Here is a 121,896-nt window from a genome sequence, read left to right on the forward strand (position 1 = left end):
TGTCGTGGCCGTCATAGACTTTCTGGACTAGTTTACAGGCTGTGGGCGTCGCTGTTGTCATGCACTTTCCGGACAAATTTTCAACATGTTACCTAGTGTTTACTATGTTTGTGTACTGTAATGCTAAATGTAATTCACCCTGGTCATCCTGAAAGGGGGATACCACTTGTGAGGTCCCTTCTCAAGGTTTCTCTTTTTCCTCACGCTGAGGTTTTTGAGTTGTTCCTTGCCCGCATATTGGTTTAAGATCAGGTAATTGTGTCATTGTACTCCTGTGCAGACCTTTGAGACATTTTTGTGATTAAGGGCTATATAAATTCCTTTGACTTGACTTGACTTGACTTGACCTTCCTCTAAACCACAAGTGTCAGACAGGCGGCCCGCGGGCCGGATTAGGCCCGCTAAGGGATTGAATGCGGCCCGCGAGACAACATTCAGAGAAGCGCAAGAGAAAAACAAGCTGCAGGTTGAAATATGTTTACTTGATGTTGCCAAGGAAAGGTGCCTCGAACAAAGACACTGTACTTGTATGTATTTCTCTCTCTCTTTCTCTCTCTCTCTCTCTCTCTCTCTCTTTCTTTTCCACCCCTTTTATCCCAATCTGTCTCTTACTCTCTAGGTCTCTCATTTTCTCTTCTTTGTTGCTCTTTGTCTCTTTCTCTCTCTGTCTTTTAACCTCTTTTGCTCTAACTTCCTAGTTTCCTTTTCTCTCTTCTCTCTTTCTCTCTTCATACCCGTCGCGCTTTCTTTTCTCTTTTTTCTCCTTCTGTCTTTCTATCTCTATTTGGATTTCTTTCTTCCTCTCCCTTTCTTTTCCCCCTCTCTCACGACTTTTTATCTCTTTTGTTTCTCACGCTCTCTCCCTCTCCCTCTTTTTCTCTTTCTCCCGCCCTCTCTCCTTTTCCCTCCCTCTCTCTCTCTATTCTTTCTGTTTAATCTACTAGTCCGGCCCCCGACAGAATGTTTGTTCTATCGTGTGGCCCCCTAGTTCAAATGAGTTTGACACCCCTGCTCTAAAGTTCCTCCATAAACTTAAGCGGGTCCAGAACTCTGTTGCCCACATCATCACCCAAACCCCCTCTTGCCACCACATTGCCCCATTACTCCACTGGCTCCCAATCATCCACTGAATCACCAACAAAATCTTTCTGTACACCCATGAGGCCATCCATAACCTTTTTGCGAATTCCGTCACATTGCCACCAAATCCTGCACCCTCAAATCTTCTTCCTTCCTCCGTCTCACTGTACAAGTTCTTACTGTACACTGTACAAGTCTCAGATCCATGGGGAGCAGAGCTTTCAGCCGCTCTGCCCCCCAGCTCTGGAACTTATTACCGCCTGACCTCCGTAATTCTGCCACCCTGTCAACATTCAAATTCGGACTCATTATGATGATGATTATTATTATTATTAAAATAATTTATTTCCATTGTGAATAAATGTGTTGTGCTTAGAAAAGATCCCTTATCATTATTTGTAGGACAAGTTACAAATGCTGACTGAATGATAAAGCATAGTACTGAAAAACAAAGCAAAATATTTGGCGTTAACATTTTTTCACTGAAAAAAAATCTTGAGGCACTCTTTTTGTCGAAAATGTTAAGATATTAATTCAAATTTTTTATTTTTTTTTAAAGCTTAAATGATCATGTTGCCTAAATTGACAGTGTAACATTTAATCATTATTTGTGGCCACCGTGGATCTGGAGGTAATACAGGTTATTTATTTTGGATTTTACTACATTTTTTTTCTAACAAAAAACAACAAATTATCAATCCAAATGAGTACAATTAAAAGCAATATTTTTACACTAATTAATTGTATTATTTCTATTGGAGTACAATCTTGAACAGCTTCATCAAACAAAATAGGTTATTAAAAACAGATAGAAATGAGTTAAAGACTTGCTTTTATTTGACCTACTCAGGAATCCCGAGTAAATCATCCAGTATGACTGACATGCCTGCTCGAATGCCTTTTCGTGTGTCATTTGTACCAACTGTGGTCTAGTAGTAAAGTTTCAGTGGCCTCACCGCAAGCGATATTTTACGATGTGATACCTCTATTGACCGATTAATCATTACCGTAGTTTCAATTTCATGCACCTTGTAGTCTGGTGCACCTTATGTTTGAAAAATATATTTGAAAAGACTATTTTTGGGTCGTACGCCTTATAATCCTGTGAGCTTCATGTGCAGATGAAATGAAATGATCTGCATTTATATAGCGCTTTTCAAGTCAATGACTTCCCAAAGCGCTTTACAATGTGCTCCACATTTCCCAATAGCGGCCTTGCAGCCATGTAAGGCGCTAACCTGCTTATTAGGGGTATTAGGGGTTCAGTGTCTTACCCAAGGACACTTCGACATGTAACACGGACGAGCCGGGATTCGAACTGGGATCCCTTAATCCGAAGACGAGCGGTCTACCACCTGATCCACTGCCGGTGTCAGTCTCTAAGCTTGCGGCACACAATCCAGTGAGGCTTGTACAAAGACAAAATTGAGTTTCCTTCTTAAATTTTCGCATGTGGCTTTAAATCCCTGTACTCCGGATTTTACGGTACTTGAAATTGGCAACATTTAATGCCACTGAGATAAGATTTTTTTTGGGTTCTGCAGTTATCTGATCGAACTAAAATGTCACGCAGGAACTCCAACCACCTGTACTGCCTAGTAGAAGTGTGGGCGGTGGTGTGTTCACGTAAGTATGCTTATGTATGCACCATTGTATAGGATGTGTGTGCGAGTGTGTTTTCACGTCTGCCTTGTTGGACATCTGCTGTCTCTCAGTGCACATAATGAATTACCTAAAAGCCGTTAAGCCAAACATGGCCGCGCTAGCCCCTGGTTTACCTAAGACTGATAGGACCATCTGCCCAGGTGACACTGCCCCTCCCCGTTGCGCTTTACTGCTACGTAACCAGACTCTTATCTGTTGGGTGGGGCCCCAATTCCTGATTAAAAACATCAGGACTTTAACAATTACCTGTACGCTTTGTTTTGGTGTGATCCCAAATGCAAGAATCCAAATATTGATATTATTGATACTGAGCACTTGGATTGATTCTTTTGTCTTGGGATTCTTGGGAGTCTTCCCATTTTGATTATCACAATCATAATGATTTTACAGGTTTTTTAAACTACTGTATTTGCACTTTGACGTCATTTTCAGCCATCCATCTATTATCAGCACTGCCTATCGTAAGGCCGCAGGGGTGCTGGGCAGTGAAATGGGAACACCCTGAACTGGTTGCCAGCCAGTTGCAGGGCACACAGAGACAGACCACTTACTCGCTCACTCACACCTAGGGACAATTTGGCCTAGCCAATTAATCTGAGATGCATGATGATGCCCGGATAAAACCCACATAGGTATGGGGAGAACATGCAAACTCCACACAGTCTGGTCGCTGGATTTTAACCCTGAACCTCTGCACCGTGGGGCTGCGCGCTAACCACCCAGCCGCCGTGGTGCCACGTCATGTTCAATGAAGGTAAATTCCAAATCAATGTAAAACAATCCGCACCTGTATATAAGCCGCATGCGTCCACATTAAAACATGTAACACAATCACGAAATTAACCCAAACCCGACCTTGAGTCGCGCAATTGTAACTGAATATGAAGTACACAGTCCAAAAACAACAGCCGGCAAATTGAACGCAAAATGATACCGGTACTTAAGATATGACGCACACCTGCAGAGTCCGTGTCCCGTTGAAAATAATCCAAGGAAAAAAAATGTATATTTCCAAAGGTAAGGGTGGGAAAAATATATATCCACTATTGTCCGCTGCGTCCACAAACACGTCTCACCTTTACTCCACTTCCTATCAGCCCCCGTTGTATTCACCCCTTCTTTTTGATTCGCCCGTGGAAAACATATCAGAATAAGTCTCTAAAATAAATACATTACAAAAATATACAGTTGCAAATACATATTATGCATGGTTACACATATTTACAAAGAAAGACGGTACACCGAGAGAGTTTTCAAAGCTTTAATAATAATATTATAACTTTCATCCCAAACAGTGTCTGTGAAGGGTAGCAAAACGCTACTAGGAACACGCTTGCAACACAAGGAAACGGGTACTTGTAAAAATCATGGTAAACCGTGCTCATCTTCTTCCTTATAACTGACCACATTAAAGTCGTCTTCCCCAGTATGGGAAAGAGACTTAGACATATAGACGTCGTCCTACGCTCCTTAATTCAAAAACACGCTAGCAACACACTCGCATATATTCCACCGGTCTAAATCTTACCTTTTGTACTCGAGCGCCGCTGGCGGCTGTTAGAAAAAATACATAAATTGGCCGCATCACTGAATAAGCCGCAGGGTTGAACATTTGGGAAAAAAGTAGCGGCTTATAGTCCGGAATTTACGGTATATTGCAATGGAAGGTGTAGTGGTCATGTTGACTTTGTAATAATTGTATTTTTCTTATATTGCTGCATTTCATTTGGTTTGACTTTCTTGAATCTTTCTGAAACAGTTGTTGTAAAAGTATTTTATTACATTACCTTGCACAATGTTGACTATTTTTGTGCTCTATGTTGACTATTTTTGCACCAAATGCATATTGCACAAACCCTTACGATACCAACTGTATGTAACATCCTACATGCCGTCATTTCTTTGTGTAAATATTGTGTAAATTATAACTGTAACCTTATCCTCCTTGTTTATAACCTTATCTTCTCTGTTCCTTATCTTCTTGGTTTCTTTACCTCACTGTGAATGTGTGAAACTGGAGTGTCATGCCCAATTTCGTTGTCACAATATGTTAACCCATTTTGTAACAATGACAATAAAGGTTTATCCTATTCTATTCTATTCTATTCTATTCTATTCTATTCTATTCTATTATTTATTTATACTGTTAAAGCAGGCATGTCAAACATACGGCAAAATCAAGCCCGTTAGATGATTTAATCCAGTCTATTGTCAATTTCGGACTATGTCCAAAAATAAGTCTATCGCTCATTTCTATCAAAAATTATGTTTTTTGTTGAATAAATATAAACTAAATGCTCATTCCTGGCGCTAGAGGGCAGTAAAGGTGTGAAAAAGCTTACAGACAGCGTTCGGCACTGACATAAGTTAATACCAGAAAATAAACATTAGCAACAAAATGTGTCCAACTAAAAATAAACTGGCAAACTACAAAACAAGTTAGCGATTCCCCCCAAAAACCTGGACTGATAATCATTTATTCACCAATGTGACAAAGAGGGAAATCATATTTTCATTTGTAGCTCCCCCTTGAGTCTGTTTGTCTTTGTGATGTTTTTGGTGAGTTGGTTCAGATGTAAAGCGGCATTTACTCAACCGTTAAAATAAAATGGTTGACACATTCAGTGCCAAACATGAAAATCATTTTTTCCTATTGTTTGTAAATAAATATGTTTTGCTTAGACAAAATCCCTTAACATCATTAATTATAATATAAGGATAGGCTACAAATGTAGGCTGAATGATAAAGCATAGTACTGAAAAACAAAGCTAAATATTTGGCGTCAACATTTTGAGAGAACATAAAGTCTGGAGCCGGCCCTCGAGCCAAACCGAGTTTAATATCCTTGTGTTAAATGTTTTTACATTGTATTGTTTTCACTTTTTGCACTTTTACAACATTTTCTAAAAATTGTGCATTAGAAAGTACAGTAATCCCCCGGTTATCGCGTTTAATGGGGACCAGAACCCCATGCGAAAAGTCCAAATCCATGAAGTAGAGTCGCGGCTACCGGACTTCCTGCGCGGAGTTTGTATGTTCTCCCCAAAGGTCAAATTTACCTCGAGATGATGTCCTGACCGACTGAGATTATATGATTGTAACAACATAATATCTGTAGATTTACAAATAAAAACACAAAACAAAGAGTTGCTGTTGAATGAATGGTAGTTATTGTCATGATGCAAAACTACAACCAATTTTTGGGCTTCTGCTTTCAGTTGAGAAAAGTCATTTAGATAGTGGTTGGCCTGGTGCACGTTAGCATCGGGTAACCTCGGATTGAGCCAGGGCTCTGTGATAAACAAGATACAAGACTCACGAATGTAGCAGTTTACCACCAGTTGTAGCTCCAGGTCATCGATTTCATGGGTAATGGAAATGGCATTGGTGTTTAAAGAGTTGTTAGCCTATCTGTAGCAGTAGGCCAGACCTGGAGCTTTACAATTTTCTTCTCTCCCATAGTCTCCTCAGTCGCTTCCCGGACCCGATAAAAATTTACGATCACCCGCCGGTGATCCTCTTTTTTTAGTGATAGATGATGAGTTTATTTTTAATGTAACGAGCCGCTAAAATACTAGCTCAGCTGTAGCTGTGCTCCGCAGTTTGTTCTGGGAAGGGGGTGGACACATTGACTTGTGTGCCCTCCCACCAGGGCTGTTTGACTGACAGCATACACCAGCCTATCACACTCGTGCACATAAACAGTCACGCCAACCCAATACACAAAGCCCACCTTAACCTGCGCCCGTGATAGCATTTGCTGTCTGCTGTCTGCTGAACCCAATGCACGATACGTCTATATCAATGACAATATTAACAATTCGATTCAAAACTCCTGAAGCAGTGAACCAGCGATAACCAAAGTGCGAAGTAGCAAGGGTTCTCTTGTAAAGTTGTCATGTTGACTTTATTGCATTTGTATTTATGTTACATTGATTCTTTTTTGGTCTGCCTCTTGACTTTTGTTCTGAAACCGTTGTAATAGAAATATTTATATTTATCTTCTATACTGTCAATGTTTTCCAGTCAAGTCATGTTTACTTGTATAGCCCTTAATCACAAGGAGTCTCAAAGGGCTGCACAGACCACAGATTATTGCAAACCTCAGACTATTATGACACCATCCCCTGATCTAAAACCTACACGAGGGCAAGGAAAAACTCAAAAACCTCAACATGAGGAAACCTTTAGAAGGGACCGCACATGAGGTAATTAAACCCCCTCCCTAGCTACAACGGATGTAGTATTAACAGAAAATACACAGATATTGTCAACAGGAAAAATATCGTAAATTCCGGACTATAGAGCGCACCTGATTATAAGCCGCACCCACCACATTTTAAGAGGATAACCGCTTTTGTACTTACCCAAGCCGCACCTGTATATAAGCCGCATGCGCCCACATCAAAACATATAACACAATCAGAAAAGTAACCCAGACCCGACTTTAAGTCCCGCGATTGTAACTGAATATAAAGTACTTAGTCCAAAACCCACAGCCGGCAAATTGAACGGAAAATGATACCGGTACTTAAGGTTTGATGCAGACCTGCAGAGTCCGGGTCCCGTTGAAAGTAATCCAAGGAAAAAAAGTCTAAATTTCCAAAGGTAAGGGTGGGAAAAATATATATCCACTGTTGTCCGCTGCGTCCAAAAACACGTCTCACCTTTACTCCACTTTCCGTCAGGCCCCGTTGTTTTCGCCCCTTCTTTTTGATTCGCCCGTGGAAAACATATCAGAATAAGTCTCTAAAATAAATACATTACAGAAATATACAGTTGCAAATACATATTATACATGGTTACACATATTTACAAAGAAAGATGGTACACCGAGAGAGTTTTCAAAGCTTTAATAATAATAATATACTTTCATCCCAAACCGTGATTGTGACAGGTAGCAACACGCTACTAGCAACACGCCCGCAAAACAGTAAACGTTTCTGTTAATAAAATATACCATACTTGTAAAAATCACGGCAAACCATCCTCATCTTCCTCCTTATAACTGACGCCATCAAAGTCGTCTTCCTCAGTATCGGAAAGAAACATAGTCAAATAGACTTCGTCCCACGCTCCCTTATTCCAAAACACGCTAGCAACACGCTCGCTAAGTAAAGTTTACGTGCAATAGCTCTGTTTCCTTCTTTATCGGGTTGCTCGATTGCTTTTAGCTTGAAAGCTGCGTCATGTGCCTTTCTTTTTGCAATTTGCATGATGAGGGTAAGTTTACGTTAATTTAATTTGTGCACAAGCTAAGAAGTTGCAGTCTTCCTCGGCGCATATATTCCAGCGGTCTAAATCTTACCTTTTGTACTCGAGCGCCGCTGGCGGCCGTTAGAAAATTTACATAAATTGGCCGCATCACTGAATAAGCCGCAGGGTTGAACGTTTGGGAAAAAAGTAGCGGCTTATAGTCCGGAATTTACGGTAGGTCATTCATAAACCATAGAATAAAAGTGTGTTTCAAGCCTAGATTTGAACAGTTCCACTAAGGTTACAGATCGAATCTCAGGGGGCAGAGCCTTCCACAACAACAGGGCCCTATGGTTTTCTTCTTGGCTCTTGGGATAACTAGTAGACCAGCATTTTCAAAGCTAATTCTCCAGACCAGAACATAGGGAGAAATTAAATCCGAAAAATATGAGGGAGCAAGTCCATTGCAGTGATTTAACAAAAATACACTTTTAGGGCCTAAAATCTTTGTGCTGTGTTTATCTTAATTAAGGATTTACTCAAAGGGGATACGCTCAATTATTCAATAATAACGACGTTTACAATAAAAAAATATCAGTATCGGAGCGGTATCGATCAATACTCGCATCGGATCAATACCAAAACAACCGGTATCGCCCACCCCGAACTAAATTGGACTCGCATGATGATCTGCTTGACTCCATCCTGACATTATTCATTCACTTAAGTAGCAAACGTGAGGAAACCTTCATCCATGTGTACCTTGGGTCAATGGTGATTTTCATCAGCAGCAGACAGCTGTTGTAGAGACGAAAACAAAATAATTAGCAATCAGCTAGCAACTAACTGATGAACATAATGATGCATTTAACGGCTAACAAGCCAGGTTTTTACCTCGGGAGATGGTGTGCTGGGGGGAAATATGGATGTGAAAGAGTGGCTGGGGCTTGCAACAGCATGTATTAATTGTACCTCAGTGTTCAAAATGATTTTGAACGCGCACAGGTTCGTGATATAGAAAATACACTGTATCCGTTGTTGCCATGACAACCACCGAGCAAGTGTAGGATAGGGATTATATCATTTCAAGGCATAGCAGTCCGATGGACAGAAATATTTTTTAGAATTTTGGGGGGAAAATAAAGTGAAATTTGCTCATTTTAAGTTATTTCCTAACCTTGTGGTTAGTTTATTTGGTTTTTAATGTGAGTCACTTGCAAAGAAGATGGTATAGGATACCAGTACAGAACGTTATTTTTGCACCCCCTATCCTGGTCATCCTGGAAGGGGATGAGGTCCCTTCTCATGGTTTTTTCATTCACCTCATGGTTTTGAGTTTTTCCTTGCCCTCATGTAGGTATTAGATCAGGGGATGGTGTAATAAAAGTCTGTAGTTTGCAATAATCTGTGGTCTGTGCCCCCCTCTGAGACTCCTTGTGATAAAGGGCTATAGAAATAAACATGACTTGACTTGACTATTATGCACTGTTTACGTCAACGTCACGATCGGCCAATCATGTTTATTTCCTTTGACTACCACACCCTCTAGAGCAGGGGTAGGATAGATAGATAGATAGATAGATAGATAGATAGATACTTTATTCATCCCCACAGGGAAATTCACAAAAGAAAAACCGGCCGTGCAGCCATGTAAGGCGCTAACCTGCTTTTTGGGGGTATTAGGGGTTCAGTGTCTTACCCAAGGACACTTCAACACGTCACGTGGATGAGCCGGGATTCGAACTGCGATCTCTTGATCCCAAGATGAGCGTTTTTACCTCCTGAGCCACTGCCGCCCCAAACTATGGCACTCTTTTCATGAGTACATATACCTCGGATACACAATGCACATTTTCTCCATGTTGTTCTAACTTGGTCCGAGAAAAGCCTAATGTGATACAAAAAATGCATAGTCAAGAATAAAATTGATCATTGTACTGTCCGGTATATAGGGTACATTTCTAACTACAGTTTACAGTCACAGTGTCACCCCAACAAACCTTTTTGTATGGAAGCTCATAAAATAATCCATGTTTACTGTTGAGAAACTTTATGATGAAAATCCGGATAAAACAACTATAAACGTGTCAAAACCAGAAGAACACCCAGAGCAATATGAGTGAGTGAGCGGTTGGGTGGGCTGAGCTATGCACAGAACGCAAGCACTTCCTTCTGTCTTTCGCCCTGTGCCGTCTGCCCCAAAGGTAACAGTCGGGATCCTGGTTTGTAGAATGTTGTGACATTTTTACGAAAGCACTTTGCCTTCACCTTGTTTTGAATGAATGATTTAGGACACAAATGTCAGTTAAAATGAGCCGTAACACAATTAAGTAACTGCAGGAGGTTGACACATTTTAAGTGGTGCAGTATATTGATATGGGACACAGGCTCTTGCATTATTCCTATTTCCTAGATTATATCAAATCATCAAACATCAGCCAATGAACTAAAATGCGCTGAACAATAAGCTATTGTCTGGGGAAGGGATTTTTTTTTTCAAATTTTGTCCTGATACATATATATATATTTTTTTTTTTTGTTGTTTTTTTTGTTTTTTTGTTTTTTTGTTTTGTTTTTGTTTTTTTTGTTGCTATTATCTTAATCAATATTGTTTTGGGGGCAGCACAGCAGCGCAGTAGCACAGTTCTGAGGTCATGGGATCAAACTTCCTGTGTGGAGTTTGCATGTTCTCCCCGTTCCTCTGGGCACTCCGGTTTCCTCCCACATTCCAAAAACATGCATGTTAGGTTAATTGGGCAGTCGAAATTGACCTTAGGTGTGATTGAGCGAGCGAGTTGTCTGTCTCCGTGTGCCCTGCGACTGGCAGGCAACCGGTTCAGAGTGTCCCCTGCCCACTGCCCGAAGATAGCTGGGATGGGCCCCAGCACCCCCGCGACCTTACTGAGGATAAGCGGTGCAGATAATGTATGGATGGAATATTGTTTTTGTTTTTTTCATTGGATGAAGATTTTATTACCACTAGGAGGCACTAAATAATACACAATGTATTATTTACAATATAAATAGTAAGGGCTCAAGGAAGGCCTTTTAGAAGAGGTTGATTTTTTTTTATTTGAGGTTTGGGCTCCTCCGTATTCTCTTTGCAAGTTCAAAATCCATTGATATCTCCTCTCCTTTTTTTGAGTGTATACTAAACTATAAATTCCTTAAATGAGAAAAAAGATGTACTTCAACCAATATCAGATCATTTAGCTCAATTTAGGGATGATTTTTAGTTTTATTTTATTAACAGACAATTCAAATGTCGTTAAATGAAAAAAAGTATCCTACCAAGAGAAGAAGCCACTCCGTTTGGTGAAATGGTTTGTGTATCACACTTAATTAACATGAATAGAAGGTAAGGAAGACAATTAAAAACCTTGTCTTGGTGTGTAAAGTCTAGTCTATGTGAATATCTCACGTTTAAGGTGCTGTGACTATGGTTCCGCATTTAATTTAAACATTTACTTTCCACAGGAATAAAATAAAAATACCCCCCCAAAAAACACATTTTACTTTTATTGCAGTTCTCTTTCGTCATTGTAAATGTTCACAACAGTCCCTTTATTTAGGGATTAAAATGGGTCATGGTTTAAAAAGGGGAGAAGGGTGTTGGGGAAATACAGTACCATGATTAATTTTAATTACAAATATGCAGGGTTGGGCAGGGTTACTTTAACTTGATTACTTTCAATTACTTTTGGATTACTCCAATACCAAATATGCTAATAAAAGACAAAAGAAACTAAATATGAATAAAATGATGACTCACAACACGTGGTAAGCTTTCTCTCCTGGCTTTGATCTCTTTGATCTCCGGCAAAACTAACATAAAATGCGACAGAAACAAAATGAAAATAAATCCAAACAGCTTGCCAACATCATTTTTGCCGTTCCATGTATTCCGTTACTCCCCAAGCCTGCACAAAATTTAGTCATTTTATTCATATTTAGTTTCTTTTGTCTTTTATTAGCATATTTGGTATTGGAGTAATCCAAAAGTAATTGAAAGTAATCAAGTTAAAGTAACCCTACCCAGCCCTACAAATATGTATCAACCTTTGATTTTATACTCTTCTTAAACTAAACATTTAAAGTGACAAATGTTAAATACATGTTGCCATAATTCAAATTATTTATTGACAACTATGACCATAATCTCATCTCATCTCATTAGCCGTACCGCTTATCCTCATTAGGGTCGCGGGGGGGCTGGAGCCCATCCCAGCCATCTTCGGGCAGTGGGCAGGGGACACCCTGAACTGGTTGCCAGCCAATCGCAGGGCACACGGGGACAGACAACTCATTCGCTCATTCACACCTAGGGACAATTTGGACCGGCCAATTCACCTGAATTGCATGTTTTTGGAATGTGGGAGGAAACCGGAGTGCCCGGAGGAAACCCACACAAGCACGGGGAGAACATACAAACTCCGCACAGAAAGTATGGAGCTGGATTTGAACCCACGACAGGTTCCCATGACATGAACTGTGCCGCACAAGCGCTAACCACTGCGCCGCCGTGCTGCCCCTATGACCATAATACCGACATAAAATTTACAATGTATTTATTAATGTCCTTCAAAGTCGAATTTATCTCTAGATACACTAAAGAATTGTTTCGCTCATTGTGCTTTTTTGCGACCATTTATATCTTTCAGGAGGACATTCCGTTGTCTCCATTCTCTTACATTCGTCTCTGGTACCGCAAATAAAAATAGAGAGATGAGATCAAATCTAATACACGTTACACACAAATAGATATTGTTTGAGACTGAAGTGTACAGCAACTCAAAATATTTTGTCTTTCTATCGCCCTTTACCATGAGAAAGGAGAACTGTTTGCCTCACTCTGTATCTGCATACTGCTCGTTTTGAATCGGAGCATCAATAAATAGGTAATCCTCATTATTATCATCAATGTTATGAAGAAAGTCCAAGCAACAAGAAAAAGAATCACTATGGATGGCTTGACTTGCTGTCAGAATAGAATGGAATAGAATAGAATAGAATAGAATAGAACAGAATAGAATGCCTTTATTGTCATTACACAAAGTGTCAATGAAATTCAAACATGTCCCATAAACACGTATTTAAAGTGATATCGAATTTTAAAAATAACATTGAATTATAAAAGTAACATAACATTTAAAAGTAGTGCAATTACCGATATGGGTTGCCAATGAATTTTTTGTGTCACCCTCTGCAGCCTCTTCCTGTCAGCTACTGTGTAGTATGAGTGCCATGCTGACACAGCATAGGTCGGCAGGCTCTCTATGGTGGAGAGGTAGAAGGGTACCAGCCGACTTGTGCTCAGCTGTTTCTTTGTAGTCTGCCTGCTCTCCCGTCTCGACTCCCGTCTCGACACCCGTCTGCGACATCCGTCTGCCCGGCTACGACGCCTGCCTGTCAGCTCGGTTTTCTCCGGGCCCAGCTTCTGCCCCACCTTCTGATGCTGATGATGGTGCCTCGGTTCACTCGGTGGACTTTTGAATTTTTTTTCTGGGTGCATTTTTTTTCTTTCCTGCATGTTGGATTGCTTTTTTCTGCCTGTTGGATTACCTTTTTTGCTGCCGGTTGGATTGCTTTTTGTATTTTGGGACTTCTGGAGCCGTCCCTTGAGGGGGGGTTCTGCCATGATTACTGATTCGGGGCACCTGCGGCTGCCCCGGTGGGGCCAACAGCCCTGGTCGCCGATTGGCTCCTTGCCACTTTTTAAACCTCCCGACTCCCTGTTACCGGCGTCCGATCGTTGCGAACCTTCAGCTCCCGCTAAGGCAAGCCTTCTGAACCTGACCTCCTTTTTTTTGACTCTCGTACGTTTCCCGACTTCGACCTGTTTCCGTTTGATCACGTCTCTGCTCCTGCTCCCCGGCAACCCGACCTGCTTTTCCCTCTTCGACACCGCTATCGCTCGCCAGAGAAGTGCCACTTCTGCGTCCCGAGCGACCTGCTCCCCATAATCAACGATCACTGGATCGTGGGTGCCAGCTTACGTCTCCATCTCAATAAAACTACGAAACTAACGCAATTGGGTTCCCGTCTCCGTTCCTGGTTCCTGACATATTTGCTCATCTAAATTACTTTTGACAAAATTTAAAAGGAAAAATAATTACAAATTTGCGCTTATTTTAAGTATAGATTTCTTAAATGTTCCATGAAAAAGCAATTTTTTGGGGGGTAAATGGGGTAAGATATTTCTCACCCCCCTCCATATACCCATTTAATCTGGTTCACACATTTACATTAAACTCAGGCAGACTAAATGAAGAGCCTTTACTATTAGCACCATTTGTTATACGCACACAGATTTGAATGCAATCCATATTTTTCTAGTTATGCTGAATAGACAAGTGGTATTTAAAATGGATGGATTGATTAGTTACGTATGTCTGATTGTAAGTGACAAAAAAGGCTTGATTTTACATATATGAATGTACATTTTATTCATTCCATTGGACAAAATGTATGCATATTCAAATAGGAAGGCTGTGCGCCTTTAGAGCATCACCCACGTTGAGACGCAAAACCATATTTGTGTCATATTTCCCTTTTAGGCAATACCATTTACCTCTAAAATGAAAAACCTGATTGCTTGTACTGTAAGTTGTGACGATGCCCAAATTTGTTCTGGTCTTGGAGTGTAGAATGTCTTTCTGGGAAAGCTGCTGAGCCAGCAAAACAAGAAACTTATAATACTTGTACTACAACAGTTGTTTCAGAATAAAAGTCATAAGAGTCAAATCAAAAGATATAGTAATGTAACACAAATACAAATACTTTATAACAAATGTAACAAAACAATAAGAGTACCTTCCATTGCACAATATTTTGAAAATAAAGTCAGTTGATCAAATGAAGTTGTCATGATTACTAACTCTGATCACCTGGAGCAATCATGTGGGTGCCTTCTGATTGGCTGGCACTTCGCTCTTAAGCACACGGCCCCCAGACCTCCTCGTCAGAGTGTACTGTTGTAACTCTGTGCGACTCTCCTGATTTCCCGTTCGTCAAAGAACTCTGCTTACCTGTTTCTGCCTGCCTCCGATCCGACCTGTTTCCGTCCCACGCTTCGATCTCCTCTCCAGCCCCGGTAAACTCGACCTGCCAGACTTCCGCACTCCGATTGGCCACTTGATCCGAAGCTATCTCTCCGGCTCCGCTGCTGACGTCTGACAGCCGTCACGTCTCCCGCAAGCCCTGAACGCTTCCTTAAATATAGAACTGAAACGAATGCTCTGGGGTTTCCTGGTCTGTTCTGGTCTCCTGATAGAAGTGTCAACACAATTGGATCAAATTTTAAAGTTATAATGTGTGCATTATCTTACAATCCTCTTAGGTATCATAGTGATAGTTTTAACAGGAACATAGTATTGATCCCAAGACAATAGCATAGAGCCGATCCAAGTACTGGCTCAGTATCGAAAATATCGACATCTGGATCTGTCAGCCCACCCTAACTACCGATGAATAAGCTTTGCATTGACGCATATAGTCCAGTTCACCCAATCTATTGTTTTTATGCTGTCACCAGCAATATTTGTACATCCATGTTGTATCGCCCATCTCAATCTTGAGACCCAACCTGTGACGTTGTATGTAAACTAGACTAATGACTAATGTTATCATCAACATTCCCTCTAATTTTCCACGGGTCTGAGTGTTCACACAAAGTCGGTGAGCAACGCTTGAAACAACAGTGAGCAACCATAATCCCAAACATGTTATTATCAAACATGTCCAAAACTTGACATCAAGTTACATTTTGCGGAGTTTCCGGCAATGCAAAATTATTTTTCTCTTTTGAATGAATTGACTCATGTACTATTGCAAAGGTTGTACCGCCTACAAACGTTGTTTGTTCTTACAATTCTTTCACAAGATATCCATTTCTTTTTATTTCCTGATATATTTTGTCGCATAATATTAACATTTTTGGGGGCTTATTTAGTCGGTTGTAAGATACAGAACTGTACTTAATCACATTTTTAGTGGAAGTACAATGTTGGCAACAAGATTGACTTGATATAATTGGAAATTATTTGAATGCAACACAAACTTTTTCTTCTTTTTTTCCGTGGTTTTTTTCTACTTTTTTAAAATTCCTTTAAAAAAATCTCATTGTGGTTATTTTTTCCAAGCTGTTACTTTTTTCTTTTTGTTTTCTTTTTACTTTTTTCCTACATTTCTTTCTTTTCTTTTTTTCTGGCTTTTTTCTAAATGTTTCCTTCTTTTTTTCTCTTCCTTTTGTTTCTTTTTTTCTCAGCTTTTCATTACTTTTTCATTTTGGTATTGTTTTCTTTTATGTTCTATTCCCCCTTTCCTTTAAGTCATTGTGTGCATAATTTTACATAATATTTGGTCATGTTAGGATTAAAGAAGCAAAAACAACCCGAAGAGCCGTTTAGGACCCGAAAGAGCCGGTCCCTTTTAGTGAGCCGAGCCGAAGAAGCCGGTTCCCCGACAAACTCTACTAACTTTACTCAACTTCGTTCTCCTTCGACTCGACTTCAAAATACCGCATTTAGGACACAACGTCAGGGGAACCCGTGTATTTTTACCTTCATGCACTGTAACTTTGACTGGAGTCGCTTCTTAATTAGTAATTTTGAGCCCTCATTTTTGTGCGCTGGCTAGATTTTCTCGTGCGCTGAGAATGTGCGAGCAGTGCGCAATTGCAATAGCTTAGAGGGAACACTGGTTATCAAATATATAAAAGTTTAAAAAAATCGAATGAATAAATAAAAATGCATGATAGAATATTGTACTGTATATCTGACATTGGGAACAATCTATAAAAGATGGATGGATGATAGTCCCATGAGGAATAGATGGGTAAGTGTCCAATAAAAACAGCCTTTTTGGTCTACTGTATTTATTTAATAGACTTATTGTTATCAGCCTCGACCTACATTGAAATGGAATACACATTAAAATAATTTTAACCCAAGTAAAACTGAGAACCAAAGACGTCTCATCGTAAAGACGGCTTTTTCATTTCCAAACAGACATAGAGAAACACAAAATAAACATGTAATTACACAATAGCACCTCCCACAGCGGTTTCCTCGTTTGCCTAGCACAATGGAGCACAAAGAGCTTTCAAAGTGCACATTTGCTTCTCCGAATGTGCTTCACTTTCATGTCAATCTGTCCATCACACAGGAAACACTGGCAGTTTATGCAATTCCCAAAGGGATCGAAGCTTAAAAAATAAATTCAAACTTGCTTTGGCTCTTAGTTTACAGCTCGATGTTTTTAGTAATACCTTCTGCTTGGAACGGTTTTTTCTCAACTGGTCTGACTTAAAGACCCACCATCCCCCCATAGTTACAAGCTGCGATCCAGTTCAAGGAGAAATTCCACTTCTCAAATGTATTGAATGAAAGGCTGTTTAAACTAGAAATAGTAGAACCTATTTACTTATAAAAGCCCAGCAAAACCAACTCAGTGCTCAATTTTGTTAGAATTCAAAATACCGTATTTTCCGCACTTTAAGACGCACCTAAAATCTTTTTTTTTTTTTAAAGCTGACTATCCGCCTTATAATCCGGTACGCCTTATATATGGATCAATATTGAGCCGCGACAGGTCTCGCAACCACCGACTCCATTTTTCGCGTAGAAGAAGAAGTGCGCTGTACATACTGGGAAATATTAAACAACCATTCTCTTTTATTTGTGCGTTTGTATAAAGACCCTGAAATGGCTCCTATTAAGAGACACGCTTACAACGCAGAGTTTCAACTCAAGGCGATCAGTCACGCAGTAGAACACGGAAATAGAGCAGCAGCAATTCGAACATGGCAGAAGAAGAATTTGAGGGATTCGTAGATGAGGAGCTGATAGAGTGAGCTTTATGTTTTTCTTTTGTGTGTTTATGTTTTACATTTCACAGTTATTATGTTATTGCTTTATTGTTATTGTTTTGCACTTGTTATTGTTTTTGCACATTACGAGTGTCACTATATTGCGATTGCACTGACGTTTAATTTACCATAACAGTATCAGACGTTTTTTTGCGTGTTGACTAAATGGAGGAAAAGTCAAATGTTCTGCCTTGCTGTTGTTCAAAGATGTTAAAGATGTGTCACGAAAATGCTTTACCTCAAAGAAAATAATAAAACAGCTGTTTATTCATTTTGGGAGTGAATGGAGTTGTGGAAATCTTGTTTGTTATCTATTAATAAAGTTTGACTGAACTATCTGACTCTTTTGTTGACATACCCTTTAGCACAGCACCATCTAATGGTTGCATAACGTAACTACAGCCTCTACTGTAGCGCCTTATAATGCGGTGCGCCTTATGTATGGAAAACGTTTTAAAATATATCATTCATTGAAGGTGCGCCTTATAACACGGTGCGCCTTATAGTGCGGAAAATACGGTACTTGAAATGCAAAGAAAAAGCAGGAAATGAAAATGCAGCAATTTTTGGTTGGGCATTGCAGTTCCTTTGCTGTCCACAAGTGAACTGCACTCGTGCGGCCATGATCCATTATCCCCGGTTGCATATTGCAGAGGGCAGGGGCTGAAAGAGCAAATTTGTGTCATGCGTGGTGGCTCTTTTTTTTAAATTATTTCTGCCTAAAATGAACAGCACCTGTGCGGCCAAGATCCGTTATCTTTGGTTAACTATTGCTGGAAGCGGGGGCATGTTAAATAGAGGAAGGGGAGGCCAACCGGTGGATTTTCGGACATCACAGATGGATCTGGTCTGGTCGGGTCGTTAACAATTATAAACAGATTTGGGTATTTGGGTTTTGCAATGCTCAACATGTGTAGACAAACTTTACCGGTGTTTTTATGTTGTGTGAAATCGCAGGTGTCAACTCACATTTGCAGGGCATTATCATTATCTACTGTTAAAGGGACAGTGTGTTATATTTGGTGCCTCCTAGTGGTAGAAAAAAACATTATTCGATTAAACTTTTTTTAATAATAGGAAAGAATACATAAACTATTATACCAATGTTCATTTTAAAAAATATCGATAGGTCAAAAAACTTTTTTTTTTTTTTACATCGCAGAATCTATACCTATGTCATGTCCTGGATGGTCGCCATGACACCCAGCTGGTCCCGCCCCTTGACACCGGCTGACACAGATTGACTTAATTGCATGTGGGATTCTTAAGGGCTAGTTTTAGGACTGCCTGTTGCCATACCATTGTTTTGTTTGACTCGAGGAAAAACCTGTTCATGCCCGTTTGTTCTGAGTGATTGCCTGTAAGCCTGTTTTTGTTTTGTCTTTGGTCCCTGCGTGTTGGACAACTTTTATTTTCTAAATTAAAGTAACAGATCGTACACGCAAATGAGTTCACACTTCCTGCCTCCTGGTCCGTTCCCTGACAACCTAGTAGTCACTGCCATGGTCTTCTAGCATCTTGGCACTGATTTCCGTTACAATACAGTGTCATCTAGTGGTCAAATATTACACACTGTATCTTTAAGGAGTGTAATTGATCCATAATTTTTTTTTGTCCATGCATCCATTATCTACCATTGCTTATCCTCAGTAGGGTCGCAAGGGTGCTGGAGCCCATCCCAGCTATCTTCGGGAAGTGGGCAGGGGACACCCTGAACTGGTTGCCAGCCAGTCGCAGAATTATTTTTGTTGTCTTTGCCATTTTTTGCCCACATCCTACTGAAAAGAGGTCTGCAACTCCACTTTTGGGTCCTGACGCACCAGTTGAAAAATGCTGGTTTCAAAGACAAATAAGGAAAATCACATTTTAGCAAAATGTGACCCATCATGGTCAAATCAAAGGGAAAATGCATATTATTTAACCGCTAGCTGTCATTGCATTGTGTCGTGCAACCAGAAACGAGTGCAAAATGCACATGAAGGAATACGAACTATCGAAACTCAAAGTAACCAAAATGCACTTTTCTCCTTTATTTTTTAAGTTTTTTCCTCCTACAAGTTTTTTAAAATGCATATTTATACGATAATAAATGTATTTTTTCTCATTATTTAAATCAATATTGTTTTATAAATCAAAGAGAAAGAGACAGAGACAAGAAAATAAAGAAACATGAAACACAACTACTTTGTTTGTACTGTATTTAAATGTTTCTTATGTAGAATCCTATTCACAAATTGGTAACTCAGCATTTCTCTCATTTTATGGTTAAAACACTGTGATTTCTTACTAACCTTCCTTTGTAAAATTGATCCTTGGATCTTCTCCTATTCCTTTATGTGTCAGAACCCGAACAGACGGAGGACCCAGACGCGTAACATTTTCACACAAGCTTTATTTTACGGGAAAGGGACAGTCATGCGCGTGAACACAAACGCCAGTGATTTGGCGATCGCTGGGCGGGAGAAGTGAGACAGAGAAGTCAGGAGCGGGAAAACAGGAAGCCAGAGGCAGACGAGATTGAAACCGGACGGGAATGACAGGATCGATACCAGATACAGGATGCACGAGCAAGATACCCGACAGGACAGGACAGACGGAATCGATACCGATACTGGATACACAAGCAAGATACCGGACAGGCTAGGACAGACGGAATCGATACATGAGCAAGATACCGGACAGGATGAGACAGACGAGATCGATACCGGATACTGGAGACTGGAGCAAGATACCGGACAGGACGAGACAGGCGGGATCTATACCGGATACTGGAGCAAGATAGCAGACAGGACGAGACAGACGAGATCGATGCCGGATACTGGAGACTGGAGCAAGATACTGGACAGGACGAGTCAGACGGGGTTGATACCGGTTACTGAAGACTGGAGCAAGATACCGGACAGGACGAGACAGGCGGGATCGATACCGGATATTGGATACACGAGCAGGATTCAGGACAGAGTCAAGTCTTGCAAGTGCAGAGGTTTGTTGACGGACTGACAAGGAGTGAATAAGAGCACTGAGTTTAAATAGGAGGGAAGTCAATCAGCCAACGGGCAGCAGCTGGCGCCAAACGGGCGGGCCAGTGTGTGTTGTTTAGCGCATGCATCTGCCTCCTCGGATTTCATGTGGTAGTTATGTAGTCAAAGGAAGTCCGTCTCTTTTTAGAGAACCGGCTTTTTCGGCTCAACTCCTTAAAGAAAGCCGGCTCTCAAACGGCTCACTTGCTTTGATGCATTATATTACGAATCATTATTAGATAGATAGATAGATAGATAGATAGATAGATAGATAGATAGATAGATAGATAGATAGATAGATAGATAGATAGATAGATAGATAGGTGTGAATGAGCGAGCGAATTGTCCGTCCCTGTGTGCCCTGCGACTGGCAACCAGTTCATGGTGTCCCCTGTCCCCTGCCCACTGCCCGAAGATGGCTGGGATGGACTCCAGCACCCCTGCGACCCTACTGAGGATAAGCGGTGCAGATAATGTATGGATGGATGGATGGGTTAAATTTTGGGGTGTTTGGGCATCCCCCAAAACGGTCTTGTGACACCTGTGTTAAAATCCATATAGGTTTTTTTCAAAAAATGAAGTTATTTTTTTACCACTAGGAGGTGTTAGATAATTCACAATGTTCCTTAAAAATGATGTAATTTTTTTCTTTTAAATCGTCTAAACCATAGGTGTCAAACGGGTGGCCCGCGGGTCAGATCAGGCCCGCTAAGGGATTGAATCCGGCCAGCGAGACAACACTCAGAGAAGCGCAAGAGAAAAACAAGCTGGAGGTTGAAATATATCAACTTGATGTTGCCAAAGCCAGGTGCCTCGGACAAAGACACTGTACTTGTATTTATTTCTCTCTCTCTTTCTCTCTCTCCCTCTCTCTTTCTTTTCCACGCCTTTTCTCCCTCTCTGTCTCTTTCACTCTCTGTGTCTCTCTTTTTCTCTTCCTTTTCTCTTTTCTCTTTCTCTCTTCCTACCCTACACACTTTCTTTTCTCTCCTTCTTTTTCTTCTCATCTTTCTATTTCTCTTTGGATTTCTTTCTTCCTCTACTTTCTTTTTCCCCTCTCTCACGACTTTTTATCTCTTTTGTTTCTCAAGCTCTCTTTTTCTTTCTTTGTCCTGCCCTCTCTCCTTTTCCCTCCCTCTTTCTCTTATTTCTTTATCTCTCTTTTTCTTTCTCTTTTATCTACTACTACGGCCCCGGACCGAATGTTTGTTCTATCGTGTGGCCCCCGAGTTAAAATGAGTTTGACACCCCTGGTCTAAACCAAACGCTTCAAAACCAAAACGAAAACAACAACAACAACAAACCCAACCCAAAAAACAACAACACTTTTTTCCCACCCCCCGTCTTTTTAAACGCCTCCTCACCAGTGTTTCCTCCAAGCTGCGCGCGTGCGCAATTGTGCACTGCTCGCACATTCTCAGCGCACAAGAAAATCTAGCCAGCGCACAAAAATGAGGGCTCAAAATTACTAATTAAGAAGCGACTTAAGTCAAAGTTACAGTGCATGAAGGTAAAAATACAAGGTTCCCCTGACGTTCTGTCCTAAATGCGGTATTTTAAAGTCGAGTCGAAGTAGAACGAAGTTTAGTAAAGTTAGTAGAGTTTGTCGAGAACCGGCTTCTTCGACTCGGCTCACTAAAAGGAACCGGCTCTTTTGGGTCCTAAACGGCTCTTCAGGTTGTTTTTGCTTCTTTAATCCCAACATGACCAAATATTAAGTAAAATTATGCACAAATTGACTGAAAGGAAGGGGGGAATAGAACAAAAAATAAAAAAATACCAACATGAAAAAGTAGTGAAAAGCTGAGAAAAAAAAAGAAACAAAAGGAGGAGAAAAAAAGAAGGAAAAATTTAGAAAAAAAAAACAGAAAAAAGAAAAGAAACAAACAAAGGAAAAAAAGTAAATAGAGAACAAAAAAAAAGTAACTGCTAGGAAAAAAATAACACAATGAGATTTTTTTTCAAGGAATTAAAAAAAAAGTAGAAAAAAAACACAGAAAAAGAAGAAAAAGTTTGTGTTGCATTCAAATAATTTCCAATGATATCAAGTGAATCTTTTTGCTAACATTGTACTTCCACTAAAAAACTAAAAAATGTGATTAAATACAGTTGTGTATCGTGCAACCGACTAAACAAGCCCCCCAAAAGGTTTGTATTATGCGACAACAGATACCAGGGAAAGAAAGAAATGGATTTCTTGTGAAAGAATTGTTGTAAAAACAAATGACTTTTGTAGGACGTACAACCTTTGCAATAATACATTAGTCAATTCATTCAAAAGTGAAAAAATTTTTGGCATTGCCAGAAATTCAGCAAAATGTAACGTGATGTCAAGTTTTGGACATGTTTGATAATGGATTAGTTGCCACACTTGGGATTGCTGTTGCTCACTGTTGTTTCAAGCGTTGCTCACCGACTTTGTGTGAACGCTCAGACCCGTGGAAAATTACAGGGAACATTGCTCCTCACCCTTTCTCTTGCGATAATAACGCCAAGATAATTTCTGTGATATTTCAAGAGAAGTGGGGTGTGGAGCTCAGGGTGGGAGATGGATTCGGGGGCGTACGTGACAGTGACGTCACTAGAGTAGCCACTCCCCTCCCCGAACGTCTTTTTAAAGCGGGAGGAATGGTTCGTTTATCCGTCTTTTCTGGCAGACATCAATGGCGTCTTTTAGGGAACTCCCAAATTCAGGTGAGACTTTTTGACGTGCGGGGTCCTCGGACTGGGTCTAAGTTGAAAGATAGACATATTCATACGACAATATTTCGCTCTTATTCTTGTCTTTTCTGTTTGTGTCGGTCCCCTTTGGTTTAGACGAGATGAAGACGAGGAGGCGGTCCACTTAACAAGATGTCAACAGGTATTTGGAACAACTTGAAGTCACACACTTTACGTTATTGATGTTGCTAATGGCGGGCACCTAGATGAGAAAGTGATTACATACCTATTGCTCCCCTCATTAATGAATGCAATTCCCCTTAATAAGCGAGAATAAACCTTCCAAACACAACATATCACCTATTTACTCACAACAAAACAGACTATATAGAACAGGGGTGTCAAAACTCATTTTAACTCGGGGGCCACACGATAGAACAAACATTCTGTCGGGGGCCGGACTAGTTCATTAAAGAGAAAGAAAAAGAGAGATAAAGAAATAAGAGAAAGAGAGAGGGAAAAGGAGAGAGGGCGGGACAAAGAAAGAAAGAGAGAGAGCATGAGAAACAAAAGATAAAAAGTCGTGAGAGAGGGGGAAAAGAAAGGGAGAGGAAGAAAAAAATCCAAAGAGAAATAGAAAGACAGAGGGAGAGAAAAGAGAAAAGAAAGCGCAAAGGGTATGGAGAGAGAAAGAGAAAAGGAAAAAAGAAAGATAGAGCAAAAGAGGTTAAAAGACAGAGAGAGAAAGAGTCAAAGAGCAACGAAGGAAGACAAAAAGAGACAGAGAGTGAAAGAGACAGAGACAGAGTGGGAGAAAAGGGGTGGAAAAGAAAGAGAGAGAGAGAGAAATAAATACAAGTACAGTGTCTTTGTGGGAGGCACCTGGCTTTGGCAACATCAAGTTGACATATTTCAATCTGCAGCTTGTTTTTCTCTTGCGCTTCTCTGAGTGTTGTCTCGCGGGCCGGATTCAATCCCTTAGCGGGCCCAATCCGCCTGTTTGACACTGGTGATATAGAATCAAATCAGAGGGAAATTGTGTAAAAAAAAAAAAAGGTGATTTTTGTTACCAAATAACACCATAGACAATTATTTCTGCATTTTTCTTTCGTTATTTTTCCACTTCCAGTAAATTTGATGTTGCTGATTATACGTAGCAGTGCAGGGTTTTGCAGAAATGATATGTTTCTTTTTTTTAAGTTGGATTTTTATTTATTTACATATAACAAATAAGATAAAGGAGATTTAAAAACTATGCACTGTTGGGGACTATTTACCATGCTCAAGTAATTATTCAGAGACCAGTCTTCATTGTTCAAAAGTGGTGTTCGTTTTCCTACAGTTCATCCATTTTTCCCATTTGTCCATGAATTGGGTCTACTGTATTCTTATTGCTGTCCTCTCTATTACAAGTATTTCCTCTACAGTGGGAAGTTTTTTTTTTTCCACCGGGTACTCGTCTTTTTTCTGTAATTCTTCTTTTAGATTCTCCAAATAGAGCCCCTTAAAAGTTCGGCGTTACCCCAAATCTCGCAATTTTTCTTTCATCTGGTTGTACAAATGGTTTTACTTTGTAACAGAAACAGTCTCAATTTATATTAATTTCTCTTGTCTTCCTATATATAATGAGGTTTTTATCTGCTCCTAGTGCCAGAGAAATCTGGATCTGAGCCAAAATGGGCAAGACAAAATCTTACTAACGGAAAAGGTTTTTCAAAAATATATATTATTCCTGTACAGAAATTGTGAAACAGCGTACACAATTTAAAAGATCAAAAACCAAACTGCAGAGAAAACGTATACGGCTTGAATCCGGACCAGAAAGAAACCTGGTAACCTGCAATAGATAAGCTGAACTCTCAAAGTGCGCCCTTAAGGTTCAAATGACTGCTACTTCATAAATGGCTTAAATGATTAAAAAAAACTCCATTTAAAATAGTCATTTTGTCACAAAGAAAGACAAATATCCAATAGATTTTCTAAAACGGCAGCACTATGTGAATATAAATGCAGGGAATCACATAAATTCTTTTGTGATTGAACACTACTGGAAACCCAGAATTGAGCGTCTATTTTCATTTAGATGCTGTTATGATCCAAAATTTTATATAAGGGTGATACATTATATCTGTTATTAAATGAATCGCCACCTTTTTTAAGTGACTGATTTTGTTGGAATTGTGGGCGTAGGTATGATCTTGATCTTGGTAGGGGCATTTTTAAGTGATCACATATGATTGGCGGGGGACCGAACAATGATTGCTCGATATTGGTGGGGGACATAGCGCATCTTGGCGATCACGTAATATTGGTTGGGGGAAACAATGATTGCTCGATATTGATGGGGACGCCTCCCCTCCGTCCAGGCCAAATCAACGCCCTTGGTTTTTATACCTTTTCGGATAAGAAATTATCCAAGTCGTAAGAACCTCAGCTTCTCAATAATAAAGATATGCCAAATTATGTCTTTCTTGGTAGAAGGACCATTTTTTGGTGATCGTGCTGATGTTTGTGATAAAATGTTTTGGTCAGAATTAAGTAAAAAAGCATTTTTTTCAGCAATTCTTATAATTGGACACCTTACAGTTGTGTTTTACTGTTTTTCATTATTGACTATTTTTGTCATAGTGTACAAGCGAGATTGCTTTAAAGGTGGATGCCTTTCAAACTGACTCCCATCAATTTTCTTTCTTACGATGCGCTATTTTTCATTGTACTATTATTATCACTTGAACAAGTCTCCAAACACCACCTTGTAAATATTTTTCCCGTTTATCCTGAATTTCTTTTCTTATTTTTCTATTTTAAGTCTTTATTACATGTTTATAATGTAGTGATATTTCTAATTTCATTTTAAACAATGTTCACTACGTTGTTAACGATTTGAATGAAGACGATTGAATAAAGATCAGCATTTTTCCCCATTTTCTGACACAGTATGGACCAAAACGGTCACTGAATCATAATGGATTTTTGATTTAATGTTCTGTTTATAAAAAAAAAAAAAACATGAATAGAAATGAAATTTCTTTTCAGTATATCCGATTGATGGATTAATGGAAAATGTAATCAACCGATGATTTGATTATTAAAATTGTTTGTTGCAGCCTTTCTTTGAAGACAGTAGTAGCAAAAGTGCATTGGCTGGCTCGTAGTCTTTGAACTGACATTTCAGCTCCACAGAGGAGGACAGATGTGTCACAGGAATAAGAGTCAGTAAATGTAAACAAGCAATCGGCGACCCGTTTCCCTTCCTAGAGAAGGCTCGAAGTGATTGCAGGCTCTGATGACAGCTTGAGGGGTGCGAAGATGTCCTATGCATATTATTTATTTTCTCACAGACTCAAATCAGGGGGAGTGAATACCAAATGGCGTAATGTCAGTGACCGGCTGTCACCTTCTGGAAGGGTCAGAGGCGTTAAAACGCCAACTTGTTTCTATCTGCATAATTATATCACCTGAGGCCGGCGCAAATTTGAAGCCGGAATTTGTGACTCCCAATTGATGCATGTAACATACTGTATGCGGCGGCGTACAGTATATAAGCACACGAGCGTGCCATGTAGCAAATGGTGTGACACGGCACTTACGATGTGCGACCCTGAGAGCCAGTCTGTGCTAACAGGTGTTCAAACAGGCCGTGCGGTGCATACGACCAATAACTGCAATTAGATGCTGCCTGGTAACCATCCAATAATGTACAACTGCTGTGGTTTAAGAGAAAATAGTGGGAGGGATGAACAGAGAGACAAAATGCATCAAAGATAGGTTAAAAAAAGAGCACTTTTCTTCTTTTAGAGTGACCTGAAACGACGTTTTCTTAAACTTAGACAGCCATCGATTATTTCATTTCTTTTTCTTTTTTTGAATTTCACACCGAAGCAGTTGTCGCCTTTTAGTTCAATTGTTGTTTTTGTGCCTGCAGGTGCTTGGCATACTGATTAGAAAGGATGCAGCCCGTAAAGACTGCATGCCGGAGGGAGCAAATTTGAGCGCTAGAATGAAAAAGTGATTAACGCCGCAGGTGATGGTTATTACAGATTAATCCGCGGATTATTTCCATGATTAATTGATTGCTCGGCGAGGTGTCGGGTGAAAACGCATCCATCACAATCTAGTTGAAATGCGTTTGCTTTACGGTGACATGATTTTAATTTCGCTTTAATGATGTCCACGTTAAACCTTTTTTTTCTGCCCCCAAACATAAGAACAGAGATTTGGCAGCTGAACACCGTTTTAATTGCTGTCAATTAATCAAAATTATGTTAGGGGGGGCCCTGCAATATTTCTCTGTCACCTTTGGAAAAATTCTCCGATCAAAATCTAATTCCTCAAAATGACTCGTTTGATTTTTGTTTAATTGTGTGGCTCGTCAAATAAACTAGTTTTGATTTTAACAGGGAACAAATGCTTCTTTGCAAAACAATTTTGCATCCAATTATAAACGAATTCCAATATTTTCAGTTGGATGTAATAGCTCATCAAAGTCATTTTTTTTACATTTGGCCAAACATGAAGAGACATCAGCAACATTATTTAATGTGTTAATTTTCTTATCTCACTATATCTTTTAAATAGTAAAATAGCAACAATCATTACTTAAAAAATGAGTACAATTGTACTATGTCACATAATGTGTTGAGAATTATTATTTATTTTTTTTAAATCTTGATTTAAAAATAAAATAAAATCATAAAACGATAAAAACTATTTTCTGCACCGCTTATTCTCAATCTGGTCGAAGGAGTTGCTGGAGCCCATCCCCAGCCATCTTCGGGCAGTGGGCTGGGTGCACCCTAAACCTGTTGCAGGGCACACAGAGACAGTCTCACCTAGAGACTATTTAGACCGGCCAATCATCCTGATCTTTTAGATCGGGGAGGAAACTGACCTAGGCATGGGGAAAACATGCAAACTCTGGACAGGGAGGATGCGTTAGCTGGAATTGAACTGTGCAGCTCTACGCCGTCCGGCTGCATGCTAATCACTCGCCCACTGTGCCACCAACTATCCACCGTTTTAATGCTATTTAAGTCAGTTTATATTTGTAAAGCAGACAATTGTCCCGGAAGTGTTTTAAAACCAATTTGATGAAATTAGATAGTTGAAAAACAAATATAAAATAAATATGTAGATGTCTGCATGTGAATATATTTCTTAATGCAAACGAGGGAAAAGGAAAAGAGATATTCAATAAAGATTTGCCGGGGTTAATGATATAAGAAAATCATTTTTATTTTATTTTTTGTATTCTGGTCCGGCTACTGCCAAATTTTAAACCCAATGTGGCCCACGAAGTTAGCCCTCACTGTACCTAAGCGGTACAACAGAAGAAGAATCACACCGTTTGGAGAAATCCACTTACGGTTTAGAAAATTTTGATCTGAGAAGAGAACCAAAGCAAATTTGAAAAACACGTTAAGGTTAACACCAGATGTAAGACAATAAATTAGACTATAAATATTAAATGATGCAGTCATGCTATTAATAATTAAGTAAATACTTTCGTACTGTTTTTTTCTCAAGCAGAAGCATGTACTGCCTCGGTCCGCAACCTCCAGGCCGTGAGTCCTTTGGTACCGCACATAATTTTTGCTTATAGCGTATTTATTGGTGTAAACACAATAAATAGTGCTAAGTAGATGTAAGATCAGGCTTGAAAAAATCCAGCCTGACCTGACCCGCCCTGTGGGTATAAAAGCCCGAAACAGCCCACTGATTAATGCGATTTAAGGGACCGAGCACAAAGTAAACCCAAATTTTCTCATTTTAGTTGTGAAGAGAAAGTGTGCTTTTGGCCATCTCTGGAAATAACCCCCAACCACCGTCCTCCTCCGTGACTTCTTTCAAACGCCTCTTCCTTGCACACACATTTGTTACGATACTCATAACAAACTCGCATTTTACCTAATATCATATTTATCCTATTACTGTATTTTTTTATGTGTTTCAGTGATCAGGAAGATGTATTTTATAGCTGTTCACTTGGATCATTTTTAGAGGACAGGAGTGGACCAAATAATTTCTAATTGTTTCCTATTGGGAAAATTAGCTTGTTACACGAGCACTTCGAGCTACCAGTACGATTCTGGAACAAATCAAGCTTGTATGAAGAGGTACCACTGTAGTGATGTGGAAACTAGTTTGAGCAGCATCTCTCAGACAAACACAAAAAGACACACACACTCTTTCCTCACCCGTGACGGGGGAACATGTTGATTTGAGGAATGATTGAGCTGTCACACTTAGGAGAGAGCAGAGGGCAATCACAGTGGCCGCTGTCTTATCAGGGACAGAGAAGCGGAAGAAAAAGATAACAGGGTGGCCATTAGGCATGACAGCGAAGAGTGACACGTTGGCGCGTTTGTGTGTGCATGCACGTGAAGTGAGCATGTGTGATTCGCGCCGTGCTGAGGCCGAGATGTTTGTGGCAGCTGTCGGCCTTGTTTGAACAACAATCATGATCAGCCGCGCCGGACAAGACGAAAAAGAAGAAGAAGCCGAGCGTGTGGTTGTGACAGTGCTGAAAAGGGAAGGTTGCCGATATACACCCTCACCAACGCTTGACACAAATACACACATCACACAAACCTCTGTCCAGCTTTCGTACTGGTGCTTGAGATCCTTGAAAATGCTTGAATTTGAATGTGTTTTCAAGGATTGAAAAGTGCATTTTGGGTGAAGTGCTTGAAAATGGTTGCTTTGTTTCGCAACAAGTCTGCTTAAAAATGATGCAGACATTGCTCATTGCATTTTTTTTCCTCGTGATTAGCACATTAGTTTGTATGGCATTGTCCTATGAAGTGTCATCGCCCCCTACACCTAAATGGCTCATAATGAAATGTGCAATAGTGCAAGGATTATGTATCAATTATGGGCCATGCAATAAATGAAGGTAGACTTTCCTAGTGTTAGATTATGGGAAGAACTTCCTGCAACTGAAAATACGAGCTACATTTTACTCTCATTTTATCCAACACCCATACTGAGAGAGATTTGCCTCAAAAATATTTAAACGCATATTTTTTTAGATGCAAAAATATATTTTCTCTTTACTCAATATCATGTTTTGCAGACGCAAAATTAAAATCGCAGATGTGAATTGCAAATATGTTTCTGGATATGCAAAATACATGTTTACATTGGATATTATTTCATTTTAACGGTATTTGAGAAATTCAAAAAAATGTCATGGAAAGTCCTTAAATAGTGCTTGAATTTGGCCATTAAAATGGTTGCACCTACCTTGCCTGTTCCTTTTTCTTCACGGCTAACTTTAGTAGACTCTCAAATTAAGGAGAGAAGACATCAATGGATTTTGAACATGCAAAGAAGACTGGGAGAGGAGATTTTAGATAAGAGAATTCAATCTGGTCCTAAAGACCCCTCTTTTGCCCCCTCTTTTTGTTATATCTTCAAGGTCCCAAAAAACAGATCAGACCTAATGGGTGCGGGAAACAAAGAACAGCAACATAATTCACTGATAGCGCCAATTGTGTAATAGTCAAAACTACAAACACCCCCTTCCACATGCGCTGTCCACCATTCGCTATAAGCGTACCCCCCTTATTTCGGTATTTTATTTTAAAGTTGCGTGGAGAGAGAATATATCCATACCAAAAAAATTCATCACATTATTTGCTGAGAAGGCACCACCACGACTGAATTCAGTTGTACTTTGTATGTAAATATAAATGTTGATCGAATGTGGTATGTGACAATGTGAAGGATGTGGTGGAATACTATAATAGAAAAAAAACAATAAAAACGATGGCTTCACTTAACCTTGTCAGCTTAGATATTCTGTTTTAATGTCTTTTTCAAATACTCTTGTTGTTAGTTTGTTTTTGTTTTTAAAGCTTTGTTTAATGAAAATAGGAAGCGTACGAATGAATAACCCAAATTAAAAAAACAAAACTTCTTAGTACAATTTTGAATCCCTTACTGATCACTTTAAGTTTGTAGACACTCACAATAAGGAGAAATCAATTGATTTTGAACTCGCAGGGTGGACAGGGAGAAAAGCCTTCAGATAAGAAATCCCAACATGTTCTAAGGCCCTCCCGTGATCCTTTCTTTTTTTTATGAAATCTTCAAGGTTACTAAAGGAAGATTAGCCGCAAGTAGTGTGGAAATTCAAGAACAGCAACATTATTGTCCAATAGTAACAATGAAGAAATTAGTCCAAAAAGGCCTCAATCAGTGTGCAATAATAGTCAAAATAATTAACTGGCATCCTGTGAAAACTTGTTTCCAGGTGTACAATATTAAAAACAGAATAAACTTACCAATTACTTTGACATTAATTACTCACAGAAAAAAAAAAGATCGCATCAATCTGTTCACTCCGATAATATAATTTTTCCGGGACTGTAATCAATGCTTGCACTGTGAGACAGATTTGTAATTAAACTTACAGTATAGTGAATTAAAAACAGGAATGATCCACCAGCTAGCTAGTCCCATCTATCTATTTATCCTTCGTGCAGGGGTACTGTTCGTAGCTAGAAAGCTAAAGTGCAGTCTTCTCAAAGATCAATTGTCAGATTTGGAAGTTTTGCAGTTTAGCCTTTGCTGTGTGTGCTGTCTAAGGAGTACTCCAAAGGATGACCTGACCTATGCCTTCCCCATTACACCACCTTCTTTTTGGGGCCCTCCAATTTCCGCCACACCTTCACCAGGGTTGGGTAGGGTTACTTTAACTGGATTACTTTCAATTACTATTGGATTACTCCAATACCAAATATGCTAATAAAAGACAAAAAAAACTAAATATGAATAAAATGATGACTCACAACACGTGGTAAGCTTTCTCTCCTGGCTTTGATCTCCGGCAAAACGAACATAAAATGCGACAGAAACAAAATGAAAATAAATCCAAACAGCTTGCCAAAATCATTTTTGCCGTTCCGTGTATTCCGTTACTCCACAAGCCTGCACAAAATTTAGTCATTTTATTCATATTTAGTTTCTTTTGTCTTTTATTAGCATATTTGGTATTGGAGTAATCCAAAAGTAATTGAAAGTAATCCAGTTAAATTAACCCTACCCAACCCTGACCTTCACCTTATGTCTCTTCGCTTTACCTTTCATTTTGTCTCCTTCCTCTCAACTGTTTGAGGAGCAACCCAAACCATGTTTTCAAATTTGCCCATTTGAAAGTAAAAAATGGGTCTTTGGGGCAAGGGTCAAGGTTAAGAACCTTATTGTACAAAAAACAACCTAATTTGTCTGCAGCCGCTTAGATACAATTAAAGAAATCCAATTTTTATGTAATTTTTATATTTAGGATTCGAGAGAAAAAAAAACTGTTTCAGTTTGTTTTCTGTGCTAATGTCAAACAAGTCAGGGCAGCAGCAGCTTCCCTCTCTATTTTTATTTAGATAAAAAAACCAATGCAGCCATCCCTGGGTCTGAGTAACTTAACAAAAATATTATCCCTAAGTATCATTCAAAATATTTACTGCCCAAAATTAGAAAACACTTCATAAAAACAGCTATTTCGTTACACAAAAATTGCCTTTGACGGGCTTGTGTTCTTACCCGCTTTAGGTGACTTCTGTGTTGAAATGAGGATCGTACAAAAGATTAATTTAAATTGTGACGCTGCTCCTTTTAAAAGAGGCGCAGCCTGGGTCCACAAAGCTTGGCTCTCACACCGGAGAGGAAAGAAGCGAAAGAGACAAGCGCCAAAGTCGTTAAAATGTAATCTTTATTCTCTACATTTTTACAGCATTAGTAAATGTTAAAAGTGTTTGTGTGAATTTGTATAGCCCTTAATCACATGGAGTCTCAAAGAGCTGCACAAACCACAGACTATTCCAAACTACAGACTATTGTTACACCATACCGTCATGTTTGTCCTTCTACAGAAACCATGATAAAATAAATATATATTTCCTCCCCAATCTCTTTCAATTTGTAAACATTTTTGGAAAAGTTCCAGGGAGCCGATTGGCAGCGCTTAATATAGCCGCATGGGGCTCCTGAGCCGCGGGTTGGCAAAACCCGCCTTAGGGCTGGGATGTCAAACTCAGTTTGGCCAGGCGACCACATGGTAGAAAAAACATTCTCAGGGGGACCGGACTAGTAGATGAAAGAGAGAACAAGTGAGAGAAGGACACAGAGAAATAAACATAGAGGGGGAGAAAGAGAGATACAGCAATGAAAAAAGGGAGAGAAAGTGAGAAAGACAAAAATAAATGGAAAAAGAAAGGAATAGAAAAAGATTTGAAGAGAGACAAAGACTTAGAATCTGAAAGTAGAGAGAGGCAAATAGGAGAAAAAAAGGAGGAAAAGAAAGAAAGTGAATTGTAGCGAAAGTGAAGAACAGAGAAATAAAGAGGGAATGAAAGAAAAAGAGACAAAGAAAGCGAGATGGGGAGGAGCATATTGCCGCACTCCCCCAACCCCCATTCCCCCTACCTAATGTTTTGTGCCCTGAACAGCTTTGCTCAAAGTACGATAAAACCAGATAGCCGCGATAGAAAAAAGGGCTCTTTGAACTCAGTTGGGCAATGTTAACAAATAGAGAAAATATTCTACTCTCAACTTGTTAAGGACACCACATGACGCACCTTACCTTTTGGGTATTATTTTCCTTGTTACTTTAAACATTTTCTATCTGCCAATATACAATTTTTTCCTCTTAAATAGTAATACTACAAGTGAGCCCTAGTATTTGAAATGCCAGTTAGAAGTTCCTAACATTCTAATCATTTTAAAAATAGCGCTTTAAGTATACCATAAAATTAAGCGTGAATATATACAGTATTTTAGATTAGTAAAATGATTTAAAAAATTGATAAGGAAATGTAATGAATGGGGGCGGCAGTAGCTCAGGAGGTAGAGCGATCGTTTTAGAATTAAGGGATCCCAGTTCGAATCCCGGCTTGTCTGTGTTACATGTCGAAGTGTTCTTGGGTAAGACACTGAATCCCCAATACCCCCAATAAGCAGGTTAGCGCCTTGCATGGCTGCACAGATCACGGCCGCTATTGGGAAATGTGAAGCACAATGTAAAGCGCTTTGGGAAGTCATTGACTTGAAAAGCGCTATATAAATGCAGATCATTTCATTTCATCATTATTTATACGTCTCATATTATTTTTCCTTTGTCTTATTTTTCTTTTAATGCAATAGTTATTGAAAATTCTCGTTTTCTTCAGTATTGACCTTTACAGCTATGCACAATTTATTATTATTCTTTGACCCAAAGACATGTGAGGATTCATTCAAGCTGAAGGTGATCTAATTACTCAAACATGATAAGACAAGTGCGGAGCAAAGCAATGAATTGAAAATAATGTTGCTTTAATTGGCTACAAAAAACGGTTGCAACTTCATAAGACAACTTTGCATCTATTTATGAGTAAAGCCACCATTTTCTTTTCGAATCACAGGTCAAGACAGACTTCTATGGTGACTTCCTCGTCCACCTGCTCGCTGTGAGTAACTCTCAGCACGTCTGCCATCTGCTGCCGCCTTCACCCACACGCAACCTTGCATAGTTTCTCAAACGCGATTAGAATTCACCAGTGTGAATGCATTGAAGTTTCGTTTTCTATAATCTTTTTAGGAAGATGGAAAATAGTCAATGGTTGCATTTAACATACAGGCAATTTTCTGATTAAGATTAAAACACAGTAAAGCTTTGCTAATCGCGGTTTACTTTCCACTCTTTGGATTTTTATTGTCCATTGTGTTCTGGATTCCGACTGGCAAAACAGTCGACCCTCCCCTTTTATGCCTATGTCTGCCTCAATAACGTTGCTGTCTAAGTTTTACACAAACAGCTTATCCAACCTACAGTCTATACGTGCTAATCTTTTTCAATTTGGAGTTTCTCTAAAAGCCATCATGTCAAGAAAATACGCTGAACAGACAAAAGCACCAAAAAGCAGAGGAAAATTATTTCTATCGCCAACAAGTTTGACTTTTCCACATGCTAAAATAATTTTACACCACATTTTTTTGATTCAAATTTCTGTGCTAGTTTTGTTTTTCGCGAGAACTTGATCATAGTAATGTTCAAACTTACCTTAAGATAACTGAGAGTATACAACTTAAACAAAAAAACAACTATAGCTCTATAAATAAAAACAGTATACAGGATTGCAGTTGAACAAATGGCCTTTATTGTATACAAAAATACAACAATATTGAAAGGCTTCTCTTTCCAGAGTAAGAAAGCAATTTAGAGAGCGGCTGGTTACCCGCAAGCTAGCATCGGGTAAATGCGACTTCTGCATGGTCTACGCGATTAATAATATACAACAGATCCGAGGTTTCTCACAAGTTGCATCTCCATGTCATCCGTTTCATGGGTAATGGATCTGACACTTGTGAGCTACATGCTCGGAATTAGTGGTTTAAGAGGGTCATTAGCCGTAGCAGTAGGCTGGACCCGGAGCCTCGCTATTACCTTCTCTCCCGACGGTGCCTCAGTCGATACCTGGACACTATACCAATCCGCAAGGCACTCGCTGATGATCACCATTTATTTGAGCTCTTCTGACTTTCCTCAAAATCCAATTTGATTGATGAATTTCTTCTCGATATAACGCGCCGCTGAAATACTAGCTGTGGCTGTAGCCATGCACCAAGTTTGTTTTGGGGGGCAGCGGTGGGCACACGAATGTTTACTGACAGCATACAACAACTTATCACAGTTGCACACACACTGCTTGCAACCTTTGCCTGGCCTTTATTGGCTAGTGCCATTAAGTCTTGCCTCTGATTGGCCAGCGCTGTTAAAACCCAAACTTTGACACTTCTGGTTTGCCAAACACAAACATCGAATTTATGAATCCCTGAAAAAAACTGCAGTGTCTTACTCTTACACAATCGCACAACGTCCCATCGCAATATCGATTAAAATTCGGTTAATCGCGCAGCCCTACCCAATAACGTCTTGAGACAAAATATCATCTGAAGTTGGGATACTGTCCTGAAATCCTTTCTAATGCTATAGTGCCTTACATTATAGTACCAAGATTACTTTTAAAATTATTATTTGACAATACTTATATTTGTGAAAAATTAAACTGTAAATAGGGGTTTTCCCCTGGTTTTAATGTATAATAGAGCGTTTGATGAATAAATAAATCACTGTTTTTACTCGATGGGTCTTGACTATTGCAGGTCCTTTTTGGAACGCAAATGGTCTGATTGAAAGTGTTGAGTTAGTCCAGGGTTAAGCAAAGTTTCGAGTCATGGGCTGCCTTGGGGGCGAAAAGTTTTCCATCGGGGCCGGGCTAAGAAGGGAAAAAATGGCTGATCGATGTACAGTATATGCCATTACAAAGTCTTGAATCCAATACTTTGGCAATACATATAGAAAAACAATTATTAAATCTTAATTTTTTTGTTTGCATTTGCGTGCAAAAGTTATATTTGATAGTGTATTTATGTATAGAATGACAATTCCATCCTATTTTATTTTCAAGCTCATTTGCATTGAAAAACTCAAAATGCGATTGGGCTATTTTAGAACTGTTGCATGAAATTTGATAAAATAAAGATAGATAAATGGAAAAATTGTTTAAAAAAAAAAAAAAAAAAAAAGCAATTACAGGAAAATGTAGCCAGCTATTGAATGATGGCTATGAGTGCAATGTGGTCAAAAATGTAGTTTTTATGGGGGCACACAAAAGGACACCAAGGATAAGAAAGGCAACAACACCATTTTTATTAGTAGTACATTTTTCAACCTATGTTCACATTATACTTTTATTATTTTCGCTTGGCGATGCAGATTAAAATAACTGACCCTCGCCCCCTGGGCTGTAGTTTGACCACCTATGCGTTAGCCAGGTAGTTTCCGGATTACTGGTGCGTGTATACCTATTTGAATACTTGTGTGCAATACTGTGCAGTGTGCAAACACAGTTTCTTCTACTGGGATTCTTTTTTTTCAGGAAATACCTTTCTACACAGACCTTGTGTATTGGTTGATTTATTGGGACATTTTCATTTTATTGTCTGGCCCCACGGCAAAAAAGCCACAGTTGCATCCATTCACATTTAGTGTTAGTCCAATGTACAAACACAACTTCTAAAACCCACAGGGGCAGCAACAAAGTCCATTTTTGAAGCAAAGAGGCAACAAACACGATGTTTTTTTTTGGTTGTGGTGAGTGACATGAATGCAATGTTCTTTTGAGTATTGTAGAATGTTTAATGTGGAAACAATATCTGTTCATGTAATGACATTGGCCATGCTTCGCCCCTTCCAGTTGGATTACTCTCGTAAGCCAAGTATGGTTTGTTTGTCTCTAGTCATGTAAACTATTCATTCGGATTGGTCCAAAAATCTTCATTCTGATATCAGACTAGACTGCATTAAAACGTACCTATTTTGTTGAGGAGCGTGTCCACAGCCCTCACTTGAATTGTGATCCCTTGTTATCATTGTTTGATATTGCAAGACCTGTCAATAGCACCCCATGCATCTGCCCCATACCGTGGTCGGCATGGTAACCGGGTCACTTATCACAGAAGGATGCAGCAGATCAAACAGGTGTTCATCTTCATGATGTCTTTCCTCGACAACCGTTGCTAAGAACCTTTGTATCCAAAATGATAGAGGTGCCTGTCAGCAGTGGTAAAAAGCAGAATGCAAAAATATTTTTCTGGATGTCTGAAATTTTGATTCAGAGAAATTGCTTATTTTCCCAATGGTGCATTTTCCTTTTATATTATTAATTAATTTTAATTGTTCTTCTCAATGAAAGAAATCCTTATAATCTGGCATATACTTAAAGTTCAAAAGTTATGCACAATTTATGTTTATATTAGTCTGGATTCCTGATTTACCCCTTAGGGTCATTGGGGCACCACTTTTTGTGGTGTTTCTTGTTTCCACCTGCCTCCTGACTCCTGATACAGCACCTTTATCATCTGGTCTCCGTTGTTTTTTTAGTGTAAAGCCTCATCCTCCTCTTCAGATATGAGCTGGACCTTGGCATTGACGGGCCGTGTGTGACAACAAGGCATCTGTACTCTGGACTATAAACGATACCAGTATAGTTCTCACCAACTAGAAATGAAAGAAATATTGAATTACCAACGAATGAACCAGTACTAAATCAAAATATTTTGTTGGGAGCAAAAAAATACTCTTTTTCATATATCGTTCTTTTTTGTTCTTATGTTTTTTGTTTGCAAACAAGAGTTAACTTTTATGCCCCGGTACTAAGGGTATAAATGAATGAATGAATGAATGAATGAAAACTTTTATTTCGAACATTAAAATAAAAACAGGACAAAAACAATGAGTCAACAACAAAATAATGTCAGATAACATGTTTGAAAAGGGGTAGTCAGAAGCAGAAACCTATTTTCCCTACCCCATTATCTTCCCTATTAAATACATTTTACAAATCTAATCTAACTAAATCTAAATGTAATTTAACAAAATCTCATGGATATACTCATTACGTAGGTCAGATATCAATAATTATAACAATTACAATAATCACATATTTTATACACTAATCTTCGTAATACCCATCCCTCAACGTCATAATGCCACTAGTTACCAAATATCACTGCGGCACCAATGATAACAACAATAAAAATAAACATAATATTAACAGTTATGATATAATCATAGCAACAATAACAAGTTAAACACAGTATTTCTAATCTCACTCATATCCCATTTTCTTCATCCCTGTATTAGGCCAGTAATGTTTTTTTGTATTTAAATTTGAACACATGAATAGTTGGACATTGTTTGATCTCATCTTGTAAATTATTCCAAAGTTTGACTCCACACACAGACACACACATACTTTTCCTGGTTGTTCTCACCTTTGGGATTTTGAATTTACTACAGCCCCTCAAGTTATAATTTCCCTCTTTCCGAGTGAATACTTTTTGCATGTTTTCTGGCACCATGTTTTTGTTGACCTTAAATAACAGTTGTGAAGTGAAAATTTGTATTAAATCATCCAATTTTAATAATTTGGACTGCATGATTAAAATATGAGTATGATCCCGATATTCTACCCTGTATATGGTTCTTATTGCACGTTTTTGAAGGATAAAAGGGGCTGTAGTGAACTTTTGTAATTATTGCCCCAGACTTCTGCACAATATGTTAACGTATTGTCATGTTTATAACTAATGAAGTATCAGGCTGAAAAATATGGTATTGAACATTCTGAGTAACAATAACCCTATATTGAGCAACATTTATACCCTCAGAATAGTTAAATTTTTAAAAATCTGCCAACAGAGCTGATTTTTTTTCTTTTGATGTAGTACACATGTAATTCCTTTTTAGGGTTCACAGTACATAAAAAAAAAAATATGTATAAATATCCTTATCATTCAGATTTTACTTAATTACCGGAAATAAAGACACATTTGAATAATTTCTTATATATGTATAATCTCTTATATAAATACTTTTATCTCCCACTTCCGCAGGGTTATGTGCACCCTCATTTGAGAACCTCTGCCTACTTTAGACTATACACCCTTTAGGGACAAGCATTTTATCTACTTGATTGGAAAAATCTTAAGCTTGAAATTTGTTTGCGAGATATTTCCAGAAATTCAATGCACATTCTCTGGTCACGTAAAACAAGTGACCTGAAATCAATCAAGCATGCAAAACCACAAGTGATTTTTCATCTTGAGTTCCTTTTTGCACTATTTACAGAAAAATGAATATTGACAGAAGGCCCCTCGCGGTGTTCAGCGTGCAAGTGAGCTTCGCGGTTTCATATTGACAAGAGCCTGTTGCTATGTTGTGGAGCGCAACCTTGCGCACATCTCCGAGGAGCCTGTGAGAATGCAGTCATTCTTTACTGCCCGTTTTTTTTTTTTTTTTTCTTCTCCTTCCTATCCCACTTCCTCTTCCGTTCGCCCTTCCTTTCACCATCTCCAGATGTCTCAGCTGCAGTCCTCATGTAGCACCTTTCTTTTCTCTCACTATCACTCCCCCCATTTCTCGCACATCTCGCTAATTCCACCACCTCTCTTACAAAGACAGCCTACTGTCTTCCTTCTCCTCCCCTTCTGGCATCTTCCGTTTACGCATCCTCCCCCAACCTCCCGGCCTCCACTTTGTAACGTGTAGTAATGGGAATTCCGGCTCTTTTTAGAGAAATGAGCCGGCTCTTTTGGGTCCCGAACGGTTCATCGGATTCCTTTTGTTTCAACTGATATTTTACCATTAATAATTTAATATTATGCACCTAATTAATTCGTTTTGAAAATGCGTGATTCTACTATATAATACTAACCTTGATTATTTCAATATACTGTGAACGTTTATCTTTCAAATTGTTTATACTCTGCAAACGATACAGAGATGACGCCCCTCATATTGACCAGTCATGAAATCTCTTGAAAAAGAGAGAGAAATACAGAGTAAGAGAGAGCTGAATAGAAAAAGGTAGAGAGAAAGAGCGTGAGAGTTGAAGAAAAAGTGAAAGAGAATAGAGGGAAAGAGGGAGGGAGGGGGAGAGAGAAGGAGAGAGGAATTAAAAAAAGAGAAAGAGAATAGAGAGGGAGGGAAAGAAGAGATACAGTATAGCAAGAGAGAAAAAGATAGAGGAAGAAAGGAAAAAAGAAAGATGGGGAGAGAGGAACATATCATGAAGAAGAAAGATACACATACACAAATGTATATAAAAACCTAGCAGCAGGAGACAGGAGCTGTGACGCCACTATTGCCATCTCTCCCGACGCTGCCTCAGACTCTTACTGGACTCGATAAGAATCTACTGAATACCCGCAGGTGATAACCATTTCTTTGCACTCTTCTGACTTTCATCAGAGTCCGATTTAATTGATGAAGTTATTTTCAATGTAACGAAATGCTGAAATACTGGCTTTGGCTGGACACATTGACTTGTGTGCCCGCCCACCCTGGCTGTCAGTCAAACAGCATACATTAGCCTATCACAGACACGCACAGTCATGGCCACTGAACACACAAAACCCATCGCAACCGGCGCCTGTGACAGCATTTGCTGTCAACTGTATGCTGCAGAACACAATGCAGCGCACGCTGATATCAATGAAAATAAAAACAATTCCATAAGAAATCCGCTAAGCAGTGAACCAGCGCTAACCGAAGGGCGAATTAGCAAGTTGTCTCTGTAATTACGCTACAGGAGCGCTTTTCAGGAACGTTTGACAAACAACGCTGTATTCCCAATACTGCCAACGCATCCCCCCTCCTCACCTAGCCCCTCACCCCGTGCTACTGTGCACATTGTGCTCCTCTAGCAAGAGGTTGAAGTTCCACTTGTTTTCTGTTTCTTTCTCTTCAGTAATTAGCCAAGCTGAGCAGAGCTCACAGAGCTTTTCTTTCGCCTTTTGAAAGACACGTCTGAGGGTTAAAGAAAGAAATGCGCTTTTCAACTTTCGGAAAAAGATGCACAAAAACAGTGTAGAACATTACATTACATTTTCAAAATTTACATGTATTTATAGATGTATTCATAAAAATATTTTCACGCCCATAAGGCGCACATAGGTTTTAGATTTTCTTTAAATTGTACAACATTGTTTTGGACAAACTCTGACAATGCTCCATTTCATTGTTGTATATAATGAATTGTGGCAGATGGAGACGAGTTCAATGGGGTTAGGGTTGGGCACCCGCTCCAGAGAATGGGAGGAAACGGGTTCGAGACTTGGCCTAGTCAAGAATTACAACATTTTGGGTTGAAATCCCATTTTTATGTGAGATTTTTCACATTTCCTACTTTTAGTCATGTCTTGTTTAATTGCCATCATATTCCGCTTGCGCAGATTAGGACACGTGACGTCACACACAATGCATCGTTTGCGGAAGTACTCATGGATGCTAATGCTGTAGCGTATTTAGGAATTGGAACGTTATTGTGTTACCGGAGGCTGAACAAAGTTGTCCCACTAAATATGTGGTAATCCAAAACCTCACTCTCCCTCCATTGAATGCTTTCCGTGTTTTCGTCCGCCGTGTTGTGTTGATTTCTACGCTACGTGCAAGAACACGGGGCGAAAAAAATTGAATGAATCGAAGGTTCGCAAGTTGGAAGCTAAAAAATTAACTGTGTGTAGTCGTCTTATTCATTTATCTACATGTTCTCATACTTATGTACAGTTCCGTACAAAAGTAATTCTGTGTTTTTGCATATTTATTACTCACAAAGGTTTTAGATCACCAAACCAAATTTATTATCAATAATAATGAGAATGAAATGTTGATTCATTTACGAAGGCACAAAAAACATTCAATTTATTTGGCCCTTTGTAAAAAAGTAATCCCCCTTGTTAAATCCCAAAGTACCTGTGACTAACCACAGTTTTGGGAAAGCTGAATTCAGTTTTACAGGCTGCACCCAAAATTGTTTGTCACCACCTGTGTTAAATTGAGAAATCGCTTAAATTGAATCTGTTGTGTGAAGTAGGCTACAAAATCTCAAGAACACAATTTACATGTCACCATCCAAAGGAATAGCAGAAGAAATTAGAAAAAACTGAATGAAAACCATCACTGCGGTAAAGGTCACAAAGCCATTTCCAAGGCTGTAGGGCTCAAGCAAACCACTGTTAGAGTCATTATCCATAAATGGAGAAAACTGGAAACGGTGGCAAACCTTTCCAGGAGTGGTGTCTACTGATTACTCCAAGAGTGCGATGACGGCTTATCCTGGGGGTTAAGAAGGAACCTGGAAAAACATCTAAGGAATTGTCGGATTCAAGGTGCAATTACTTTTTCACGTAGGGCCAGATTAATATTTTCAACTGCATTGTATTTCCTTGGATTGTGTCCATTTGCTATTAAATTAGCTTGATGATTTGAAACATTTTGTAAATGATTAATATGCAGAAAACGCAGAAATCAGGAAGGGGGCAGATACTTTTTCACGGCACTGTAAACGATTAAATATTTGGTTAAACTATAAATCAAAGTTCAAATTCTATTAAATTATTATACATAATTTAAGTGTTTTTAGTATACTTCTTAACGTTTTAGTTTTTGATATAAAGGCTCAAATTTTGTAGGACTCTAATGTAAACCAGTGTCTGTTCTGTAACATTGTTGTAAAGTATAAACATCTTTTGAATTTATTCATATCGGTAACAATGTGAAGATAAATATTTGAGAAATCATGCCGGAATAAGCCAGATGGTATTTTTTTTCACGCACCGACCCGAGACAGATTGTGTCAAGGGAAAAAAAAGAAAAGAAAACAATATCAGCCCATTTAATAAAATGCTATTAAGCAACAATTACATAATACACAGTAAAAGAAAAATAGTCACAAAGCAGTAGTAAATTGACATACATTTGAACCATTGGAAATCAACAATTAAACCACAAAAATACAAAAGCAATCACATTTGAGGTCAGGATTCCGGCAGCACAGTGAGATTTATTTTATTTAGCGTTGTTTAAAGCATAGTGGTTCTGTTTTCTTTTGTTTTTATTTTGTCGTCGAGTGCTGCATTCTAATCAAAGTCAAAAGCAGACCATCAAAACATGGCAAGGGTGAAGATAAGGCTGACTTGAAAGAGCCGTGACAAAACGTAGGTGATAACGCCACCGTTCACGATCTTCATTATTGCCCCGCCACATTTTTTGCCATGTTTAATAATACCATCTGTAGAGTTTCAACACCTCCTGGTAGACGTTATAGTTTAAAATGAGATCTGATATAATGGGCTGCAGCTAATTTATTATTCCACAGGGAGTGTTTTCTTTGTACTTAATTATAAAAGTAATTTATTTGCCAGCCAATTTGAAACACGGTTTTAGTCATAGCAGTATCTGATCATGAATTTATATTTGCTTTATATCGTTTCTGAGAATGACCCGAAGCGACTGAAAATATTTAATTGCGGAATTTATTAATTAGAAACCAACGGTTTAAATGAATAGTCCTAAAACTGATCTGAATGTAAATTGTCCGCGGAATTGCAAATAATAATGTCGGCCGGCAGCCGGAGGGAAGTGAAACATGTTCTGACGCCAAGCGAATAATGAAAATGTGTCCGATTGGACGAGGGAGACTGACGCTCTTCGTAGAATTCCATTTTCTAATTCTGTGACAGACGCAGAGGGGAGCAGAACACATGTACCTTTCACTCACGCGTACCAATTACCACTATGGGCAAATGAAAGGCTGTTTCCTACCAGGCTGCCGTGGGGGGTCGAGTGAGAAGAGCTCCACTTAATTGCCCCCACTCTTGACGTACGTGCACACGTACATTGGCCACAATCTACGAATGCTGTCATGGTCATAGATATACAGTGGTACCTCTTCATACACGTCTAATTCGTTCTTGGATCATGCTCGTAGCTTGAATTGCTTGCGTAACGAGCACATTTTCCCGATTTGAAATAATTACAAACTAATTGGCCCATTACCAAAATCCCGAAAGTATCAAAGTCAAACCAAAATAGCTATTCAAAACATCTTACATCCATCCATCCATCCATCCATTATCTGCTCATCTTCAGTAGGGTCGCGCGGGTTCTGGAGCCCATCCCAGCCGTCTTCGGGCAGTGGGCAAGGAACACCCTGAACCGGTTGCCAGCCAGCCAGAGGGTACACAGACAGACAACTCACTTGCTTATTCACACATAGGGACAATCTGGTCGGGCAATTAACCTAACATGCATGTTTTTGGAATGTGGCTGGAGGAAACCCTCACAGGCACGGGGAGAACATGCAAACTCCACACGAGGAGGCTGCGGTAGCTGGACCTGGGGCTGCGCGCCAACCACTCATCCACAGTGCCGCCAAAACATCTTCTGTACCACTAAATATTAAAGCAATGATGATACAATAAAAGATACAGCAATACAATAAATTACATAATATTAAGGAAAGCCAGATCATCATAAATTTCTGAGTATGTCAAGTCTCTAGGTCATCTCTATTATAAGTTATAAATTTAAAGATAAACCTAATGCACCCTCTGGCCACTAAGGGCAGGAAAGGATATACTCTCAGCTTTAGTAGGTCTTGTAGTCTGACCTGATGTATTTTATAGCCCTTGCAATGCTAAAACTTTTTTTTAATTATTAGTTTTTTATTAATTTCAAAGCAGTACTAGAATTAAGTCTAAAAATATAGCTCTCACTTAAATTTGTATAGCATGGTGCGTCGGTGCTTGTGTAAAACGGCATTTACTCAACTGTTAAAATAATATAACACAGCCATTTCCCCCTAGTGGGAGGTGGCTAGAGTCATTTCTGACTCTTTTTGGGAGATTGATTCAGAGGAGGGGATTCCCAGCCCCCTCGCTCAACCCAACTGACTGTTGGGAGTCATTAGGTGACCAAACCCCCCAATTCCAACCCCTAATGCTGAACGCCAAGCAGGGAGGCAACGGGTACTAATGTTTAAGTCTTAGTTATGACTCGGCCAAGGCTTGAACCACAACCTCCCAGTCTCGGGGCGGGCGCCATACCCCTAAGGCCACCGAGCTGGTATTCAATACCAAACATGAAAATCATTTTTCCCCTTGTTTGTGAAAAATGTCTTATGCTTAAACCAGATCTTGTGTCATCCATGATTAAAATATGTAGAGTATGCTACTAAGTAGGCTGAATGATAAAGCGCAGTACTAAAAAACTTCAGAGAGCTTATCATTTGAGGTTTACATTCCTTTACTGCTCCGGCCCGCCTGAGAACAGAAAGTCTAGATCCGGTCCCAGTGCTAGACCGAGTTTGACATCCCTAAATTTAAAGGCAATTCCCTTCAATAACTGTCTACGAGAAAGCTGCAGAGTTCTCGGTCCTCAGCGCTCCACAATGTCTCAGGCAGTTAAATGAAGTCAACTACTTGACCCTGCTCATGAGCATTGGACAGCGACCCACGACATCATCTTACATGTGGTATTTAGAGATTACCTGAATCTTTGTAGGGGAAGTTGTGCGCGATAAGGTGAAGGGGTAAAAAGAAGACGAGAAAGGAGAGTGGCAGGGAAGAAAAGCCTTGTAGGCGATGATTTTCTACTAATAAACCGGGTGATGAAGCAACTAGCACGCTGTGCAGGAAGTAGTTGGGCCGATACTGCTCACTTCCGCCCGATAGGCATCAGCCCTCCCGTTGTGCCTGATTAGCCTCGGAAGAATGAATCGTAGCGGGAGGTTGCAGGCCTCAACTGCGGGTAAGGTGAGAGGTGAAAGAAGGGATTGGGTGTATTCTAAAGGGGGGGAGCAAGGTGTGAACATTGAAGGGGGGAGGAGAGAAAAAGGAGAGAAAATCATGAAGTGGAAGGAGAAAAAATTGTGGATTATAATGGGCTCTCCTTTGTATTAGCAAGACTAACAAGTGAAAGAATAGATTTGAACTGTTGAGGAACACAAGTACTACAATTAAAATAGACAGTGAAAATTGAAAACATGTATAGAAACATAATTATGGAATCGAATATAAAAAAATAATTTAAATTGTGGTACCTTTTTAAACGAGTATGTACCTCTACATAGGAGGATTTTGGTATACTATATATATTTTTTTTAAACAAAACTCTTGCTTGCTATACAAAGAAAACAACAATGAAATGGTGCATTGTGGGGGTTTGTCTAAAACAATGTTTTGCAATGTGGTACTGTGAGTAAAAATAGTGTGATGAGAGTCTAATGCACAGGTGTCAACTTGGCGGCCCGCGGGCCAAATCAGGCTCGCTAAGGGATTGAATCCGGCCCGCGCGACAACACTCAGAGAAGCGCAAGAGAAAAATAAGCTGCAGGTTGAAATATGTCAACTTCATGTTGCCAAAGAGAGGTGCCTTGAACAAAGACACTGTACTTGTATTTATTTTTTTCTCTCTCTATCTCTCCCTCTTTTCCACCCGTTTTCTCCCACTCTCTGTCTCTGTCTCTCACTCTGTGTCTCTCTTTTTCTCTTCCTTTGTTGCTCTTTGTCTCTTTCTCTCTCTGTGTCTTTTTAACTTATTTTGCTCTAACTTCTTTTTTTCCTTTTTCTCTCTTTTCTCTTTCTTTCTTCCTACCCTTCGCGCTTTCTTTTCTCTTTTCTCTCCATCTGTATTTCTATTTCTCTTTGGATTTCTATACTCCTCTCCATTTCTTTTCCCCCTCTCTCACAACTTTTTATCTCTTTTGTTTCTCACACTCTCTCCCTCTCTCTCTTTTTCTTTCTTTGTCCCGCCCTCTCTCTTCTTTTCCCTCCCTCTTTCTCGTATTTATTTATCTCTCTTTTTATTTCTCTTTAATCTACTAGTCCGGCCCCCGACAGAATGTTTGTTCTATCGTGTGGACCCCGAGTTAAAATGAGTTTGACACCCCTGGTCTAATGCCTTTTCCTATGTCATCAGGAACACTAGTCGTCTGAAGGTTAAACAGTGGAATAAGGATTTATTATTATTATTATTGTGTTTATTACTAATATTTTTAGTAGGCTGGGCTGCAAAAGAATAGTCAGACATGAGACTGGTCCTTTGTACAGAATAGGTTTCCGACGTTTTGGTCCCTACATGCGTGTCTAAATTTGATTTAAAAAAAAAAAAACAATAGTGGTAGCGTTTTATACGAGCACCTCCAAACAGGAAAATTTCAGTATACCTTTTTTTTTCTCAAACGCTGCAACATTTCACGAAGGAAAATCAAGTTCACAGGCAGTCCCAGCGACTCGCACGAGAGACCACATAAGAACCCTGACAGCTCCTGACCACTAACTGCCAGCTTTAGGTTGTCCAGTTTGCTCATGCAAACAACTAAAGGTAAAATGTAAAAAAGATTTTAAAAAGTGCCGGAATTAATTTGTGGTTACTTTCATTTAAAGTTACAGTAACTTTAATCTTAAGTGTACAGTAAGTGCTTACAAATCATTAAGTCTCTCTATTTCATAGCTTTATCTATCATCGACACAAGGCATGTCGGAACAAGTCAGCTGAGCTGCAACTCTCCTGCTTTTCGTGGCTCTGCCACAGTAGCTTATCCAATCAGAAGGTGCGGGTGGGTACCGGGGATGGGTGAGGATTGGTAGAAAGAGGGTTTGTAGGAGCAAGACAGATATTCCAGGCGTCTGCATCTGTGAATTGACAATAAATGGCCCAAAAAAAAGCCAATACCGATAACTGTCAAATTCCCAAATATCGGTGCCAACAATCGTCCCACCAGATAAACGGTCGACCACTCGTATTGATAATATCAATATTTGGATCGATCCACCCAACCCTCCTGATCAAAAGCTCTCTCATTGTCACAATCCGAGTTTCATTCCTGTTGCATCCAATGTTAAGCAAAAGTCCATATTTGTCGACTTATCAGCCATTGCTCAAATTCCACCGTAAAACCTCAGACTATAAAGTTTCCTTTAGGTTGAAAAAAACAAAAAAACAAGGAAAACTTTACTAAATCACCAACGGCCCGGTGGTCGCCCTCCACAGGTATGACTACCAATGTTCCCTGTAATTTTCCTTACGGGTCTGAGCGTTCACACAAAGTCGGTGAGCAACGCTTGAAACAACAGTGAGCAACAGCAACCCCAAGTGTGGCAAGATAATTCATTATCAAACATGTCCAAAACTTGACATCAAGTTACATTTTGCTGAGTTTCCGGCAATCCCAAACTATTTTTCTCTTTCGAATGAATTGACTTATGTACTATTGCAAAGGTTGTACGGCCTACAAATGTTGTTTGTTCTTACAATTCTTTCACAAGATATCCATTTCTTTTTATTTCCTGACATATTTTGTCGCATAATATTAACATTTTGGGGGGCTTATTTAGTCGGTTGTAAGATACAGAACTGTACTTAATCACATTTTTTAGTGGAAGTACAATGTTGGCAACCAGATTTACTTGATATAATTGGAAATTATTTGAATGCAACACAAACTTTTTCTTCTTTTTTCTGTGGTTTTTTTCTACCTTTTTTTAAATTCCTTTAAAAAAAATCTCATTGTGTTTATTTTTTTCCGAGATGTTACTTTTTTCTTTTTGTTCTCTATTTACTTTTTTCTAAATTTTTCCTTCTTTTTTTCTCTTCCTTTTGTTTCTTTTTTTCCTCAGCTTTTCACTACTTTTTCATTTTGGTATTTTTTTCTTTTTTGTTCCCCCCCTTCCTTTAAGTCATTTTGTGCATAATTTTACATAATATTTGGTCATGTTGGGATTAAAGAAGCAAAAACAACCCGAAGAGCCGTTTAGGACCCGAAAGAGCCGGTTCCTTTTAGTGAGCCGAGCCGAAGAAGCCGGTTCCCCGACAAACTCTAATAACTTTACTCAACTTCGTTCTCCTTTGACTTGACTTCAAAATACCGCCTTTGGGACACAACGTCAGGGGAACCTGTGTATTTTTTTTTACCTTCACGCACTGTAACTTTGACTTAAGACGCTTCTTAATTAGTAATTTTGAGCCCTCATTTTTGTGCACTGGCTAGATTTTCTTGTGCGCTGAGAATGTGCGAGCAGTGCGCAATCGCGCTTGCGCGCAGCTTAGAGGGAACACTGATGACTACTTTGGCAAATTGCGCTTATTCTCAAAATCACATTTTTATAAGATAATAGAATCCTCGATCGTGGGCAAATAGCTAATGAGATGATTTGCATGACACATACTATATAAGGGGACTGAAAAAGGACATGATAGAACGTGATAAAGGAAACTCTTCAGTGCTCGTCGTATAAGAAATGACATTTCACTAACTAGCCTTGACAAGCTAATTGAACATTAGTCTAATATGGAACATTATCAAAAAAAGAGATGGAAACCCTGTGTCCTTGAACACCCTGTAAGCTTCATTGTGAATATGAGCCTGCTTTCTGCCAGTCATTGAGCTCTTTGCGGTGAAAGGGCCTTCCTCGGAAAGTGAAGAGCATCATTTAGCCGGCTCTAATGACGCGCAACTATTCAGCAGGCAGCAAGAAATTGTTCGACCCGGGCTCAAAAAATAATAGGCGAATTCTCACCCTCCACGCTTTTCTTCAAGCTCATTTCAGGGAACATGAAGTCACCCTACTCCAACCTGGAAAAATTGAACTGTGGGGTGTTTTTTAAAGTGAAAATTAGACCTATGCTTGATGCAGGCCTCCATTAAGACCTGTTATTTTGGCTCATAATAACAAATGGTGAGCGGGCCCACCTTGGCAAGTATCAATTCAGATGGAACGATAGCCGGGTTTCAGTATCAGAGAGAAAACGCTAAACGTGCAGTTTTTGATGGTCTGCAAAGTGAAGAAAAGCAACTGTCCTAGGATCGTTTTGATGAGTGGTAAAAATAATAGCGGAAACAGCAGAGTCCAAATTGATTTTAATAGCCGGCAATTTAATAAACATTGGACAAGACAATAGACAACATTTCACATAAATTCTAGGAAAAGTTTAGTGTAAGGCAGGGGTGTCAACCTCATTTTAGCTCATAAAAAATGAATCTCACGGGGCTGGACTAGTAATATAGAGAGAAAAGAAGAAGAGAGAGAACAATGGAGAGAGAGAAATTATGAAATAGAGAAAGAGAGGAGAAAAAGGATAGACAGAGAGAAAGAAAGTCATCAAAAAAATAGAGCGACTGAAAAATAGAAGAAATAGAGAGGGAGGAAGACAAAAAAGAAAAGAGGTTATAAAGCGAGACGAAAAAAAGGACAGAAAAAATAGAGGGTAAGGGAGAGTGAGAAAAAGGAAAAAAGAAAATATTGAGAGGGAGAGAGAGAAAATAAAATATTGACCCAGAGAGCTGGAAAGATAGTAAAAGAGATATTAAAAAAGGAAGAGAATAAGAAAGAAAAATACAGCTTCAGTTGCTTTGTGGGAGGCGGTTGGCATTGGCGACATCAAGTGGACATATTTAAAAGTGCAGCTCGTTTTTCTTGTCCGCTTCTCCCTGCGTTGTTTCGCGGGCCAGATTCATTCTGTCGATGATCTGTCCTGCAAGCCGCATGTTTGAGAACCCCTGGAGTAAAGTGTTCCTATTTCTGTTACTTACAGATATTCTACTTTAATTTCGGTTGATAAACTGAATTTTAGTAGCAGAGTGTATTTTTGGAATCTACTTAAATCTATTTTAAAGTCACACAATTATACACATCAAATTTAAATGACAATCAAAATGAATGCCACGAAAGTTAGAAGGTGGAGTGAGAAAAAAAACTGGCGAAAATTCACAGAGTTCGGGTTTTTCATCCTTAGTGGATACCAGGTGGAGTCAGTACGAAGGTCTGAGAGATTTGGGTTCCGAAGCAATGTCTTGCTAAAAATTGATATTGAAAATCGAAGGTGTACTGTCCGTCATCTACTCCGGTGTGCTCTCGCTGTGAAATCATTCATGTCTTTTTTGTTACAAAACTTTATTGAAATCAAATCGTAGTTCACCACTTAAAACAATGGATTTTATTCGATAACTTAGTTATACAAAGGCCCCTCGCTACTCGCGCTTGAGTTATCGCTGGTTAATCTAAAAATATTGAATTAATGAAAAAATTGAATAAAAAAATAAAATGACGCATAAAACGGACAAGGAATCCTTCCTGCACCATGGAGGAATGTTTCGGACAACCACGATTCACGCCATTTGACCAGCACCCCTTGACTTGAGATCCCCGCTAGCCAATTAGCCAATCAGCAATTCATATCATAGCATCTTTCATACTGTACTGCGATCGTACACCTGTTCTGTGTTCTTCTGCATCTCGCTCAAAAGAGTTTATGTATTGATCAATCTCTCTTTCTCTCGCTCGCTCTGTCAGACCGGATTTTATTGAAAGTGCACTCAAAAACTGAAAACATCGATTTATTTTAAATACGTACTGGGTTTCAATTTGTTCTCTCCTCTCCCTCTCTCTTAGTTGGCAGGGCTTGATCAAGGTGCAATACATCAACTTGTCACAAGCCAGAAACGGAGACAGGACCCAATAGCGTTTGTTTTACTCAGTTTTATTGAGAAAGAGAGCAGTGCTTGCTTCCACGATCCGATGAGTGTCGGTGACGGGTAGCTGGTGGCAGGAATGCGGAAGTGGCACTTCCGTGTCGAGCGTGGGTAGTCGTAGGCAGCGGGAAAACAGGTCGATGACCGGGACGCAGGAGCAAGGGCAGAAACAAGTCCAGAAAAGAGGTTGGCAACAGGTATCGGGCAGGAAACAGGGCGAAACGGGTCGATGGCCGGGACGGAGGAGCAAGGCAGAAACTGGTCCAGAAACAGGTTGGCAGCAGGTATCAGGCAGGAGAAAACGGGGCAGGAGAATGTCTGATAGTACAGAGCTTGCCTAGCTGAAAGCATAGGTTCGCAGACGGTCTGACAGCTTCTCCTTGGAAGACGGGGGTTTAAAAAGAGTCAGGGAGCCAATCAGCGACTAGGGCTGTTTGCGCCAACGGTAGCAGGTGCCCCGAATCGGCAATCATGACACGACTAATTTAAAATACTTACTGGGTTTCTATTTACTTTCTCTGTCTGTCTGTGCGTGCCCTCCAAACAATATTGACTGATTTAAAAGATGTACTAAGTTTCATTTCGTTTTCTCTCTCTCTCATTGACTATTTGAAAGTGCGTACTGGGTTTCAATTTGTTCTCTCGCTCTAATGTGTTATCAATTAATTTAACATTTTATTTTACCATTGAATTATAATTTTATTAACAGTATTTCTAACTCTCTTTTTAACGGGGGTTATACGCGTTCTGTCACTCTCGTCGCGGGCAATGCCGAACTCTGGCAGTCGGCGCCCCGTTGAGCTTCAATGGCTGCTCTAAGTTCAACTCTCTGCCAGAGCAAGCTGTCACTCCGAGTATTGTTGGCGCTGACAGCACTTCTGATGAGGGCATTGTACAGAGACAGACTTCCAACACGACATGGCGCAATGCGTAGGCTGCACGTGTTTACAACTGTGATTGGGGGGGACGACGTAAAGCTGTGAGCACTACTTGAATATTTCACACTTTTCGAGTACTGTGTCCCAAAATGGCTCGTTGATACACCAAACTTTTGACTCCCAAGTAAAAGTGATGATAGACTAATTTTTCTTGGGGGCTCTTTCCGCACTATAAGGCGCACTGGATTATGAGGCACCCCCCATCATAAATAGTCTTTTGTCATATATTTTTCATACATTACGCACATACAACTGAGACTACAGTAAGAGCTACAGTGTTTATTCATGTAAAACACTTGTCACTGTTACAACATGGGTTGAACATATTGTGACAACGAAATTGGACGTGGCACTCCAGTTTCACATTTAACCGTGAGGATAAAAGAAAACAAAGAAGATAAAGGAACAACGAATATAAGGTTATAGTTTACACAATATAAAGGAACAAAGAAGACAAAGGTTATAATTTACACAATACTTACAGCATATACTAGTGCATTCACTCTAAATTCGAAACACGTCTTTGACGTGTGAATAGTTTGTTGAAGAGATGGAAATTCCGACTCTTTTTAGAGAACTGGCTTTTTCAGCTCGGCTCACTAAAGAGTGCTGTCTGTTTCTGCTCCCAAACAGCTCTTCGGGATGTTCTCATCTCATCTCATCTCATCAGCTGCACCGCTTATCCTCAGTAGGGTCACGGGGGTGCTGGAGCCCATCCCAGCAATCATCGGGCAGTGGGCAGGGGACGCAGGAGCTTCGGGATGTTTTTGTTGTTTAATCCATATATTACCATTTGTTATGTATCATTATGATTTACTTAAAAGGGAAAAAAAACCAAAATGAACACTTAAACGGTAACACTGAAAAACACAGGAAAACATAAATTAAAATATTCTTAAATATACAAAACAATTTAAACCTTTTTATACCCAACAATTTTTAAAGTCAACAGCACAGAATCCCCGGGAAAAAAAAATTCGCAAGAGAAATATAGCCTTTCGAAGGCAAACCGGTTCTTGAGTTTTAGGAAATTGACTCCCATCATACTTCGTTCACAGACGATGCAAGTATGTTGACAACAGCACCTTCAAATGAAGGGCTTATATTTTTGCGACCCAGCCCTCATTTGCCTTTCTTTTCAAGGCATTAGTAAATCAGGAACCTTTTGAACCCAAAGAGCCATAAGAGCAATATTTCATTGATATTTATTTTTATATTTTTGAGAGAGCCACACCATATATATGAAGGCAAAATTTGACAAAACCGCCCAACCCACTCTCCAGACAAAAGCTAATTCTTAAGCATGTTATTTCACTGTCACAGTAACTTGGGTGTTGAGGCTCATTTTGACTGTCATTTTTGTCCTGAAAAATGGTCTCAAAACAGTGCGAGCAAAGTTGTTTCATGAAAATGTCACAAAATACTGCAATCAGAAGAGCCCCCCCCTTCTGATTGCAGTATTTTGTGACTTGCATAGGTTACGTCATTGAGCAAATGACATCAAATGAATAAACTATCTATCTATCTATCTATTAAATAAAGGATGATTTTGTTCATGTCACTCACCAAAACAACAAGTAGCGTGCTCGTTTGCCCAAAAGCGTGCTCCTTTGCTGTGTCTGTTTAAATGTTGTGCTTGTACGTGGCTTGCAAAAGGTATAGCAATACTGTACACTATAAATGTTTGGATACAACTGTGGCATCCACTCTATATGGATGGATACAAATGTGCCATTTTCACTGCAGGGGGAAGGAACCCAAAGGGAAATGTCAACCAATACATGTTGGGTTTTTAAGCAAACAAGTAAGTCTGAGTTTGTGTCGTCGCCATACTACAAGACCACAATGCTTTGCAGCATCAAATATCGCAGATGAGCGGAAACTGTCCGTGCAGTAATTAACTCATTCATTGCCGTAAAGTACGTTTTCAGAAGCATTGTCCCTGAGGGTTGAGTGCCAAAACCTTGAAAATAGGTTTGTCTGTTTTTGTTTTAAAAAAAAAAAACCAAAAAAACATTGTACAGGGTTTGGCGCTGTTCATCAGTAAGTGTAAAGCCTCTGGGAATTATTTCAGTATGATAAATCAATATTAGATGGCAGGAGTGGCTTTGATCAGATCTTTGTCCACACTTTAAGGATGCCCCACTGCTTAGTTTTGCCTCCTGTGCCCAGCGATTGAGAGTGTGTAGGCGCCGAGCTGTTAAAGAAGATGATGAAGATGACCTCCTGTGCACTAACGGGATCGCCATGGTCACCAAAATCGTGCGATCACGTCACCGGAAACATCGAGCGCTAAAAAGTTTTTGCAAAGTGCATGCTTTGTTTATACACCACTTACGTGTTTTTGCAGTCAAATGCTATTTCATAAGCAAAGTGCCCTTGTGTTTATAGAAAACATTCATTAGATATTGGATGTATCACAAATGCAAAAAAAAAGCACACAAGTGAAAGGATCTGTTCGAAATGCATCCTTTCACAAAAATACCTTTTTCTCAGAGGTTTTTTGGGAAACGAGCATTTTCAAGAAAAATTAGCTGTGTCCAACTGGCATTCAATAAACCATAGTAAAAGCTTTTTTTCCAATGAAAGACGAGGATTGAAGCTTTCTTTTGATTTGTCTTATTTTTATATAACTACAAAACTAAATTTTCAATCGGCATTCAAAATGGTAAATGGTCTGGATTTAATCTGCATTTAAATAGCGCTTTTCAAGTCAATGAAGACTTCCCAAAGCACTTTACAATGTGCTTCACACTTACCCATCCGCACACACACTCACACACCAATAGCGGCCGTGCAGCCATGTAAGGCGCCAACCTGCTTATTGGGGGCATTAGGGATTCAGTGTTTTGCCCAAGGACACTTCGACATATAACACGGAGGAGCCGGGATTCGAACTTGATCCCAAGACGAGCGCTCTACGTCCTGAGCTAATGCCGCCCAAAAAGGATTCAAAATGGCAAAAATTGTCTGCTTGTTTGAAAGAAATGACTGGCATTGAATGAGTTAAACTGATTGTTTTAAGTGTCATACTGTTTTAATAAGTATAACTATATATGCATGGTGGACATGCACTTAATACAGGTGGATATTGAGCACATTAACTGCAAAAATTGGGTCAAATATCTGGTACATGACAGGCTAAGCTTTTTTCATTTCATATTCGAATGTTCTCGCTGTGTGTTTGGTCTTTTTAAGGTGCCACAATTCCAATGGAGAACTTGACCGGTCGCTTTACCTGGAAGAGGCGTGGTTTCAATCAACAGAGCACCATACTTCCGGGTGAGAATCGTATCCACCTAAATGATTTTTGGAATTGTCTTTATTGTCATCGAAAACAAGGCAGTGAACATTTTTACGAGATAAACATGTAATGGAAAAACTTTAAAGAAAAAAATACGATGTAGGGGAATATTGTTGGTTGGTTAGCTTTTTGACCATTTTGAGTCATCATAACTAACAATTAAAACTGCAATGACTAGTTGACATTGTTGACAAAAATTGATCATTAAAGTAGTCGACTATGAATTTGTCAACCTGTCGCCAGACATGTTTCTCAACAGAGAGAGACATCGCTACACAAATATAATATCTGCTGAGAATCGCGCATGTGCAATAGCCAACAGAGTCTTAGTCTCGAGGAATGAACAATACATAAGTCTTACCTTGAATTCGCACAGGCAGAAAAAAGTGCGGGTCTGATCAGAATGCAGAACGCTATGCACACCCCTATTTTTGATTAAAAATCTGTATAAAATTTTGTTTCACTTTTTCTCCGCCTTATGTATTGAAAGTGACAAACATTCTGAATATGTACGGCAATGATTACAATAATTTACGGACAATATAAGTTATGAACACAATACTAACACAAAATTTACAATGTATTTATTTCAAGTCCTTCAAACTCCAAATCATGATCAGATACACCAAACATTTGTTGGCCTCGTTCTCCATTTTTGCTTTTTCTCTTCCAGGACGACTTTCTGTTTTCACCATTCTCTAACATTCCTCTCTGCCACCGTGGATAAAAATAGAGTCGAATGTCTTTTCATACATAACCTATATCACTGGGGGTTTAGTGACGAGCACGCGGCACTCACTGCCGTGACCCGGGTTCTATTCCTGTTGCATCCATCGTTATGTGATTGTGGTCAGTGGTATTTTTCCTACATTGCACAAATACCCTAATAAATTACTGTAAAACAACATGAATGACGTACACGAAAACTTCAGAGTTAAATATTAGGTTGAAAAAAAGTGTTTTATGAATGAGTCAATAACTTAACAAGACACTTAGAAAAAATCATTGAAAAGAGAAAAAAACTCAAAAGAAACATCAGTGTGGGGAGGCCTGTCTACAGTTTCCAAAACTGTGTGTGGAGTGTCACCACAACAAAAATGAAGTCTCACACAGCAGTCGTGACAAACCTGATATTGTTATTAAAAAAAATACCTCACAACTCCAATTCATTTGAGCAAAGTAAGGTTTATTTTTCCTCCTACGTAAAAATGTAATAAAGCAGATGGACCAAAGTGCAGCGTGATTCAGTTTCCTCGCTAATAAAGATGAATAGAAATAGAAAAGAAGCTGAGAGAATAAATAAGCATCCGGAAAGACGCCGACGTTAAATTATCGAGAGGAAATAGCGCGCCGTTCCATATCGATCCCTAACCTATCATTAGCATTCATTTTCAGTGCATTTGCTATCTGACGCACAATCAGAACTGGAAATATGTCGGAACGTTTGTCTGGCGTACCCACACGGTAGCAATTATCATCATTTGCGTTTTCCTTCCCGCTTGGTTCATTCATTAGGTTTCCATTTTTTTCAGGTCCAATATTCCCTCTTTTGCTCGCGTTCTTTGGCTTCCTGTCTATAATTACCATGTTACTACCATATTTTCCACACTATGGGGCACTCTCTCTAAAAATTAGGCTCCTGTGATATTGTTTTCATATATAAGGAATATAAGGCGCATGTATTTAAAACTACTGTAAGGGGTAGGTATTTGCGCTTTGAGTAATCAGTCAGAATATCTGTTAAGTTTAAACTTAAGTTCAAGTTCATGGATCCCTTAATCGCCAGGATCGTGGGGGTATGCCTTCCTGAGGTGAGACTTGGGCAAGTACAGCCTGGCGGGAAGCATCCAGGCCATTTTTTGCGGGAGGGGTTTGCTCCCCCACTTACCAGTAGAAGGAAAAACTCCTGGTACGACTCGGATACAACACCTTCATCATCTGGTCGCTGTCATTTTTCAGTGTAAAGCGTCATTACACTTCTCAGAGATTAGCCAGATTTCAGCATTGACGGGCAGCGGCATGAGATGTTAGTGACACCGGGGAAAAACTCTTCCGGAATAAGTATCACATTGTACAATATGCATTGCATCACTTGCTGTTTTAATAGAAACTCAAAATAAGGGAATAAAACATGTCAATAGATTTTGAATTTGCAAGGAGGGCTGGAAGAGGAACTTTTCAGATGGAGAATTTCCATTCCTTCTTAAAGCCCTCCCTTGAGCCCCCTCTTTTTATTAAATCTTGACAGTTACAAAAAACAGATCAGCCCTTAAGGGTGTGGATATTAAAGGACAGCAACATGAATGACCCATAGCGACAGTCAAAAGACTGAACAACAGAGCGTAATATTAATAAAAAAATAAAAAACTGGCATCCAATGAAATCTTTTTTGCACTTGTCCAACGGTGAAAACAGAGCAAACTCATATCACTGATCACAAACGCATACAATTACATGCGACGGAAATCTTACCCAGAATGTGGCAAGGAGAGCACCGGATCCAATCCACAAGACCGCTAGGGATACAGACAACACATGAAAAGGCATTATGTCTTATCACATCATAAGACTATTTTAATTATGACTCGCAAAGTCTTTACAAGGCGCATGAGATTCTGAACTGAATGACGAGAGATATTGTGGAAAGTCCTTCGGTCGTTCTGTACTGAATTACAAGAATGGCATTGTGGGAAGTAATTCGGACATCCCGAAAGATATAAATAATGCATGTGGCCGCACGTTATCATACTTTGATAAAGGAAATATTCAAACCTTTTCTCTAACATATATGGCCCCGTGACTTAAAAATCTTTTCATGTGTTGTCAGTATCCCTAGTGATTTAGTATCTAGAATCCGGCGCTCTCACTGCCACAATCCTGGTTCAATTTCCGTTGCATTCAATGTCATGCGATTGTGAACAACCATCCATGTCCATAGTGGTTCGGTGGTTAGGTTCTTTTACCATTGGTTCGATCCCAGTTGCCACCATTCTTATGCAATTGTGGAAGGAAATATGTTTTTTCGAATAATCACTAATAATTGCACTAATCTAGTAAAGCATTCGCAATTTTTTTGCACATAATGCACACCGGATTATAAGGCGCACATTCACATTTCTACCCAATTAGGCGCGCCTTATAGTCCAGAAAATACGGTATGTTTGTTCTTTATTCTCTTATTCGTCTTCATTTCTCTGATAGCTTTGTTTCACCTTTGGACTCCCCCTGCTCACTTTTTTTATTTTTTCACATTTTGGCAGCCACTTGCCTTCATTTCCCTTCTTCTATGTCCTTTTCGTCTTTTCTTCTTTATCCTGCAGAGATCCGGCGTTATTGCGCGACCTTTAGATACCGATTCCTGAAGATTAAACTTGCGTGTTTTAGTCTTCTCTTATTAGAACAGATGCGCTTCCTCTACTCTGTGTTTGTGTGTCCTGACTTCTTTCTGTGCTTTCACTCATCTCGTAGGATTTGTATATACCATTCAAGGTAAGACTTATGTATTGTTCATTCCGCCCCCCCTCCCTAGACATTTGTATGATTTTCCTTTGCCCATTTACATACATGACAACCTTTTAACATTAAAAAGGTAGATTCTAATGCACACTTTAAGCAAAACACATTCCATACCCAGATTATTGAGACGATCAAACATCATGTGCCTTCTTTTAAGAAAATGGAAATGGCCAACCTTCTCATTCACAGACTTCGTATCGTTTTAAAGGGAGAAAAGCTGTAGTGTTGGTGAGTACATGTTTGTTGCAGCCTTCACAAAAAATAACTGAAAACTGCGAGAGTCTTGTGAAACCAACCGTGTGAAATATTATCTCCAAAACACACGATGAGCATCTCTACATCGTTGGCCGTTCCTTTTTGCTAGCTGTTTGTTTATCCTCATAATTCATGTTTACAAATAAACAGACTAGTAGAATTATTTTCTATGGGCCGTTAGCCTCTGAACTTTTAAATGACAAATTTTTCAGCCAATCGCATGCTTTGTTTCACGGTCCACTGCCCGCATTAGCCTACATGGGCCTGGATTGATAAACAGGACAACGCCTCCTTTACTTGCAAATAACTTGCTAATAGTGACCGATTCAAATGATGATTGACACATTGGTTAGCCAATGAAATTCTGAATAAATCAATATGAAGATGTCCCTATTGTATTCAAATTAGACCCTGAAAAAAGTGTGCCTACCGTTTACGCAGTAGTGATAGTGATGCGGAAAGACGGATCAAATGTTTACAATTCTTTCACAATGTCTAAATAATTTGGCCAAAGTAAAATACACATTTGCAAAGGTTTTAGTGTTGTAAACTGGTTGCCTCCAAATGGCCACTTTTGGAAACGCCTAAACACACCTTTAGAAAAATCTGTAAAATACAATGTTTCGTTTTTCAGATTATGATCAAATTTGACAAGGTACCAAGTAAGGCTTCAAGCTATTGTCTCACCTGTCTTCCAGCTAAGATACCCTTGCTACACTCATCTGCAGGCATTCAACTGCAAAAAAAAAAAAAAAAATCAGGCAAGAATCAAAACTTGTTTCTGTGTGTTATAACTCAGATTACTCAATGGTAGTAGCTATTACAGTGATTATTTCAATTTGGGACAAAACTTGAGAGTGTTACCTTTCAAAAGAGACCAAAACCAATTTACTTTGGGTCTGTCTTGGATTGGGATTTTAGGCGAATTTTACAGGTACGTTAAGGGGGTTTATTGAATAATAATTGTAAAATAATAAAAAAAAAGTTTGCTACTTTTCGGATTTTGCCCCTCACGTATTGTAACCCCCGCGATAAGCAAGGGTTCACTGTTTGTTTTTATGTCATAAAAACTTGGCAATTCAGCAGGCACCCATGCTTTATTGCCAAGTTTTTAATTGTATACCTTCATAAAATGCACGAATTTAAGTCCCTGATGCTCTTGTTTAATGATAAATTTTCTTTTCAGCTGCATCGTTTTTTTTCATGAAGGTTAACTACACAATGCAGACAACACAACTGATTGTAAGTTTTCACATTTTACTTATTGATTCTTTGCAACAGGAACAAAAATCCATCTTTCTTTGTATCAGACAGAAAGTTTAAGATGGTGTGTTCTAAATAAACGTACCCGTTTTGAACCTCAGATGAGTGTGTCGTGTTTATATCGACCTGAAGAAAACGTGGATCTCAAGGACTGAACTTCCAAATGTGTGAGCTCGTGTTGCACACTTTGGAAGACTAGTGATTTTGTTGTTGTTGCTTTGCTGCCTCGACAACAAGTCACAGTCTACCTCAGTGAGCCACATTCATGTCGGCTGTCCAAACGAGGATGCTAACAGGATTAAAAGGTATTCCCAAGAAGGCACAGAACGTGTAGTGTTCCTACCTACAATTATGCAAATATGTTGCAAGATATTCCACATGCCGGGGATTTGAGAAACTTAGTCTTAAAGTTGAACAGTCTGGCTTAATACCTCTAGAGCTGTAATGTCATTGAAGGAACGCAACACATTTAAAATGGCAAATCCCATTAACACAACATACGAGGCAACTCCCGAACAGACAGTCATTGTAGTTAACCGCAATTGCATACTGCTCATTTCTGCTTGGAGAAATTGGAAGTTAGTTTACCCTGTCGCTGGGGTGCTTGAGACTGTTTTGTCTGATTTTCGTGCTTCGACCTTCAAAAGCTTCTTGCCGCCATTACAGCATGCATTCCTTTTTTGCCCTTTTCTCCTTTTAGGTAGGAGCGGCTTTTTGTCTGGGTTTTTCGCGGTTGGTATAATTTTGTCCGGCTTGCTCCCCGTTAGCACCGGGGCTGCCGATGGCTTTGCTGTTTTGTTTGGTCCCGGTTGAACATCGTTTGCTGCCCACCATGTGTCAATTGGTCGGCTAGCCTGGCGTTAGTGCTGCTTTTGCAGGGTCCCTCGATTTATACCCGGCTGGCTTCACATTTATCACTGTAGCCGTTGTAACTTTTCATTGTTTGTTTTTGGTTAACTGGCTGCTCAATGCGTGTTATTTGATTGTCTAGCCTGGTGTTAGCTTCGGTTTCGCCAGGACCTTTTGTTTGTTTATTCCTGGTTGGCTTTTTGTTTATTGCCATAGCCGTTACTGCTTTTACTGTTGGTTCATGGTTAGCCTAGCTGCTCATTGCGTGTTTTTTGGTCGGCTAGCTTCGTGTTTTCCCGCCAAGGCTGCAGCCGTCTTTCATTGATTGGTCCTGGTTAAACCCTGTTAGCTTTCCCTTTTTGGCTGCTCATCCTTTGTTGTACCATCACTACATCCACCTGCAACGCAACCCTTAGCCATAATTAACAAAAACTACCAACACTTTGCTCCAAACTCTTCGACTATTTACTTCGTGAAACAAATTTGGCGACAGGCTTCCTCGGGTGCTTGTGTAGTCTCTGATGACCTCACAGCTAAGGTGACAATGACAAAACATGCTGTGTCCAAAATGCAATTATTTCGGAAAATAGTTGTAATATACTGATGAGATATGGATAACTTATGTCAAAAACATGTACTTTTTCCTTACATTTTGCATGTTTAAGAATTTGGGATTACCTTGAAAGAAGAAAAAAAAACGATGCTTTTGAGTTAACGTTTTGCTTTAATATCTGTTATTCTTCAGAGGAAGTGGTTTTTATTTTGAATTGACTAAATGGCCTACATGAAACTTCAATAAATTTTGGTGTTACTGATTATTTATTCTTTTGATTTCAACTGAGGTGTGAAGTTCAGTTCTCGCTCAGTGACTGGGTCGATGTAGAACTGCAGGTACGAAATAAGGTGAGGTGGAGGTGAAAGCTAGTCCATAGTTATGGACAGTGTTGGGTTTGTTACTGTAAAAAACATTATTGGGTTACAGTTTCTAATTACTCCAGTTTGTAAAAGTAATCCAGTTCCCCCTCAGATTAACTTCACCAAAAGGTAGCGCGTTACTCTTAAAATAGCGAGGTAGAAATTACCCTACATACTCGCATAGAAACAAGCCCCCTAAAACTGCTTGAAAATACTCGCATACTTAAAAAAATAGAAGGAAATGTGTACACCAACTTGTGGAAGTAGTGAATCCCTCATATTTCTTGGCTTATGCAATCTTGAGCTGGCTAGCCTGGCGTTAGTGCTGCTTTTGCTTTTCAGCTAACATTGACCAATTCAGATGATGATTGACTCATTGGTTAGCCAATGAAATTTCCAAGATAAATGTATGTCATATTCCGGTTGTATTCAAATTAGAGCCAAAAAGAAAGGTGCGTAAACACAGGATCAATTTTTATGCGCCATTATTACGCGCAAGTGTTCACAATGATTGATTTGACTTCACAATGTCTAAGAATACACAGTTGCAGAAGTTTTAAGGCTGTAAACTGGTTGTCTCCAAATTACCACTTTTGAACACGCTTTGACGTACCTTTAGAAAAATGTGTATAATGCAATGTTCTTCAGATTGTGAGCAACCAGGTAAGGCTTCATGCTATTGTCCTGTATCTGTATTCATGCCAAAATGCCCATTCAACACTCTTTTTGCCAGCCAGAATAAGACCCTTGTATTTATGTGTGTTTCAACTTAGATTAATCAATGATGGCAGCACTTGCAGTGATTATTTTAGAGTACTTCAGATTGTTCCCTTTCAGAAGAGACCAAAACCGTCCAAACGTTTCAAGAACAGTATTCAATATACAGTGGAACCTCGGTTCTCGACCATAATCCGTTCCCGAACCCTGTTCGAAAACCTTTTTGCTCGATCACCGAAATCATTTTTCCCCAATAAAAATAATGTAAATCGTTTTAATCCGTTCCAACACCCTGAATGTTTACCTTGAATGTTTAACGTAAACTAAAGCTAACCCAGGCTAATCGTACGTTCGCGTTATCGTAATCTTCCTTACGAAGGATTATGCTAACATGAATGTGTAAAAATAAAAAAATCAGGTCGTTAACAAGTCATTTAGCACCCGGGTCTCCACAACAAGTGACTAGCGCTTCATTGGAAAAGGGGCTCCGTTCCAACACCCTGAATGTTGGGCTCCGTTCCAACACCCTAAATGTTTAACTTGAATGTTTAACGTATACAAAGCTAACCCAGGCTAATCGTACGTTCGCGTTATCGTAATCTTCCGTACGAAAGATTATGCTAACACGAATGTGTAAAAATAAAAAAATAAATGATAAAGAAATGAATAATGAATAGGATTTCTTACCTTTGTGGTGGTCAGCAGAAGGCGCAGGTGGACGGTGGGGTATTCCCTTGCAAGATCAGCACACCTTCCTCATATTTTGCCATTATTTCTTTCTTAAATGCAATAGTTGTACGCACTACTCTTCTTTTTTCACCTGTAGCAACTTTGCTGCTTGCACTGACTCTCTTCGGAGGCATAATTAGGGGCTAAAACACTTCGTACACCTATATTAAAAGCGAAAGCAAAACGAAACACGTCCACCCGCGATAACAGTTGGTCACGAACAGAGCGATCTACACCCGTGTGCCGCTCAGCATGGCACCCTAGCGTACGAACTCACGCATTACCGGCGTTCGAACTCCGATTTTCTGACCGAACAGCGAAGCAAGAATTTCTCGAAATTTTTGGTCGGACTCCGATTTGTTCGAACTGAGAGGCGTTCGAAAACTGAGGTTCCACTGTATCTTGGATTTGGATTTTAGGCGAATTTGACACGAATGTTAAGTGTTTAATGACTAAAGTTTGGACCAGTTGTCTGACTGGTAGGAGGAATACGGTAAGCTGTAATTGTGTGGAATTGCACGGAAATGAATGTGTATCGTCAGGCCTAAGGACTGTTTGCCATTTCACGCCCACAAACGGCAGAGGGTGCTTGCATCCTATTCAAGTACCCGCCGTCTGGCCAAAGGTTACCGGTTTGACACTGGCTGGAAATATCCCTTGAAGTGTTGAATTCCTTTTTATGTGCAGTCAAAGCGCAAAAGCTGTAATTATTCTCAAGGCAAACGCAGCGGGCTACCTCTTTTCCGGGGAGGCTGTCGACATCTTTCGAGGACCGAGCGACCTCCAGTCTTTGCGATTGGGATGGAGGGTTTTGCATGGCAGCTATGGAATCACCATGACAACCGGCCACTTTGCATTTAAGGGCGCGGGGCTTCCATGTAAAATTCACCGAAAAACAGTCAATTTTATTTTGTTCTCAATCACTTGACTGCACCTTATTAGTCATGTGCAAGCGGTGCAGGAAACGTTCCTGAAATCTGTGCCGCTTTTATCTTTGGTCCAGTCACGCAGCGCGCTTTTCTTCTTCGGACCCGAATAATAATAATTCCCGCGAGGCCATTCGAAGGATTCGGCCCCCGCCAGCTCTCAGCCAGATTGTAATGGGCCCCTAAACGCCGCTGATTGAATTGATTGCCGCCGTCGGAGTTCGCTCAATGTACGATTGGTTGCAACGATAATCAACTCCCTCCAACAAGCTGTTGCGTGTCATTTTATTTCAAGTACGGAGCGATTAAAAAAAAAATGTACACACGGAAGTCAAACTATATTGCAATGTTTCATTTTGACGATGCCTAGTGAAAGTATTAGGCCCCTAAGAACCTTTTGTCGTAGTATCGCATTTTAGGCTTCAAACTTAAAGCTAAAAAACCTGAAGATATTTTTGACAAATCAGCATGTGAGACACGATCGTAAAATGGTACCAAATAATATTTTTCAACATTTTTTACTAAATTTACAACGGGAAAAAAAAGGAAAGACGGGTAGATGCAGCCAGTGTCCCCTCTAAGCTGCGCGCGTGCGCAATTGCGCACTGCTCGCACATTCTCAGCGCACAAGAAAATCTAGCCTGCGCACAAAAATGAGGGCTCAAAATTACTAATTAAGAAGCGACTTAAGTCAAAGTTACAGTGCATGAAGTTAAAAATACACGGGTTCCCCTGACGTTGTGTCCTAAATGCGGTACTTTGAAGTCGAGTCGACGTAGAACAGAGTTCAGTAAAGTTAGTAGAGTTAGTCGAGAACCGGCTTCTTCGGCTCGGCTCACTAAAAGGAACCGGCTCTTTCGGGTCCTAAACGGCTCTTCGGGTTGTTTTTGCTTCTTTCATCCCAACATGACCAAATATTATGTAAAAGTATGCACAACATGACTTAAAGGAAGGGGGGAATAGAACAAAAAAGACAAAAATACCAAAATGAAAAAGTAGTGAAAAGCTGAGAAAAAAAGAAACAAAAGGAAGAGAAAAAAAGAATTTGAAAAAATGCCAGAAAAAAAGAAATGTAGGAAAAAAGTAAATAGAGAACAAAAAGAAAAAAGTAACAGCTAGGAACAAAAAAAAACACAATGAGATTTTTTTAAAGGAATTTAAAAAAAAAAAAAAAGCAAAAAAACACCTGGATGATGAGGTTTTTATTATTACAGTTTCTGCAAATGAATGAGTCACAACATTAGCTTTTCTGCTGGCTTTGATCTCAGTAGCAGTTCCAACTTCTCGGGACTTTTATTTCAGAAGGTCTAAGCTGGGCACTGAACTCGAAGAAAATTCTAAAGAAGGCACGCCAAAGAACTTTCTTCCTAAGGAAGTTGAACTCCTACGATGTTCATCAGGAAATCCTAGTTAATTTTTATCCTGCGTTTATTGAAAGTGTTTTAGCAAATTCTATTATTGTTTGGTTTGGTCGAATCACAAAGAAAGATCTGTCGAAGTTCAATTCTGTAATCCGCACAGCGGAAAAGATTGTGGGCACCGGTTTGGAATCTACTGTATATATAATGATAGAGTTTTGAAACGTACCTCAAATATTCTTAAGGATGAGAGTCATCCTGGTAATGATCATTTTCATCTATTACGGATTTTCCAAGTTATGGGCAAGAATGGCTATGCTATAATGTAGCTGGAGATGACAAGATCAAGTGTTTTTTTATTAAACCTTCCAGATGTCTTTCAACAACAACAACAAATAAATCTGTTTTTTTTTTCAGCTTCCCCTTTTCAATCAAATAAAGATGTTTTTGGATGGGACTTTGGTGACTTTTCGATTTCTTTTAACAATTTCTTTATGGAAGTAAGTGCCCTTACGAGGAACGGTAATTTGTGGAAGCCATGGTCTAGGACACAGGTGTCAAACAGGCAGCCCGCGGGCCAGATCAGGCCTGCTAAGGGATTGAATCCGGCCCGTGAGATAACACTTAGAGAAGCGCAAGAGAAAAACAAGTTGCAGGTTGAAATATGTCAACTTGATGTTGCCAAAGCCAGGTGCCTCGAACAAAGACACTGTACTTGTATTTATCTCTCTCTCTCTTTCTCTCTCTCTTTTCCACCCCTTTTCTCTCACTCTCTGTCTTTGTCTCTTTCACTCTCTGTGTCTCTCTTTTTCTCTTTCTTTGTTGCTCTTTCTCTCTCTGTGTCTTTTAACCTCTTTTGCTCTAACTTTCTTTTTTCCTTTTCTCTTACCCTTTGCGCTTTCTTTTCTCTTTTCTCTACTTCTGTCGTTCCATTTCTCTTTGGATTTCTTTCTTCCTCTCCCTTTCTTTTCCCCCTCTCCCACAACTTTTTATCTCTTTTGTTTCTCACGCTCTCTCCCTCTCTCTCCTTCTCTTTCTTTGTCCCGCCCTCTCTCCTTTCCCCTCCCTCTTTCTCTTATTTCTATATCTCTCTTTTTCTTTCTCTTGAATCGACTAGTCCGGCCCCCGACAGAATGTTTGTTTTATCGTGTGGCCCCTGAGTTAAAATGAGTTTGACACCCCTGGTTTAGGATGATTTTTGGTTAAAAAAAACTTTTAAATAAATTCAAAATTTGATCTTTGTAGAGGAACGTCTTTTTTTCTCCTTGCGTGTGTTTGGTTCCGGGAAACTAACAGGTAGGTTTTCAAAATAAAGTCTGAAAAAAGGATGAGTAGTTCTTTCAAAGGTTTTATTCACAGAATATTCCGAGCATAAACGAGCTCCAGGCAATGGCTGTAAGGAATTTATACATTTCTAATCTTATGGCCCTTGCACTGCTAAAACTTTTATTTTGTATTCATTTTTTATTCATTTCAAACCAGTATGACAATTATGGCAATATTTATATACTTTCTTGCATGACTACCGCTCGACTTTGAGTGGAGATTTGGTTCAGGTGTAAAACTGCATTCACTCAACTGTTATAACAAACCAGTTAATGCATTCAATGTCAAACATTAAAATCTTTTTTTTTTATCCTATTGTTCATGAATAAATGCGTTATGTTTTGAAAATATCCCTTGTCATCCATGATTATAATATGCTAGGTTACTAAAGTAGGCTGAATGCTAAAGCATAATACAGAAAAAACTATGTTATTTTCAATATTTTAGCTGAGTTCGACATCCCTGCGGGCAGTGGTTAGCGCGTGTGCGGCACAGTTCTGAGGTCATGAGCTCGAACCTTCCTGTGTGGGGTTTGCATGTTCTCCCCGTGCTTGCGTGGGTTTCCTCCGGGCACTCCGGTTTCCTCCCACATTCCAAAAACATGCATGTAATTGGCCGGTTCAAATTGCCCCTCGGTGTGAATGAGCGAGCTAGTTGTCTGTCCCTGTGTGCCCTGCGATTGGCTGGCAACCAATTCAGGGTGTCCCCTGCCCACTGCCCGAAGATGGCTGGGATGGGCTCCAGCACCCCCGCGACCCTACTGATGATAAGCAGTGCAGATAATGGATGGATGACATCCCTGCCTGAGATAAATGGATGTACAGTATTGTGGTGACAAGAGAATAAAACAAACAGTCAATAAGTATAAATTATATATCTACAGCATGTCATAAAAGTGAGTACACTCCTCACATTCCTGCAAAAATTTCATTATATTGTTTAGTGGAAAAACACTGAAGGAACATGTCAAGCCATGTTTATTTGTATAGCATGTAATCACAAGGAGTTTCAAAAGGCTGCACAGACTTTTGCAAACGACAGACTATTATGACACCATCCCCTGATCTAAAACCTACATGAGGGCAAGGGAAAACTCAAAAAGCTCAGCATGAGGAACATAAAGAAACCTTGAGAAGGGAACACACATGAGGTAACCCCTCTTCTAGGATAAGAAAAATAGAATATATAATAATTTAAGTATAATATAAAATAAAAAGGATGACCAGGTTACAATGATTTCAATATGGCTTAAAAAAAACAACCTCTGAGTTATTTCTTTTTTTTAATGTGTGTATTGTGATAGGTCAGCTACCGAGGTAGTCGAATTACTAGTTTGCCCATTTGTGTCTTACCTATCAGGCATTACAAATGAACTGCTGCTCTGAAATAGAAATTCTGAGAAAACGGAGAGGTCATGGTTTGGGAGTACAACTGGAATTAGAGAATTGCATCTCATTAAGGGAAACACTAACTCAAGGATGTACTGTAAAAAAACTGGAGTAGAAAAGGACCCCTTCCCTGCAGACACAAGGTCCCAGATCACTGTTCCAGTCTGATAATGGCCCCAAATATAGTATAATCAACCTAAACCATGGCTGCCACAATATACTAGTATATTCTACCCAGGGTTGGGTAGGGTTACTTTAACTGGATTACTTTCAATTACTTTTGGATTACTCCAATACCAAATATGCTAATAAAAGACAAAAGAAACTAAATATGAATAAAATTACAAAATTTTGTGCAGGCTTGGAATACATGGAACGGCAAAAATGATGTTGGCAAGCTGTTTGGATTTATTGTCGCATTTGATGTCAGTTTTGCCGGAGATCAAAGAGATCAAAGCCAGGAGAGAAAGCTTACCACGTGTTGTGAGTCATCATTTTGTTCAGATTTAGTTTCTTTTGTCTTTTATGAGCATATTTGGTATTGGAGTAATCCAAAAGTCATTGAAAGTAATCCAGTTAAAGTAACCCTACCCAACCCTGAAATTTATACCTCTAAGATGACCAAGGATATTCTAAAGGGACTAAGGTTAAAGGGGGAGACTGGCCAAGCATGTGTCCAGATCTAAATCCGAAAGAACATCTTTGGGGCATCCTCAAGTGGAAGGTGGAGAACCACAAGATCTCGAGCTCTATCATGTTGTCATGGAAGAGTGCAAGATCATTCCAGTGGAAATTTGTGAGGCTCTGGTGAAATCCATGGCCTCCAAAATCTTGGTGCCCACCCAAAATATTAGAATAGAATAGAATAGAATATACCTTTATTGTCATTGTTACAAAATGGGTTAACATATTGTGACAACGAAATTGGGCATGACACTCCAGTTTTACACATTCACAGTGAGGTATGAGCCAAGAAGATAAAGGAACAGAGAGGATAAGGTTATAAAACAAGGGGGATAAGGCTATAATTATAATTTATATGGTATTTACACAAGAAATGTCGGCATGTGGGATGTTACATACAGTGTTGTCGTGATACCGTTGGTATTGAACTTCAGGAACCTTTACTTAAGGGTGTACTCACTTTTGTTACCAGGGTCTAGGTCACACGTGTCAAACAGGCTGCCCGCGGGCCACATCAGGCCCGCTAAGGGGTTGAATCCAGCCCGCGAGACAACACTCAGAGAAGCGCATGAGAAAAACAAGCTGCAGGTTGAAATATGTCAACTTGATGTTGCCAAAGCCAGGTGCCTCAAACAAAGATACTGTACTTGTATTCATTTCTCTCTCTCTCTTTCTTTTCCACCCCTTTTCTCCCACTCTGTCTCTGTCTCTTTCACTCTCTGTTTCTCTCTTTTTCTCTTCCTTTGTTGCTCTTTGTCTCTTTCTCTCTCTGTGTCTTTTGACCTCTTTTGCTCTAACTTCCTTTTTTCCTTTTCTCTCTTTTCTCTTTCTCTCTTCATACCCTTTGCGCTTTCTTTTCTCTTTTCTCTCCTTCTGTCTTTCTATTTCTCTTTGGATTTCTTCATTCCTCTCCCTTTCTTTACCCCCTCTCTCACGACTTTTTATATTTTGTTTCTCACGCTCTCTCCCTCTCTCTCTTTTTCGTTCTTTGTCCCGCCCTCTCCTTTTCCCTCCCTCTTTCTCTTATTTCTTTATCTCTCTTTTTCTTTCTCTTTAATCAACTAGTCCGGCCCCAGACAGAATGTTTGTTCTATTAAAATGAGTTTGACACCCCTAATCTAGGTACTGATGGCTATTTTTTGGGGTTTTATGAGGGGAAATATAAATGTACACTGCTACATAAGCTTTTCACTTTCATTGTGTCAAAGTGATGTTTCTTCAGTGTTGCTCAATTAAACATTATGATGAAATCTCTGCAGAAATGTGAGGCGTGTAGTTATTTTTGTGACATACTGTATATACACGTATACTAGAAAAATACACAAACAATAAAACTACTGTACAGTAATACTACAAAACTAATTATCAAGTTAAGTGCTTCAAACAGTGACTATATTATTTTGATTTTTATTATTTTAAAACCAATTGGATACAACTATCTATTTTTTTAAAAAACGTGAAGAAATATACCATCTACATTTCTTTATGTATATTTATTCATAAATCAACACGTTGGTGTTTTAAAATATTTTAATAAAAAAAGTTCCGTAGTTCAGATAAAAAAGTGATACACAATTGAGTAGGGATTATAACTTTAACACGTCACAGTGAAGCGTGATAAACAGCGAGCTACGCCCTCCTATGTCCAACATGAGTACTGCATTATTTTCATTTTGTTATTGGAACTCCTGATGAATAAACGTAACATAGCGTAATTCACAGGGTTGGGAAGGGTTACTTTAACTGGATTACTTTCAATGACTTTTGGATTACTCCAATACCAAATATGCTAATAAAAGACAAAAGAAACTAAATATGAATAAAATGACTAAATTTTGTGCAGGCTTGGGTGTAACAGAATACATGGAAGGGCAAAAACGATGTTGGCAAGCTGTTTGGATGTATTTTCATTTTGTTTCCGTCGCATTTTATGTTAGTTTTGCCGGAGATCAAAGCCAGGAGAGAAGGCTTACCACGTGTTGTGAGTCATCATTTTATTCATATTTAGTTTATTTTGTCTTTTATTAGCATATTTGGTATTGGAGTAATCCAAAAGTAATTGAAAATAATCCAGTTAAAGTAACCCTACCCAACCCTGGTTAGGTCAACTGTGTGCAAGGGTTCAATAGAATCAACTGCATTCACATCGATTTCCCTTTTGAAAGTTTGCCACTCTGTTTAAAAACAAGAAGGTTTTTTTAATATTCTGGAGACAAATTGTGTTTTCACTTAATAACTTAAAAGTAACTAAGTCAAGTGATGTTTATTTGTATAGCCCTTAATCAGAGTTTCAACAGTCTGCAGAACATCATCATCTTTGTATTTATATCCATCCATTAGCTGCACCGCTTATCCTCAGTAGGGTCGCGGGGGTGCCGGAGCCCATCCCGGCTATCTTCTGGCAGTGGGCAGGGGACACCCTGAACTGGTTGCCAGCCAATCGCAGGGCACACAGGGACAGACAAATCGCTCACTCACACCTAAGGACAATTTGGACCGGCCAATTCACCTGAAATGTATGTTTTTGGAATGTGGGAGGAAACCAGAGTGCCCGGTGGAAACCCAGGCGAACACGGGGAGAACATACAAACTCCACACAGGAAGTCCGGTAGCTGGATTTGAACCCATGACCTTAGAACTGCGCCGCCGTGCTGCCCATCTATATTCATTATTTCATGTATTTACATTTTAAAAAAAACAGATGGATAAAATTGAAATTCAAAATCAAATAAATGTATAAAATAACTTTGTTTGAAAAAAAAATATGTGAGCCCGAAAACCTTGCAAAAGTCTAAGCAAAAAATAAACTAAAATAAGCACTTTATGGTCACTTTAAGTCTCCAGAGTTTAATTTTTGCACTCGTTTTTTGGTAGCAATACACATAACAGCGACATGTCTTTCATTTTGACTCCTACCATAAAAAAACACACAAAAATCACTCACTCATATGTTCATGGATGTATTTTAATAAAAATAATTCTGATAAAACAGAATACAATATTTCTTTATTTGAACACATTTCACGTACATTTTTTTTTGTATTATATCTTTTTTCCGTAGATTTTCAAAGCCATGCTATGTAGACAGTGATTTTTTTTTTCAAACTTAAAAAAAAAAACTAGGAAATCCTTTATTATAAATGTGCTAAAAACATAAATGAAATTAAAATCACAACAGGAGTCAGTTGTGCGTTGCTTGTCTGCAGACAATCGAGTCATTCGTTTTCTGCGTCCTATGAGACGCCGATCAGACCAGTGGTCACGTCTAGGCAGGGATTAAGGGAGACACACCTAGGTTGGAACATCAGCAAGGGCCAAGAGTAAACTCTCTTTAGGGTTTTAATGGGAAGTCTTAAAACCAGGAGCGGGGGCTTGTCAGGGTCTAATAATAATAATAATAATAATTTCCTTGTATTGTCATTCTGTGTAACAATGTACACAGAACGAAATGTCGTTTGCACCTGACCCGTTGTAGCGAGCCGATGCAGCCGCAGCCAACAGAGGGCGCCGCCGACCACTTTTTAAGTCTTAGGAATGACTCGGCCGGGGCGCGAACCCGAACATCCCAGTCTCAAAGCGGGCGCCTTACCATCTAGGCTACTGAGCTGGTCATACAGGCATGTCAAACATACAGCTCACGGACCAAATCCAGTGAATCGGTCTCGCCAAAAATCTCTGAGTATGCAAAAAAAAAAAAACAATCTCTGCCTTAATATCTATTTTTTATAAAATAAATACAAACAATATGTTCTTTTTCACCACTAGAGGGCAGTAAAATGTGACAGCCAGCATACTGCACTGGCAAAATCCCATGAAATTCCCAATAGAATCTTTTGACAGTCTCGGAGGGTCCTGGGGTATGTCCTCTTTGGTAGAAAATGTTCTCATCTCATTATCTGCACCGCTTATCCTCAGTAGGGTCGCGGGGGTGCTGGAGCCCATCCCAGCAATCATCAGGCAGTGGGCAGGGGACACCCTGAACTGGTTGCCAGCCAGTCGCAGGGCACACAGGGACAGACAACTCGCTCGCTCATTCACACCTAGGGACAATTTGGACCGGAGGAAACCCACACAAGCACGGGGAGAACATACAAACTCTGCACATGAAGTCCGGTAGCCGGATTTGAACCCACACAGGAGGTTTCCAAGATCTTAGAACTGTGCCGCACACGCGCTAACCACTGCGCCGCCGTGCTGCCCGGTCGAAAATGTTGTACATTTTAAATTCAAATGCATCAATCTGGTGCCTTTTTAGAGCAAATCAAGAAGCCAGATCTATAATGAATGTGTGCCCTTGTAAACTATTGAATCATAGGCAGTGTTAATTTTACCTGTGAAAAGTGATGGGTCGCGGGGACTCGCATGCTCAAAAATCTTTGGGTCCCAACAGAGATCTATGGGTCCCCAAAATTTAGTGTTATCGCGGTTGAAATTGTCAATTGGCGACAAATATATACTATAAATCTATATATTCATTCAGTTTTAATCATCACACTTAATTGGTAATACAAAGCAGTCATCACTTCAGATTTTTCAGTTCACAAAAATATTGTACATTATACAAAATAATATTGCTGAAATATTAGTCTATATATTCATGCAGTTTTAATCACTTCAATTTTTTCAGTTCATATATTCTTCGTGGTTTGCTGTCCCGCCACAGTTGTAATGCCTTCTCAAGGTCCAATTGCAGCAACGGAATTTCCATAGCTAATTTGTGGTTTTCATTGTCGTTGTGCCGATCCAATGTGCTTTTCTGAAAGTTCGTATTGCGAAATGATTTATGTTATCCAGTTTTTTTGTCACGCTGGGTACACGCATCACATAACATGTAGCCTCCAACCAGGAATACAATTTAGTCCATTTTGGCAGAAAAGTCATTTTCTTGCTAGAAGTATTCTTTTGTTTATCTTTCGTCAAATCCTTCGCTTCAAAACACGTGTTTTCCTTGCCTTCGCGGTCTTCTGAAGAATTTCTCCGCCGTTTTTTCATGCCGGAGTTATTGCCGTTGTTACCACTTTCTCTATTTTGTTTCGACTTATTACAGACACCGAAAAAATTACCAATTTTTTGTTGATTTGAACCTAATACCAACTGTTTTTACGGAGGCATACTTCTCTTTCACTCGACAACCACCAAAACAATGACGTCATCTCGAAGCAACGAGATCTCGTTTCCCGAGATCGGCGCGAGACCAAAACAACAATGGTGGATCTGCCTGACGAAAAGTTTGGAGTGCGATAAATCTTTGTTAAAAATAAAGTAATCGGGTAATAACGACAATTTGGTGTCAAAAAAGTTGCGTCCCGGGGACACACGTTCATTTGACCCAATGCGTCCCCAGCAAAAATGATGCGTCTAGGACGCAGGGACGCAGGCAAACGAGAACACTGCATGGATACACTAGACAGGAAAGGCAATTAAACAGCAAACAAGTCACACTCACAAAGCATGGTAAACGAGACAGGAGTTTAACGCGACCTACTTCAATCCGTCCCTGTGTTCAGAGGACAAATTAGCGCAGTGCCAGAGACAAAAACACCGATATTAACCAATAAACCAAACAACCAAAAAGTAATGATAGGACGAAGAAAGCGTGCAAGCAATCACACCATGGCGTTTGCGATATTTTGTAAACGAGATATCTTTATAGTTATTTGGGTTAACTTTGTATTTCTATATATCTAAAAATATGATTATAAATTCTAAGAACACAAGCTTAAGAGACTCTGGCGAGACAAATTAGACACTGGCGGCCCGGGCAGAGACTTGCAACGGTATGGCAAACACTGTAAACCTGAGAACAAAGTCTGGATACGGACCCTGAGCCAAAGTGAGTTTGACATGCCTTGTCTAATCATTTTCCCAAGTTGGACACAAACATAATTTTTCGGGGGTTGTCAATACCTCAAACAGCCGTTCATATTCAATTACCGTAAATTCCGGACTACAGGTCGCTTCCTCTTTTCTACTTTTTAGGCGGATGGTCGTTTATGTGTCGGCGGCAACTTCGGTGCCCTTCCCGCGGATCTCTCAGACTGCGGTGCCCATCGGGGCCTTACGTGGGCAGCTGCTAGCTGGCTTAGAACCGGTGCGGACCAGGGATTACGACTGTTATTTTAAAACAAAGCATCGCAAGGGCCTGCAGTGGCTGATGAGGTGACGTGATTTCTGCCCTGTGCTCTGAAGGTCACAGTGAGGAAATTCAATGAATTGCGGGTAAACAGCGGAAGTAACTATGTACAGAAAAGTAACACAATGGCCACGATTAAAACGCCATTTGTGAAATGTGCCCGCTCTGTCAGTTTTAAGCATCTAGCGCAGTGGATCAGGAGGTAGAGCGCTCGTCTTGGGATCAAGAGATCGCAGTTCGAATCCCGGCTCCTACTTGTTACATGTTGAAGTGTCCTTGGGTAAGACACTGAACCCCTAATACGCCCAATAAGCAGGTTAGTGCCTTACATGGCTGCACGGCCGCTATTGGGAAATGTGAAGCACACTGTAAAGCGCTTTGGGAAAGCGCTATATAAATGCAGATCACTTCATTTCATTCAAAATGATTTAAAATGGCAACAATTAAGGAGAAATGCGGCCAAAATATTCTAAAACAAAACTTTATGTACTGTACTGACTAAAGTTCAGAAGCCTGTACCCTCAAATTCCTGCATAAATGTGAATCCAAATTCAATTACTATTAGGGTTTGTACACTTAATTTCAAACACCTTTTAAGGACTTTCAAAGCCATTTTTTTCAATTGCTTCAGTCCTGTTAAAAGAAATCCGGTGTGAATCGTGTATATTGCGGATCCACAAATATAGCTGTGATTTACATATGTGATTTTGAAATCTTGTGTGTGCATTTTTCAAGACATAGGATGTTTATATCTTAAGTAAATCGCAAATATATTTGTGAATCTGCACAACACGTGTATAAATATTTTTGAGAGAAATCTCTCCTTATAGGTGTTGGGTAAAAATGACAGTAATATGTAGCTTACAATTTTAGCTGCAGGAAGTTCTTCCCGTTACAGTTTACCACTGGGAAATGCTGCCTTCATTGTTTGCATGGTCCATAATAAATATCCATGACTGATACGTAATCCTTGCACTCATACACATTTAATAGTGGCCTGTTAAAGGTGTAGCATGTACCTGTCCTCTTGGGTGGGACCCATGAAGGCAATGACGCTTTAAAGGACAATGCCGCACAAACTAATGCCAGCTGCAGTTAAGAAGAAATGCAATCGTAATGGTCTGCATTTATCTAGTGCTTTCAAATCATTGAAGACCTTCCAAAGCACATTGTGCTTCACTCTCATTCACCCTTACACACACCGATAGCGGCGTCAGCCATTTAGATCAACTATGACTGGGGGCATTAGATATTCAGTGTCTTGCCCACAGACCTCTTGGTCCCAAGATGAGTGCCCCACCTCCAGAGCTACTGCTGCCCCTAATTGCAAAGCACAGCCACCAAAGAGGAATGTCGCCGTCATTTGTAAGCAGACATATTCAAACATTTATATGCATTACACACAAAATTCAAGCACTTTTCAATCCTTAATCAAAGCTAAAGCGTTTAAGGATTTCAAGCACCCGTATAAACCCTGTAATATTGACTAGTTGTGAGCTGCAGTCCGCAAACGAGTGCCTAAATCGCGGCGCAGTGTGTTGCTTTTCTGTACTTGACGTTTCCCCGCTGATTTTTCGATGAAATCTGAGAAATGAAGGCCATTGAGTTCCGTTTGAAATCCAGTGCGGCTTGTACAAAAACAAAGTTGAGTGCATGCGGCTTTTAATCAGGTGCGCCCTGTAGTCGGGAATTTACGGCACTTCATCTAAACTACAGACTCTCGGAGTGAATCCATGTCACTTAGCATTTTAAAACACCCCACTTGAATACAATAAACCAGGAAAGAAATGTTGTTGTTGTTTTCAAAATGCTTTGAATGGCAAGCATTAAGTTTATTTCCACTTCCATTGTTAAAGAAACTAAAAATCTGCACCTATTAAGAAAATATTATATACCCCAGGACAGATAATTATTGGTTGATAAAACAAAAGATAGGGTGAAAGGGAATGAAGATTCCATACTGTGCAATTGTTATCCCCCCTGCAATGCAAAATCAATTGCTTCTTTTCCAAAAGAGACTAAAAAAAAAGATGATTACTAATCCATTGCTTGTTATGACAACATGTCCGTCAGATTGGTTATTATGTGTGTAGGGAATAGATTTTACACCGCATTTTTAAAAAAGGAACTGATGCACATTCAGTGACATCTTAGCATTAAATCTAATAGTGCTGGATGGTTATTATTATTGATGCTTTGGATTAACTTGGGGAAAAAAACAGCAATGGTTAAATTATTGTATATATAAAACACTGCAACTCATAAAATGGTCACTAGCAAATAGATTCTTTGGATATTAAGTCGAAATAGTTTTTTCTGGGACTGTTTTTAGTGTCGCACGGTCACCAGTTGTGGACAACGTGGCACGACGAGATCCAATTCGAAATCTGTAGGGAATCAAAATCCACCGAGTAGAAAGCAAAAGAGGAAAATGACTCTTTAGGAGTTTAGCATTAAAATCGGACAAAAATAAGTATAAACAGAAATATAATTAATCAATATTTAAATAGTCTCACACGTTTAATCGATAATACTAAATGAAAAAGGAAGCCTTCTTTTGTACTCTCCTCTGCCGTTCTGTCGCTGATCGTCAGCCAAGCACACAAAATCACAAGCATGCTTTCTTCTCCGTTGTCATGGCAACCGCCTGCAGGACATGCCTTCTCCTTCTCAGTGCAACTTGACGGAAACCTGCAGAGAAACAAGAGGTACAAAAAATTGCTATGACTGACAAAAATGTTTGCAAACAGGGAAAAAGCTGAGCACCACAGGACTCAAATGTATTGAATACAATCCTTAATGTGTTGGCATCTTTGATGGAGAAGTGAATAGCACTCAAGTCAGATTGTCAGACGCCCGGGTTAAAAGTCCCAAAAAAGATGGAGGGAGTCGAGAACCATTAAACCCTCCGCAACACCCTTAACAGAAAAGTAGGGTTGCAATTAATGATTACAGTTTTCATGGTTAATGGGGACCAGAACCACCCGCGAAAAGTGAAAATCCTTGAAACCTTTTATAAAAGCCCCACCTCGAGATAAAGTCATTACCGACTTGAAGTACAGGACTGTAACAAAATAACTAATTTCTTGTGAAGAATCAACAATAAGTGGGACACAATCATGAAGTGGAACAAACTTTATTGGATATTTTAAACTTTTTTAACAAATAAAAAACGAATAAGAGGGTGAGCAAAATTATTCAGCCCCATTGAGTTAATACTTTGTAGCGCCACCTTTTGCTGTGATGACAGCTGCAAGTCGCTCGGGGTATGTCTCCATCAGTTTTGCAGATCGAGAAACTGATATTTTTGCCCATTCCTCCTTGCAAAACAGCTCGAGCTCAGTGAGGTTGGATGCAAAGCGTTTGTTAAGAGCAGTTTTCAGTTCTTTCCACAGATTCTCAATTGGATTGAGGTCTGGACTTTGACTTGGCCATTCTAACACCTGGATATGTTTTTTGGTGAACCATTCCATTGTAGTTTGTGCTTCATGTTTTGGATCATTGTCTTGTTGGAAGACAAATCTCCGTCCCAGTCTCAAATCTTTTCCGGACTCCATCTGATTTTCTTCCAGAATGGTCCTGTATTTGGCTCCATCCATCTTCCCATCAACCTTAACTAACCATCTTCCCTGTCCCTGCTGGAGAAAATCAGACCCAAACCATGATGCTGCCACCACCATGTTTGACTGTGGAGATGGTGTGTTGAGGGTGATGAGCTGTGCCGCTTTTACGCCAAACATAACGTCTCGCATTGTTGCCAAAAAAAAATCCCTTTTGGTCTCATCTGACCAGAGGACCTTCTTCCACATGTTTGGTGTGTCTCCCAGGTGGCTTGTGGCAAACTCTAAACGACACTTTTTATGGATATCTTTAAGAAATGGCTTCCTTCTTGCCACTCTTCCATAAAGGCCAGATTTTTGCAGTATACAACTGATTGTTGTCCTATGGACAGATTCTCCCACCTCAGCTGTAGAACTCCGCAGTTCATCCCGGGTGATAATGGGCCTCTTGGCTGCATCTCTGATCAGTTTTCTTCTTGAATAAGCTGAAAGTTTCGGGGGGCGGCCCAATCTTGGTAGATTTGCAGTGGTCTGATACTCCTTCCATTTCAATATTATTGCTTGCAAAGTGCTCCTTGGGATGTTTAAAGCTTGGAAAATCTTTTTGTATCCAAATCCAGCTGTAAACTTCTCCACAACAGTATCTCGGACCTGCCTGGTGTGTTCCTCGTTCTTCATGATGGTCTCTGCGCTTTAAACAGACCTCTGAGACGATCACAGTGCAGGTGCATTTATACAGAGACTTGATTACACACAAGTGGATTCCATTTATCATCGTTAGTCATTTAGATAAACATTGAATCATTCAGAGATCCTCACTGAACTTCTGGACAGAGTTTGCTGCACTGAAAGTAAAGGGGCTGAATGATTTTGCACAACCACTTTTTCGTTTTTCGCTTGTTAAAAATATCCAATAAAGTGTGTTCCACTTCATGATTGTGCCCCACTCTTTGTTGATGCTTCACCAGAAATTACAGTTTTATATCTTGTCTGAAGTCTGAAATCTGGCAAAAGGTCACAAACTTCAAGGGAGCCAAATAGTTTCGCAAGCCACTGAACAAAAACATTCCCAAAACACTTTGTTTCCTCTATCACTTTAACATGTGCAGAAGGGAAGGGAGAGCTTGAGACAAAGCAACTGATCGTGCGACTGAACATGAAAAAAATCTAATAGGGTTCCCCTTTCAATTGTTCTTGAGGACCTTCTGTGGCTTATTTAAAATGGACTTATGCTATTTCTCTCGAAATTCTTCTCAACCCGGAAACAAGTTTCCAATGCATCCATTTACCAATTCAAGAATTTAGTGGTACTGTCCAGTGCATACTCACCCGCACAAGGGCTAAAGCAGAAAGTTGTCGACTCTGGCAAAAGAACAGGACCCAGACCTGACCCGGGCCATGAGCTGTACACACTCCGTCGCCTGGCCCAGCGCTAACACCAAAGGAGGCTGCTTAGGCAGATTTTGGGACTCTGGACAAAAAGATACAAATCGGAATGAATAAGGGATGAGTCCAAAATTGACACTACTCGTTTTCTCATTTGATAACAACGACCACACTGAGCTCGATATTGTTACACAATTCTATTGTGTTTGTTTTGCTACTGAAGGATTTTTTATTTATTTGTCCACAAGGGATTTAATATAATACAAATTACATTTGCTGAATGCAGTGGGGATTTTTCACAGGGAAGGCTTGGGGTCAGTGTGGCCTGGACAAGAATGATGTTTACAGAAAAACAAGAACGGGGAAAAGGAGTGTTCTGATAAGCTTTCTTGTTGTGAGTCCTTTAGACGTGGCGGTGTCTTTCGGCGAGGAGGAGGTGAAGTTGGCACCTGACCCGCCCCATGGGGAGGGCTTCGTGACACACCGGTCAGACGAGGTAGGGAGTTCCTGATCCGCCCATGGGGGGTAGCTGATGCCCCGACGTGTCAAAAAGACGGAAGAAGAGAGACGGGAGCACAGACGAGAGATGGGAGGCTTGACGAAGACTAATTAGACTAATTCGACAATAATTCGGCTAAATTCGATGGAATTCACTTAATAAAATACTTTAAGAAAAGAAATCTGCCCCTGTGTGAAAATGCCGTCTATCTTTGTTAATGTTCCCGTTAAGAAACGAGCATGGATTGTTAGGAGAATAAAGTTTGTGCTTGGTTAATGGAGTCAGATAACTAATTCGAACAATTTAGTAAACGCAACATTTGTAATATAGTCTTTTCCCTAACACTACCCAGTATGGCGCTGTTGAGTGCAGAGCAAAGCGACTCTCTCTGTGTGGGGTCCAACTGTTGTCCAACGGGGCAGTTCCAAGGATCCGAGTACGCCAACAGGCTGAATGCATCCTGCACACACAAAAACATTCCAAACATGGTATTTTGCGTTTATATTGTTTTCATTCATGTATAAAGGACATTTTGTTTTACCTAAAAAAGTGCGGGTTATACACAAGGTTTTACCGTATTATCGCATAACATGGGTTGTACCAGAGGTAGAACTGGTAGCGGTGAGAGCACCCAAATGCATACCAGTCAACCTTTATGTTTTTGCCGTACAAAGTACGTTTATTATGCATTTTAGGACGTGTACGACATACAAGGAAATCTGAACAGAAAAACGCAAATTTGTCAATGATGGTACCATCCGGTATACGCCGACTATGACGAAATGGCAAATCAATCAAGTCGAACGAGTTCGCCGCGGTAGCCTCTATCTCGGTATCGTTTTTTTTCCCGTTGTAAACGAAGCGAGCGGTTTTATGCTACTGTGCACATGCATCTGCCACCTCGGATTTCATGTGGTAGTTATGTAGTGAAAGGAAGTCCATCTCTGTTTAGAGAACCGGCTTTTTAGGCTCAACTCATTAAAGAGAGCCGGCTCTCGAACGGCTCACTTGCTTTGATGCATTATATTGCGAATTATTATGTTGTATAAAGAAGTTAAGAAAAAAAGTATAAAAAGGAGGAAATGAAAAAAGACAGGTTTGTGGTTATCCCTTTAATCAGTATATTACCAACAATAATTTAATGCAGAAAATGAATTCATAATTTGAATAAGAAAATGTATTCTTCTACTTAATTATATTTGTATGTATGTTTTCCTTCTACAGTGAACGTCCAAGCGACTTCATTTTTGAATTTTTCTTTATGATAAACCTCATTCATGTCGAGCAACTCAGTATCTCACAACAAAATGTTAATTAACAATATATATGATAAAATGAAACACATATATAATATAACATGTTAAACTACATAAATAAACACGTTTAAAAAAAAAATAGGGCAAGATTTTTTTGTATTGTGTAAGGGAAAATACAACATTTTGTCAGGGCATGGAGCCGTGGAGTTTGACAGGTATGCAACTGTACCCAATAGCCCACCAGCGATATATGTGAAGTTGTGGTCAAAAGTTTACATAGACTTGTGAAGACCATAATATCATGGCTCTCTTGAGTTTCCAGTTATTTCTACAACTCTGATTTTTCTCTGATAGAGTGATTGGAACAGATAGTTCTTTGTCACAAAAAACATTCATGAGGTTTGGTTATTTTATGATTTTTTTATTGGGTTAACAGAAAAAGTGATCAAATCTGCTGAGTCAAAAATATACATAAGGCAATACGAATTACCAATTTCGATGACTTAGAAAGTTGTGTCAGTGAAATGAGCTTCAAGGGTCTGAAAAAGCTAATCATTGAATTGAACAAATCAGGAAAGTCACTTGGAGCCATTTTAAAGAAGCTGCAAGTCCCATGAGCAACAGTGCAAACAATTAACATTATGTTCTTCACAAGTGTATGCAAACTTTTGACCACAACTGTATATATAACATACAGAAAGGCGTTGGGTCTTCCCTCATTATCACACCATCTTTAGTCACGGTACCAGAGACCAAGTTTAATTTTGTTGTGCGATTCACATGTTACACTGACAATAACTTTGGCACTTACAAAAAGGCATTAGGATTTATCTCATTACAATACTATCTTTTGTAATGGTGCCAGAAACGAATGATCATTTTGTTCTGCGTTTTACTTGTTACAATCACAGTACATTTGTCACTTACAATCAGTGTTCATTTTACCTGTGAAAAGTGATGAGTCCCGGGGACTCGGATGCTCAAAAATCTATGGGTCCCAACAGAGATCTATGGGTCCCCAAAATTTAGTGTTATCGAGGTTGAAATTGTAAATCGGTGACAAATATATAATAAAAATCTATATATTCATTCAGTTTTAATCATCAAATTATTAATTCATTTTCTGCATCAAATTATTGTTGGTAATATACAGATTAAAGGGATAACCACAAACCTGCCTTTTTTTCATTTTCTCCTTTGTTACTTCCTTTTTTTTCTTAACTTCTTTATACAAAATAATAATTCGTAATATAATGCATCAAAGCAAGTGAGCCGTTTGAGAGCCGGCTCTCTTGAACGAGTTGAGCCGAAAAAGCCGGTTCTCTAAAAAGAGACGGACTTTTCACCACACAACTCGAGATCGGCGTGCAGACGAAAACTCGAACCGCGAGACCAAAACAACATCTGCCGGATCTGCCTGACGAAAAGTTTGGAGTGCGGTAAATCTTTGTTTAAAAAAAAATGTAATCGGGTAATAATGCCAATTTTGTGTCAATAAAGTTGCGTCCCGGGGACGCACGTTGATTTGACCCCCAGCAAAAATGATGCACTTTACAATGCTTAGAATAGTAGAATAACAATTATTGTCATAGTACCATTTGAAACGCACAAGAAAAGTAACATTCCTCCTTGGTGCAGTGACTAAAGAGTGTGATGATGAGATAAAACCCAATGAATACCATTACGCTTGTCATCAACATCCCTAGTGGTCCAATGGTTATAATTTGGAGCTCTCGAAACTGCAACCCGGGTTTGATTCCCGTTGAAACCCATGTGCGAAAGAGAGAGAAAAAAAGTGTACCTGCAACATCTTCTTGTGTATTGTGTTCTTGCCATACTCGCGGCACAGCTTTTCATTCAGCCCCTGAAGTTCCCGCCCAAATTGTATCATTCGCTCCGTAGCTGCCTGGTTCCCCCCACAAAGCTGTCTGCCATTTCTGTAACTGTCGTCTCCTGGCAACAAAAATTTACATAATGACCCTTTCAGATGAAAAACGACATGGGGGGCTATCTGCTAAGTCTCATCATGTACCTGATACACCATTCCCGATGCTGTTGTCATCTGGCTGAAGAATCTCTTCGTGTTTGTATGTGCCGTTCATGATACGAGCAGACGATCCCTCAACAACTCCATTAGTGTAGTGCTCAGCTTCGACCTCCATCTCACTGTCACTTCATGAAAAAAGGGAGACAAGCGGGTTATTTTCCCTTTGTACTTATTATTTTATTTTGTGCGGAAAAGCCTGAAGGACGGTAACAATTAAAATAACAAATATTCTCTTTATTATAGTTTGTACTATTTCCATCCACTTGTCATGGGAATTCACATTTTTAATGATAACATATTAAAATAAACATTGTCTACTTGTGGTTACAATGGAAAAACATGCTAATTAATTCCTTGTAAAGGGAATTTCTCTATTTAACAAAAAAGGGGGTGAAAAAATATATAACATTTATTTTAAAAAAGAAAAAAAAAGTATTGATTTCCACCCGCTTTAGGGGTGATCCGCTTTTTGTAACCTAGGGGATTTAACAAAAATAAAGGGCTCAGGGAATGACCTTTACAACAGGTTGGAATCTTTGCATATCGAGGTTTTTTGCACACTATTTTCCTTGCAAGCTCAAAATTCTTTGATGACTTCTGTCCTTTTCAAGCGTCTACTAAACTGTAAACGTATCAACTGTGTTCTACAGTTTTTGCATAGGGATCTTTTCTTCCTCATGCCATGAGGCTCTTTAACTCTACCCGGCAGAGTAAAAGCCCACATTAAACCACACCACCTACATTGCATATTACCGAATCTTATTGCAATATGTATTCTGTGTAGCACTATTTAGATATTCTATATAACACGCTACAGTGGGCATTTGCACGTCACACTGGGTATTTGCATATTGTATTCTTTTTGCTTTATTATTGTATTGTTCTCAGCTCAGGGATGCTGCTGGAAATGTGAATTTTCCTTCGGGGATGAATAAAGTATCTATCTATCTATCTATCTAGGGTGCTTTTGAAAAAGAACTAACTTGAAATAATTGTTTAACGATTAAGGTTTATTGTTTTGCTCGAAACTGATTAAAATCATTTTTACCCATCACGACAAACTGCAAAATAGCCGAGCCGTAGCTCTATACAAAACAATTTTTGAGCAAATGAGGGCAGTTGATATAAATATTAAGAAAAAGACTACATTCAGCCCCACACAGGAAAAATTGCCCAATTCTAACTGTAAAAAGTGTAAAATACTAAACATAAGAAAAACCTCCCTAGGCACTGGGCATAAAAATAGGGCGCTAAGATTTTTGATTCTAGATCAGCCGTTGCTCTGCCTACCTGGTTTCTTGATTGCTGTGCGGCTGGCTCTTGGTGGAGTCAGAAGAATTTGATTCAGAGTAGTTAATGGATGAAGGTGAAGATGACGTGGATGAGGTGGCTGAGGAGGACGTGCTGGGGTATTTCATGTTGCTGCCAACAACACTGCTGTGGCTCTTTGATTTTTTGGAGGGTGTCACCCCGTTACTGCATGTTGGGCTGTCAACACCTAAAGGGGGCAAAACGTATCAAGTCATTGTTGTGAAGTGGAAAGACGAGACTTTGAAACGTGCTCAAACCTCCAGTGTGCATATGTGAATTTGCAACCCCCTGGCGAGGGCTAATGTTGGGCGAACCAGGGTAACTTCCCTGTGACTTTGGGGAGCGGATGGTCAAACAACGAACCTCGCTGTCTGTACCGTTTACCATTTCCACGAACTGACGACACCTAGAAATCATGCATGGTGCTGTTACAAGATTGTACAATAGATCCGAATCTTAAAAATTGGCCGACTTACTTAAGCATAAACAGAAGGTTTGGATTGTGTTCTAAAAGGCCTGGATAAAGTTGCTGGGTGGCTTCAATGGCTTCTCCGACACGTCCTTCCAGCACCAATTTTTGTATTCCTGTTCCGAAAAGTAATTTGATGAAACTGCTGGGTTTAAAATCTCTATAAGTCACAGGTTAAGAATCTTACAGAAACACAGATAACGTAGATAGTGGGGTGGTCAGGTATTACCCCCACCTTATCAGTTGAACATGTGTCTACTCAGCTTCTGATATAAACTAGGGTCAGCGTATCCGAATCCAATGTTAAAACCCTGCCATAGGTTTTTCGCCTGAGTGCTTCAACTCAACTGTCAGTGAATAGGCTCCATTTGTTGTGTCTGGCACATGTAGTTGAAGCCTTAAGGTTTTCATGGTTTTACTTTTTGGGTCTGGTTTCACAAGCTTTGATGGTCATAACCAACTTTTTTATCCCTCTAAAGTGTTAATTGCATTATTGTTTACCTTTTGGCTTCAGCAAGGTCCCATTCTGTCCTCTTGTCACTTGTACACACTTCTTACAGGTGTTCACAGTGCTTTTCAAATGGACTAGACATTTTCAACAAATGAGTTGTTGTTTCAAAGAATTAATAAAGGATGAAAAACGTAGGTCCTTCGTAATTATTTACTCCCTCTATGTAAGCACATCAAACATTTTGCTACAATTAGAACTGAAATGTTGGCTTTCTACTGAGCAAATTGGTGTTTTAAAAAAGGGGAACTAAAAATTGCATTCGCTGCAAAAACAGAGTAATTAAAGAAAATCTTACACTTACGGAATAAATATTTGCTCATAAGACGGTATTTCTTGTTATAGTTTCAAGTAGTTTTTCTTTAAAAAAAACTACTAGAACTAAAACTAGAACATCCATCCATCCATCCTCTTCCGCTAATCCGGTGTCGGGTCATGCGGGCAGCAGCCACAGGAGCAAGGCCCAAACCTCTCTATCCCCAGCCACTTCTTCAAGCTCACCCGGCGGGATCTCAATGTGTTCCCAGTCCAGCCTAAAGAGGTAGTCTCTCCAGCGTAGTCTGGGTTGTCTCCGGGGTCTCCTGCCGATGCAAGGGAGGCGTCCAGGAGGCATCCTTATCATGCCTGAGCCACCTCAAGTGACCCCTCTCAATGTAGAGGAGCAGTGGCTCTACACAGAGTCCCTACAGGATGACTGAGCTTCTCACCTTCTATCTAAGGGAGAGCCCAGCCACCCTGCAGAGGAAACTCATTTCAGCCACTTGTATCCGGGATCGTGTTCTTTTGGTCATGACTCGCACTTCATGACCATAGGTGAGGGTAAGAACATAGATCGACCAGAGCTTTGCCTTTCGGCTCAGCTCCCTCCTCACCACGACGGATAAGTACGAGGTCCGCATCACGGCAGACGCTGCATCGATCCCCCTCTCCATCCTTCCCTCATTCGTCAACAAGACCCCGAGATACTTTGGGCAGGATCTCATCCCCAAACTGGTAGGAGCATGGCAACCTTTTCCAGCTGAGTACCACGGTCTCAGACTTAGAGGTGATGATTTTAATCTAAATAAAATTTAGATTGTCTACAAACATCATTGTCTACAATGGTAGATCATTTTACTCATTATTAATAGTCTTGGAACTGGATATATTTTAGAATCGTCACATCTCCGGCTCATCTCTGAAAGCGGGACGAGGCGTTACACCAAATAACAACAGCGAGTAGATGATGAAGGTGTTGCATCGGAGTCAACTAAGGATTCTTTCCTGTTACAGGTAACTGTGAAAACCAGTTTCAGTTTCATGTGGAGGGACCCCCCCAAAAAACAATCAAAAAAATGCTTGGAGAGGGATGGGTGCTGCCAGGCTGTACTTGGCAAAGACACACCACAGGAATTGGTGCCCCGTCAACCGTGGCGGTTGAGGTTCCATGAACCGCGAACAAAATGATCATTAAAATGAGAAAAACATCCCATCTCCCATCAGAAAATGTTGCACATTTTAGAAATGATTAACTTTTTTGTCACAAAATAACAAATATGTACGTAATATGAGCTTAATTTTCTGCCAGTGGCAATAAATAAGCTATTAACTCACTTTGTCTGTTCTTTATGGATGATTGGTCCTCTTGTATCATCGTTTCAGTGGCTCTAGCAAATGCTGTGGCAGTGGCATAGTATCCATTGTGGACAAGGTAGCTGGACACCATGCTAAAGTCAAACCAATAAAATGAAACACTTGGCTTACACAAAAAAAAACTGGATTTCCTTTAGGTGACCTGTATGTAATACGATTAAGGATCGCATTTAAACTGCCACTTCTAAATCTAAAAGAAAGAAATATAATAAAACCTACTTCTGCAAAACGGCTTGCCAGTCCCCAAGCCTTTCTCCGATTGGGAAACGGGCGATCATCCCGTGAATTTTAGCTCTCCATTCGCTCATGTAGTCCTCAATGTCAAAGACGAATGGCTGCTGTCCGAAGTTTGCATCGACAATTTCACCCGGAGTTTGAAGCCCCACAGTCGGGTACAGGTTAGGCTGCATCAAAAGGACAGTGAAAAAGTTAAAAAGTAAGAATATGCAGATGGAAAGTGGAGGATTGACTATTTTAGTTTGGATTTTAAATTATTAGATGTAGCCTTAATGTGAGCTCATTTTTAGCTTTTAATTCATTTTTGTATCCCTTTTAATTTTGCTTATTGGTTTATTAATTTAGTCATACAAAAACTTTTATTGTTCATATGTTTCGTTTTTATTACATTGTGTTTAGCTCCATTTTTTCTTTATGCGTTGCCTCTGTGCTCTGAGACGTGATTGCGTCCATAAAAGCACAGTGGAACCTCGGTTTTCGAACGCCTCTCAGTTAAAAAAAATTGGAGTCCGACCAAAAATTTTGAGAAATTCTTGCTTCGCTGTTCGGTCAAAAAAATCGGACTTCGAACGCCGGTAATGCGTGAGTGCGTACGCTAGGGTGCGATGCTGGGCGGCGTACGGGTGTAGATGGCTCTTTTCGTGACCAACTGTTATCGCGTGCGGACGTGCTTTGTTTTGCTTTTGCTTTTAATATAGGTGTACGAGGGGTTTTAGCCCCTAATTATGCCTCCGAAGAAAGTCAGTGCAAGCAGCAAAGTTGCTAAAGGTGAAAAAAGAAAAGTAGTGTGAACAACTGTTGCATTTAAGAAATAATAGCACCACCGTCCACCTGCGCCTTCTGCTGACCACCACAAAGGTAAGAAATCCTATTCATAATTCTTTCCTTTATCCTTTTTTTTTATTTTTACACGTTCATGTTAGCGTAATCTTTCGTACGGAAGATTACGATTACGCGGACGTATAATTAGCCTAGGTTAGCTTTATGTTTACCTTGAACATTCAAGGTAAACATTCAGGGTGTTGGAACGGAGCCCAACTTTCAGGGTGTTGGAACGGAGCCCCCTTTCCAATGAACCGCTCACCACTTGTTGTGGAGACCCGGGTGCTAAATGACTTGTAAACGACCTGATTTTTGTATTTTTACACGTTCATGTTAGCGTAATCTTTCGTACGGAAGATTACGATAACGCGGACGTACGATTAGCCTGGGTTAGATTTATGTTTACGTTAAACATTCAAGGTAAACATTCAGGGTGTTGGAACGGATTAAAACGATTATTTTTAATGGGAAAAATGATTTCAGTGATCGAATAAATCGGTTTTCGAACAGGGTTCTGGAACGGATTATTGTCGAGAACCGAGGTTCCACTGTAAAACTAATTCTATCCTATAATTAAGTTGAATAAAGAACATATTGGATCTACATGTTCCAATTTGTGGTACTTACAGGGAGGTCGGTGAAAGCCACACCTGGAAGGAAAAAGAAAAGTATAGTTATATTATGAGATCAGTTCTTTAATTAGTAAATTTAATACAGACATTATAAATAATGGATTTTTATAGCAAACCTACACTATCTTCTTGAGTTTTATAATTGACAGAACATAACAAAATGTAAACCTATTTTGAGCCATTTGCCTAAAGAGGATTCTGAGTCAAATTAGTACAATAAAATAATTGGATTTTCAAATGGGAAAAAACTGAGACATATGATAATTTATTAAAGTCTGCGTACACATTATATAACATTGTCTTTTCCATTCCGTCAAAAAAACTCAAACCTATAATTAAAAGTAAAGAAAACGAGGATGCTATAGAAGACTGGTTATCACTCCTTGGCATGGAATTCACCTCGGCTTCACACGGCGCTACTGGAATCCACCTACAGCCCACACACACTCCTTCATGATGGCATCACAGATGGCATCAAAGATGAACACTTTTCCATCTTGCAATTGAAAAGGCCCCAGAGATGTTCTACATAGTTTTGCCCAGTCTTTCACTCCTACCCTCAGCCGCCATACATGCCATTGGTCATCTTTAAAAAATGTGTGATCTTTGTTAGTGTAAGGTTGTTATCAGGTTGGAACACTGCCCTGCAACCACGGTTTCCAGGAGGAAGGGAATTATGCCCTTATTAATCTGTCACAGTCCAAATCCAAACTCCAGAGAATATATCTTCTTGGTTAAAGCTTGGCAGAGTTCCCATTGTGAGAGAGAGCTCCATCTCCTTCGTTTTCATGTCCCGTTGTGAACAAACTACCCCTGGGTAAGAGGCAGCTTTGCAAGGCTCGCCTCACATTTGACGTGATGTCACCAACCTAGTTTTTCCCACAACATGATTTCAGTTTTCAATGCCAAGAATGGGTGCATCACAACTACTATATACATCTAATATAAACTTACATATAAATCGAGATTTATGTGTGTGTTAAGTATTTCAGATTCAGATATACTTTATTGTCATTCTTGTACACATGTATACAGAACGAAATGTCGATACACCTGACCCACACAGTTTCCTTGAATGTACAGATATTAATATGTAGTATTGAGTTGGAGTATTGAAATACTAAATGAAATACTCAATAATTATAGCTATGAGTACAATACAGTAGTGCAAAGAGTGCAAGAGGAGCAGCTGAACAGATGTGCAAAATGGGCAGTTAGGTAAACAAGTCACTATACAACAACAATAACAATGGAGTACGGTAGTGCAGAGGAGAACAGATGTGCAAAGGAGTGGCTAGGTACAAGAGAACTGCCAGTTGTGCAAAGACACGAGTCCCTGTTCGTCCTCCTCACTGCTGGGCCAGTCTTCCACCTCAGCCAGTGGAGGTGGAGAGGATCACAATCAACCCAGCAGTAGCCGCATTATATCAAGACAAGCAACCTGTGCTTGAACGTTGATCATTTGTGGTTTGTCAAAGCCAATCCATGTTTGACCAGTCAAATTTGTATTCTTGATCTCATCTTCTGATATTGTCTGAAGGTCCAGCTAACCTCTGGCCTTTCCTCTCATTCCTAGACTCCCTCCTTACCGAAGACCAGTGTCTTCAGCCCCACACCCGCCCTACGTTTACTACCCCTTTCGGCAGATCCCGGAAGATTACCTTCAGCCTTTGGTCAGCCCATCCACTCTTACACTTGGTATCATTATTTCAATAAATCCGGTCCTGTGACATCCTGGTGTGTCTTTCTATGGTGCTTGGTATATTGGGCTACCTCTACAATTCGAATCATTACACGTGCCCTGGGCATTCTTCTTGGGGGCCATTGTTTGCTAAAACGTGTGGATTACAATTGATTGGATCGTAGCTTGTTCATTGGTGGTAAGGGCTGGTGAGGCGGGGCTTTTTCTTATTTTGAAGCCATTTGCTCCGGGCGGCACTTCTTTCACAACAGAGTGGGAAGCTGTACTTCTGCAAACTGTGACTCGGCCACGGCCACTCGGCTGCAGGAGGAGCTGTTCAGCTCTCAAGTTAGTTACGCCGAGTCCTTCACGGACGAGTGATTAGTGATGGGAATTTCGGCTCTTTTTCAGGAAGCGGCACTTTCAGTTCAGCTCACTCACAGCCCCAAAAACCTTGTCCAAGAAGAATGCTCGGCAACACCGGGTCATTCTGCTTGTTTCTATTAAAAATGAAAGCATCCATTCACTTGCTCTTGAACTAAGTAAGGTCATAGTGGGAATTAATGCTAACAGTTTCCTCTTCAGTCCAAATAGATAATAGCGGGGGGAAAAAGAGAGAAAAAAGGGTACCACGATTTATGGGGACCAAAAAACGGCTCGTCATTTCAGGTACCACCTACACCTTATTGCAAACTTGCATCTACTATTCTGAGTCATTTAATAGTTGTGGAACCTACTTCATAACAGTTGGATATATGCAATATGAAGTAAGATTGTGATTGTTAGCGGCCTGCCAATAAGGTCACTTGAGCATGATGTTTTAAAAACATGTAGATGGGCCCTAGCAAACTTAATGGATGGAAATCTATTCAACTCATTCAATGCCGGACGTTTCTCTCAAAAGGGAGGAACCGTTGTTAGCCATTTTTTTCCCGATTTGACTCATTTTGAAGGCCTGCGAAAAATTTTGTTCTGTAGCTAGAAAACTTGAACCTTCGTCTTTAAGTAGAAAAAAACATGTTTCTAGCTTTTATCATTGTTTAGTAAACAACAGTAGACCATTGCATCTAGATTTTCAGACTGACATTACATTCATCAACGTTCCATACTTTTCTTGGTTTACTTATTATACAGTTATTAGCTCTATCACGCAGATAGGACAGGGGAAAATGAAGGCATTTAAGGGTTACATTTTAAACTTGTAAACAAAATGTAAAACCTTTTCAAGGCTTTAATTTGCAGTTATATTTAAGACGTTTAAGTGTTTAAGACCTTGGGGAACCCTGATCTATAGTTGTTATTTTGTTACAGTCATATACTCTCAGTCGATAATGACGTCCTTTCGAGGTAAGTTTGCCCCTTGTGAGCTTTAATTCAGGAGGATGCTGCTTCATGGATTTTCACTTTTCGCAGAGGGTTCTGGTCCCTATTAAGCACAATAACAGAGGGATCTGTGAAATAGTAAAAAAATTATGTTCTTTAAATTTGTTAATTTTTAATACGAATCTCAAAATGCAATACAGCTAGCTTAGTAGTGTTCATTTTTGTTATTAAATTTGATAAATATCTTGATTAAAAACAAAACAAAAAAAACTTTTATATATATTTAAAAGAAAAAAAAGCATATAATGGGAAATATTGGGGACACTAGACACATTATATTTTTAACATTTTATTTTGTCAAGCCAGATAAATAAACCAAACAGGCCGCTTCATGCCCACCCATGCACTGACACAATTTTAAGTGGCGTTTCTTCGAGAATATCTATCCATCCATTATCTGCACTGCTTATCCTCAGTAGGGTCGCAGGGGTGCTGAAGCCCATCCCAGCTATCTTCTGGCAGTGGGCAGGGGACACCCTGAACTGGTTGCCAGCCAGTCGCAGGGCACAGAGACAGACAACTAGCTCGCTCATTCACACCTCGGGACAATTTGGACCGGCCAATTAACCTGACATGCATGTTTTTGGAATGTTGGAGGAAACCGGAGTGCCCGGAGGAAACCCACACAAGCACGGGGAGAACATGCAAACTCCACACAAGAGGTTCGATCTCATGACCTCAGATCTGTACCGCACACACGCTAACCACTGCACCGCCGTGCTGCCCTTCATCGAGAATATAATACACCCAATTTAAAATCAAATTTTTGATTTTGGTTTGAACAAATTTATTGACACTAAAAACAGAAAACAATCATGACAATCTCAACAGCAATTAAGCACATTCACAATATTATATTCCAATATTACGTTTTTAACAGCAAACACAAAGTGAGGTTTGAACAAACCTTCTCGAAAATCAAACATATTCACAATTTCATTATATAACATCTTTGTTAGTGTCAATAGATCCGTCCAGGCCAAAGTCGATTGTCCTCGGTCTGAACAAATCCACCGACACCAACAGCAGCAAAACACAGCCATCAAGCATATTCACATTTTTTTTTATATTTGACAATATGACGTGACGATATGACGTTTTAACATTTTTTCCTGACATTTTCAACATCAATTAAACAATTTCAGAGTTATTTTCTTTGATGGGCATGTGCATTGAATACACTAAAAGGTCAAATTCAAAAACTTGGGTACACGCACTGTTCCATTTGACTTACCTAAACTGATGCCATTCTTTGTGTAAAAGCAAGTGTTGTTGATGAGGTTAACACAGCAGCCAATCACATCACCCGTTGTAAAAGTAGGACCGTATGGTTGGCCAGTCCCAGAGGAGCAGAAGGAATGGCCATCATCTCCATGGTAACCATAAGAGTGCTTGTCCCATCCTGAAATAGGGCAAGGATTAAGGATTATCTTTTACTTTATACTTTCAAGCCTTTTGGGGAGTAGCCTGCCTGCCACAAAAATGTGTTTAGTCGATCAATTCTGTTGTTTATATCGATTATTTTTATATAATAATTCCTTAGAAATGAACATGACTTGACTTAAATTGTTTCAAAACATCGCATACTTTTTGTGGTGCCTCTTTGTACCCACATTTGCGTGGTATAGCATTTATTAGCTCAAACAACTGCTACTGCAAACAGGGATAATTTATGTGGTCATTTTAAACAGAGACAACGTTTTCTTCCATTGCATGAACCCAGGGTTGGGTAGGGTTACTTTAACTGGATTACTTTCAATTACTTTTGGATTACTCCAATACCAAATATGCTAATAAAAGACAAAAGAAACTAAATATGAATAAAATGACTAAATTTTGTGCAGGCTTGGGGAGTAACGGAATACATGGAACGGCAAAAATGATGTTGGCAAGCTGTTTGGATTTATTTTCATTTTGTTTCTGTCGCATTTTTATGTTAGTTTTGCCGGAGATCAAAGAGATCAAAGCCAGGAGAGAAAGCTTACCACGTGTTGGGAGTCATAATTGTATTCATATTTAGTTTCTTTTGTCTTTTATTAGAATATTTGGTATTGAAGTAATCCAAAAGTAATTGAAAGTAATCAAGTTAAAGTAACCCTACCCAACCCTGCACGAACCACTATATGAATTTATTGCAGCACATCACATTGCATAACTTCATGGTAAAACTGACACCGATTCAGAAGTATAAATAGGGCGTGAAAATAAAACGCGTTAGTGCAGAGGTTAACTGAATTTTATTAAATGTCCATAGTAAGCTTTGCTTAGGGGTGCACTTTTCATTATGTATGATTTTTAATATTTGTGCGTTCTGTGTGTGCACGTGGTATTTGAATAGTGAGGTATTAGATAAATCTGCTGACAGGGATATTTCCTCTAAACCCAGGCTCACTGCTCCAACATGCTAATGAAATGGGCAGGCCTCCAAATCAGGATCAGACACAGAGGTCAGCAGTTGAGAACATTTACTATAAAGGGACCCGCACTCAAAAAGAAAGTTTTCTTCCACGCTTGCTTGAGCAAATATGAATCTCTATCCATTAGTTTACAGATGAATATTGATAGAAGACAGAGAGCTTTCCTCAACCAGAACAAATTTACATGTATGAGCTACCAAATGAACGGTTTTTGTTTGGACTTGACAGTAATCTGTCTGGCAAGGTCACCGTAAATCAACATCCTAAGTCTATCTATCTATCTATCTACCTTGGTCATATCCCTCAATAGGGGTGACCGACAGTAAGACACACACATACAATAACAAAGAAAATAAAAGGGAAATAAATAGCATGAAAAAAACACACAAAAAATTTTGGACCATGGCCAACCCAACTGCCCAAACACCCAAACAAGTTAGGCACCTCGGCACCCCAGTTGGTCATGCTTTCCTCCCTCCAGATGAAACGGGACACCAGAAAGCGGCCATGTCACTCGGGTTAGGGTGACACAACACACTCTTTTGTTCAACAGCAGGGCCCGACAGCTTTCACTGGTTTACCCCTGCCGTATCATACGGGTGCCCAGCCCATCCTTAAGAACGCGTCCACAATCCCACTATCCTTTCACAACACCCCTCCACTCCTTTCTATCACCAACAAGAGCTCTAGCTTCCATTATATTTAGACCTCTTTCCTGCAGTGCACTCATAACACCATCCATCCACGTCAATCGCGGCCTTCCTCTTGGTCTCCTTCCATTGACTTTTGCTCTGTAGATCCTCTTCAACATTCGCTTCTCATCCATCCTCTCCATGTGTCTAAACCAACCGAGTACTCTCTTATCAACACGCTTGCTCAGTTCCACGACTACTCCAGTTCTGTCTCTCACAATTTCATTTCTCAGTCTATCCAATCTTGTCACTCCTAACATAGTCCTCAAACACTTCATCTCAAAAACATTCAACTTCCTTCTTAAATCTGCGTTCAGGCTCCAAGTCTCCTAAGTAACCAAAGATATTTTCAGGACTAATGATCGGACAGAATTAGAAGAGCGGATTCATCTATGCAAACCCTGTGACAATGAAATAGTAGAAGCAAGAATAATCTCTGCCCTTGGGTCTAGTACACTGCATTTAAAAAATCCCAACCAACAAAATGTTCATCTTGACTGGTGATGAAACGGAGATCAAATTGCCCCAAGCTAGACCTCAAACCTCAGCATTGTGGTCAGTTGGAAAATGGGAAAATTATGATTGGTTAAGGGAGCCACTAAGCCTGGGCCTTCACATATGACATGTGTTTAGTAAGGAAGAGTCACTATTTTTGTGAGTGAGTGATGCTGCTTTTAACACAACCAATACTACACTGCAAAAAAAAAAAAAAAGACAAAATCTCTTTTCAGGACCATGTCAAACATTGTTCTGAAGCTGCTGCTCTCTGCTGCCAACTAATGTAGATCAGTGATTGATTAATGACCAAGTCAGTAGAAAAAGTGTGTAGTGGAATACACATCGAGCAAATTATAGATGGGTACAAATTTTTGCTTATCCAATTCACACATTCTTACAACCTTAGCATTGGTTCATTGGGAAACATTTGAAAGATCTGTTGAAAGCAAAAATATACAGTGGCTTGCAAAACTATTTGGCCCCCTTGAACTTTGTGACATTTTGCCACATTTCACACTTCAAACATCAAGATATAAAACTATGTTCTTGTGAAGAATCAACAATAAGTGGGACACAATCATGAAGTGGAACACTTTATTGGATATTTTAAACAAATAAAAACGAAAAAGTTGGTGTGCAAAATTATTCAGCCCCATCGAGTTAATACTTTGTAGCGCCACCTTTTGCTGCGATTAAAGCTGCAAGGCGCTTGGGGTTCGTCTGTCAGTTTTGCACATCGAGAAACTGATATTTTTGCCCATTCCTCCTTGCAAAACAGCTCGAGCTCAGTGAGGTTGGATGGAAAGCGTTTGTGAACAGCAGTTTTCAGTTCTTTCCAGATTCTCAATTGGATTGAGGTCTGAACTTTGACTTGGCCATTCTAACACCTTCATATGTTTTTGGTGAACCATTCTATTGTAGCTTTTGCTTTATGTTTTGGATCATTGTCTTGTTGGAAGACAAATCTCTGTTCCAGTCTCAAATCTTTTGCGGACTTCATCAGGTTTTCTTCCAGAATGGTCTTGTATTTGGCTCCAACCGTCTTCCCATCAATTTTTACCATCTTCCCTGTCCTTGCCGAAGAAAAGAAGGCCCAAACCATGATGCTGCCACCACCATGTTTGACTGTGGAGATGGTGTGTTGAGGGTATACTGTGCTGCTTTTACGCCAAACAAAGTCTTGCCAAAAAGTTCGATTTTGGTCTCATCTGACTTGAGCACCTTCTTCCACATGTTTGGAGTGTCTTCCAGGTGGCTTGTGGCAAACTTTAAACGACACTTTTTATGGATATGAAATGGCTTCCTTCTTGCCACTCTTCCATAAAGGCCAGATATGTGCAGTATATGATTGATTGTTGTCCTACGGACAGATTCTCCCACCTCAGCAGTAGACATCTGCAGTTCATCCAGAGTGATCATGGGCCTCTTGGCTGCATCTCTGACCAGTTTTCCCCTTGTATGAGCTGGAAATTTAGGGGGAGGACCAAGCTTGGTAGATTTGCAGTGGTCTGATACTCCTTCCATTTCAATATTATTGCTTGCACAGTACTCCTTGGGAAATCTTTTTGTATCCAAATCCATCTTTAAACTTCTCCACAACAGTATCTCGAATCTGCCTGATGTGTTACTCCTTCTTCATGGTGCTCTCTGCGCTTTAAGCAGGCCTCTGAGACTATCACAGTGCATGTACATTCATACAGAGACTTGATTACACACAAGTGGATTTCATTTATCATCGTTAGTCATTTAGAGCAACATTGAATCATTCAGAGATCCTCACTGTACTTCTGGACAGAGTTTGCTGCACTGAAAGTAAAGGGGCAGAATAATTTTGCACACCCACTTTTTTTATTAGTTAAAAAAGTTTAAAATATCCAATAAAGTGTGTTCCACTTCATGATTGTTTCCCACTTATTGTTGATGCTTCACAAGAAATTACAGTTTTATATCTTGATGTTTGAAGTCTGAAATGGGGTAAAAGGTCACAAAGTTCAAGGGGGCCAAATAGTTTCGCTAGCCACTGTATCATTGAAAACAAAAATCGTTAAACACAATTGTTCCTCACCAGGCAGTCTATTCATGTTGACCCCTTGTGCTGACAAGCCAATTCCCATGTACCTGAATGCAAAAAGGAATCGTTAATAGTCCATGATTATTGTTTTTTTTTTAACACAAATGCTGTAATGTATGAAGTTATTGATTCAGATTCAGATTCAGATTCAGATCTACTTTATTGTCATTCTAGTACACGTGTATACAGAACGAAATGTCGATGGATCTGACTCCCACAGTTTCCCTCAGTGTCCTTCAGTGTACAGATATAAATAAAGCTGTATTGTGTTATTTACCATAGTGCCGATAGTGCAAGAAGAGACGCTAACCAGATGTGCAAGATGGGCAGTCAGGTTAACAAGTCAGGTACACAGTACCATTATATTGTAAACAATAACACTGTAAGTAATAACACTGTAAGTAACAATAGTGCAGAGATCAAATGTGCAAGGAGTGGCAAGCTATAAAAAAACTGCCACTAGTGCAAAAGTCAAATTAGCAGCCGTTTAGATTTAAGTTAACTATATGTTAGATTGACCATTTAACAGTCTAATGGCCAGGGGGACTAGACTATTGCGGAGCCTGGTGGTCCTGCACCGCACACTGCAGTACCTCTTCCCAGAGGCTAGCAGAGTGAATAGTCCATGATGGGGGTGAGAGGGGTCCCCGGTAATGTTCTTAGCATGGGATAAGCAGCGCTTCTGGCCAATGTCCTGAATGGAGGGAAGTGTAGTCCCGATTATTTTCTCCGCTGTCCTCGTTACCCTCCTCACACTACCCCAGTCGGTAGCGCTGCAGCCTCCACACCACACAGAGATACAGCTGGTCAGGATACTCTCTATGGTGCCCCTGTAGAATGTGATGAGGGATGGTGGGGGCAGGTGGGCTCTCCTCATCCTCCGCAGGAAGTACAGGCGCTGCTGTGCCCTCTTAACCAGAGATGCAGTGTTCACGGACCAGGTGAGTTTGTTTGTGATGTGCACCCCTAGGAACTTGATACTGCTGACAACCTCCACAGCCTTGTTGTTGATGCAAAGTGGGGCATGGTGGGGCATGGTGAAAGACCAACACTTGAAATTTTACATTTGATGCAGTTGATTTATGCACAATGAAACTTTGGTTTTATTTGCATAAAATTGATATTGTCAAAACACTAATTTTTTTATGCATTTATTAGACAGGTGGGGATAGTGTGTGTCTCCTTTTGGGATGATATTTTCCCACCAATTAGTTGAAGTCAAAGTTTAATCGAAGAATGGTCTGATTAATTTAATGTTACTGTATTGAGTGTATGTTTATATTCAACTGCTCAGGTACTGTACAACAGGCTAAAAACACCAGGGAGAAGGAAAATATGTCACCCTCTACCTGTGATGTAATTTTCAAAATTTTTGTTGACAAAAGCAGTGACATTAACCAATGTAGTTCACACAGGCCAACTAAATATTGCCAACTTAACTGTTTCAATTCTAAAAATGTATTTCTATTACAGTAAATAGACCATCTGATTTCGGGGAACCTCCGAAATGTTAAATTCAGGTTTGCTTTCAACACTGTGGTTATTTTAATGTGAAAATCCATACATTAGCCACAGGGGCCGGGAACTGTTTGCTCGCAAGCCACAGTGCACTTTAATTTGTCCAGCTCCGTCAGAACTGATGGTTAATGCATCAGTATCCTTGTTTGCGGTATTTTGTGCCATTTTTACAATAGAACAATGCTTGCACCTTGTTTTGAAACCATTAATAATAAAAAAATAGGGTCAAAAGAAGCCTCAACGATCTAAAGTACCGTATTCTCCGCACTACAAGGCGCACCGGGTTATAGGGCGCACCCCCAAAAAACAGTTTTTCGTCCTATATTATCCATACATAAGGCGCACCGGATTATAAGGCGCTAAAATGGGAACGTCGACAAAACAGTCAGATAGTTCAGTCAAACTTATTACCCCCTTAACATTTCGAAGCAAATACGTGTCGTAGACACGTGCGGATGCGGTGTCCGTACAATGTCACCAAACAAACATTTCTTAGTTTCCATTTTATTTTTTGCTGGCAACTGTGTGGACAGCAAAGTAAGAATTTTATTGTGCAGGGAAACGGGGTTCTTTACTGTGCAAAAACACTTTGAATTGAATTTAGTTTAAAAATAGACTCATCACAGAAACATCAAGATCATTCTAAAACAAGATACCGGGAAAATATAAATCCGCATAGCTCACTTAAGTTCTCTTGCAGCTTTCATGTTCATTAATGATACGTAACCATGGTCTTCTTACAACCGTAAAAGTAGTAAATCCAGGAGAGTAAAATAATTACAAATACAGAATAGTAAATATAGTTTCTCTATGCCGTAGTGCAACCCAACATGTGATTCACATTCATCTTTTTCGGCCAATTGCAGGCTTTGTTTCGCCCCTTTAGCCTATGCGAGCCTGTAAATGATAAAAAGGATCCGCCCCCTTTACCTCCAAATAACTTAAGGCAATAGTGACTGATTCAAGTGATGATTGACACATTGGTTAGGAAATGAAAATGAAACGCCGGTATATAAATCCCGGCATACACCGCCGACGACTTCGCCTTCGGGGGAAAATCTAGTCGGCGGCTGCTTGCTTTAGTTGCAAAACTTTGCGACTTAATATTGATCCATATATAAGGCGCACTGTATTATAAGGCGCATGGTCAGCTTTTGAAAAAAATAAAGGCTTTTAAGTGCGCCTTATAGTGCGGAAAATACGGTAATTGTGGGAGAAAGACAAGTTTAAATTGGTATATTTTTTGATATGGCACACAGGATCTGGCATTATTCCTGTGTCATAAGTTTCATCAAATCTTTTAATGTCATACAGTGAAATAAAATGCGCTGAAAAATTTGATTTTTTTCTGGAGAGCGGGTTTGGCGTTTTTGCTGAAATTTCTCTTAAACTATATGGTATGGTTCTCTCTCAAAATAAATTGCTATTATGGTTCTTTGGGTCAGAAATGCTTCAGACTCCAGCATTAGAGGAAGTCTATATGGGTTTATACTTGTTCTGATTCAAATTTTCCTTGTATTTGAAATTGATTGTTTTTTTAATCAAATCCAATGGAACAGTTCTCTTCTGTAACATACTTTTACTTTTTATTAAATTAGTTTTATTTATATATGCAATATTAACACAAGCACTTATTACAGAATAAAAATATTACAGTCATAGACCATTTTATTTAGAGAGACCTAAAAAAATCACACAAAAATACACACAGAAAAAAAGTCTAGTGGTCACAATGACATTAAACCTTGGTATCAAGGGGCCACATAATATCAACCTGAAGTCTGCAAATGGCCCCTGTACTCAAAGTTTGAAAATACTGACCCGCATTATTAATGCGAAATACACCAAAGCAGATTCTGTATATAGAAGGCATCTTACCCATCTCGGCCTTTGCTGACAATTTTCACTTCAAAATAGTAAATCCCACAGGCTGCAGGAATTGGATGGGTAGCTCTTACAGATGCGGCATCTTTGTGATTTTTGCCACAACCTGAAAGTAAAAACAACACAAATTTTATTTGAGAGCAAAGAACACAGAGAGCTAAAATTGGGCAATAAGATATTAGGATGAACGATTAAAGAGATACTGATCTTTTAAAAAATAAACCATATAACAATCCTGTAGTTATTTATTCAAAACCACTCTATTCACTGGAATTTCAATCTGAGATTAATTCATCGATTTCTTTCCTATTACTGTAAACTCCGGACTATAAACCGCTACTTTTTCCCCAAATGTTCAGCCCTGCGGCTTATTCAGTGAAGCGGCCAATTTATGAAACTTTTCTAACGGTAAGATTTAGACCGGTGGAATAAGTGCGCCGAGGTAGACCGCATCCTCATAGTTTACGTTCGAATTGTACGTATGACAAGGGTTCTTTCCTATAATGAGGAAAACGCCTTTAAAGGCGGCAGCTATAAGGAGAAAGATGAGGACGGTTTACCGTGAATTTCGCAATTGCGGTAGGGCTTTTTTTAACAGCTACGCTTCATGCGTAACCACCGTGTTAGGAGTAGCGTGGTGGTACCTTTCACAGGCACGGTTTGGGATGAAAGTTATATTATTATTATTACAACTTTCAAAACTCTCGGTGTACCATCTTTCTTTGTAAATATGTGTAACCATGTATAATATGTATTTGCAACTGTATATTTTTGTAATGTATTATTTTAGAGACTTATTGTGATATGTTTTCTACCGTCCAATCAAAAAGAAGGAGCGGAGCAAACGCGGGCTGACGGGAAGTGGGGTGGAGCTGAGTTAAATCTGTTTGTTGTTGCAGCGGACAATAGTGGATATTTATTTTTCCCACCCTTAACTTTGGAAATATACATTTTTTTCATTGGATTACTTTTAACAGGACCCGGACTTTAAAGGTCTGCATTAAATTGTAACTACCGGTATCATTTTCCGTTCATGTTACAGACTACGGTGATTGCATTGTGTACTATATCTGGAGTCACAATCGCAGCACCTAAAGTCAGATTCGGGATAAACTTGTTACTGTGTTACATATTTCAATGTGGGCTCATGCGGCCTATATAGAGGTGCGGCTTGTGTAGGTACGAAACTAGTAAAACCCGTAAGATGTGGTGCGTGCGGCTTATAATTAGATGCGCTCTATAGTCCGGATTTTACAGTAATTTGGCTTCAATTGTGCTTATCATTTATTTTAGTCTTTGATCAAAATATAGCTTTGACAGCGGCTCCCTATGACACACACAGTGCAGACACATGCATTACACGTACACACTCATTCTGTAATTTCCACAACAATTAAGTAAATAGACAGGACAACAAAGAATTGTCTCCTCATGCCTAGTTTGAGTAAGGCGATGGCGGTTGCAATATTAATAGTTTTGAATTGCTCATTGACGCGCATATATGCTGAGAGCAAACAGCGGGTTATGATTATTTGGAAATAACAGCAGACAGAACCGGAATTTACGGTAATATGAACATGAGTACCTAAATTCATACAACAAAAGCGCCTAAAAATATAATGTATTATTATCACCATTATTATAATATCATCATCATCATCATCAATTGTGACAGGTCATATATACAGGAACTGGTAACTCACATTAAAGGAACACTTTGTTATATAGAAGGCAGTGTGTGCTAAAGCTGTGGTCGGCAACTTTTTCTGTGGTTTTCTTAATGTCTAACAATATTCTTGGAGCTCAGCCCACTAATATCATCCGTAATGATAACAATAAAAATAAGCCTACATCCACTGTGTTACTCCTAGATCAATAGGGATCTGGATGACATGGGAAAAGGCATTAGATTTAAGCTCAACATCATGCTATTTATGCTCACGCTACCAGGTTTTCTCGCCTTTTTGACCCACAGGCAAATGTAATTCGCTCATCGATGTATATCTTTATGCTGAACTCAATCCCATGATGCTCCTTTACAGTGCCACGTTGTACAACGTTGTAACGGAGCATTTTCGGAACGGTTTTAGTCAAAACAATGTTGTACAACAATTGACCAATCAAGTGCGCCTTCGAAATAAAAAAGGAGAGACAATGTAGTGCTGTAAGTAAAAATAGTCCGATGATGAGATAAAATCAAATGCCTTTTCGAGTGTTCTCGTTTGCCCACGTCCCTGCGTCCTAGACGCATCATTTTTGCTGGGGCCGCATTGTGTCGAATCAACGTGCGTCCCCCGGGACGCAACTTTTTTGACACAAAATTGTCATTATTACCGGATACTTTTTTTTTAACAAAGATTTACCGCACTCAACTGTTCGTCAGGCAGATACGCCATTGTTGTTTTGGTCTCGCGGTTCGAGTTTTCCTCTGCACGGCAATCGCGGAAAACAAGATTACGTCATTGTTAGAGAACTGGCTTTTTCGGCTCAACTCATTAAAGAGAGCCAGCTCCCAAACGGCTCACTTGCTTTGATGCATTATATTACGAATTATGATGTTGTATAAATAAGTTAAGAAAAAAAGGAAGTATAAAAGGAGAAAATGAAAAAAGACAGGTTTGTGGTTATCCCTTTAATCAGGATATTACCAACAATAATTTAATGCAGAAAATGAATTCATAATTTGAATAAGAAAATGTATTATTCTACTTAATTATATTTGCATGTATTTTTTCCTTCTACAGTTGAACGTCCAAGCGACTTCATTTTGAACTTTCTTTTTTTCATTCATGTCGAGCAACTCAGTGTCTCACAACAAAATGTTCATTAACAATATATGATATAAGGAAACACATGTACAGTATGTTAAACTACATATACACGTTTGAAAAAAAATATGGTGTAAGACTTTTTTGTATTTTGTAAGGGAAAATATGACAGTTTGTAAGTGCATGGAGCCGTGGAGGTTGACAGGTATGAGTATGCCTCCGGAAAAACAGTTAGTATTAGGTGAAAATCAACACAAAATTGGTAATTTCTTCAGTGTCAGTAATAAGTCGAAACATAATGCAGAAAGTGATAACAACGGCAATAATTCCGGCAGGAAAAAACGGCAGATATATTTTTCGTAAGATCGCGGAGGCAAGGAAAACTAGTGTGTTGAAGCCAACGATTCGATGACAGAAAATAAACAAAAGAATATAGATTAATATAATTATTTCAGCAAAATTATTTTGTATAATGTAAAATATTGTTGTGAACTGAAAAATCTTGAAGTGATAACTGATTTGTATTACCAATAAACTGTGATGATTAAAACTGAATGAATATATAGATTTATATTCTATATTTGTCGCCGATTTACAATGTCAACCTCGATAACGCCAAATTTTGGGGACCCACAGATCTCTGTTGGGACCCATAGATTTTTGAGCATGCGAGTCCCCGGGACCCATCACTTTTCACAGGTAAAATGAACACTGAAATGGTCAGCATATCTTCATTCCCAAGAGTTTTAAGTTTTCCAATGATATGTGGCATGACGTATATGGGTTACTGGTGACATCGTGACGGTAAGACTTTGTTTACCAAAAGTCTGACGACCCGCCGATGGGACGTTAAGGCGTTAACAGAGCACATAAAAGTGGTTTTAGTAAAGTGGTGTTTAATAGTATGACAACTCCTACAATATTTTCCTTTTGGCAATATCTACATTTCAGGTTTGAATGATCCATCCCTCCACACATTCATCTACCTATCTGCTCACGAGAGACGTAGGCATGCTGGGGCACATCCCAACTGTCTTCGGGAAGTAGGCAGTGTACAGACAGAACCGGTTGCCAGGTCACCCACAGACAAAGAATCATTCACACTCCAGCCTAGTAAGGACATTTAAGAGTGTTCTTTTAATCTATCATGCTTATTTTGGATTGAGTACCCAGAAAAAAAACAGCCATGGGAAGAACCAACAAACTCAATACTCTAAAATGAAGACAACATGAAACACAACCGCTCCGAGGGACAAAATGTTTACAGGGTACAAATTACTGAATTACTCAGCCCTCCTTTCCCCAGTGCAGCCAACTGACTTCATAAATTCCTTGAGTACCTCTCAATGATCCAATGTTGGAATGACAATGAATAAGAGTTCATCTGTGTGATCTCGTTCAAACACAAATGCACCTCCTCCGTGATGTTCTCACAGGCCTGTTGAATAATACTAGTGAGCAAACACCATCACTAACGACAAACAGGCAGGTCAAAAAGCAGTTCTTCCAGATGATTTGCAGATTTTAAAGGCTGACTCTATGATATTACCGTAAATTCCGGACTATAGCCGCTACTTTTTTCCCAATCTTTCAACCCTGCGGCTTATTCAGTGATGCGGCCAATTTATGTCATTTTTCTAACGGCCGCCAGCGGCGCTCGAAGACAAAAGGTAAGATTTAGACTGCAACTTCTTAGCTTGTGCACAAATTAAATTAGCGTAGACATATTCTCATCACGCAAATTGCAAGAAGAAAGACACATGACGCAACTTTCAAGCCAAACGCAATCGAGCAGTCCGATACAGAAGGAGACAGAGCTACCGCACGTAAACTTTGCTTTGCGAGCGTGATGCTAGCGTTTTGTTGAATAAGGGAGCGTGGGACGATGTCTATATGACAGAGTCTCTTGCCCATACGGAAGGAAGACGACTTTGATGACGTCAGTTATAAGGAGGAAGATGAGGACGGATTACTGTGCTTACTACAAGTACGGTGTGTTTTTTTAACAGAGCTGTCTACTGTGTTGCTAGTAGCGTTTTGCTACCCTTCACAGGCACGGTTTGGGATGAAAGTTATAATATTATTATTTAAGCTTTGAAAACTCGGTGTACCGTCTTTCTTTGTAAATATGTGTAACCATGTATAATATGTATTATTATATGTATTAACTTATTCTGATATGTTTTGTACGAGCAAATGAAAAAGAAGGGGCGGGGCAAACGCGGGCTGACGGGAAGTGGAGTAAAGGTGAGACGTGTTTGTGGACGCGGCCGACAATAGTGGATAAATTTTTCCCACCCTTACCTTTGGAAATATACACTTTTTTCCTTGGATTACTTTCAAAAGGCACCCGGACTCTGCAGGTCTGCATTAAATCTTAAGTACCGGTATCATTTTCCGTTCATTTTGCCGGTTGTGTTTTTTGGACTGTATCGGGTATGTTTTAATTTCGTGTTTGTATTGCGTTTTTGTCAATGTGGGCGCATGCGGCTAATATACAGGTGCGGCTTGTGTATGTACAAAATCGGTTTTCCTCCCGAAATGTGGTGGGTGCGTCTTATAATCAGGTGCGCTCTATAGTCCGGAATTTACGGTATATACAGACCGAAAATACTTAATTGATAAAATAATCTCAAGAAAGCAATTTTCCAAATAAAACTGTTATTTTTTAAGTTTCCTAAAAATTACGAGACGTACACAATTGGCCAACAAGAAAACAAGTCTGTCCTGCACGACTGGTAGAAGGAAGGCATGAACAAGCTTTTGGGGTTATTTTTATGTAGATACTGTTGTATTGGAAACTTTGTTATTCTAAATTTATTATGCCCAATAAATTAAACAATAGTTCTACATTGTGATGTTCACTGCTAGGATTAAGTTTTAACATTTGATTGATAATTTGTTACTTAATATGTTAATATAAATACGTACATACCTCACGTTTAGTGAGGTTAGTGGGTCTTGTTCATAATAATGAATACAACTACATATTAAATGATAGAGGACCAGTGTTCTCGTTTGCCCGCGTCCCAGACGCATCATTTTTGCTGGGGACGCATAGTCTCAAATCAACGTGCATCCCCAGGACGCAAAGTATTTGCCACAAAATTGTCATTATTACCCGATTACTTTTTTTTTAACTAAGATTTACTGCACTCCAAACTTTTCTTCAGGCAGATGCTCCATTGTAGTTTTGGTCTCGCGGTTCGAGTTTTCGTCTGCACGCCGATCTCGGCCAACGAGTTCGAGTTGTGTAGTGAAAGGAAGTCCGTCTTTTTTTAGAGAACCGGCTTTTTTGGCTGAACTCATTAAAAAGAGCCGGCTCTCAAACGGCTCACTTGCTTTGATGATTGATATTGCAAATTATGTTGTATAAAGAAGTTAAGAAAAAAAGGAAGTATAAAAGGAGAAAATAAAAAAAGACAGGTTTGTGGTTATCCTTTTAATCGGTATATTACCAACAATTGGATGCAGAAAATGAATTCATAATTTGATGATTAAAACTGAATGAATATATAGATTTATATTATATATTTGTCGCCGATTTACGATTTCAACCTCTATAACACAAAATTTTGGGGACCCATAGATTTTTGAGCATGCGAGTCCCCGGTACCCATCACTTTTCAGAGGTAAAATGAACACTGGAGGACACCAACCTTATTAAAACTGAGAGATTGTTACGGATTGACACGAAAGGCTACCAGGTTTATATGCATTTCTAAAATAACAAATTATCATGTCATTACTATATTATAAACAGGATGTCATTATTAAAAGTGGAGTTAAAATAGGCTCAGTAAACCACCAGAGCATCATGCCAGTTAGAAATCAAATTTCCTGGACAATCTCAATGACTTATCACTGGTGAACTATTTTCAGAACCTGTCAACAGTCTACTCAGGTCTACCTGATGCCCCCGGACAAATGTTGGAAAACAAAAGTCTATGATGTAATGCTGCGGAAAAAAACATCAGTAAAATTAAGCATAACATTAATAGATGGCACAAATCAATCTTGCATCTTAATTCTCACGACAAATGTTAGTTGAAAGTGTGATCAGTGGTTGCTTACTTTTTCTTCACTAAATTATGTGTTTCTATAGAGACTCATCCTGTCTGGTCATAAGTAACAGGGCACGTCTAAAGACAAAAAACAGTAATTCTTATAGTTACATTGTATGCTGCCTTCATGATGTCTGACAACTGCGAATTTTATTGCCATAATACAAAACAATGAAGCAATGAGGGTAAAACTTGCTGATACGTATTATCAGTAGTTACAACAGGGATGTTTGATGACACATTTTTCACGGGTTTTAAAATTGTTGAATTTAACAAAATTAAATAAAAATATACATATGGAACTGTAACAATACTAACAAATACAAAATGAAAATAATATATAGAAGAATGTTGTATCAAACAATAGAACAAGAAAACAGAAATACAGTGGAACCTCGCTAGTTCGCGGTTCCACTTTTGTGGGTTCAGAGCTTCGCGGGTCTAAAAAATATACCTTACCTTCTCAATAAAAGCATTTATTGACTTGACGCCGTTGAGCGCGAGCTTATGTCAACCGAGGACACGGTGTGGACACTCTTATTGTGAAGGGGAGGGGGAGGCCCTGACACAATGCTTAGTCATGATGAGTTACTGCTTCGCTCACCCCCCCTCCTTCAACTCCTCCCAAATCACCCCCTTCTTATGTGGCGCTCAGTTTATCATATAGGAACTCGGCGATGCGACGTAAGTATATTCTCTTCTGTCACATTTCATCTCAAGTTTGACTTTATTATACCAAAATCGAGCCGTTGTTTGTACTACCTCAACACGGCTAATTGTGTGTGGTTTCGTGTGTTTGTTGTAAAAGCCGTTCGATGCCGCTAGCTAAAGTATGTTGTCATTGTCAGAAGGTAACTCTTTCACTTTTATTAAAATGAACACAGACCATTTTTATAACTGTTGTTTCCCAAAACGCTTCACAAACACTCATCAAATATCACATTTTCACTGTTTTTATTTTCAATATGTAACCGGTAGTGTTAACAAGCGAAATAAACTGCGATGGCTGCATGTGGTTGAGAGCGGTTAATACAATCATACTGAATGGTTCGTAGTGGTTTCGCCGCAGTCCTATTCCATGTACATACAACATATTTTACAGTTTTTTTTTTTTTTGTTATAACATGAATTTCACTCTCTCTCTCTCTCTACCCGGATTCTATATGGTGTACTGTATACAGGGGGCGGGGGGTAAAGTGTATACCTGTATACGTTTTTTTAAGCATTTTTGAAGGGGTGCCGTTACTTCGCGGATTTTCAGTTTTCGCGGGTGGTCTTGGTCCCCATTAACCGCGATAACCGAGGGATTACTGTATGATGGAGCTCAATAAAGACTGTTTGGAAAATGATTTGTTTTCAAGCTTCATCTGTAAATGGCTAATGAGTGAGTTTTTTTTATATTACAATTAAGAATTATCGTCATTAATTCCAATGTTGACGTGAGGTTGGGATTTGGTACATAAAATGGCATGTGTTGATTTGAAGTAAATTTAATGTCATGTGTTGATGTTAAGTACATGTAATATGAGGCAGTCTTCTTTCCAGTGGTCAGGAAGAAGCCCAAACCCATCAAAACAGGAAAGTACTAAGAAAGCAAGGTCACGATCCATGGTCGAAAGGTTTTAAATTGCTATGAAGTGTGCGGCCTGACGACCAAGAAGAAAATTCTTGTCCAAAATCAACACATTCATCCTCAACTGGTATTTACTTATGTTCATATGGTTACATCATATACATTCTTGAAAAAGATTTTATGTTTAAACAAGACAATGGCTAATGTGGTTGATGGAAAATAATTGCGTGGGTGTCTTCTCCTGTAATTGTTTTTTTTGCAAATACAGTGGAACCTCGGTTTTCGAACGCCTCTCAGTTCGAACGAATCGGAGTCCGACCAAAAAATTCGAGAAATTCTTGCTTCGCTGTTCGGTCAAAAAAATCTGAGTTCGAACGCCGGTAACGCGTGAGTGCGTACGCTAGGGTGCGATGCTGAGCGGCGTATGGGTGTAGCTCGTTCTTTGCGTGACCAACTGTTATCGTACTTCGTTTTGCTTTTGCTTTTGCTTTTAATATAGGTGTACGAAGTGTTTTAGCCCCTAATTATGCCTCCGAAGAAAGTCACTGCAAGCAGCAAAGTTGCTACAGGTGAAAAAAGAAAAGTAGTGCGTACAACTATTGCATTTAATCAAGAAAAAATAGCAAAATATGAAGGAGGTGTGCGAGTGTCTGATCCTCTCCTCACCGCCCACCTGCGCCTTCTGCTGACCACCACAAAGGTAAGAAATCCTATGCACAATTCTTTTCTTTATCCTTGTTTTTATTTTTACACGTTCATGTTAACGTAATCTTTCGTAAGGAAGATTACGATAACGCGAACGTACGATTAGCCTGGGTTAGCTTCATGTTTACGTTAAACATTCGGGGTAAACATTCAGGGTGTTGGATCGGATTAAAACGATTTACATTGTTTTTAATGCGAAAAATGATTTCGGTGATCGAACAAATCGGTTTTCGAACAGGGTTCTGGAACGGATTATGGTCGAGAACCGAGGTTCCACTGTACGGCTCAAAGATTATTGTGTTTCTTACTCACAAGCCCGTTGCATTACTCTAACTTCAAAAGTGTCTTCTTTCAAATAGCATTCGCTGTGGTCCAGGAGGTACTGCCACTAGCAAGGGTATTTAAATGATACTGATTCGTAAATCTTGATTAGTAGTAGTAGTAGTCATCGATCCCTATAACACATAATAAGGCCTGGGGAATAAATTCAAATAATTGGATAGTTACACAATTATCGATTTGACAGTAAGAAAATTAGCTTGATTGTGAAATCAATTTAATTCAATTTAGGAATTTGATAAAGTTAATATGAATAACTCGTATCTGGTGTTGATTAATAAAGGCTTTTGCACAAGTAGCGGAACGCTGGTTGGGTAAATTACGAGACATATTTACATGAAAAACAATTTATGGGGGTAAGGCAAAAACTATCAACGTGTTTTTCACACAGGCTTTAAATTGTGATATATATTGAAACTGATTAATGGTCCACTCACATGAGGGCCATTTCTTCTATTGCACGCTGAAGCCAGACTTATTCCCTCTCTCGACTGTTCTGCTTTGCCCCACACTCAATTTCCCCTTACAAATCGTGCCCGGGCCCAATTGCCTCAGAAATATACGTCATCGTGTTGATTCATGAAGGAAGAAAAAGACTTCATTATGGGCGAGCACTTGTTTTGTCAGCTCAGCAGCGCTATGGAGAGTGAACTCGACAGTTGAGATCGCCCAATATGTACATCGCATCTATCAGGGTTCGGACACCTTGTTCATGGCCAAATTCAAGCACTTTTTAAGAACTTTTAAAGTCATTTTTAATTTCTCTAGTACCATTAAAAGAAAAAAAATCAGATGTAAATCATGTATTTTGCAGATCCACAAATATATAAGTAATTTTTAATTTTGCGTGAACATTTATTAAGATATAGGATTTTCAGATATTGAGTAAATCAAGAATATATGTTTTGGAAGGGGTTTGGGTAAAAAGACGGTAATATGTAGCGTAGATATTCAGTTACAGGAAGTTCTTCCCATTGCAATTTACCAATGGGAAATGCTACCTTTTTTTGTATGGCCCATAACAAGTGTCCATAGTTAATATGTAATCTTTACACTAATAAACATTTCACAGTGCCCTGTTTGGATTGGGCGCGACTCGTAGTGAGCGATGACGCTTCATAGGACAATGCCATACAAACTAATGCAGGCTGCTGCTAATCACAAGAGAAGAAATGCAATGGCAAAGCGACACTACAAGAGAGTAGTGCCTGCATCATTTTTAAGCAGATTTGTTGAGAAACATGGCTACAGTTTCCGGCATTTGCAAGTACTTCAACCAAAATTCAAGCACTTTTTAATCCTTATAAAAAAATAAAATTCAAGTATTTTTAAGGATTTCAAGCACGCGTACAAACAATGACTTAGGGATTTGATTATGGGGCATAATGGTTACATTTCGCTTCGAAATGTCAAGTGTACCCAACTGGGCTTCTGTGCCTTGCTCAGGCACGGCTCGATTGCCCTCAGACTACCTCTACAATCTGGATTTTAGCAACAACCATGCTTGGCCATGATACCATGGTACTTGTGTGAGTACGCCCTTTGCATCAGTTATTCTAGTCTGAACCTTTTGCAAAAGATGATTTTCATAATGAAACTTTGTCACATAAATGTTTGTTGGGTCAGGTTTATTGTTCCGTTTAAAGTAAAAAAAATATGCGCCTACAACTACTTCAAATTGAGATCCAGGTATTTGGTCCTATCACCTGACTCTACCTCATACCGATGTCATTGGAATATGTTGTTCCATTCCCTGCGCAAAAAAAAAACGGCTATTTTTAAACGCAAACGTTTAAATTAATCTGTTAAGGGATCAACACTGAGCCTTAATCCATTGAAATCAATGTCTATGTTTCGGAACACATGCATTTCTCAAATAGAGTGTTGGTGGCAAGCCAAGTAACCGAGGAGCTTCAGAAACTAAATCTAAAGTGTATATGCATTTTGGCTTCCCTGTTAAATATTAAAGGACCGAAATGGTATTGTCGCACAAGAAAGGCATAAGTTTGTGAATGGAAAAAGACAAAAGTTGTGATTGAATTTTACGAGGCCTAATCCGTTTCACTCAAGTATCTGCACCGTAGATGCGAACATTTGCCACCTGGCTTTTTCTTGAGATGGTAAACGGAAAAATTATGTCCTACTCCGTGCGTGATTCCATCTTGTTAAATTAGACTTGTAGTGTGAAGCGATATGTTGACAACCATTTAATTAGGAACAGGCTTCATCGTGTTTACAGCTATATAAGGTAACCATCTTGTGAGGTCACTGTTGTTTGCAAACATGAAACTATATGTTTTAAGTTGCCACTTTATGCACATGATTAAAAAAAACAATCTGGTCTTGTGGACAGACCCACACACGAGTTTTCTGGTTATTTTCACCCCTTTTTCCTTAGGATTACATTTGTGTAAAGGTGCATTGTTTATTTTCGTTGCCTACTAATGGTAAAAAAATCTTAACTCATTGAAAAATAATATTGATTTGAATTATAAGCAAAATACATGAAACATCATACAAACATGCATTTTTAAAAAAATATCTGTCAGTCAAGAAATGTGTATTTATCTTATTAATAAGCACACGGCTCACCTAAAGGGAGCTCAAATGATGGTTCGCCATCTTGCTGTAACCCCTTGTAAAAAGCTGGGTAAATAATATGTGCAGTTTGGTCACTGTAGTTTATATTCTACCTTTTAGCACTCATTTTCCGTTGCACTACAACAGAGGTCTCCAACCGCTTTCAATTTTGTTACCAATTAGCGCAAAGAGCACTGAGTTTGATAAGGATTTCTAAAATAAACTATGTCATTCCTATATGGGCACTATGTTATTATATGGCTAATTATTGAAACTAGGGTTAAATAGACTTTATCAACCACTAAAAATATACAGTGGAACCTCGGTTTTCGAACGCCTCTCAGTTCGGACAAATCGGTGTTCGACCAAAAATTTCGAGAAATTCTTGCTTCGCTGTTCGGTCAAAAAATCGGAGTTCGAACGCCGGTACGCTAGGGTGCGATGCTGAGCGGCGTACGGGTGTTTTAGCCCCTAATTATGCCTCAGAAGAAGGTCGGTGCAAGCAGGACAGGTGAAGAAAAAAAACAAGTTGTTCGTCCAACTATTGCCTTTAAGAAAGACATAATAGCTAAATATGAAAGAGGTGTACGAATTTCCGATCTTGCTAGTGAATACAGCATGGCTAAATCTACTATCAGTACGATAGTAAAGAATAAGGAGGCTGTGAAATCGAGTGATGCGGCTAAGGAAGTTAACACTATAAGCAAGCAACTGCCGCAAGTTTTGGAAGAGGTTGAAAAACTTTTGATGAATTTTCTCTCCCCACCGTCCACCACAAAGGTAAGAAATCCTATTCATAATCCTTTTATTTTTTTATTTTTACACGTTCATGTTAGCGTAATCTTTCGTACGGAAGATTACGCTAACGCGAACGTACGATTAGCCTGGGTTAGCGTCATGTTTACGTTCTTGGTAAACATTTAGGGTGTTGGAACAGATTAAAACGATTTTACATTACTTTTAATGGGAAAAACTATTTTCCGTGATCGACCAAATCGGTTTTCGAACAGGGTTCTGGAACGGATTATGGTTGAGAACCGAGGTTCCACTGTATATATATATTACTAGAAAATCACAATGTTCCAGCACGGGTGAGCTATTTTCCGAACAGGTCCGCAGGCACCTCAGCTCTACTTAGAGGGCACCCTGGTGCCTGTGGGCACCACCCTGGAGAACCCTGCACTCAAATATTACACTGTGTCTTTTTAATAGTACTGTAATTAAGATTCAGGTTCCTAATCGCTACAATGCCACTAGAAGGCAGCCAATACTGTAGATACTAATACCTGTATCATTATTTTGCGATCACAAATAAATAGTCATTATCCAGACAGAAGAGCAGCTTCAGCGACAGACTGCTGTCACTGTCTTGTACCACGGACAGACTGAAGAGATATTTTCTCCCTCATGCCATGAGGCTCTTTAACTCCACCCGGCAGAGTAAAGGCCCACATTAAACCACACCCCCTACATTGCATATTACCGAATCTTATTGCAATATGTATTCTGTGTAGCACTATCTAGATACTCTATAGAACACGCTACAGTGGGTATAAGCACGTCACATTGGGTATTTGTATATTGTATTCTTTTTGCTTTATTATTGTATTGTTCTCAGCGCAGGGATGCTGCTGGTATCTATCTACTTAAACCTGAGCCAAGTGAATTATCCATTCAGATCATGACCTCTTGGATGAATTAAAGTTGGAGGTATATTGAATAAGTAAACGCTTTAGTCAAAGAGATAAATTACCGTATTTTCCGCACTATAAGGCGCACCTAAAAGTCTTATTTTTTTTCAAAAGCTGACCATGCGCCTTATAACACAGTGCGCCTTATATATGGCTCAATATTAAATTCGCATGGTCTCGCAACTTACTCAACAGCCGCCGACTCGATTTTACTCCGAACGTGGAGTAGTCTGCGGTGTATGCTGGGATTTATATACCGGCGTTTCATTGGCTAACCAATGTGTCAATCATCATTTGAATCGATCACTATTGGCTGAAGTTATTCGGAGCCTCGGATTGGCTAGATGGCCAAAACAAACCCTGCAATTGGCCGAAAAAGATGTGTCAGTCATCAGTTAAATCGATCGCTATTGGCTGAAGTTATTCAGAGCCTCCAATAGGCTAGATGGCCAAAACAAACCCTGCAATTGGCCGAGTTTAGCAATGGCGTAGCAAGCTTAGCAAGCTTGCTAAAGTACACCATAAAGAAACATGTTTTATTAGTCTGTATTTGCAAATAATTTACTCTCCTGGATTTACTTCACTAACGGTTGTAAGAAGACCATGATTGCGTATCATTATTGAACGTGAGAACTTAGGTGAGTTATGCGGCTTTATATTTTCCCGGTATCTTGTTTTAGAACGATCTTGATGTTGCTGTGATGAGTTGAGTGAATTAAACTCAATTCCAAGTGTTTATTGTCATATGCACAGTAAAGTTGTGAGCGAAAAAGAAAATAGAAACATAGAAATGTTTGGCATTTCTTGAATCCCAAGACTTCAACCTTCCGGATGATATTTGAAATGACGCATTTGAGTGACATCGTACGGACCTCGCATCCGCACATGTCTACGACACGTATTTGCTTCTTTGCAAGCTTAGGGAATGTTAAGGGGGTAATCGGTTTGACTGAATCATCTGACTGTTTTGTCGACGTTCCCATTGTAGCGCCTTATAATCCGGTGCGCCTTATCTATGGAAGATATAGGACCAAAAACTATTTTTTGGGGGTGCGCCCTATAACCCGGTGCGCCCTATAGTGCGGAAAATACTAGGAACCTAATCAGTGGATTATATTCGTCTCAGCAAGCAAAGCTTCATTTCATGAAAATGCATTATGACACAAATATGGCTGCTGTGCAAACAAAAGACTATAACATCTGTAAAAAAAACTTGGGGAAGATTAATACGTTGACTTTTCCATTTGAGTCAAATATGAAGTATGACAACGAGATATTGGGTTTAAATGACAGATGGCCCCAACAGAGTGCCAGAAAACAAACCTTACAGGTCATGACGTTGCACAATATAATTGACACGTTATCGATATATATGAACACCAAACAACAGACGTGCCACCGTGATGAGCAAAAAGGATGCTAGCGAAGGACAAATACTTTCTGGATTAAGCAAATGTCGACGATCAAACTGACAAAATCGGTGCATGTGGCCTTGTATGCGCAGAGGCCTCCAGCTGTTGTTCAAAACGACCTAGTTGCTTGTAACCGAGGCATCAGACTGTTGTGCTCGAGACAAATTTGGATTCAACTGAATTGGGCCGTATGTCTCGTGAGACAACGTTAAGCTCATTTGCGTATCATTATTTTTTTCAACAACAAAACGCTGTCACCAATTTAGTCAGTGAAGAAAAAACACGTCCTAGTGATCGCTGTCGTGTTAAAGGTTAACGCGTATTTTTTTTTTCGAATCCATCTTGTGGCCTGTTCATCCTGTCATCCTAGCTCCCTACTAGCATTCTAGTCCTAAGTCAAAACTAAATTCGGAAACGATGGTTAACCATGAGGCTAACTACCCTGCTTGCATATATCATGGCAGTTAGCTAGCTCGCAAATACCAGAAGATCCCTCGATGTACATCACTATTTAGTACGCTGGTTCCAATGTCATGTCATAACAAAAACAACGACGCCAATGTTAAACAAGAATATGAAATCGTCTTGATTAGGAGTCAGATATTAATATTGTTGGAAGATGGAGTTGTCGAGTTCAGTGAGTTTAGGATATTTTTCTGCTCCTTGAAGAAACAAAAGAAATGCTTATTTTCTTTCCCCCTACTCAATCCGTAAACATGATTTTAGAGCGATCACCACCGTGACACAGAAGATCGAGTACACTCCATGAGAATGACTAACGTTACTTCTCCGCACCGAAGCTCTAACCTTTGTAATGGACCCTCAGGTTGTTCTGTGACAGCCCGATGTAGCTGCATTTATCCTTGGGACTCCATGATCGGGGAAGAGGGGTCTCTTCCTCGTTTACGGCCGGGTAAAGCCGCTTGAGTCGCTCGTTTAGCTCATGTTCCTGGTAATTAAAAACAGGATCCCCCAACGACAGGCTTCCCGCACCGAGCTCTGCCATTTTTGGCTCGTGTGGCCGGTGTCTGAATGTTCGTTTCTTTCTATCCAAAGCTCGTATCACTTCACTGGGACTGAACGCTGAAAGTGAGAGGGACTGAGGAGAAAATAGCAGCGGTGTGACATCGCCGGATAAGCAGCAGAATGTAGTCACTCTAATGGTGCCGTGTGGGTGTTGTAGTTTTGAGCTGGCTTCTTTTAGAGGGACGTTTCCCGAAAAAAACTACATTGCTTTGCTACCGCAAGCCTGAGAGGTCCTTCTGTAACTAAGGTGCCTAGAAATTCACCCCCCCCCCCTTGCAAACGAACCAATCTGATTTTAATTAAACATTTGAAATTGGTTAATTGATGTTAAAAATGTCGGAAAATTTGTTAAAATGTCATATTGTCAGATATAACGAAATTGTGAATATGCTTGATTGCTGTTGAGATTGTCGAGAGGGGTTGTTCAAACCTCACATTGTTTGTTTGCTGTTATTAGTGTCAAAAAATGTGTTTAAACAAAAAAAATTGATTTGTTTACGTATTACGTATTAAATAGCAAATACATTAACCTACTTACAATTTCAGAAAATATGAATACAAAATGGTTAACGATGATGCAATAACAACTACAGGAAGCATAAAAGGGGCGTGTAAATCTGCGTTATGAAGTCATTTTTCTAATCGTGCGGCAAAAGAGCAATGTGAGTTTTGTGTTATTTTACATATTTTAAATGTATAGGTTTATGACACAATTCAAAACAAAATTTGAAATAAATTTATTGCATGTTTCTAATCATCGAAATAGCATCCATGCCATAAGTAGAGAAGGAAGGGAGGGTAGTTTACGTTGTTTTGAGAGACTTTATACGAGAAACAAATCAGGCGCGCCGTGGCCTACTAGTTATGGGTCTTTTTGTTGTTTTGTTGCTTTGGCATCTCCACCAAGAGATGACTTGTGTGAGCACAACTTTTACGATCATTGTAAAAGTCTTTATTCATCATACCTGTCAACCTCCAGGGCTCCATGCCCTTACAAACTGTCGTATTTTCCCTTACAAAATACAAAATAATCTTACACCATATTTTTTTTTCAAACGTGTTTATTTATGTACTTTTACGTGTTATGTTGTACATGTGTTTTGTTATATCATTCTGTACATACTCTTAATAATAAAATACAATAAAAAAAAAATCAGAAACAATTGTTATCAGCGTTACTAAAAGATCCATTAATCTCACCTCTCATCTCATTAGCTACACCGCTTATCCTCAGTAGGGTCGCGGGGGTGCTGGAGCCCATCCCAGCAATCATCGGGCAGTGGGCAGGGGACAGACAACTCGCTCGCTCATTCACACCTAGGGACCATTTGGACCGGCCAATCCACCTGAAATGCATGTCTTTGGAATGCGGGAGGAAACTGGAGTGCCCGGAGGAAACCCACGCAAGCACGGGAGAACATACAAACTCCGCACAGGTAGGCTGGTAGCTGGATTTGAACCCACACAGGAGGTTCCCAAGACCTTAGAACAGTGTCGCACACGCGCTAACCACTGCGCCGCCATGCTGCCCAATATCCATTAATAACACTTTAAATTTATAAATAAAGATATTTTTGGGAGGAAAAAAATAATTGGCATTTTTATTTTGTAAAGCAAACCACAATATCAATCATTGATGCTTGTATTTGAAATTTCAAACAGACTATTTAATAGGGACAGAAAATACAAACCTTTGCAGTCTTGTGACTGGGAAACATGTTTTTCATAAGCCTTGTGGAGTTCTGCTGTGCTTCTGACAATAGCTTTACTGATTTAATAAGCTTATTATATAGAATATGATCGCTATTGTCGGAAGCGCAGCAGAATGCGCGTTCACGCGAAGGGGGGAGGATTTCGCAGGGGAGTCGAAATTAGGCACTACAGCGGCAGACGCATGCGCACAGTAGCATCAAACGCTCTCTTTGTTTGCAACGGAAAAAAACGATACTGAGATAGAGGATACCACGGCGAACGCGTTTGACTAGATTGATTTGCCGTTTCAGCACGGCGGCGCGTGGTTAGCGCGTGTGCAGCACAGTTCTGAGGTCATGGGTTCAAATCCAGCTACCGGACTTCCTGTGTGGGGTTTGTATGTTCTCCCCGTGCTTGCGTGGGTTTCCTCCAGACACTCCGGTTTCCTCCGGGCACTTCGGTTTCCTCCCAGATTCCAAAAACATGCATTTCAGGTGAATTGGCCAGTCCAAATTGTCCCTAGGTGTGAATGAGGGAGTGAGTTGTCTTTCCCTGTGTGCCCTCCGACTGGCTGGCAACCAGTTCAGGGTGTCCACTGCCCGAAGATAGCTGGGATGGGCTCCAGCCCCCCCGCGACCCTACTGAGGATAAGTGGTGCAGATAATGGATGGATGGATGGATGGATTTGCCGTTTTGTGATAGTCGGTGTATACCGGATGGTACCCATCATTGACAAATTTGCGTTTTCCGTACAGATTTTCTTGTACATCGTACACGTCTTAAAATGCATAATAAACGTACTTTGTATGGCAAAAACGTACATGTTGACAGGTATGATTCATTGATTATTATTTTTTTTGTAAATTATTTTCTGTTTCCCATATTTGATAAGTCA

At 39.6% G+C, this 121,896-nt stretch overlaps 1 protein-coding gene and 1 long non-coding RNA gene across 3 annotated transcripts; one reads left to right on the forward strand and one right to left on the reverse strand.

Moving 5' to 3' along the window:
- Positions 1 to 23,449: 23,449 nt before the first annotated feature.
- Positions 23,450 to 61,718, forward strand: LOC148362247 (uncharacterized). Of its 2 annotated transcripts, none has more exons than XR_015850852.1 (5): positions 23,450 to 23,524; positions 23,648 to 23,693; positions 34,894 to 34,938; positions 56,484 to 56,567; positions 61,547 to 61,718. It is a non-coding gene; the product is annotated as an uncharacterized LOC148362247 (long non-coding RNA). The 2 variants fall into 2 exon arrangements; XR_015850853.1 differs by lacking the exon at positions 61,547 to 61,718 and adding an exon at positions 59,850 to 59,872.
- A 17,437-nt stretch (positions 61,719 to 79,155) lies between these two features.
- ranbp10 (RAN binding protein 10) lies at positions 79,156 to 119,464 on the reverse strand. Its single transcript, XM_088339658.1, has 15 exons — positions 119,091 to 119,464; positions 103,146 to 103,257; positions 99,744 to 99,796; positions 95,306 to 95,473; positions 91,003 to 91,025; positions 89,536 to 89,720; positions 89,278 to 89,390; positions 87,184 to 87,292; positions 86,965 to 87,113; positions 86,687 to 86,894; positions 85,382 to 85,521; positions 85,151 to 85,302; positions 82,442 to 82,553; positions 81,538 to 81,679; positions 79,156 to 79,339 (listed from the first exon to the last, which is right to left on the reverse strand). The coding sequence occupies exons 1-14, from the start codon at positions 119,287 to 119,289 to the stop codon at positions 81,549 to 81,551; spliced, it is 1,854 nt and encodes a 617-aa protein (XP_088195784.1). The 5' UTR covers positions 119,290 to 119,464; the 3' UTR covers positions 79,156 to 79,339; positions 81,538 to 81,548.
- Between the last annotated feature and the right edge of the window lie 2,432 nt (positions 119,465 to 121,896).

Source organism: Urocampus carinirostris, chromosome 7 (genome assembly GCF_059441175.1).
Source record: "Urocampus carinirostris isolate Australia breed hairy pipefish chromosome 7, RoL_Ucar_1.0, whole genome shotgun sequence".
Classification (NCBI taxonomy): Eukaryota; Metazoa; Chordata; class Actinopteri; order Syngnathiformes; family Syngnathidae; genus Urocampus; species Urocampus carinirostris.

Excerpts from the sequence above, each read along its gene's own strand:
- ranbp10 (XM_088339658.1), bottom strand. The coding sequence starts at position 119,289 with ATGGCAGAGCTCGGTGCGGGAAGCCTGTCGTTGGGGGATCCTGTTTTT. Across the intron at positions 85,522-86,686 it reads CACAGCAATCAAGAAACCAG|TGACAGTGAGATGGAGGTCG; the intron begins GTAGGCAGAGCA and ends TTTTTCATGAAG. Across the intron at positions 82,554-85,150 it reads TACACAAGAAGATGTTGCAG|GATGCATTCAGCCTGTTGGC; the intron begins GTACACTTTTTT and ends TTGTGTGTGCAG.